Source organism: Diadema antillarum, unplaced genomic scaffold (genome assembly GCF_040938485.1).
Source record: "Diadema antillarum isolate AM-2024a unplaced genomic scaffold, OU_Dant_1.0 scf00000064, whole genome shotgun sequence".
Lineage (NCBI taxonomy): Eukaryota > Metazoa > Echinodermata > Echinoidea > Diadematoida > Diadematidae > Diadema > Diadema antillarum.
This window is the reverse complement of record NW_027270953.1, coordinates 626,317-767,518: the sequence shown is the minus strand read 5'-3', so window position 1 is coordinate 767,518 and position 141,202 is coordinate 626,317. Positions and strand designations below refer to the sequence as shown.

Here is a 141,202-nt window from a genome sequence, read left to right as displayed (position 1 = left end):
GCATGCTCTTTGACATCTCATAGAGTGGTTTCTGAATATCTCACAAAACGTTAAATGCTAAATTTTCACCTCGACCAAAACTGTACACACCCTTTAATATTGAACTCGATATCTCTGCTTGAAACAGACTGTGTTAAATCTGCCTCACTTTTGACGAGAATCAGAAACTTCCTCCTAACACTGAGACTTTTAAGTTACTCTGGTGATTATCTGAGACCCCCCATGAACTTTTAACCATAGTCATGATAACAAAAATATATTTTTTTTTAAAAATGAAAAGTGTGCTGCAAAACTGCTGCTGAACAGTCTGACTGCAAAGATTCTAACGGAAGACAATTTTCATTTTTATATCTTCATATTGATGTCCTGCTCTCAATACAATTAAGATGTTTGTGGTATGTTTGATATGTCTTTCTTTCACTGTCCTTTACAAAGTGATCAAATTTCCTAAGATATCAGTCAAACAAGGGAATTTTTTTTTTTCCCAAGCTCAAGCACTTGAGCAGGACTGGACCCTTGTGCAAACTGCAAAAATTAGTGACTTCAAAGTCTTCTGTGTTTGGGGACACATTCATTCGTGCAGTGATTGTGTGTAAAGCTCAGCCTAGGAAACCCAGGTAGAGTAACCTACAACCTGTAAGACTGAAACAAAATTCGGAAGAATGTTTCAAAGCATTTCAATCAGTTAGTTACTTGCTTTTTCAATATGATCAGGCATTATTAACACCAATAAACACTTTATTTATGAATTTCACAACAGTTTGTTTCATGTGAACTGAAGCTTAGCTTTCTTTTAAACACTGCTTGCAGTCACATTGTACATATTGATTGAAGCACTTTATTCTGTCCTGCCCAAAATGTCCCATCAAGAATTGCTATGAACCGGTGAGAGTGACTGTATTTGAGTTGTCTCTATGTCTGTCTACATGATAGCTGTACATTGAATGGAATTCATATCTTTCACATGGTAAGAAATCATTCATTCCAATGTGTAATGCTAAATTTGATCCTGTGACACCTCTGCTAGACTACAGTCAGTTCTTGAGCACCAAGGGTCTACTTTCATACTTGTAAGTCGATCCTATGACTGTGTGACGTAGGTACATCTAAGGGAGATTTATACCACAACCCATAATGCAGGTTTTGTGTCAGTATTAAAATACTGAAAGATTCCTCATCCTTGTGAATGCAATTGTCATTATGCAAGACTTAGATTCACAAAACCAGCCCATATTTTAACCCGCTGAAGATGGACTGATTTTCCTATTTACCCCAGCCCAAGAACACGTGGGACAAGTCTTCAACAAGTTTACAGTATTGTGTAATCGTAAATGTTTCATCAGAAAAGGCTTTAAAATCTTTTTGCCAGGAATGTGAGGGCAGTATTTACAGATATTACACCAGGCATTGCATTCTGGGAAAAATCAGATGATATATTGAGGGACAGAATAGATCGGACTTGAGAGAAGGCCTGTGTCATATGTAGATGAATACTAATCAGTATCAGTCTATGAATCACCGAAACCTCAAAACTATTTTTGTAAATTGTTCAGTGTTTGTCCGTGATGCCATGCTTAATGTTTTACTTAACGTCAGCCCACACTTAAAGCTGTCGGAGTGTACGTCCTTTGTATGTCTTATTTGGTACTTCACTATACTTACAGCTGTATCTTCAACATGAATCAGGTTCAATATATGTGTTTCCATGTGAGTTATATCAGAATATTTTATAGAATGGAATATCTAGATGATTTTAATAAAATGGGTACAGCAGGGATTGTTGTTGTCTTTTGTCTTCCATGAGTTAGTTTGGTAGTAGAGATGGTGGATCATATGGTGCCTCTTGGAAGCACAAAGAATATTTCAGTGTTAGGCTATCTTAGGAGTTCAGAGTGATATTTGAAGCCAAGCAAAATCTACGCAGGGAGACCTCCCAACGCTGTCCAACTTTCACCGAACTTTCACTGAGATGTTCTACTAATATGGCTGCATTCACTCAATCCACATACTGTACGAGCTGAAATTTTCGCTGTGGTTTTATTTTCGCAAATTTCGCGAATCGCCTTTGAACCGCGAAAATAACAACGCGCAAATAATAAGTTGAGTTAGACCCTCGCAACCACGAAATTAACAACACGCAAAAATGTCCTCCAAGTAGCAATTCGCGAAAATTTCAGCTCGTAAAGTAATACATTTGGGTGTCATTCCTCCTTAACCCTATTCCCACTGGGGGGGCATTTTGGTCCCCCCCCCCCCTTCCTCGACGTTTCGCATGATTATTCTGCAACGCGTGATGCTCCTGCCGCGACATTTTATGACTTTTTTCTTTCAAGTATCGCGCAACTTTTGAGACCAAATTTGTCGTTCCCGAGCATACCGTTTTGAAGCCACGCCCCTTTGAAAAAAATTTGTTGACCCAAAAATTGCTCAAAAACATGATTTTGTGTACAAATCTGATGTAAATTGCGTTTTTGCAATTAATTTTTTGCTTCAATATTATTGTTGAGGATATTGATAAGAATATGTTCACTATTGTAGGCAAAAAAATTTATTTTTGCATAAATTAGCATAAATTAATATAAAATACATAAATTAAAATTTGAAAAATCTAACTATACAGTCTTGTAGATAACATTGGCCTCTACCTTAGTGCAAATTTTCACGAGGATCGCGCGATCCACAGCAATCTGAAGGGGGAGGGGGCCAAAAAGTGCCCCCCAGTGGTTTCAAGTCCCTCAAAAAATCCTGTGGGATTAGGGTTAATGTACAGGTCAGTTGGAGATATTGGAGGTGACATTATCATCGCCTCCTTCAGTATGTACACATACAGCATTGTGTGGTCTCACAAGAGGCTATCAAAACAGCTCAATTATCACTACAGTGAACTCCTGTTATACCGAACACAGTAATAACAAGATTCCAGTTATAACAAAATAAATATCAGGCTCCAAGTTATCATCTATAAATCATTTCTTCATATATATAAATTGTACTCATTTGTTCAGATATGAAGTTTGATAAAATGAAAGAAAATGGCAAGCCAGTGCTGAGGACTTCATTTTAATGGGAGTCCACTGTACAGGAGAACCTTGTGATAACTAACTGTTTGGGGCTGCTGAAATCTCCTTGTTATATCAGGTATCTTCCAATATCTGGGATAAAAACCATAAACTTTCAGAATGGACCCTGCAAAATTACCTTATTTTATTTCTCTATAATCTTACCTTAATCTTACCTTGTTATAGCGAGGTTCCCCTACACATAGCTTGTCTTCATATGAAATACATAAACACAAACCCAAACCCACACACACACACACACATAATCTATAGCCAACAAAAATTAATATGTGCCACACACTATACTTTGTGATAACCATTTTATTCTACTTTTCATGACAAAACACATTATCAAAATAAAAGCAAGCATTTATAGAGATTTATATACACAAATCAACAATCAGCTCTTTTTTTTCTTTTTTTTTTTTGTCATTCCAAGCAACACCACTACCAGGAGTTGTGATATAAAATAGGGAATGAAAAACCTGGATGTTGGTGAGATGAGATTTTAAGTCAAATGCGCATATTTTTAATGCCTTTGGCAGTTCAAAATTACCGAAAAAGGCTTGCCTAACATAGTGCCATACTCTGCAGTAAAAGGGGAATCTACATGTATCACAGGTAAGGGTGCTTACAATGTGAGTTGTGAAATCAAAGGAATTTATCAGTAAAACTGTGAGTTGCATTACTTTCCTCTTGAGGGGACTATTGAATAAGTTACATGATTAAATGATTAATGCAATAAAAGTTACTCTAGCTCCCTAATATTTGTCTCATTGTACTCATACACACGGTAACCCTGTTATAACAAGGTTGCTGATTTTACCTCGTTATAATTGGTACCTCGTAAACATACTAAAGAGACCAGGTAAATGCAGTTATGGAAAATTGGGACCACCTTGTTACAAGCAGTATCAGCATGTTCTATGCTAGCTTATCAGGTTTCCCTGTATCCATAAGCCATCACTTTTCTCTCTGCATTCATAGAATATATCTCTCATTTCACAAAATTCCAAAAAGACACTTAGAATACAAAACATCTGAGGTTAAATCTTATAGGCTTTGATATTCAACCATGACTAAACATTACAAAGAATAAGTTTACCATTAGATATACATCCATTATAAATTTGTAACAACTAAAAAGTGTACCTTCCATATTTTACTTGATCTCTGCCTAAATCTCAGCAGCTTCATCTCCAATCTTAGTAGACATGTCTCATTTTGTCAGAGTACCTGGTAATGTGTACCCTCAATGTGACAACATGAAGTGAATTGTTACTACTAGTCTTACTTCCAGCTACAGCCTGAATGAGATTCACACTTCATCTTTCCGCTGCTGGCACTGGCTGGTTTCCATAATGAATTTACTGCTGCAGTAGTTTGTGCTTACACTGAATTTCATATCTGGAAATATACCTGTACGAATATCGCTAAATAACACTGCAACCTGCAATTGCTACTCACCACTCAGCGTAAAACACCTGGCAAATGAAAAAGGTACACAGCTCATGTAATCACATCCCTGTGGTTCTCCTCTATACAGTAGACCTGTATCAGCTCTTCAAATGTAGAGGAATGTACAGCTAAACTGATGCAATGAGTTGATTTTCAATGACAGCTACAGGTGATCTTCAAACCAAAAAAGGGGGAGGGGGCTTGGCTAGAAATGGACCACTACCTGCCATTGAATGAGTTGCTACCTATTTACATTGACTACCCACTGATAAAAAACGCTTGAGGCAAGTGATTTTTATTGCTAATAGTAATCTTTCTGTCACCTTATACTATGCCCCACAGCAATACAAGGCCCATTATAGATTTGTGATATATTTCCACTATGATTTGAGTTGCTATCTCAATTCTAGTTTACTATTACATCATAAGAGCCAAACCCATTAGATAGTAGTCTAGGACACAGAATGAATTGGAATGGTACATAGAAGAATCATTCTGTGTAAAATTGGCATTATATTTCTAAAAGAACCACGAAACCTCTCTTGCCAGCAGGTGGGTAAATAATCCATGAGATAAAGTAAAGCAGGACCACACAAACATGAATGCTTATACACATATTCTTGCACTTTGTTACATAATAACTATTTAAAAAAAATTCTTATATGCTACTATGTCATTTCAGGTTCATAAAAGTGGATGAAGAATAAGGATTTTTAAGCACTTAAGATATCAGATCAGTTTGGTCTTCATGACTGTAAGTGCACCTTAGGTGGGTGTCGGTATCCCATTGGCCTGGGGGGCATTTCATAAAGCGTTTTGTCCGACAAATTGTCAGACAATTTTGCTCTCAGCCAATCAGATGCAAGGATTTCACTAGCTTATAACAGTTTGTCAGAAAAAAAATATCTGACAAAACATTTCATGAAATACCCCCCTGTAGACTGGGTGGCGACCTGCTGGCGACCTGATGGCAACTCAAGCCTCCATTGGTTATGGAGACAATTCAAGTCTCCATTGGTTATGGAGACATCTCCATTGGTTATGGAGACATCTCCTGGAGACTACTAGCTGAGTCTCTGCTGAGTCCCGAGGAGACATTTTCCTATCTCCAGCTAGTCTCAGAAATGTCTCCGAGATGTCTCAATCAGTTGCAGCCATGTCTCCGTGACTAACTTTGTCCATGACTGAGGAGAAATCTCCGCGACCTCTCTGCAACAGTGATGTTTTTGCAACTGAGAAAATGTCTCACAGAAGTCGCCACGAGCATCCCCACAACTTTTGGGTGAATAAGATATCACTGTTTGTCGCCCTTGGGTCACCTTAAGGTAAAAATGCAAGCCATTTTGTTGTCTTTCCAGTCACTGCAACTGATCAGTCGCAGCTACGCTTCCTCCAATGAGATAAGCCCTTTACCATTTCTTCCTGTCATCCACTAAAACATCAATACCAATACTTGTTGCCCCTCTACATTCATTGCAATAAATCATACATAAGAGGGTCCTCATCCATTACTTCATACTGATAATAAAGCATGAGAAATTTCATCCAATACAGAATGAATGTTACACACACATACATGAATAACTCCTATTCCACTCTGGTATGGTAGTACAACACTCAAAAATTGCAGACTTAAAGACAATCTTACATCTTTACACATAATTGAAAGAAAGCAGATAACTCAATGTCATCTTGACAAGGTAGAATCTGTCCTTTGGCATACGCTACACATCCACCTTCTCACATCACACAACAATAACGACATAACAGCCACATTTGTAATTCTTACATACCGGTACAATAAAAGCTGGAGTATGCAGGTACTAGAATGCACTTGACAAGACAGACTATACAACATGAAAGTAGTGCAGTGGGACTAAGAGTGATGGGATGACTGAATTTCATAGGAGGGACCAGTGTCAATCTCATGAGCAAACTACCATTTGATATTAAAACAGGTGTATGCATCTGGCTCCTGTATAAATCTAAAACATTTTGTAAAGACAAACTTCCATCCCTATGAAAATAAAAAAAGTGTTCTTTAATTTGCGTAGATCTATCATCCAATGCTTAGTTCACAATGCACATACATTAACAGAAACATCATTACACAAGCACAACAGTCCCTGTATAGTCTACTATCCATGTGTTTCATATAAATACCAGTCACCATCAGAGGATACTCTGACTGGTTGTTCTGAAGGTTGTTGTGTTACTAATATGAGTTCTGCCAACAATCACACTATTAGTGTGAGACTCACTCAGTTCTAGCGATCTCATTTTAAAAAAACAAGTTCTTGTGCTGAGCGCTATGAACATAAAGTGCTAACGAAAAATGTCTCCAAAATTCCTGATATTCTGAACATTTGATATGCCCAAGTCCAAAGTTTTGTGATTTTCTTGCAGGCTCCTGCTGAATGTACTTATGTCTTGAAACCATGACTGAAGTATCTACCAGATTGCACCATCTAAAATGGAAAATTGTAAAAGCTCCCTACCACGGAAGGAGGGGGGCATTTCCCCCCCCCCCCCCCCCCCCCCCCCCCCCCCGGAAAGTGCCAATGACCAATCATAATGTCGCAAGATTACATTGTATGTTAGGCAAAATAAAAGCCTAGTCACATGTACGCTTTCAACCAATCATTTGATCAGGATCTGCTTCCTATTTTCATAAATATATATACTGGTATAAATGTATAAACACAAAAATGCTGACAACTGTACATCACCTATCAAAGGTATTGTACATGAATGCTGGCATGAAAAACTTGGAAGTTAACAATCTCTACAGAAATCTTGAATAAAAATTGCATAACTCTTTTCATGTGGTGAGTGCCTATTGGGACACTATGAGCCAATGCCCAAACTTTTGCCATAAGTAGCCATTTTATATCACAGGTCTGGGAAACAAATACAAATGTGCGAAAACACAATACTGAAACCCATCATATCGAACAGACTACATACAGGTGATATCCATTATTCCAAAGGTTTGTTAATGTGAAAATGAATAATGTTTGTTATTCCAAAGGTTCGACAGCCACAAACGGAAATGAGGTGAGGGATAATAAACGTTCGGAAAAACAAACCATATTTCATTTTTGGCATACCTAACTTTCAAAATTATGAACCTTTGAAAGAACGAACTGTGCAGCTGCAACAAACAATAACTAACTAATGGTAAATACAGGAAACCAGCCTGCTTCTGTCTAAACCCATTCTGCATTAACATTTGCAAGAGAAAAAGAGCACAGAGAGAGGTGGGAGTCAGTGCAGTTTACATTCATCAGCAGCTCATATTTTTAGTGTGAAATGGGTTTCCAAAGCTGGGGGGTGTTTCATAAAGCTGCTTGTAAAGTTACGAACAACTTACGAGTGACTGGTGACCAGTTCTTGTGCTGAATTATGGAAATTCTGATAAGTATAGCACATCAGAACTGATCACCAGTCACTCGTAAGTTGTTCGTAACTTTACGAACAGCTTTATGAAACAGGGCCCAGGACACTAGTGTACAACACATATCACAACTTATTTGAAACACAGCTTTTAGAGAACACTATTTGAGTATATACTAAACAATGTGAACACATAAAGAAATGCACGGAATTCTCCCTTTGATATTCACATCAAATCAAAGTGATTGATCACCACATCAAATCAAAGTGATTGATCACACATGATCACCTATATGTGGGACTGTTGTTTACAAAGCTGTGGATCCTACAGTTGAGTTAGATGCAAGACCTCTTTCACTACATGATCTTAACATTACACTCACATGTAACACACAACTTGCATAAATATGGCATTAACCTATTACACACCAGAGTGGAAATTAAGTTTTACATCGCTCAGTGAGATGATCACGAGCAAAATTTATCTGTACATCCTTGCTGTCTCAAAGAGGCATTTAAATACTGTAGGTTTGATGAAATATTATCAATACCACAGTGACTGAATAAAACCAGTAAAAGAAAAGGTACCATACTGAATGTGCTTGCAGCATATTCCTGAACTGACTGGCATGTCACAATCTTAGACCGATGAGTAAAAATCATATCAAGCTAATCTCAATGATGTTCTGTTAATACTAGTGTTAGTTTAATGCCCCTCTGTGCCATATATTGAGAAAAATTACGACTATACTCTGCTATATCAACTTCAAACAATTTCCTGCATTGGCTGGCATTTTGTAACCTAAAGTTGAAGAGTGTAACTGCTATCAATCAAATATCAATTATGCTCTGTAAAGTTTACATGGTACTGATATTTCTCCAGTATATTGAGAACACTTTGCTGTTTTCTGTACAAATATTAATCACTGAGATAATCAATGGAGGAAGGTATCTTTGTAAACACAGTTCTAATCAATTTCTGACGATGAAATCTCTCATCATTACATCTAACACATCTCCCTGACAAGCCTATCGATTGTGAAGTCAACAAATAACTACCTCTTGCATACTAATATCTCACTCTGATATATATTCAAATATGTCTTTAAAAAAGTGTGTTGTGTCAGACTGAAGAGATACATTTGGCAAATGAGCGTTGTGGAAAGAAGAAACAGAAGAGAAGAAGATGGAAGAAGGGGAAGAAGAAGAAAATAATAAAAGTAGACATAATGATGATGACAAATTATGTATCCAAGGTGACCTCGTTTGGGTAAACATTGCTATTGTCCTTAATGTGACATGGTTTGCACATTTACATTTTGTGCATCACTTGCTAAAAACAAACAAACATTTTAAAAGCTATTTCAACCTACATTGTACACTTTTTGCTTCAGTTTCCACTGGAAGGTAACACTCACAGTGAAAATTTTCCTTCAGTAAAAATATGCATGTCCTATTCCCACATGTTTTATCGAATGAGAAACTTTCTTGAACAATACCTGCATCATATCAATTCATCTAAACATCATCAGAAAGTGGAGAAAAGCAATAGACACAAAATAAGCTGTCACTCGACTAGCCAAACACAACACATTACGACATCTATCAGAAATATCTGCCCCATCTTACAGTCTTAAAACATTTTGCTTGTGATTAAAATTACTACAGGGACAGAGAGATGTACATCATCTGGTGATAACTGCAACTTCAGTACGAGAAGAGATTGAGAAGAAAGAACTCTTAAGACAAAAAAAAAAAATGAATTCTAGAGCAGCTGTGTGGAGTGGTGGGGTCATGATTTGGCATCGCGTTCTTCGATCTGATGGAGCATGCTTAGGATGGCAAGTCGGAGGCCTTCTGCCAGCTGCTTGCCGGTGTACGGCTGCCTCAGCGGAGGGACATGGATGAACACGGAGCTTTCTGATGAGTGATAGAGGGAAAGGTAGTAGACATAGCCACAGAGGTACCTAGGAGCAGAGAAAGATGAATTTATCACATCAGTATTGAAAGAATGTTCAGAAACTCAGGCATCAATACAAAACATACAAACTTTCCATCAAATACTCATTTTGTTTTCTCATTTAAAACTTTTTCATCAAAGTAAATATTATCAAGTTGCTCCTTTGTGCATTAGAAACTTAGAACTGTATGCTGTCATATTACTGTAAGTATTGTCATAAATATTGTACCATTGCAGATTTGATAATCATCTTGTCACTCAAACACAACACCTGTGACACTATTTCACTGCATTTATGACAAACAACCCTTCTAATTACTGGACTACTGATAAACATGCACTATACACCATATGTATCTAGTGAGTCTAGCTTTGTGAATCAGGACTTTCCTACAATTCACAAGTGATTAATTCGCGATCTTGGAGTACAGAAATGAACAAAGAAATGTAAAAGTGCTCGTCACATTCATGTAAGGATCAGAGTTGATATTTTGTGCCTTTTAAAATTTGCAAACAGCACCCCACTCATGCAATTCACACAAATAATTTCAAACCTCACAAAATATATTTTGTTTTGTATAAATTAGTTAATATTTCACATTTCTGTGGTTACCTGACTGAAACTGTTATCATGGCGTTCTTTCACACATTTCTTTTGCATAAGTGTACATTTTGGAGCAAAAATCGACAGCTCTGCAGGCATATGAGAAGTATATTTTCACTTGAATATTTTCCTTACCTGCCGGCATTGTAGGAGACTACTGCTTTGACTGGGCAGTTCTCTGACCTATTGACCTCGTCACATACTACAGCCATGTTGACATGGCTCAGTATACAGTCCGGTCCGTCCACAATGCAGTGAAAATTCTGTCAAATACGTGATGAAGCAACAAGAGGAGACAGGTACAGTTAATTCCTGGGCTCTATTTCATAACTCAGGTGAGCTCAAAAGTTGCTATGAGAGCAACTCTTTCTGCAATGGCCAGTATCATGGTAATGACATGAATCCTGTTTGCTGATTTTCTGTTGCTACGGGGAGTTGCTGGCATTCCAGCAAGAATTGCTATCATAACATCTTGTTTAAATTAGACCATGATCTCATAAAACGTAAATTGTGAGAATAATTGAAGAAAAATGTTTACTCTACGGATTGTATCTCATGAAAATGTGACTCAGGATGTTGCCATGGAAACTGCATCCTTCCCTACAATTATGGCTTCCAGTTCTTCTAATATCACTTTGATACATCAAGATACATGTATACCTGACTGAATCTGTAGTGTAGAACACACATCATACAACGATCATTAGCTGCCTTAGGAGTGGACTGTTTAAACTGCATTGGAAATAGAAAATCTACATTCATTACCTTAGTCTCTGGGATCTTGCTTGCCACATCTGGCTTGTTGTAGCCTTTGTTGTGCCCTTGTTGCTCCAATGTCAGCTCTGATGCAACACTAGACACACCAGTATGAACCATCAACTATAAAAAAAAAAATATATGACATCAAAGCAGACATAATGTCATGAATATGTAACTTTATAGCCCTAACACAATTTTAAGAATCTTTTGAATTCTTACAAGATGGAGAGCATCAATTTTACTTCATTGTGGGACCGGACAAAGGCTCTACAGACCAGTATAAACAAACAACTTACAAGAGAGATCTATACAAGCAAAATATGCATTAAAAGTCTTGAATTTGAATTAATGTATTTTCACATATATGACCAAAACTTCTATCTACAGTGATGATACTTGTAGCTACTAATCCTTGCATTCACCCAGACTTTTTTTCATTCTTTCTGCAGCAGATGTTGTAATTTGTGTTTTATTTCTATATGAAGCCAAATTTACTCAAGTTGACACAATCATTAACCTCAGATATTGTAGTATCAAAGAGTGTACATGAAACAGCCATAAATTGGTTATCTCACATCTAGACTTAAGCTAAAATGGCATTGCATTTTACATATTGTATTTAAAATGAGCGTTTGGTTTCCTTTACTAAAAAAAAAAAAAAAAAAGGTTATGGGTTCTCAGTGGCCAGTGGGCAACAATGACAAAATTTGGAAGAGTTTGGTAGCAAAATCAGGGAGAACAAAATCACATTTTTAAAATGAATTTCTTACTTGTTGCATAACAAGGAATACTCGTGAAGTTTTGATTAAATATAGCCCATATTTTGTTAGCATTTCCTTGAGCTCCTTTCTTAAATACCTGGTTTTGACAGGAATGGAGATAAATCCTTTTGCAATCAAATTCTTCTTTTGTAAATGTGAATGAAAAACAAGACTCTCTCTCTTTTACTTAAAAATATTTAGTTGATGACTCTCTTCCCGACACTTTCACACAAAAATATGGCTTTTAACCTGTTGGGGACAGGCTGATTTTGCTACAACACACGTTTCCCCAGACGCTTGCCGGAGAACACTCAGGACTCGTCCTCAATGGGTTAAAGGGATCGTATAGTTTCGGTTGAGACTTAACTTCAGGTTTCTAACATTTTTGGGTGAGATAATGAGAAACCTGTTTTGAAATATGAAAGAGCATGTACCAGTAATTCTAAGAGGAATTCACCTTTTATTTGATGATTCTGTTTTTTGAAATGGCCGAGATACATAAAATAGTGCAATCCTAATGAAAGATGGGACCCACCTTTTATTATGATTGCTTTAGTTTACTTTGTTTTGGGATGTCTCAGCCATTTCAATACCAATTTTCATCAAATAAACTTTGAATTTGTCTTAGAATGGTGATCGGTATGCTCTGTTCCATTTCATACACTGTAAGTGGTTTCTTGGTATCTCACAAAGAATTGAAAGCCTAATCTTGGCCTCCACCAATGCTGTACCATCCCTTTAAAGGTGACTCCAAGGCCAAGAAAGACTTTATTGTATTATAATATATTGTGTTTTTGATAAACAAACACAAGTCAATGAAATACAACTCTCTATTATTTACATACAAACTATACAACGGTGGGTAGCTATGACTTTTGTGAAATGAAAACTAAGAAATAGCTGATAATATTTACAGAATCTATCATTACACAGTATTCACTGGGCAAAAGACACAGGCTTGTGTGTACATTATATTGTCCATTTGTGGAGTGGGTAAAAAATGTTTTGCTGTGATTTACTGTTATGTTCATGAGTGGTATACCAGGTACAACATGTAAATGTCATACAGGACAAAGACTTTCCCCAGCAGTACCCGTAAAGCTAAGAAATACTAATAAATGATGGCAACAAATGACCATTATCCATTAAATTATGCTGGTACCATAATGTTCATGGAAAAAACTTTAATACATACTGTATACATGTATATAATCTGTCACAAAGGTAATACAGCGGTGTATAGGATTACAAAAGATCTTCAATTTTATGATGTACCGATAAGTACACCATCCTGTAAACTGTCACCATTAGACATCATCGGTTCAAGTCAAATTTGACAGGGCATACAGTATTTCCTTGGATCACCTTCAGTCAATCTTTTAGAATGCTACACACATAAGAGGACTGGTAACTATTACTTGAAGTGTGGTAATCAAATTGCTGGTTTCAGTCCATCCTACCAGTATGACTTGTTATACTGACAGTTACCTTTTGTGATCGTAAAGTCTAGGATACACTTGAAGCAGTCGGACACAACAGCCACCATATTCACATAATCCCAGTACACATTTGTTGATATATTAAGAACACTGTAAACCATGCACTCTGCAGAAAACAAAACACACAAACAACCAAACAAACACATATTACATGAATGTACACATACAGTGTGTACGTATGTACACAGATTAATAGGCCTACATTGTACACTGTATCCACACTGCTGAAGGCCCAACACATGCAAAGAAATAGGCCTACAACACACACACACTTTTTTGTAAAGGCATCATCAATGGCTTTGCCCACTACAATGTATGTGAGATAAACAGAAAGACCTAAAAGATTACAAGGGACTATAATTGTATGTATCCACAATTTGTGACTTAGGACTATTCACTACTTTTCACACCAGGGCTGATAGACAAACCCATTTAAACATTTCAAGGTGGGAGGATTTTTTTTTTCTTTTTTGTATCACTGGTCCATTGCCTCAGTGTTTTCATGGTGTCCCTAAAACAGGACATGCACAGCAACAATAGTGTATACCTTTGAACATTTTAAGATTCACGCACTAATACACATCTATAACAGCATAGTGTAGTCCGTATTGCTTTCATCACATACAAACTATTTTTACTTTCAGGTAATTTCTAACCGACAAATAAACATGATAAGAGTAGAATGAAGCACCGTTTTGAAGAATTACCAAAGGTCATTATTTCTAGATACATTGCACCCTGTCAGTACATGAAGTCTGGTAGTGCTATTTGTTAACAGTCTGTACAGTGCAGAAATCCATTTTTCATCTTAATTAAAAGTACAGTTTTATATCCGGCTTCAAAGTGCAGATTACAGCACGGACACTCCTAAATACCAAACTCAGGAGTCATGCACGGACATAATCTCCATCGTAAACCAGTGATAAAACTGAGAAGGCATAAACATAAGAGCACCATTTCTCTGGCACTGTAAGGGTATAGCTTGAGAGTATCTTTGCAGAGAATTTTATGATTGAATTTTGCATCATATAATGACTGTATTCCATCCATGGCAACTTTATGTGTGCTGTCTGAACCCATAAAATAGGCACTACGTAAGCTTCTCAAATAGAATGCCAAGTTATCATGGAGACAGCACCCTCAATATTTCTCTCTCTGGGTACAGCTGTACATATTGGACTTGTATTCCCCTTCCCCCGCTTTTTGTATCTTCATGTCACATCACACAGTATACTGTAAAACTGGATATTTTTGCACTTGGCCACGTAAGAAGAGTTTTATATGTTTTTAATTCTGCAGAATCAAGAGATCAACTATTGAAACAAATGACAAGCAAAAATATTCACATGCTTTTTTTCGCGCTATTTTCTGGTTGCACAAAATATGTGAAAATTTCCATTTTTACAGTACATGTTGTACTTTACATAGTCACTTGTACATACTGTATACTGTATGTTATAAAGCAAAGAAGGTGGTTAATTTGTGATCATAGATTGCCAAATGTGAGATTTGCCATCTCATCACACACATTATGCACAAATCTCTCAACGGCTTTATAAATCATCATGTCCTACATTGTATATAACAGGGAAAGAAAGTAGCTCACTACAACCTACTATTAAAGTATTATGAGTGTTACCAATAAGAACAGCCCCAAAAATGAATGCATAGAAAGCTCATCAAGGCTACTAAACCTTGCGAGGATTTCCTGATAGACCTACATTTGTAATATTTATCACTACAATGAGTGGATTACCCAGCTCATGGGCAAACCTTAAAATCAACACTTCTTCTCCTGAATGTCTCAGGACTTACACTACAGTTGTATGTACAATGTGTACATGTGTATCACTGTGAACTATAATAGGAGGTATCGAAGGACACACATTAAATAGGGATTTACTAGTGTTACCTCATCAGTCAGTCATAAGAATCAATTTAGCAAGGACATGATTCTAACGAAGTCACCACATCAAGTAACTCATGAAACCGCTGACATTACGTTGCTTGCACATCCCATCACATCACCTAACAAGATAATCACGGCCACTAAAGACTGATGTCAGGCCACAAAATGTCCAAAAGGGCTATCTTTTAGTGGCCTGTTGAGGCAGATAAAATTCTGAATGAATCTGCAAATTTTCTTTCACTTTGGGCCACTCCATTTCTCTTTCGGTCAATTCCACGGAAAGGTTGCATTTTATGAAAATCAAACTATTGAGTATAGATGATTAATGAAGCTTAATTGGATGATCTGGTATTGTTTACTCAAAGCAGCCTTTCACAACGGATATTTTGATACCTCATTTGTGAACATCGGTGAACGTGGAGTGGAGTTATGTCCGAGAAACCTTCATTTTTCATGAAAATTGCAAATTTTTGCAAAAATTTATGTATCATTTCTGATACACTATCATGACCATAATACAGCTTGTGTAATTCTCAGATGGCTTATTTTCTGAATGTTCTTTGGTCATAGATTGGTTTTATGATGTTCTAGAACTTGTTCCGGCATCAGTAAATATTATTCTCTCAATCTCAAAATGTGGTAGTTGATAGTGTCCCATAAGTCACATTTTTGTGTCCCATCAGTCACACTGGTTTTCCCTATCCTGCTACTGTACCAATGAGTAGATATTCATACCACTTGGCTCAGGGTAAGCATCAACCCTTTGCTACATTCAGGAAAGAAAATATCTTTCCAGAGACTCTGTGTGTAAGAATATTTCAGAACTTACTTTCCCATGTGAAAAACGGTGGTCCTCAAATGTCCCATAAGTCACGACAGCAATTTTTCGTTGCTGTACGTAATGCAATGATACTTTTCAAACTAAGTATGGCGTTTTCATAAACTGTGATATGATGGATCTAACCATGAAGTGAGAAAAATGCATTTGATGCAACTATTTTCTCAAAATATTGGTTTGAAATTGCCGAAAATTGTCACTTTGTCCCATAAGTCACAATGGAATTGACCTTTCAGGCTACGATATTCTCAAATTCAGAGTTCCTGGTAGCTAGAAAAAAAAATAATAATAAAATGATAATAATGATAATGATAATAATAAAAATAAGTTTCAAGCCTTGATAATTTGAAAGAAATGATTCAGGAATGTAAAGTCATACCAGAGAACCTGTACTTAACTACACACAACAAATCAATCACAGATTTTCAGGAAATAACATTTACAGCGCAGAGGCCTTCTCTAAATTCTAAAGCACTAGGGTAGTTTTTATTTGCCCAGAATCACAATTGCCATTTCAAACGAATGAATATTTTGCATGGTAAACTACGAAACGGTACATTTAGCATGGGGTCACATAGATTTTTTGAGCACAATACATTCCACTTTGCCACTACCATTACCCAATGGTTAAATAGGTCATGCAATCTTGATGGTACAAAAGAGCAGACTTTATTGAAATGTTTGGTCTCCACACATGTACACTGTAGTCCTACTTGTACGGCTGACAAACAGCTTGCTTCATGAAGCGTAATATACGCCCTACTTCTTTTGGTGCTGCTCATAGCCAATTCAGAGGATTTTCAAAAAAGTCACCAGACAGATTATGTTTGGAACAACAGCAGTTGGCCTAAACACCGACTACAATACACCACCAGTACTAGAGAACATTCATACAATGTACGTACAATGTAGGGAGTACAGCCACTGTATAATGCAGAAAGCCACACACAATCAAACACACACACACACCTACTGTATAAGAGACTGAAAAACCTGAGCTGAAATATTACATCTACTGATACTTTTTGCATCATATAAGTTGGTCACTGACATCATGAGTGTGCCATGAAAATTACATTTCCACATAAAAATTGTATTATTCTTCCTTTTCTTCTTTATTTATTTATTTTTTTTTTTGGGGGGGGGGGCAGGAAGATGTAAACGAACAGATGCAATCACGACAAGGAGCATTACAAAGATGTAACCATGACGATAGTGTATGTCAACACCCCTTCTTCTACATTGCGACTTTAGAATGACATTCCAATTTTCATACATTGTATCTCTCTTGATATTTGTACAAAACGGACTGTTTTTAACCCGACTAAATGTGGAATTAGTGAATGCAGAAATAGTTTTCAAATATTGGATAGGGCCTACCTACAATGTACAGTGCATAGATTCAAAAGTTATGCACTATCCAGAGATAATAGTGGGCCAATCTTCCACAGAAAAAGTTGCTAGCAACTACTACTCTACAACTGATCATTTTGTTTCATTATTACATACTTCAGCTAAGATTGTTTCAAAAGTCCCAATTTATATCCAACAGGACAGACTACAAAATCTGCCAGAATGTAATACAGGATATCTAAACAATTGGTGTTATTAGGTGTACTTTCATACATGCTTGTACGTGTTCAGGAGATTAAAAAAAGGTGACAATTTCCACATCACAAATTATTTCAGGTTTAATATCACAGACAGTATTTTAAAATACAACATGAAATTTCTCAACATTATTATGATTGTGTTGTTTAACACACCAAAAATTACAGATCACTTCGACAGAAGAAACCAAATTTTGTTGCAGTACCCGGCAGAAGGACCCTAAGGCTTGCAGGCTCAAAAAATTGCTCACACACACAAAAAGATGATCGCATCATATGAAGGAGCTTTCAAAACTCAGTGAAATGACGTCACAAACAAAATTTGATATGGGAATGAAATTTCATGCTAGGGCCAGAGAGGCGACGTAATTCACTGTACAGAATGAAGTCTGGCAAAACTGTGAAAGAGATGATAGTTAATAATTACCACTGGGTCATAATCCTTCCAGAGAGCTGGCACGGTGGCGTCTACTGCATCATAGATGACTGGTACCTCTTTGACAATGAGCTCGATGTCATCCTTCAGTCCGATCCTCTGAAGCTCCTGGACTGCCACCCAGCTGGCATTCACATTGTGCTCCCCAAAGGGTCCAAATCCTTCATCCACAGAGAAAGAGAAAGAGGGGGAGGGGGGGGGGGGGAGAGAGATTGACAGAGAGGAGAGAGATAGACAGACAGACAAACAGACAGAGAGGGACGGGAGGTATGTACAGACAGACAGACAGATAAAGAGAGGAGACGACAGACAAACAAAAGAAGAGAAGGATAGATGAACAGACAAACGAAGAGGGAGATAGACAGACAGACAAACAGACAGAGAGGGACGGGAGGGATGTACAGACAGACAGACAAACAAACGAGATGAGACAGGCAGATAAACAAAAGAAGAGGGAGAGGGATAGATGAACAGACAAACAAACAGAGACACAGACAGAGAAGGAGGGAGGAAGGAAGGGAGACAGACCAACAGACAGACAGAAGAAGAGGGAGAAGATGGATGGACAAGCAAATATGAGGGAGATAGATGGACAAACAGACAGACAAACAGACAGACAGATAGACAGGCACAAACAGACAGATGAATGGACAGGAGAGACAGACAAAAAGGGAGATACAATGTACAGACAAACAATACCGACAAAGGAAGAGGGAGACAGACAGATATACAGACAGACAGGTAGAGAGGTCATGGTCGACAGAGAGACGTACAGAGGGAGAGGGAGGGGAGAGAAAAAGGAGATTTTGTCACTCAGTCTGATAATTGCAGATGGTAAAGATAGACATCAGTCACTGGTCTATTCATCTACTTTCCAGCTGCTACAAGACTGGAAATGAAATTCACAGGACACCTGATGGTTAAAGGACAAGTTCACCTTCATAGACATGTGGGTTGAGTGAATGCAGCAATATTAGTAGAACACATCAGTGAGAGTTTGAGCAAAATCGGACAATCTGTGAAAAAGTTATGAATTTTTGAAGTTTCTGCTGAGTCACGGCTGGATGAAAAGACTACTATAGCTTGTGATGTCACATGAGTACAACGATATAAAGAAAGAATAAAGAAAATTCAACATATTTCCATTTTTCTCGCATAACAAAAGAACACTCGACTTCTCTCATTCAGAAGGCAGGGGGAATAATATTACCCTTAACATACGTCAGTAGCAAGTCGAAGAAATGTGCACTTTATTCAAAAAGTAAAGTTTTGTGAAATTCTCTTTTTATTTTCTTTATATAGTTGTATGCATGTGACATCATACACTGTAGTAGTCTTCTCTTCCAGCAGTGACTGCGCAGATACTTAAAATATTCGTAACTTTTGAACGGATTGGTCAATTTTCCTCAAACTTTCACTGATGTGTTCTACTAATATTGCTGCATTCTCTCAATCCTTATGTTGGGAAGGTGGACTTGTCCTTTAATATCATCAGAGGCATTTGTTACATATATTGCCTCCAAGCATTCGCACAGAGTGCTAATACATGTACTTTATAGTGCTCTCACATTGACAGTGACATATTGTTGTATTTGTATTGTAAATTGTAATGCAAATGCAATTACAATGTGTAAATCTCAAAATATACCATGGAATACATAGCAAATTAGGTACTGTATTACAACGTTTCAGACTTTGAGAGAAATATGCATGTGAGATTTGAGTGAGAATCCTGTCACAAAATACCACCCTTTGTACAGCGGTGTATTCCTCACATGATCCGACACACTTCCCCTTCCTTTCCCTGTAAGAGATATAATGCCCAGTGCTTGCCAGAAATACCATAATTATTTCACAGTACACTGTACCAAGTGAATTAACGTGCTATCCATTAACCGTAATATTTCGCCAACGAGAATGGTGTCAACAAATCACTGTGGTATTTGATACCATAATGGTAATTTGAAAGTGAATGCACCTAAATTTATGTTGGTTTCCAATAGCAACAGACTCTGTGTAAATTAAGCAGGTCTCTTGATATCTAGATCTACATGTATCCAAACAAGTATCAAAAACCTGTTGTTATATTCCAACACCAAATATTCTCCATGTCAAACAGCAACTGAAAAATGCTTAAAATATTCCTAATCAACGAAAATCAAAGAATAAACCTAGAAATGATCGTTTTCTGAATAAAGAGTAGACTGATCTCATGTTCAAAGGCATAGGACAACTACTTTGTACAAAAACATTCGTACTCTGATCATACATTTAAATACAATCACATACACTGATATTAACTACATGTAATACTGCATTTAACATTTTTAAATTTTTAACACAAATAATTGGCTACACCCAATATCCATAATTTAATTAAAGAACACAATAGCGCACATGTGGTCACAAATGGCATCTACAATTTTGTATGATGTATAGATCAGTTCTTATGATCGAAAGTAATCTAATTAAACTATAGAGAAAAGGCAAGATCTCGCTATCAAAAAAAAAAGCTCAACAAAACTCTTTTCAGATGGATTGCAATTACATGTACATATAAAAAACATTGTGAGACATAAATCATCATGTACAGAATCAAAAATGCTAAAAGCAAACAGCACAAAAATAAACAAAGTCCTTACGAGTATTTGTGCAGATTCTACAATGTACACAGTATATCACAAAGTGGCTGCAAGGACCGTGCTAATTACCATCCAAGGTTTCTTCGCTCTGGTCTGCTTTGTATAAATGTGATAATGGGCCAGAAAACATGACACCAGTCTCCCTCCCCCTCCTTGACATTTAAGCAACCCTCCGCCTGAAGGGAACATACCATTTGTGTGTCATGGATCTACATGTAAAATGAACGTTTCACACACGTATCACTATAAAACAGCTTTGTATCATGCAATGCTTCACTACATTTCTATATACACCTATCCATATCAATGATTTTAAAATGATAAATGTTACACTACATTGGGCCAATAACTGTAAGAGGACCATGCTTCAAAACCTTTATTCATATATATTTATGATTTTTCAGTAGGCTTAATAGCCCCCCTGAAAGTGATTATTAAAGTCGGTTTACATAGAAACCTGCAAAAAATGTGTACACATATCTACTGTACAAGTTTGTTCTAACTTCAGTCAATACTAATTCCTAGAGAATGGAATGGAATGCAAGGCAATACTCACATCTGTGCATAATGTCACAGGATATCAACATAAACCTAAAACTATAACTCATCATCTGTTTTGTTTTGTTTTGTTTTTTTAACTACCTGGTAACAAAGGCCTACCGGTACCTGTAACAAAGAAAGGAGCTATTATATGCATAACTCTGGTTTAGTTGTGAAATAACAAATTGAAAAAAAAATAAAAAGTGATTCGAATAAAAGGTGGGACCCACTTGTTATTAGGATTGCTTTGTTTTACTCTGTTTTTTTTATATTACAGCCATTTCGAAACTAATTTTCATCAAATAAATTTTGAATTCCACTTAGAATTGTATGCACCGTAACACTTCATAAGTGGTATCTAATTATCTCAACAAAAAGGTAAAAGCTAAATCCCCATCTCAATTAAAACTATTTGTGTAGGTTGTACATCATCCCTTTCAAATCAAGAAAGGACATGCAAGAATGAGGATACGAGGTGAATAGTAGGGTTGTGGTGAAGTGTACAAATCATTTGCTTTCATTTTCCCTATTAACCGCAGAGGAAGTGGTACCATTTGGAAAATGCTTGTCCATGTTTGCCTTTTTAATCTCAAAATTGTGACACTTGTTATTGTGTTTTTGCTCAAGGACTTTAAAAGACCATGCTCATGAAAGGGAATTATGACTAGCTTAACATTTGTGAATGATTTTCAGCAAGACTTGGGCGATAATAATAAATGTTCATTCTGACAGTCCCTACACGTACAATAGTTTGTACCACATGTGAGGTGAAGCATCCACTTGTTCAAAACAGTCACTTACTACGTTATCTCTCTTTAATAGTAGTTGTTGTTGTTGTTGTTATCTTTTTTCTGATAGAGTACCATAATGTATATTCCATTAGTGTTTGGTAATGGATGAAGCCTTTGGATGAAGGGTCCCCTTGGGTATTGGTAATTCCTACACTGCTGTAGATGTACATGTAGATGTGTAGAATATTCTTTACGTGTTGTGCATGTGCCAACAGTAGCCATTTTGCATTTAATTTTCCTATGGTTGTATAATGTAGGACCTACACATGTGTAGTTCATGTTGGTGATGTACATTTGTACAGTGTAACAGCACCATGAGCATCATTTTGACAGACTTCAGCACTTTATAAGAGGGCATTATTATTATTATCTATTGTTATTTTACTTTTAATAAAAAGTACTTCTTTCTCTCTTCAGCCATAAATAGGCAATATCTAACTCTGTTTGTTTGGCTCAAAATACCCCGTTTCTTTCCAAACCACTGACGAGGAAAGCCGATGCAACAAAGGCACCATATTGAAACCAAAGTGTTTGCAATTGACTTGAATTCGTCACCCTCTCTTGAACATCCATTGTGACTGAGAGACAGGCTGGCAATACACTATTCACCTCTCTGGTTCACAGTCATCAAAGCATTGCATTGCATGACAGATTTCTAACCTAAGTAAAAAAAGTGACTTGCTCATTTTCAGCATCACATCACCCATTCAAGTCTAGCCTTTGTGCTGACTGTTTTGGCATTCATGAACTCTTTTCATGAACACTGCCAGGCAATTTTAGCAGCATTCGGAAATGCCCACACACAAGCGTAGTGCCTGTACTTTACTAATGCCAAAAATATTGACTACTTTTATGAAGCCTTCAAAAAGTATGCATTTCTCTGCTGCTAATTATTTATTTTCTGTACAACTGTATGTGTGTTGGGGGGGGGGGGGGGGGCAAACTTGAAACTTTTTGGAGGCATGCCTATCATTGAATCAACCCGTCTCCAAAAATGCATGACGATTGGGGACAAGTTTATTTCAAATGCTCATAGGCCACGGTAATTTGGTTCACACAAAAATAAGAAAATAATGAACCTTTTAATATCAATTCAGAGAAAATTGTGATATAATCAATCATACATGTATCATCCTAAATAAAGAGGTGTTTATATCTTTTTTAATGCCAGTATCACTCTACAATGTAACATAAGAAAACTATTAGAGTTAGACAAAATTGATGAAGTAAATGCCTTCTGCTGTATCTTGATTATATCTTCTATATATACATGATTGCATTAGTTTTCATGAAACTCATTTTCATATCACAAAATAACCTTGAAAAAAAAGATCTGAATTAATCAATGATTCTTGCATACCTTTTGCTGGTTCCGTAAGTTTAATCTGTACAGTGTTGAGTTTTACTACACAGGGCTCCACACTAATTTTATTAATTGATGGTCCTTTTGGGCCACTCAAATCTTTACATCTTAATTTTTGCTGACCCAACAAAGAAATGTACAATTGTAGTTGTCCAAAATAAACAAATATCCATTTTGATTATTACAAGATAAGTGCCCAATCAGGCCATAAAAAGATAGCCTTTATGGAAATTTGGTGGTCCGAACCAAAGTTTTAGTGACCCTGGGCAACCTGGTGTATGTCGAGCCCTGTACAGACATTGTACATGAAGTACAAAGATGTGAAGAAGGAAACATCAAATTTGATACGAGTTCCACAATCCTCAGTTTTAATTTGATTTTATATTAATGTGTGTACACTGTATGCATACGTGTGTCTTTGTGTACATTTGTGTAAGTTGTCACAAATGTACACACTAGTAGTTATGTACATGTATGATGTACTGCATGCATGATTGTTTTAATGTGTATGTACACAGGTTGACCAGATTAATGGAGAACATTCTATGTGGTATAGATATAGTACATACAGGCTGACCATATAAGTGGAGAATTTTCTAGGTGGTATACAATGTAGCTATACAGTACATGCATGTAGCAGGAAATACATTATAGCTCACTCAATCTAGAATGATTTCACCCATTCCAGAAAGTTCTGGGAAGTGCTTACATGTTTGGCTGAGTGAGGCACTGTCCCTGTAGCCCAATGTGATTGGTAGTTATTCTTGGTAATGATGTTTTGTACATAGTTAGGCAGTGAGTCATCCAGGTTTCCTGGAACTTGGACTGACTAGTAGGTTGGAGAGAGTTATAGAATGTGCTAGAAGGGGGTGAATGGATAGTATATAAGCCAGAGAAATTCTGCAGTAGGCAGAGTACCCAACACCTCTGCTCTGAGAGTTACGTCACTTCTGGCTCTGAAGCGACTTGTTATAGTCAGTACTGTGTTACCTGCTGACCTGTTATGTTTGTGGAGATAAGGCCTGGGAGACATTTTGCCTGCAGAGAATTAATTTGCCCACACTGGAGATAGACTCCATGTTTTTATGTCAATGGACATTGCTATGGCAAAGCTGTGATGGGCTGGATTCTTAGCTGAACATTATTAAGTGAATCATCATTCAACGCATCAACTGGACGTGGTCGTCACAACATTTGGACTCTGCACGTTTCGCCGTGGACGTATATCGTGGATTTTACCCCGGATCTATACCGTGGACTATCGTAACCTGTACCTCTGGAGTTACGTCAGAGGAATCACTCATTGGTGCATCGCGGATCATTCGTTTGTGCATCGAGCATCGTATTTGGACATTTCCAGGGATATTGCGTGTAATGCGTACGTAAGTGATTCCATTACTGAATATATTTGTTTCTATTGATCATTATTGTACTGATGTGAAACCGATTACCAGTCTGTACCCACAATATCACTGTTAATAAACCGCCTGAACATCAGTTGATTGTTTCTTTTGTGCGATCATTCTCAGAGTGATTTTGGTCGTAACAAAATTGGGGGCTTGTGTCCGAGAATTGAATTTAAAGCCAAAAGCCAATTTCCGGAATCCAGAACATTGGTACAGACAAAATACCAGTTGAGTTGATTGTTCAATTGTATATTGTGTGTAATACAGTGTGACAATGTCAATCAGTACAATGGATGTTCAGGCATTCGTTCAGAGGACAGATTTGTCCCTCAAAGATTTGCAAAGGTTACGCAAATGTGATTTGACCGCTGTTGCACAGCATTTAAATGTTGATGTTCCACAAGGTGTAAGAAAGGCAGAGATCCTTGACTTAGTAGCTGGTCACATGGAGCTCAAAGAAGAAATTGACACTCAAGATCGAGCTCAAATTTCAGATCAAACGAGGCTTGAGCTTGCTAAATTGGAAATGGAGAAAGAGAAGATGAGATTAGAAATTGAAAGAGAAATTGAAATGAAGAAACTTGAGCAACAATTGAAATTGCGTGAGATGGAATTGGCTCATGCACAGACTGTAAGAACTCAGGAAAGGGCTCCCTCTGAATTTGATTTGGCCAAGAACATTCGATTGGTGCCAAAGTTTGAAGAAAACAGAGTTGATGCATATTTTGTGTCATTTGAGAAGGTGGCTAACAGTTTGAACTGGCCACAGGAATTTTGGCCCTTGCTCCTTCAAAGTGTGTTTGTCGGCAAAGCAGCCGATGTGTACTCATCTCTCTCTGAAGAGCAATCACGTGACTATGCTACAGTCAAGAAAGCAGTGTTGAATGCTTATGAGTTGGTGCCAGAGGCGTACAGACACAAGTTCAGAAATTCGTACCGCAAACCAGGCCAGACACATGTTGAGTTTGCTCGTGAAAAAGAAATGATGTTTGATAGGTGGTACAGATCCCTGAAAGTGGATCAGGACTTTGATAACCTACGTGAGGTTGTTCTCTTGGAAGAATTCAAAAAGAGTGTTGCTTTCAGTGTGAGGTCACATTTGGATGATCACAAAGTGACAAGTTTCCATAAAGCAGCCTTGATGGCTGATGAGTATGAGCTGACCCACAGAAATGACAACAGACCACCTTTCAGGAATTTCTCTGGAAATAAGAGAGACAAAAATCAGTCGAGCAGTCCAAAGAATGCTGGTCCTGAAAAAGGCACGAGTTCTGAAACTTCATCGACACCAAAGCCTCAATTTGACAAAGGGTCCGGTACAAGTGCAAATGTCATTAAATGTTTTCACTGTAACAAGACAGGGCATGTAAAGTCACAGTGTTGGAAGTTGCAAAACAAAATAAAGAAGGACTTGGGATTTGTCATGTCAAAAAGTGTCCTACCCGAAAACAGTGTCCCGTTCAGTGAAACACAGGCCATTGAAAGTCAATCTCCCAAATTCAAAGTTAGGATGAAGCAGGTGGATGAGAGCTATCGTAGCTTTTTGTTTGATGGTGAGGTGACCCCATGTACTTCTGGTGAGGCAGGTAAGCCAGTGGTCATCCTGCGGGATACGGGGGCCTCTCAGTCGTTGATGGTGGATGGTGGTATGACTTTTCCACCAGATAGTGCAGTGAATGCAAAAGTCTTGATTCAGACTGTTGATGGCAGTTATATGTCAGTGCCACTGTATAGAGTGGATTTGAAGTGTGACCTAATTTCTGGTCCTGTGACTGTTGGAGTTGTTCCTGAGTTGCCTATGGCAGGCATTGACTTCCTGTTGGGGAATGACTTGGCTGGGGACAAGGTGGTTGCGTCTCCAGTTGTTTCGGATAAACCAGTGGTGGTTGCTGAAACTGAGCAGTTGCAGGAGGAGTTTCCTGGGATTTTCCCAGACTGTGTTGTGACTAGGTCTCAGGCTCGTAGAGCTGTTCAAGATGATGCGGATTCTGTTGATGTGGAGGAGAATTCCGGTGTTTGGTTGGTAGAAACCTTTTTCAAGGATTTAAATGATGGGGTTGCTGTATTAGGCTCCGAGGCTAACAGTGATGGGCTGTTTAGCAAGTCTTCCTTGGTTGAAGCACAGCAGGCAGACTCTGAGTTGAAAGGCTTGTCTCAGACGGCGTGTTCTGAGGCTGAGGCTGAAAGGGTCCCTGAGTGCTATTATGTCAAAGATGGCATTTTGATGAGGAAGTGGAGACCTCCCCATAGGCCAGCTGATGAGGATTGGACGGTGGTCCGTCAAGTTGTTGTCCCTCCCTGTTACCGCGGTGAGATCTTGAGGATTGCTCACGAGTTACCTGTTGGCGGCCATTTAGGCGTCAGAAAGACAAAGGATCGGATCATGAGGCATTTTTATTGGCCAGGGTTGAATGTGGATGTGGCTGAGTTTTGTAAGACTTGTCACACATGTCAGGTGGCTGGTAAACCACAGCATTCAGTGAAGCCGGCGCCATTGATTCCGATACCTGCGTTTGAAGAACCATTCAGTCGGGTTCTAGTCGACTGTGTTGGACCTTTGCCTAGGACTAGGTCGGGTCATAAGTACCTCTTGACAATCATGGATATGTCCACACGGTTTCCAGAGGCTATCCCATTGCGAAATATCACTGCTAAGACTGTGGTAGATGCTCTAGTGCAGTTTTTCACTAGGTATGGGTTGCCCAAGGAAGTGCAGTCTGACCAAGGGTCAAATTTCATGTCAGGCATATTTCAAGAGGTGATGTATCGTTTGGGTGTGAAGCAGCTGAAGTCGTCAGCTTATCATCCCCAATCCCAAGGTGCGTTGGAGCGCTACCACCAGACCCTAAAGACAATGATTAGGGCATTTTGTGAGGAGTATCCCGAGGATTGGGATAAGGGCATCCCTTTCCTGCTGTTCGCAACGAGGGACTCCCCAAATGAGTCGACGGGTTTCAGCCCATTTGAGTTGGTGTACGGTCTTGAAGTCAGGGGCCCACTGAAGCTCATCAAAGAGAAATTCATGACTGAGGATGATGAGGTCCACCTACTTGACTATGTGTCAAAGTTTCGTGAAAGGCTTTCCAAGGCTTGTGAGGTAGCTAGGGAACACTTGAAAGTGTCACAAGACTCTATGAAGAGAAAGGCAGACAAAAATGCCAAAGCCCGAACTTTCAACCCAGGTGACAAAGTTCTTGTACTGCTGCCCATACAAGGTGAACCACTGAAAGCCAAGTTCAGTGGCCCGTACTATGTCAAAAAGAAACTCAATGATGTGAACTATGTGATCAGTACGCCAGACAGACGCAAAGATCAGAGGGTGTGTCATGTAAACATGCTGAAAGAGTACTATGAGAGAAAGGCTAGTCAGCCGGTAGGCGTAGCTCAGGTGGTAGTAGAAGAAGTAGATGAAGAGGGAGAAGCTCAAGATGAGAATGGAAGTGAGCCCTCTAGTGCCAGGTTGTCTAACTCAGAGATGTTAGGGAAAGTAGATGAGGCACTGAACTACCTACCTGAAAATCAGAGGAAAGATGTGACTAGTCTGTTACATGAGTACAAGGAATTGTGTAAAGACAAACCAGGCTGCACCCCTCTGGCTGTACATGATGTTGATGTAGGAGATGCTGACCCTATCAAGCAAAACCCTTACAGACTAAACCCAAGCAAACTGCAAAAAGTAAGGGAAGAGGTTCAATACATGCTAGACAATGACATAATAGAACCGAGTAAAAGCAGTTGGAGCTCCCCAATCGTCATGGTGCCCAAGCCGGATGGGTCTCAAAGATTCTGTATAGATTACAGAAAGGTGAATGCCGTGACGAAAACAGACTCTTTCCCCATTCCCAGACTAGAAGACTGCATTGACAGGGTCGGAAATTCTGCATATGTCAGTAAGATAGACCTTCTAAAGGGATACTGGCAAGTGCCCTTGACCGACAAAGCCAGAGAGATTTCTGCCTTTGCTACACCAGATGGCTTGTTCCAATGCAAAGTAATGCCATTCGGCATGAAAAATGCTCCGGCCACCTTCCAACGGCTGACAAACCAAATCATTGCTGGACTTGACCACTGTGTAGTATACATTGATGACATCCTAGTGTACAGTGACACGTGGGAGGAGCACATTACACACTTGCGGCAACTTTTTGATCGACTCAGGGAGGCTGGATTGGTGATTAATCTGGCAAAGAGTGAATTTGCAAAGGCCAAAGTGGTGTATCTCGGGCATGTAGTCGGTCAGGGACAAGTATTGCCAAGAGAAGCCAAGGTAGAGGCTATACTAGGCTTTCCCATCCCCCAATCCAAGAAGGAGTTGCTCAGATTTCTGGGCATGGCTGGTTTCTACAGGAAATTTGTACCAAATTTCAGCACTGTAGTCACCCCCCTAACAAACCTGCTGAAGGGCAAGGCAAAGTACACCTGGACTGATGAGTGTCAAAGAGCCTTCGAAAAACTAAAGGCAGTCCTTGCTAATGAGCCTGTTTTGGCAGCTCCTGACTTCGCAAAGCCATTCAAGGTGGCAATAGATGCTAGCGATGTGGGAGTGGGAGCGGTTTTGCTCCAAGAAGATGAAGAAGGCACTGAACGACCAGTTAGCTACTTCTCCAAAAAATTGAACACATACCAGAAGAAGTACTCCACAATTGAGAAGGAGGCTCTCAGTCTCATCCTTGCCCTCCAACAATACGAAGTGTACTTGACAAATAGCAAAGGGGAGATCACGGTCTATACTGACCACAACCCCTTGGTCTTTTTAGACCGGTTCAAAATGAAGAACAACAGATTGTTCAGATGGAGCATGATGACGCAGCCATATGCACTCAAAATCAAACATGTGGCAGGCAAAAACAATGTAATTGCCGACGCTCTGTCAAGAGTGTAACATGAAGAGAGTATTAAAGGTGAAAAGTTTTTACCGCATATCATTTCCAGTGTATGTGTTAAGCATATTCATTAATGTGTGCAAAACAGTTTGACATGATTGTATAAGCTCTGAGAATCCAAGCAATATCATTGTAAATAGTATCCATGAAAAGAGAACATGGAATTAATACAGCTATCCAAAAGGCATGTGATAGTATGTGATTATTGTTGCTTGACTTGGACTTTATTTCACATTCGTTGTAAATAACAATGATAAATTGTGAAGGTAAAAGAAACCCTTGCTACAGCAAGGCTTTCTTTTTCCCATGGGGGATGGTGTCACAAATGTACACACTAGTAGTTATGTACATGTATGATGTACTGCATGCATGATTGTTTTAATGTGTATGTACACAGGTTGACCAGATTAATGGAGAACATTCTATGTGGTATAGATATAGTACATACAGGCTGACCATATAAGTGGAGAATTTTCTAGGTGGTATACAATGTAGCTATACAGTACATGCATGTAGCAGGAAATACATTATAGCTCACTCAATCTAGAATGATTTCACCCATTCCAGAAAGTTCTGGGAAGTGCTTACATGTTTGGCTGAGTGAGGCACTGTCCCTGTAGCCCAATGTGATTGGTAGTTATTCTTGGTAATGATGTTTTGTACATAGTTAGGCAGTGAGTCATCCAGGTTTCCTGGAACTTGGACTGACTAGTAGGTTGGAGAGAGTTATAGAATGTGCTAGAAGGGGGTGAATGGATAGTATATAAGCCAGAGAAATTCTGCAGTAGGCAGAGTACCCAACACCTCTGCTCTGAGAGTTACGTCACTTCTGGCTCTGAAGCGACTTGTTATAGTCAGTACTGTGTTACCTGCTGACCTGTTATGTTTGTGGAGATAAGGCCTGGGAGACATTTTGCCTGCAGAGAATTAATTTGCCCACACTGGAGATAGACTCCATGTTTTTATGTCAATGGACATTGCTATGGCAAAGCTGTGATGGGCTGGATTCTTAGCTGAACATTATTAAGTGAATCATCATTCAACGCATCAACTGGACGTGGTCGTCACAACATTTGGACTCTGCACGTTTCGCCGTGGACGTATATCGTGGATTTTACCCCGGATCTATACCGTGGACTATCGTAACCTGTACCTCTGGAGTTACGTCAGAGGAATCACTCATTGGTGCATCGCGGATCATTCGTTTGTGCATCGAGCATCGTATTTGGACATTTCCAGGGATATTGCGTGTAATGCGTACGTAAGTGATTCCATTACTGAATATATTTGTTTCTATTGATCATTATTGTACTGATGTGAAACCGATTACCAGTCTGTACCCACAATATCACTGTTAATAAACCGCCTGAACATCAGTTGATTGTTTCTTTTGTGCGATCATTCTCAGAGTGATTTTGGTCGTAACAAAGTGCTGTGCAGAATGATGCATATTTTGAACAAATAGAGTGTAGAAGGGTCCTACAGTTGTATTTGTACATGCTACCATTAAATAACACTACAAATGTACAGTAGATTAAATACCATACAATGCATTGTATTTGCATATCGACAATGATAAACGCATCATGCAAGATGTGTCCAAGATCTACACTTTGTACCTGTATCTATAAATTCTAGTTACTACACTAATTACTCTAAATATTTATTAAAGAGGCAGTCAGCTCTAAAAAAATAAAAAATAAAAAATAAAACAAAGGCAGGCAAAGAAAACATTCATGAAGTAAATATTAAACACAGCATTTAACCACATTAAAAAAATCCATGCAGCATATCATAATGTTTGAACAATATTATTTGATGACATGTATACTTTTTACTATGTTTTTGATTTTCGTTGATTGGAAATAAACTATGATTGAATTGAATTGAATTGAATTGAATTGAATTGAATTGAATTGAATGTAGTCACTTTACTGTATTCCTACATGTATCGATATGTAGTGTGACATAGTAACCTACAAATGTATTATAGCGTAGAAAAGAGTGCAATGATTGAAGGATTGCTACTATCATTTAATAAGAATGTGAACATCTTGAACTTCCTCACACTGATATCGCACCACCGGATGCACTGGATTATAAAATGTATTTCATGTTACGGCTTCAGTTTCATATAATGCATGTTACAAAGAACATCAAGTGGGTTTCTACAGACAGGTACAGTAAGAACACACAGTAAGCAGGCATGCAATCCAAATACTGCTGGAGCTACAACGGAGGAGGAATATTCTTGCATGTTCCAGTGTGTCTGCCACGCTAAAGCTCCTGATCAAAACGCAAGGCACGTTTCTCCTCTCCCCTCCCTGAGGCAAGAGACTTCTGGAGTAAATCTCCTTAGAATTAAAGGTCACAGCTACTTTCATACAAAAGATACCCAAAGGAACCTTTTATATATCAAGAGATGAGTCCTTTAATTGTTTTTGGCACATTATGCAAAATCACCTTGTAGCATGAATACCAAATGGTCTCATAATCCATCTACATGTCTCTTTTCACGTATAACCTTTTCATTTGCCCCCCCCCCCCCCCCCCCCCGGAAAAAAAAAGGAAAGAAGGAAAATGACATTCGGTTGTATTCCACTTTAATACGAGTGTACATCATGACTCATCATTAAAGGGATAGAAACAGAACTTAGCAAAATATACATGAAAATGGATTTCAACTGATACATTTTCATGCCAAAGCAATTTGTGCTCCTAGAAAAAATAGTACCTTTCACTGACAAAGTAACCTCTGAAATCAAAGTTTCTTGACTCACACAGATTTTTTTACTGTGATAATGAGAGACCAGGCTCCAGGACATCTACTAAAAAACTGTGATTGAGTTTTTTTTTTTCTATAACTTCTGATTCTAGAGAAGATTTTTAAAGATTCCTTCATTTTGGGGGTTTGGGCCCCCCTGGGTGCCCCCTGGGTGGGGCATGGTGCCCATTTTAACAAATTGAGATCCTAACCCCTTAGGGATGCTACCTGCCAAGTTTGGTGAAAATGGGTAATGGGGTTCTCAAGAAGAAGATAAAAATGTACAATTTAGGCCCCATTAGGACCCCTCCTCACCCCCCTGCCCTGGGTCACAAGGTGGGCACCCCTGATTCTGCCATGAACAAACTTGAAACTACAGTCATCAATGTACTAACTCATACTATTAACTTAGCTCTATCACTTCTGGTTCTAGAGAAGAAGATTTTTACAGATTCCTTCATTTCGGGGGGTTTGGGCCCACAGGGGCCCCCTGGGTGGGGCACGGTGCCCATTTTAACAAAATGAGTTCCTAACCCCCTAGGGATGCTACCTGCCAAGTTTGGTGAAAATGGGTCATGGGGTTCTCAAGAAGAAGATGAAAATGTACAATTTAGGCCCCATTAGAACCCCTCCCCACCCCCCCCCCCCTCCCCTGGGTCACAAGGGGGGCACCCCTGATTCTGCCATGAACAAACTTGAAACTACAGTCATCCATGTACTAACTCATAGTATTAACTTAGCTCTAGCACTTCTGGTTCTAGAGAAGAAGATTTTTACAGATTCCTTAATTTTGGGGGGTTGGGGGCCCCCCTGGGGGGGTTTGGGCTCCCCTGGGGGCCCCTGGGTGGGGCATGGTGCCCATTTTAACAAATTGAGTTCCTAACCCCCTAGGGATGCTACCTGCCAAGTTTGATGAAAATCGGTCTTGGGGTTTTCAAGAAGAAGATGAAAATGTAAAAAGTTTACGCACGACGGACGACGGACGACGCACGACGCACGACGGACGCCGGACGAAGGGCGATCGCAATAGCTCACTTGAGCCTTTGGCTCAGGTGAGCTAAAAACAGGAATGTGCTTGATTGTGACAGAGTCTACACATGATCTTTTTGGGAATCAGCAGGTGGTCACTATGGACGGGTGGCCTCTTTGACAGGTTTGACTGTACTAATTGTCCTAGTGCCAAATCAACAGTGCAGAGCATTTTCTTAGGTCCACAATGTAATGATGGGGTGGGGGGGGGGGGGTTAACTGCATACCATTTGCAGGTGAAACAAAACCCAGCATTAGTGAGCTTTCAAATCGTCCTAAAATGTGAGTACAGGATAGAAACAACCAATGATGATGTAAAATTTTGAATCACTGTAATTATAATTGTTAATACAAAATGTGGACAATAGGTAAAATAAAAGTGTTTTCAGACTAAACCCATGTACAGTATTTTGGTATTCAAATTCTAAGCTTCACTGCAAAAATTTTATGGTAGGGTGATTTGTGATACAACTGACCTACACTTTGTACACATATGCATCAAAAGTGATATCTTGAACATTTTTAAAAATCACTGCTCCCAAAGGTAAACAGGACCTTTAACCAGTTCATCATCACCACTTGGCAAATGTTTACATACAATCTCTGACTAGCGGTTTTGAGCGTTGTAGCACCCATCAGGTGGTTAATATGTACCCCATACACTTAGCAAAAAGGGGGTTCTGATTCAATCTGAAGCCTCCTATAGCAGCCTCAAGCAGCCTTTCAGCTCAGTATAAACAGACAAAATTCAGAAAAGGAGATCCAATCCTGAAACACATAATACACTACATTGTAACAGGTGGTTTAAGAGCCTGCTTTAGCAGCCTCGAAGAGCCTTAAGCTGCAGTTTAAATGCTAGGGTGTTCAGGAAGCTGCTTTTTTGCTGACCCAGACGTTATCACCTAAGGTTATCGCCAGCTGTACATAAACAAATCAGCCATAGTAACCAACCTCCGCTGATAAACGCCGCACAACTTAGGCACACTTTCGCGCTCAATCACGTTTGCGGTTTTGTACGAAATTCAAAAGCACGTGCCATGTATCAGAGGGAAACTTGGTTACCATGAGAACAGAGCCGGTTGGGCCTGCTTGGGTGAAACCAGCCCGAGCAGTATATAACAGACAAAAAAACGCTTTTTCGAGAAGGCTCTCGAACCTCCTCAAGGAGATTCTAAAACCCACCCACAGTATCAAATTAAAAAAAAGGGGGAAGTAATGGAGGAGAAAAGAAGACAATATCAGGACGGGGTAAGTGCCCAAGGCAGGTCCACCACCACCATCACAACCACACACTCTTAAGATACTCTGGCAATTCGCTATCATACCACAGTTCTAATCTGTACTGTGTAAAGAATCTGCTGTAGCTTCTCGAGGAAATTTGCTCCATAAATGTTGCCATGGCAACCAGCCACGTCCCTGTTACTGAAGCCATAGACATGTCGTCAGAGCAAATACGTCTTTGAGAAGTGCATGGACCAACTGTCTCCTACTTTAATGGGAATGCTCAGTTCTCATTATGTGAATGGCAGTGTTGAGTATTTCTTTGTCTCACATCATGGCTCATTTCTCCAGACAAGGAATGGGAAATTCATCATGGATGAGAACTACTCTGGAGAGAAAAATTGAGAGAGAGAGTGAGCGAGAAGAAGTGTTCATGCAAAGTGCATCACGCTTGTTTAATATGTCATTTTATGTTTGTTGTCATATTTTTTTCATCACTTAATATCACTGTCTGACACATATAAATATTGAGCTGTTACAAAACTCAGTGACTGTTCATGAACAGTTTCAAAATTTATCATCTGTTTATTTCAACAAGTTTGTTTCTACTTTACATCATCCCATGTGTAGAGAGATCAATGTGTATAAAACACTACATTCAATCACTATAATAAAGACCCCCATTCCCTAAAAAACAAAATAAAACAAAAAGAAGTTATCAAAGTCCTAAAATATCACACCCTGTAGAAGTTATACAATATAAAATGTAACTTATTCAAGATCTGTAAAGCTACACATGCCCATGTTAAGTGTTTATAAAATGGGCTTTAGAATCTCTGCAATCTGATCGGTCAATTATCATGCATTAATTTGAATTTTTTTCCTTTTTACTGATCCACACTGAGCCATGCGTCTAATAGTGACAATCTGAATGCATGGCCATGCGTTCGCAAAAAATCGAACCAGGGCTCAAGCCTTGTATAGTGTCGTACAATGTACATGTAAGTATATCGGACACATGATGGCGAAAATAGTTTAATTTCATGAATTTACATGAATTGTGAACAAATGATGCACAGGCCATGAACCATTGAGAATAGGATGCTCTACTTGCACAATGTAGTTTACCGGTAACTTTGTTAAAACCCACTCGCTGCACTCATGGGTTTAAACAGTTCCAAATAAACTTGCTCATTCAATTTTCACCTATCCACTCTGTCCTGAGCATCATTTGTACGATAAAGAGCAGAATTTTCACAACTTCTTACACTTCCTTTATCACAGCAGTTCTTTGAATACATTGTACATGTACCATGAAAGTGATAATTTGTACATTTTCTATTGCAATGAGTCATTATGTGCTTGAATGCCTCTGAGAAAAAAGAAAAGAGTACTTAAAATAAAAGTGAAATAAACTTGAAACATGAGTGTAAATACTAGATACAAATCACACTGCATCAATACCGTACTCTTACTTTTGACAGTGTACAAACTACCATATCACACACTGTAGATGCACACTGCTATACTACCATATATTATAATCTACAGGTAGATGTACGACTGTATCTACAGTTGTAGTACTACCACACTACAAGCATGTTTGCATTCACTGCATTCATGGTTCATGACTTTTACAAAAAATATCTCTCAGAATACATTTCAGACTAAAGCTACAGCTTGTAGGACTGATATGTTCACACATTGTTGTATTTAATAATATACATGTAACTTAGAAGAGGGGATTTGCCAAGTTGGTCACAAAAAGTCATATTGCTGTCCCTGACAAATTGCTAATATCATTGGCAAGAATGCTAATACATTGCCTGATTCATATTAACAGCTCTTGACAAAATCATAATTGTTTGTTCCTAGGCGAGGTCAGTTATACCATATTGAGAGTTCACTGATAGTTCAAAATCAGAAGGAGTGAATTTGAAAGAAATGAAAACAATGACAATTCTACAATTTCTCACTGGTATGCTTTGAAATCAATCAACATCAATTAGGGCATTGACATCAATTACAGTGTACTGTTGTATTGGAACGCAAGCTCTTTTGTTCCATATGACTGGTCTTGCGTAGCAAAATATATAACTGGTGTACAGTACTAGTAGATTGTAATATCAATCTCAGAAAATATGGAAGGATACCGGTCTTGCATAGCAAAATATATACTGGTGTACAGTAGATTGTAATATATTCTCAGAAAATATGGGAGGCTATACATGTACATTGTACACACATTCATATGCTGGGTATGTCAATTAAAGGGACGCAGTCCTCACAAAATTTAAAAAAATATGTTGTTGTTGGTACCTCCAATGAACTACTTTCATCAAAAACAAACTTTCAAATCACCAAATAAGCTCGTACATTTCAGTTAAAAAAGTGTGACTCTGCAAATGAGCAAGTCTTGGCGGAGAGTCATACGTCATCGATGCACAACTCTTTCCAGCGGTGTTCTGCTCGTCATCCCTAGTTATTTATAAATACATGTTTACTATCTATTTTTATATTAATTGTATATATAAATAAGCTTGAAATATTTTGTTTGAAATAATAAAACCACATATTGTCACATTTTATGAAAAAATCAGATATGATCATTTTGAACACTTAAATTGGTTTTCTGAGGCACGGCTGTCAACTTGAGAGTAGGGCATCAATGACGTTGCACCTTTTGGCAGGCTCTTACACGATCGCTTGCAGGAATTATTTTTCAAAAATCGCGTACGGTGACAATTTTTGATGTCCACGCGTATAAATTGGTGAAAGGTTATATTTCTTACTCTTCTTAAAGGACAAGTTCACCTTCATAAACATAAGGATTGAGAGAATGTAGCAATATTAGTAGAACACATCATTGAAAGTTTGAGGAAAATCAGACAATCCGTTCAAAAGTTATGAATTTTTGAAGTTTTTTTGCAGTACCCGCTGGATGAGAAGACTACTGCAGTGTATGAATAACTTAGATGTCACATGCGTACAACAATATAAGGAAAATATAAAGAGAATTTCACAAAATTCCATCTTTTGAAAAAAGTACACATTCCCCTGACTCGTTACCGATAAATGTTATGGGTAATATTATTCCCCCTGCCTTTAGAAAGAGGCAAGTCAATTGCTCTTTTATTATGCGAAAAAAAGTGAAAATATGTTGAATTTTCTTTTATATTTTCTTTATACTGTTGTACGCATATGACTCACAAGCTGTAGTAGTCTCCTCATCCAGCAGTTCCAACACAAAAATTTAAAAAAAATCATAACTTTTGCATCGATTGTCCAATTTTCCTCAAACATTCACTGATGTGTTCTACTAATATTGTTGCATTTTCTCAATCCTTATGTTTATGAAGGTGAACTTGTCCTTTAATTATCAGTACAGTGAAAATCTCAGGACTGCTTCCCTTTAACTTTGTGCATTATGCCACATACAATGTACCATTATACATGTACATTTTAATACGATACAAATCGTAAGTATAACAGTGCATTGGCAAACAGCACATTGCTACAAGATTAGAAGTGGAAAGTCACTGTAATTGATGTATAGAATGAAAACAAAATTACAATGTATAATAAAACACGTCTGTATTTAAATGCTTTACTGTACAATATTATGCATGCATACTTGAGTGCAGAGTGGCAAAAGCATTCGAGGGCACACAGCTTGATTGTGAAATACTTTGTATGTGTTTACACAATGTAGCTTTCAAAAGTATTTGTATGTATTGCATGCTTCCTTTATAGTATTCTGCAAGCTTTAAATAAGAGTTCAAAAGTTTCAGTTGATTCATAATGAAATCTCTTCACTCTTGAAAAGGATCACACAAGCCAGCAATCTTGTGTCTCAACAAAGAGTGCTGCAAATCCACTTTCGATGCTCGACAGCAATCTAGACTGTACATCATACATCATCATGACAGAGATTCATTATTGTTGTCACTCAAACTGTCCAGTCATTAGGAACCATCATTGCACAGTCAGTCTGAACAATTTGTCTGCAAAATGACTTGCAATTTGACTACCAGTAAAATGTTCAATAACAGGTTGTATTTAGATAGCAAACATTAGACTCCCATCACAATGATAAAGCTGGTTAAGATTGAGAGGTTGTATAATCAATCACCACACCATTACTCCCACGTTTTGTGTTTAAAATGAGTTCTTGGTATACTGTATATCTCACTATAGCATCAACAGTGAATATCTCTTCAATATGTCTTCACGCCAGAGGCTAATTTTGTCTTAAACTGACATGGTAACAGTTGGAGTGGTAAGACGGACAACCAAAAGCAGGCATCTGCAGTGGATTGTGTCTGTGAACGTGGAAGCTAACCAATAAAGAGAAAATTTCCTATCAGAGGAAACAGGCAAGAAAAAAAAAACTGCTATTATTGTCAACAAATCAGGCAAAGTTTGGGTAAATTTCAAGAAAGGTTTAACTCAAGAAAGTTTAAAACTTTGCCTGTCTGTATGCTTTTATTTCCACCCTCTACAAGATGGCTGGATAGCCCATATTCACCTGCACTACTATGGGTCTTCCATGGGGTCCAGTTGTACAGAATACAATGGGGTCTGACCACTTCACTGGGTTTACACCGTTGATGCACCCAATTTTTCTAATAAACAAATGAAGAGGGGTTGATCTCTTCTGTGCATACACGTAGGTTGTGACTCTTTCGTATACTGTACCTCCAGTAATGTCCTGTCTGAGGGGCAGAGTGTTTATCGTGCAAGACCACCACGGGTTCAAAACAGAAAAACATGCACTGAACTACATATCCTATCTACTCAGCTGTGGCTCTGGGTGGGTCTGTGGTCACTATAAACAGGCCTAAATCCATAGCGGGATACAAAATTGATGGCCACTGGTCACATTACACAGATGACTGCAATGCACAGGATATCTAACATTAATTTTCTCTCAGGGGAACTTTTTCACTGGCTGTACACATGTATAATTGTACAAGCAGGTGGCAACTACAGATAGATAGCTACCGGAGATAGGTGGCCACTTTAAGGCAGGTTTGACTGTAAATTTACTAAATCTCAAAAAAAAAAAAAAAAAACCCTGACATGAATTAGCAAAGTTTGGGAGCAAATCATCGAATTTAATCTTCTAAAATGTGCAGCCAAGCATGTGGTGGACATTCGTGGACAATGTGACACCAGTACTATGCCAGAAGGCCAAGATGATTACTATGCCAATGGTCATTACAAGGACCCACACAAATGGTCATTAGGACTTTACCCTTACATACAGTAGGTACAAAAAACGACGACAACGACCTACAAGTAATATCGTAATGTGTTTGGCCTCAATAACAGTAATCAGCTAATGGAGTGCCTGATTGGCATTTGGTTTGTAAGTTACTGCAAACATGCTCTCGGTACTGTTATACCTACAAACCCCTTGTTCAGACGCAAGTTTACTGTATACCAGGGAGGTGGGCACTCCCTGTTTATACCAAAACTCGTATACCAGACACGACGTATAAAGAATCATTGTACAGCCGACAGACCGTTCAGACGCTATTTTCGACCATTCATGAGAAACGTCATATAGATGTGCAGTTTCTCACTGCGCATGTTGTTATGGTCATGAGTGACAGGTACAAGGTCACCTTTCGTGCTCTCTCCCAGTTATAATACCGTTCTATGGTCGCCATACATTCAGACACACAATGGACACGATGGAATGCTGATTCATTATCGAGTTCTAGTTTGAAAACATGCTCTGAAAGTCAGTTTGCTATGTGTATGTCATTTCGTTAGCATTCAGACATATAAATTCATTGTTAATAGTTATGCCATTTTGGTATAGCTATATCGTTCTAGTATAAACTTTTTGCGTCTGAACGCCCTGAAAGAAACAAGTGTATGGGTACACCGGTATCATGCACCGTCAGCAAACTATCATCTTACACTGACCCTTCTTCTATTCTATATAAAGTTTCATAAATTTGTACAGGTATGGTAGAGCTATAAACTGTAAATGGATGACATTTTCTTGATATACAAATGGTTAGTAGCTTCAATAGTAAATCTGAATTTGTTCTATATACACTGTAATTTGCAAGCTCTGAGAGAGTTATTCATGGTGTGTGATGATACGAATTTAATAAAATTGAAGTGACATGAATGAAGTGGTGAATAAATGACACTTGAAGGTATTAATATGGCTTTAAATTAAAAAAAAATAATAATACATTGATGTATGGGGATGTGTTCTTGGATTTTTGTCCCACATTCACTGTGTTTGAGGAATGTGTTAATATGGAAACCATTAAATGTTATCATTATCATTGCAAACATTGAAAATTCAATGCATCTGTTTGACAAATTAGCTCCTCATTGACGTAAACATGCTATTAACATCTATATGAAGAACAATTAGTCAATCATTTGCAATAAAAAACAACTCATTAATCAAGAATCATTGATTGTCTTCAAATGTACTGTGCTGTACAAAATGAGATCTACACTTTGTAATTGCTCAATGATAACCATGCATTAAAGAGTTATAAAGACATCAACAGCAATGTGGAGATACACTTAATGATTAAATTACATAAAAAATTATTTTGCAGTCTTGTGTGAAAGGTTCTTAGTGCTTAATTGTCATTTGATATAAAATAGAATGATTTCATGAACTGTTGACATCAGGATAGATTTAAGGGTTCATTCTGATGATCACAGATCATTGATATTAGGAAACTTGCCACTGTCTGCTGAGAAATAATAATAATAATAATAATAATACAATACATTTATAAGGCGCTTAATACCGATGTTTCTAAGCGCACAGTTTACCGGAAAATTAATATCTATACCAGAATAATACAAAAATACCAAAATACAAGTACAAACATACCAAAAAGAAAAAAAAATAGATACAGAGTATAATTACGATAAATAATGAAAATCAAAACCAGTGTGCACCTCCATTGACCGACCCACAACTGGACTATTCCAAAGAACTATCTACTAAAAAGATAAGTCTTAAGCAAAATCTTAAACTGATTAACGGAAGTGGCGTGATGTATATAGGCGGGTAGAGAATTCCAGAGAGAAGGGGCAATTGTAGAAAAAGCACGATCACCGTATTTTGTGGAAGTACGTGGTCCAGGAGTCAATTGCATTGTAGAGGAGGAACGGAGGGGTCTTGAGGAAGTAATGGAACGTAAAGAAACAAGATCTGTGAGATACCTGGGGGCTTGCCCATTCAGAATTTTGTACGTAAGCAAAAGAACTTTAAAAGATATGCGGTGATGTATGGGAAGCCAGTGGAGAGAACGGAGGATTGGAGTTATGGGCTCGGATTTCCTGGAGAGGGAGACAAGTCTTGCGGCAGAATTTTGTACCCGTTGAAGTGGGAATATATGTGTCTGAGGGAGGTTAGAAAATATGGAATTGCAATAATCTAGATGACAAGAAACAAATGCATGAGTTAATTTGGCAGTTGTAGGTCGGTCAAGTAGTTTCCTCATCTTCCCAATTTTGAACAATCCAAAAGATGCTGCCTTACAAATGTGCTTAATGTGGTGTTGAAGGGTAAGATTTTTGTCAATGATCAAACCAAGATCGCGTACCCATTCACTACACTTGGTAGAAACATTATCAGAAACTAAATCTGGGAATGGATTGGTGTTTCTATGTTTGGAATATATATGGATCATCTCTGATTTTTGTTCATTGAGGCAAAGCTTATTGTTTGAGGACCAGATTTTGATGTCCTGAAGACAGTTCTGAAGTTTTTGAGCTGCTTCAGCCGTCTCATTTGGTTTGAGTGTAACATAAATCTGTGTGTCGTCAGCATACACCAAATGCTGAACGCCTTGGTGAGATTCAATGACTTTGGACAATGGACTGGTATATAGAAGAAAAAAGAGTGGCCCAACCACAGAACCTTGCGGAACCCCGCAGGTCAGGGGGAATGGTGAAGACAGCGTGTCATTGATGATGACTCGTTGAGTACGGCTGTGAAGATATGAACGGATCCAGTCAAGAACAGTTCCGGATATCAGGAAGTCTTTTTCAAGGCGGCGAAGTAACACACTGTGGTCAATAGTGTCAAAAGCAGCTGTGTAGTCCAGAAGTATTAACGCTGCTTCATTTCCCTTGTCTACTGCCAGTAGAAGATCATTGAAAAGTTTAACCAAGGCAGTTTCTGTCGAATGATGATTTCGATATGCGGATTGAAAAATAGGAAACATGCCAGAACTTTCAAGGTAATCTTTGAGTTGTGATGACACAATCCTCTCCAAGACCTTACCCAAAAATGGAAGATTAGCGATGGGTCTATAATTGTTGAGTTCATTTGGGTCAAGTGAAGACTTCTTCAGGAGAGGGAGGAGTAGAGATGACTTAAATGGTTCTGGGACGAGACCAGTGGACAGAGAAAGGTTGAACAACTTGGTAATGACAGGAAGAATATCATCCAGCGTGTCCTTCAACAACCAGGTAGGTATTGGGTCCAGTTTACAGTACTTCGGTGGTAGTGATGCAATAAGTTCCTTAACTTCCAGATCAGATACAGGACAGAATTCTGAAAGTTGAAACTGAGATGGACCAATCAAAGCTGCGGTTGATGACACTGGAACAGAGTCGGGGAAGGCAGATATAACGTTGGCTACCTTCTCAGCAAAAAACTTTGCAAATTTGTTTGCAAGTTCAGAGTCCGACGAGCGTTCAGGAAGAATCAGTGAGTGATTTGATGAGGAGAGTGATTTCACAAGACTGAAGAGTCTCTTGGTGTCAGCATCAGCGATGAGATTCTTAAGGTAAGTTGACTTAGCCTTGAAGATGCATTCGTAGTATGATTCACACTCGTAACGATACTGTTCCCGATCAAAACTAAGTCCTGACTTGATCATTCGACGTTCTGCCCGGCGTCGTCTCCTCTTTGCCTCTCGAATCTCGTCATTGAACCATGGTGCTTGAGGTCTGATCGTTACAGTTCGCACCTGGAGAGGAGCGTACCTATCTAGCAGAGAACGGAGACAGGTGTTGTAATGATCAGCAACTTCAGTAGGACAAGTCAGATCAAGAGAAGAACTGACTAACAAGTCAATGTCACTACGTAGAGAGTCCATGTCGATGTTGCGAAATTTTCTGTAGCTCACTTGTTTCTTGGGATTCTGCGGCCTTGTGAGGTTTGCTGAGGCAACAATTGCAGAATGATCTGAAGGTAGCGAAGATAACATGCTGACACGGCGGATGATATCAGAATCTGAGTCTCTAGTGAAAAGTAGGTCCAGCGTATGACCGGCGCGATGAGTGGCACCTTGGACATGCTGCTTGAACCCCAGAGAATCAACTCGATCCATGAAAAACTTTGCAAAATTATCATTGGGATCATCTACATGCACATTAAAATCACCTAAGAGTACAGGTAAGTAATCACTAACACTTGCGCCTTCAAGAAGAGTGAGGAACTCTTCCAAGAAGGTCCGACTTGAGAAACTGTTACTTGTAGAAGGAGGAGGACGATAGATACAATATAACCTAACTGCAGAGGATGAAGTAAGGTTAAGTGTTAGATCAAGCAACTCAAATGAAGAAAAAGTGTGGTTTGTATTAACAGTGCACCGTACTGTCGATCTATAAAGTACAAAAATGCCACCACCTCTAGAGGATACACGGGGTTGATGAGTAAAATCATAATTTGGCAAAGATGATCTAAGGTCTGCCAAAGTGTAAGCATCTCTACTGCTATCCCCAGAGAGCCATGATTCAGTTATGACCACGACATCAAGCTTATTGTCTACAACTAAATCAGTAACTGCATGAATCTTATTGGTCAAGGACCGTGCATTCCACAGGCCAAGTTGGAGGCCCGTTGGAGACACAGTGGTAGATACCGGGGTTTGCGACCTTGGGATCCTACGCCTACGTCCGCGGTGAGTTGGACGCTGACAGCCGATACCAAGCTCGCAAATCCTATTCCACACAGGCTGAGGCAGCAGCTGGTAAGGCTGGCTGTTCAACTGATATAGGGTATTGACATTATAGCAAATACGATTTGAAGAAACATCAGTATGTGTATAATGAAACGTAGGGTCGTGGACAAGATCAGAACGATGAGCACTGGGTTGTTGTGGGCCTGGATTGGGTTCAATATCACCAGAAGTTAAAGAACATAGATGAAAACAAGCTGTTGTGTTGCTGTAGTAACATTCTCAGTAAAAGCGTTCAAATACGGAATTTTGGTGTCGCCGACATTCCATGACACTTTGCGGTTCCCTGAAACCTATTAGATACTATTTAAATGTGTATAATATATCACGAGGACTTTATTTGTAAAAAATAAACACGATCAAATGCAGTTGTCTGCCTTTTTGTATAAAATTTTCCTGTTAAACTTCGTTAAGACCCCCAAAACGCAGTGTCGCCGGCTATTTCAGAATTATGTTTTATTGCTCCTCTCCGTCCACAAACATACTTTCCATATATCATTTTCATGGACGATGAGCATATCATATGTGCTAATCACAATACTCAAAAAGTTCCAAAATTTTTATTGACTTCTTTTTTTTATAGCCTTTTGAAACCTGTCGCCAAATTCACCGCCAGATACGTTACCAGTTTCTTTAGTGTTACAGCATTGCGAAAATAACAAGACTATGCAATGACCCTGTGTATATGAAACCCTGAGGATATACTTCATACACTGCAAGTACTTAGATTTTTTGTGCAACAGCTCTTTATTGAGAATACAGTACAATGTTTGAAATATCGGTTTTCTACACTTTTATTTGGACAGATACGTTACATACTTTTCACGCCACCCACTGCGACAGACATTGCAATGTCAGACAAATTGTATATTATACATTACTCTTCGGAATGACGCATCGATTCAACATTAAAGTTTAGTACAAGTGAGAAATATTTGGTAGATATCGCTCTCATAATGATATGATCGACCATATACGTTACCACAGATACGTTACCCCAGATACGTGACCGAATTTTGCTCATTGGTCTTGTGCTTTCTGGGGATCAAATCTGGTCAAAATTCATCCCTACACATTACATGCTTTGTTTTGTTGGACCTCAGGATTATATTCTTACACCAAAAGGACAGAGAGGTGAAAAAGAGCAACACTTCCACATGATTTTTCTTTGTGCGTCAGTGTCTCACAACTTAATGCCAAGTTTTCCGACAGATACGTTACCACATAATCAAAATGCTGAAAAGAAATTGTAAATGTTTTTACAAACAAATCGTCGTGTGCTCACAAACTCCAAAGTTCTATTCTATAAAACCCAGCCACTTTCACATTCTATGCAACAACTTTGAACGTTTATTTTACAAGACGAAGCTAAGATTCAGCATATCAGTTTTTTGCTTCTCAGATTTAGCAGATACGTTACGTATAATTCAGGGCACCCACGGTGACAAATAATGTTATGAAAAACAAAGTGTTCATAAAACAATTCTGCATAGAATGACGCTTCCATAAAAAATTAAAGTTATGTTCAAATGAAGAATATTCAGTAGAAATTTCTCTGTAACTTCACCGACAGATTCATTTACGGTACGCCAGATACGTTACCAAATTTTGAAAGAGTAAAAAGTAGTTTATGAAACGCTTCCGAGAAAAGTTTCAGTGTTCTGTTGCATATTTATTCTAGTGTTTTTCAACATATGAAGAACTACTCAAGATTCATTGATAAGTTGAACAATTATTTATTCATTTTCATTAAAAGGGATGAGCCAAATACGTTACCATAGGTCAAACAACTGTTTAGCATATCGAGTTCATAGAGACTGTACCTACTTCCTTCTAAGTGCCTGCAAAAATATATTTTTTAAACCTTGTTTGCATTATCCATCAAAACTTAATGAATATTTATAGTCAGATGGGTAAATACATTCAGACCTAAGATGAGAATATTCTGTGAATGAAGAACTCAGCTTTCACATTTAGGGCTCTTTTCCACTACATTTTCATAGTTTGAATATTACGTACAATGTTTAAAATGGTTAATTTGGGCTTACATCATTCATTTTTACATCAATTCATGAGGTGAATAATTAAGCAGGTGATATTTATTAATTCATACACAACTAAAATTATTACTTATATTTTACCAGATACGTTACCAAAGGTGATTCGATGTTTTTCAATAGTTATTTCCCCAGGAAAGCAATTCATATTCGTTTCCTGTGGAATTTCCAGATCGGATCGTTCCCTTTGCATGATTTGTGGGATTCGAAACTTTATTTGTAAGCGAAATTTGCAAAAAATACAAAGTGAATCTTAAGGTTATATTTCATTTCAGCAAAAAGCATATGCAACCTACCACACAGAAATAATTTCTACCAATTAGCAAGGGATGACAACATCTTTACCTCTTGAAAAACACCAATATCTTTAGGGGGGACAGATGTCTTTTCCTGAACAGAAATTGGATCAAAACAATAAATTTAATTCAGAGTTAGGAGTCCATTACAACACGTAAATTTGCGGTAACGTATCTGATTGGTGATCAAAAATCATATATGATGCTCTATTTCAATTCATTTTTACTCAATGAATGACCATCATTTAGAATGTTCCACTTTTTGTTTCGTAGTTGACCGGTTTTGAAGTTTCCGAAAACACATCTTTGAATGTATTACTTTGTGGTTGATTTTTCGGTTTTACTCACATGGAATTGAACACTTAATCTGAGAATGGCCCTGTAGTACAGTACTGGCTTACTACAAAACTTCAACCTGTTATTAGTAGCGGGCTGTGACTTTAGCCACCATTCCTTACATGCAAGAGACAGGTCAACATCACTGTCAACACTTAGAACGGATGTAACAAGTGTAATGCAAATGAGCACTTTCACATAAAGTCTACATTTGTAGTACCCAGCATTGTCATGATATGCCATGTCAGGCATGCACAAAAGAAGCAGGAATGCCAAGCTGACAATTCAGCTGGAATACAAAGAACACACAGTCAATGGAGTGATGGAGAGTGCAACAGGATTGACAACAGAGCCACTCATGTATGCACTACATGTACAAAATGTATTGGCAGTGCAGAGCAAATCATATAAAACCAATGACAAAATTATCTGTCAAAATACACAACAATTAGACCAAAGTAATACTTACAAATTGTCTACAATGTTCCTTGACCAATAAGATATCAATCATCAAAAATAGATGACAAAATACAAACAAAATCATTACCTAAAAAGACAAACTTCAGAGCCTAGATGGGAGAGGCTACCACTCTATGGAGGCGCACACCAAAAAAAAAAATAAAAAAAAACAAACAAAACAAAACAAAAAAACAAAAAAAAAAATAACATTCGATATCCAGACACAATTACAGCATTATGTGTAAGAGCACAGAATTACAGGATAACATCCTCTAAAAACAACCTTAAAGACATGTACTACTACTGGGTAACAACATGGTTGCTTTGGGGTACAAGCCAAGTAATTTTGCAGTTGTCTATCTCTGCTCAGTGAGCTGTGCAATTACATTAAAACCGATGAAGCAGCTCAAGCACATTGTACACTGTATACCCACAATGTTTTGAAATTGACGGTCATTTTTTTTTAACTCCGTAAAAGTTATTAAAAAATCATCTTGATTGCTGTGTCTAAAAAAAAAACAAAAAAAAAACTCAGTGATTGGATCCAATAAACCTGTCTCATCAAAATGAAACCATTTTGGTAAATTTAAGTTTTAAATACGTCTATTTGTATCCTTTGATATTCAGGTCTCCTGAAACTTCAAGAACAATGAAATGAACATCTTCCTTTTGAAATAGATACAGTGTAATCTGAGTGAAGATTTGCTCTCTCGATATAGATATGCAATTCTCAAACCTTACTGTACAACTGCAGTAAGTTTCATCCCCCCCCCCCCCCGATGTGCATACAAGAAAGAAACCTGCTTCTTGATTGATCATAAAAGGTGTGGTGTTGTAAATTGTGCAATCCTCAGTTCAAATTTGTTTTTGAAAGAAAGACTTACTTTAGGTCTAGATCTAAAGTAATTTGTTCACAATGAATAGCCTAGGTTGGGTTCTACACCTTCCAACTTGTAGAGGTGCCCTGCACAGAGCAGCATTTTAGATACAATCTGGGATAGCTCATGGGACAAACTTGCCTCAGTTTTGGCTGCATATATGCACTCAGGTCACGATCTGTCTTAATCCAGGGGTATTTTTGGTTGAAGATTTCTTAGCTGTCCAGCATGTGACCAGCACACTGAAGCCTTGCAGTAGTGAACCATGACTGTATTGACCGCAAATCAGTAAAATTTTACAACTCTTAATGTTGAATTAAGATATAAGCAAGTAAAAAGGAGAAACAGCGTAAAAGCAGACATCCATTGAAACATTTAAAGGAACTGCGATGCCTGCGAGACAACCGGAAGCGACAATGGCACCGAGGAATCCCACAGTGCATATTCGACAGCCTGACAGGGCTCTTTAGTGTGTGCAAAAGTTCTGCGCATTGGCGATACTAGCCTGACCAGACCGCTGTGCAAAGCACAGCAGTCTGCGTAATTTCGATTTCGGAATCTGGATTTATATTAGAGTTCTAATCTCTCTAAAATTAGCAGTAGTTTTGGATTAACGAGTCCTTTTTCACACAAAATCTCGCTATCCAGGGACACATAAATGAGATGAGGAAACATTATACACCATAGATTTCTACCTCCTTTCAAAATGCAAATAATGAACCCCACTCGATCGCGCTCGCCGGCAACTGCCAAGCAATCAGCCGGCTAGCGGCGCAGTGTTACATCACCCAGTTTAGTGTACAGTGTACGCTCTATTGAAGTCGCATAGAGGCGCGAGAACTAACACGAACGAAGGTTGCTATTGAATGGGAAGAAAGGAAATCTATTCGGCTTCTCGACCACCTAGAACCTACGTACGAATGAAAACTCGTTATAGTGTATCACGGAAAAAATATGGACTTACCTGTCACAACAACTGTCTTCTTTTTGTCTCGCATTTTGAAAGAAAGCTGTAAGGGCTCTCGAGAAAACGCCTAGCTAGACCAATGCACTTGACACAATCCGTCACAGCTGGGCTCTGGTCGTTGCGTTGCGTTGTGTGAGCAGGCGTAGGCGCGCGATCGCGAGCGAGCATAGCAGACTGTATCGCTAGCGATAGCGAGGAGGGGAGGGGTGTAGCAAAATGCAACGGACGGGCAACCCACAGCACGTACATACATGTACGCACAGCTCAGCACACAACAGGAGAGGCCCAAATAACAACATGACCTTATTTGACCCTCTGTGCACGTTATCGAGGAGAATTGGGTAGTATGGCATGCCAAAGGAGTATCTGGTGGGCTTTTTAATTTAAATCTGGTATATTCAAGGAGATCTGTGCGAAAGATCAGGTCACAACAGCTTACATAATATTCCCGTTGATCACATATCAGATGCCGCCACTCAGATATATATGAAGTGATTGCCGAATTGCATCCTCCTTCTTGTCAAAGACGAGCGGTAAATGTTGGTACAGACACTAGGATGCGCGAATGAAATCGCGCAAAGATCACAGGATGAAATAAAAATCAAAATTACTCGACTTTATACAATGTCTTTCATGTCTTTCTATGGATATCAATTTATAAAGAACTATCAAGATCATACACGTACCATACCAGTTAAAATTAAAGTGATCGGTGGGGAGAAAAATCGGCTTTCCAGTAAGGGGTACAGTTTCAAATATTTTTAAAGCATACAGCTCAGACATTTTTGCACATATTTAATGATAATAATAACAATAATAACAATGACAATAATAATAATTCACATTTATAAAGCGCATGATAATTGATATAACACACATGACATAACAGATATACAATTATCAAAACTTGAACAGGTACTAGTAAGTTTTCAGTGCCTCAGCCTTGAAAGGATCAAAGGAAGAAAATGCTGCTAATTGAAAGGGGTATAATTCCAGCGACGAGGAGCTGACGATGTGTAGGATCGGTTACCAGATTTCCGGACATGATTCAATGGGGTCATCCCACTAGACCGACATCCACGAGTCGATCATACAGCCCACGAGTTCGACATTAAAAACAGGTCCATGAGTCATACAGCTCACGAGTCATACAGCCCATGAGTTCGACACTAGGCAAATAAAGCTCCTGAGTTCGACACTCACGGGTAGCTCACGAGTTCAACAGATACATCACGGGGCTTAATGAGTCGGTCTCGCGATCGTGGGCCTTGTTAGCTTAGTGTATATAGAACTAATGGGCTGTATGACTCGTGAGCTGTATAACTCATGGACTGTATGACTTGTGAGCTGTATGACTCGTGGGCTGTATGATTCGTGGGTGTCGGTCTCGTGACGTGCACCCGATTTGATTTGGTTCAGATGCTTTATCATCAGGGGAAATATTTTGTTTCATTTGTTTGATAGATAGACATGCAAAAAAAAACAGTGTTAGCGTTCAAAATAAATCTTCAGATTGGTTTAAAAAAACAAAACAAAACAAAACGGGGGCATCGAATGCCGATCATCAAGGGCACAAATGCACACGTGGAATTCCTTGGTGCATATAATCAAGCGCGCTGGAACACTTCTGTGTGTTTTTTGTTTGTTTGTTTGTTTGTTTGTTTTTTGTTTTGTTTTGTTTTGTTTGTTTTTTTAGGGGGAGGGGGGCAAAATCTCGACGGGGACACATTATGTGACGATGTGAGATCTTCTGCGAGGGAGCGAAGGGACCGAGCGGGGAAGTGTATGGAAGGTGGGGGATACCCCCCTCCCACAGTAATAGGGACTTTTTGTCAAAACAGAGTACAAAAGTCGCTTTTAAAGAGCATTTAATATCAAATTTCTAGGGAATTCAACATAGTGGGGGGGGGGGGAGGGTGTGGGAGGGGGATACCCCTCTCCCACGGTAGGGACTTTTTGTAAAAAAAAAAAAAAAAGAGTACAAAAGTGGTGTTTATAGAGCATTTTAAATCAAAATTCTAGGGAATTAAACATAATAATAAAATCATTGCGAAGGACTATGATAATAACTTATGAAAGCTATTCATTTTAATCTATACGGGCAGAGAAAGCGAGCCACTTTCACTTTGTCATTCGTCAGAAATGAATCCATTAAAAGCTTAGACGTGATCGCATTAATTCGAGCAATAAAAATTATTCTTAATACTGCTAGAAAACAGAGAAGAAAAGGAAAATGGAAGGTTTACTCAAGGTATAATTCAGCGGGCACACTCGAGGACGAGAAGATATATACCATATATACACTAAATTCACTCAGAAGCAAAAAAAAAAAAAATATGGGGGGGGGGGGCAAGTGTCCCCTCTACCCCCCCCCCCCCGCATCCGGCGCCCTTGCATTATATTATAGAAAAAAATGACAGCCGTTTGGATAACGTCAATTAGAACTCTATCCCTTGAACCTCCTAGGTATCTACGATAGAACATAGACACCAGATGGTGCACATTTTAGTTTGGTAAATTTACCTGTATCACAGCAGAAGGAGGTGCAGAAGTCATGCAGGTCGTGCAGGTCCTCATGCACGAGGAGGAGGTGCAGAAGTAGTAATAGCAGAAGTTGTATGTTGGTACATATTAAAAATCGCTGTGGTAGATAGGGGCCGCAGAACGGTTTGGATATATATTATGACATTGTCCCTTGACCATGCACCTCTCCCCCCCCCCCCCCCCCATTATTCGATCAGTAGTGATAGACGCATAATCGTGTAAAATTCGTAGTGTAAATGGATTGTATTTTTGCCGATTCTCTTTTTTAAACTGTTGTATAGTAGCAATGCTAACATGATTGTCTTATTGGAGACAGTGGTGTGGGCAGACCTAAAGTGAGAGGGGGCACCACGCTATCTTTACCCAACCAAGGGTAGAGATCAATGTCTCCCCCCCCCCCTGTGCATTAGCATTTTTAAAATGTATCATGCTATTTCATAGATACTGAGATGTATTTGCTTATTCTGATTCTGATTAGAGAAATTTTGTCTCACTCTACAGCACGAGGAACTTGTTAAAAAGCTTTCGCAAGGATCGAGAAACTGATCTTTCTTTTTCTATTAATGTTGAAGGTCTCTATAGCACAAAATAGCCTATGTCGGGGACATTATTTTACACGTAATATTGATTCCCGACATAATATGACAAGCAATAATTAACTAATTCAAAAGGGAGGTGATTTTGATGACTATATACTTCGAAACTACAAGTAGGATATACAAAGAAGATCGAATCTTAAATCATTGTCGTCATAAATGATCCATAGGTCTAAAATCAGCATGCTGTTTTTTTTTTTTTTTTTGTTTGGTTTTTTTTTAATCTCTCAACTCATGCCACTCTTGAATTTTGTTTACAGGTGCAGTGCGTGTGTGAGATTGTCACGGGTCAAAGAATTTAATGTGTGCATTGTGTGTGTGTGTGTGTGTGTGTGTGTGTGTGTGTGCAGTGTGTGTGTGCGTGCGCGCGCAGTAGCGGATCCAGCGGGGCGATCTCTTTGTTTCTCGTTGTTTCAGATAGCCCAGTCATTTCAAAACCGATTTTCTTAATAAACTTTTGATTCCCCTTAGCATTGTATGTTCTTTAACATTTCATAGGGTGGTTTCTAAATATCTCGCAAAACGTTACAAACTGAATCACACCTTAGCCAGTGCTGTATAGTCCCTTTAACATTTTCACTTCCCCAAGGTTGATAGAGAAATTGTAATTTTAACCTGACCTTTGTCCCTTTACCATTGATCCCAAGTATCCCCAAAATTCCCAAGAGCATCATTTTCAGGCAGTAGGCCTATATTCATAATGTTCCAAGTTTCAAGAAGATACCCTGAGTCATAATTATTTCCGAGATAGGGAGAAAAATGTGATTTTTTAGCATATTTACCCGAACTTTGACCCTTGACTCAATGGCCTAAACCTTTCTCCATACAAAATACATCTGGTAATGCACATGTGGATTGTATATCTCGAGAAAATACCTTCATTCATTGCAGATATTGGTAATTTAGTGAAATTTTAAGAATTCGGCCTTGATCTTTAACCTTGAGCATCATGCATGTTCATCCAAAAGTTGATAGGCACAACTTAATAGTCCACATCTCGATCAATGCCAAGTTGATTGTCTTAACCCTAATAAAGCCCAAGGGGGGGGGGCACATTGTGCCCCCACCAGATTTTCATTTGCCACTCCTTAGCCCTTTATCAGTTTTCAACCAAATTTGGTGGCCTTTCCTAGAATCTTATTGCAAACATTTTGATGTATAATTTAGTTATATTTCATGTTGCTGGTTGCCATGGTAACCATAAACTGACAACCATGTTAATCAGATTTCTCATCTTTTTTCTGTTCCAATTTCATTTATCAGCATTACAGTGTATAAATTGGGTGTTTCTTGGCTGAAATTTGTTGAAGGAGCAATATTTGAAGTAACTATGGTCCTGGAAAGTTTTTCTTATTATTTCCTTTGTTTTTATGTGACAAAGGCATAAAACAATAGATATAATAGAGATAATTGCAAACAATAATATTTTCTAAAGATTGCCCTTCTATTTTGTGTTTTTTGATTTCTTCACCCAAGTTACTCAGTATGCCTCTAATATCAGTAGTTTATCATATTATCAATTTACAATCTCAAAATGCCACAATTATGCAAATATGAAATGTCATAACTACATGTACCCATCCCAAACATTTCATCTCAGGTCTCATAATGTACTTCTTTATGTTGATATGAATAGCGCCCCCATGTGGTGACCTTGAGAAATTTCAACCATAACAAATGTAATAAGTTCCACTTGCTCATCATTTGTGGCAAATATGAACATGATTGGTCTATAATAAGACATATATAATGGGGATAAAAATTATACAGAAAAATCATGTTTTTAGCATATTTCCTATGTATTTCTTTATATATTGGTAAATAGCGCCCTCCATGGGTGACCTTGAGAACATTCAAATGTACGGTCATGAAGAGCACGAGTACTCTATACGTGCTCTATACCCATGTACACAATGTGCCCCCCCCCCCCCCCCCCCCTTGGGCCTGCGAGGGGTCAAAATAGCTTGGGCTTAATAGGGTTAAAGAGGGACGGATGACTGCAGATGACAACGGATAACTCGAATACACAATGCTTCCGGGGCGAAACTTCGTGACGGAGACATAAAAAATATAGGCCCTATGGCTATACATCTATCAAATCACGAACATAATGTTACAACTGTACAAGGATTTAGTAAGCCTATGGGGCCTACATAGACCTACTCCTATTTGTGAACATTCCGCCTGGTAATGTCGAGTTAGTTGCCAGTGCCTGCAACGACATTCCCTCCCCCCACCCCACCCCCACCCCACCCCCCCCCCACACACACACACACACAAAAGGGGAAGAAAAATATAAAAATACGAACCGCAAATGTCTACGGAACGCGAAACTAATTCAAGATGTTTTTTAACTCAAATTGATAATGTTTTCTAAGTGCTTGATGAGAAGACTGATACAAAAACATGATCTACCCAAACCGATGTGCTTTTGTAGATGATGCTCTTCAAAGCTCAAATGTTATCATCATTATTTAATATTAATCGTATGTTCATCTACAGTATCCGTAGATTCTACACCATGATGCTTCACTTCTCGGTCACACAGTTCAGGGAGGTGAGGTCTATTATGACACCCCGACTCATGCCGATGCGACCGCGATAGCGTACGACAGACAACCGAACCCGGGAACCCAGAAATTACAACTTGCAATACGTAAGCTAGTGTTCTCGCACGAAACCGGCGTATGGACAAGGCTTTCACCTTACAGTCGAGTTAGCTTGCTAACGTTATCTAGCGTTAGAGCTGAACTACTTCCAGCGTCTGTCAATGAAATGTCTTGACGTCCGAAAGAAGATCACTTTTCACTGCAGAAAAAAGAGGTTTGTGAATATTCTTTGAAGGTATTTCCCGTATAAAAATCAACCCATTCATTCAGTGCAGCGGTGAGCGTCCGTTCATCATGTTCACTGGTGGTTCTCCATGCATGCAGGAATGAATGGATTGCAATGGTAAACTGCACTGTGGTGTGAGCTGCGTGCGTGCAACCTTAGTCCCTAGTGCATTATATCAGTGCTGCACTTCATATTTTAGGTAGAGCACAGAGGTTGGCGAAAGGTTTACATTCTAGCTTGATATTTTGCGTTGCACTGTGACTATGTAGAGTTGTAATTTTTGCAATGTTGTAAGTTAATTGGTCTAGATATCTACCTGAGCGATGAGCTGAACATGAGTGGAACAAAAAGCTCTGTAGCTTGTGCAGACTCACTTGAACAGTTCAAGGAACTTTTATTTAATGACCCACCTTAAAATCACACCTTGTGTCAAGTTGTGATTAAGTCCACACCCCTTCTCTTATCGTGCACACAAGTCATATTCATCTCCGTGATAGGCTGCATTATATAGCCCTTTGAAGATTAAAGAAGAAGAAGAAGATATCTAGTGTAAGTAGAAATCTAGAGTAGAGAGTGTTAGAACTCTAGTCTAAGTTACTTGAACGAGTCTATCTATCGACATTAATTTAATTGTTTTGGCACTGACAGGTCATTGCATTGGCCATTGGCATTGCCATCTTTTAATACCATCAATGTTTGTTATCATGGAATCAAGTGAGTGTCAGTGTGTGGTCTGTATGTCTGCTGCTGGACAGGGTGCACATGGTTGTTACCGCAACCCTTTTGTTTGTTTGTGGTATTGAAAGGAAGAAACCAATGGCAAATGAGGGAAGAACAGCTACCACTACCAGATCAGTACCCTACCAGATAGACAGTTACCGTACCTACTGTATGTACTGGTAATGATAATGATAATTCACTGGCTTTTGCTATTATTAATTTGTAGAAAGAAAGCAGTATTCAACTTGGGGTGCGGTCTGTAATTAATACACCATCACAACCAAATCACGGTTTGTCCAACCCAGCCATAGCCAATCACATGCTGAACCAACACACATAATTATGTATGGCTATGGGACTACTGTATATAAATGCCATATATTTTGCGAGTCTAAATTTTCGCGAACCGGGAATTCCCGATGATTTCGCGAGTGGGTAAATTCGCGATGGTGGAGTCGTGTACTGAACGGAGAAGTACACGCGTATGTCACATCGACAAATCGGGATCAGAGTCAATATTTTCATGTGTCTTTAATTTCGCGAATAGCACTTGACTCGTGAAATTCGCGAAATTAAAAACCTCGCGAAATATTCGGCGTATACAGTACATGTATGTCATGACAATGATAGTTCATAATGTGTAAAGTTGTATGTTCTGCAGTATGCATGACTATTATGATGTGAGTTTTGATACTGCAACTTGCATTCACATTTTCTCTCAGATGTGTGGCTTTCAGTGTAGACCATTTCTGGGATATGCACACTTTATGCTGCCACACTTCTCAAAAAAAAAAATGTACAGCAGGTGTTTAAAAGTCACATTTTGCTTTGTATTTAAACAGGTCGATGTGTTAATGTGGTGGGGGATAGATGTTTTCTTTTCCATCTCATAATTGTGGCTTTCTTTTCTTTAACCCAGGCTGCATAACATCTGAATGATTGTGTGTCATTGTGTAAGTGGCAAGCATCCTGATGGCAAACTTAGCAGTGAAGTTAAAATGGATGGAACACATGAATGCCTCATGGGTCGCCGAGGACTGGGGCAAGATTGCCAGCAGGGATGGCGTGTTGGAGCTCTATGGCCGCCTTGTCAACAACAAGGAGGTGGTGGGGGCGCCCCGCCAGACCCTGCACCTGCAGGGCCCTCAGCTGCCGGACTTTGAGAGGGAGATTCCGTCCATCGAAGAGCAGGAACACTTCCTGGAGCAGCTGTTGGGTACCCAGCTGAGCCTGGCCAGGACCGTCTGTACAGACTCCCCCTTCTCTGCCACGCTGAGGAAGCGACTGCTGATCCTGCGTAGGATCTTCCACTCCGTGTCCAACAAGTTCCACGACTTTGAGAAGGTGAAGCAGCAGCAGAAGATGCAGCAGGCACACTCCCGCACGGTGGAGGAGAAGTCGTCCGGGCAGTGGGCCCGCTTTGGCACAGACGCCCTGATCGAGATGGGTGTTCGGACAAGCCTTAGCCTCCTCTTCGCTCTGCTACGACAGAACTGGAATCAGCCGCCTTCCACGGGGGCACCAAACATCTGTAACGATGTGCTACAGACGGCCAAGGATGTTGTTGTGTCCCTGCCTCCCCTGTCTCTGGCCAATGAGAGCAAGATTCCACCCCTTGGCACTGAATGCCTGAAGCAAGTCACAGGGTTCCTCAAGTCAGTAACAATGCCTACCTCTTGTGCGGATCTGACGGGGAAGAGGGTGGCGTGTGAGCTGGTGCTAGGACTAGCAGGCCAGCGAGGGTCCTTACAGCACCTTTTAGACTGGGTGGAGATGGCCCTTGGGGCATCTACAGCAGCAGTGACCCAAGGCATGGTGCAGGGACAGGGTGGACCTGAACAGAACAGTGGCATCTCTTTTGACTACTTCATGTCTGTTCTGGGACAGATGAGAAAGGCTACAGTAAGTTCAAAGTGGATTTATTCTTTTGGAGAGTGGGAAGTTTTGGTAGAGATGGGGCTGGAGATTCTCAAATAGTGGTTACTAAATCATGAGTGAATTGATAAAGAATTTAATTCATAAGTAGTTCATGTACACTTCTCAAATTTTGGATTTGATATAATCTACATGTACAATGTATGTTATCACGAGTATTACATTTCACAACTTGGGATGTGCAAGCCGATATCGCAATGGGTTGAATTTGCAGTTAAACATTCTGACATTATGAGAAGTAAGTATTATCCTTTCTCAGGACAAATGAGTTGTTAATTTTGGGAATATCATTTGACTTGCAAAATTCACTAGAATAAAAACGTGGCATGATATATCACATAAGCAGTTGTTAGGAGTGATGATACAGACAGGTGTCACTTCAGAGAAAGAGAGAATTGAACCAATTTACTTCACTGTGTAGAGTCATTGTCCTGTTTATGGTGATATATTATTCATACATTTTTATCCAAACCTAATTTCAGATAACAAAAGGATGAATGTAGAAAGACATTTTCTTGACTGATTTATGTATAGTTATTCACCTTAAAAAGTACTGGAAAGGGAGATTTTTTTGTTTTTTTGTTTTTTGCATCTAGGTAATTTTTCTTCCTTGCCCAGGTAAGATGAATTTCTCATGTTTTTTATCCTGTGGAATCAAGCTATGAGATAATATAACATACAAATAACAGTCCAAAAATTTGCTTGCTCTTATTTTCACTCCAGTTTCATGTCGTGCAAAATGCGCGAAAATTTTCACACTTTTGAAAATTGTCACTTTTACAGTATGCATTATGCTGACTGGTATTATCTTTTGTGAAATGCAAGGGGTCAGCTGCTGAGAGGGGCTCAGTCCTTGCTGAGATGCAGAGTACAAGGGGACTATGTCCACTCTACCAGGCTGCACTGTGTCTGATTGAAGAGGTGAGGCTTGTAGGCCCTGAGGGGCATCCTACTCTGGATTACCAGGGGCTTTTTATGCCAATATGTACATTGTAAATTTGGTATAATGTGTGCACTATGATATAATTAATAGTTTGTAATATAAGAAATTACCTCTATTCTTCCACATACTTTGTAAAAATAAAGGGATACACGAGTATATATTCAAGACTTAGCTCAGTAATGAATAAAGAATGCAAAGTGATATGTCGTAATTGATAGTTTGTAACATAAGTAATTGCCTTTGTTCTTGTTGGGGTAGGTAGACAGAGTGATATGTACATCCTAGACTTAGCACAAACAAACTAAATTTTGAATGATTTCATATGTCAACATCTTACAGTGTAGCTGGATCTTTTGTTTGTAAGGTCATTGACTGTAATTGTAATTATGAAATTGACATCTAATGTTGTGGAGTTTATTGTTTGTACAGGTGGAGGTAAATGTCTGTGTGCATGTGTGGTTTGTTTTCATGCCAAGAGGCCATTTTAACACTGCAGAGAATATTTTCATTTAAAACATGTCCATTTTCCTCCCATTAGTTTTAATTTCGCTCACTTGTCAAACCATTCTAATGATTGCATACTGTATTGCCCACACAGGTAGCCAGGCTGGCCACAGAGTACGCCCGCACCTGTATCAGCCCCGAGGACAAGAAGCCAAACAGCCTGGTGGTCTCTGAGAACAGCGAAGTCTTCGTCTGGGGCAGCAACAGCAGCCACCAGCTGGCGGAGGGAAGTCAGGAAAAGATCTTGCTTCCCAAGATGGCTATCTCATTCGCTCAAAGCCAACAGGTTAGGTTGGAAGAATTTCACTGATGTAGCATCTATCACTATATTTTTCATTTCAAGCTGAACAATGCCAGATTTTTTGCCTTAGTTTCCCTTCTTCTGGTATATCATTGCTGGGGTTGCAAGACCTTGAATCCCAGATTTTAGTGCAATTTTTTTTTATTAATTATCAGAATTATAATCAGTTATGAGATGTCCCATCCAAACCCTAGCTGTCTTACTAGAAAAGTGAATCCACTACTTCATGTCAAAGGAATGGCAATCCCATTTGTTACAGTGCATTGGTTGCCATGTGTTTTCACTCTCTAAAACATTTGACATTTTTTAGATTCAAGTTTTGTTGCCCCAACAGCAGTATGTTACGCCATGTAAGCTGAAGGTCCAGCCAGTCTTCAACTTGACAGTAGCCTGATGGATTCTCCCTTCTTAGATTGTATGCTGTTGATATTGTGGTAAAATCAGAACTTGTATAAAAACCTAAGTACATACAAATGTAGATAATATATGCATGGGAGACACGCTCAAATCAGAAATAGATTGGAAGAATGAATCATGTCAGGGTGAATCTAGTGGAGTGTAGGAAAATTGTGTCGTGTAAAGTGTAATAGACTGCTCAAATGACTATGGGTGTACTCATCAAAAATTTTCTGAGGCAGAATCACAATCCTTAATGTGTTTGAGGCATTTTCAGGCGATAGATAATAGCAACCATGTGTAGAAATGCTGATTTGAAATGCCATTTAAAAACTGATTAGAAACGCATTTGAGACTACAATTGCCTTTCTGTGAGTAGATAAACCCAATGTCATTTTGAAACGTGTTTGTCCAAGCTGCCAAGGTCACATTCTAGTATACAGGCTGTCGATTTAAAAAAAAAGAAAGATGACCTCTACTTCTCGGGTCACGTAAACCTAAACCTAAACTTGAACATTCATCAACTTTATATTCTGTGATCAGATTGAAGCTGGACAGTACTGTACGTTTGTCATCTCCTCCGATGGGTCTGTGAGAGCTTGTGGGAAGGGCAGCTATGGAAGACTGGGTTTGGGAGATTCCAATAACCAGACCCAACTCAAGAAACTCAACTTTGATAACAACATTATCACAAGGATATCATCATCAAAGGTAAGTTATGAGAACAGGCACACACACACACACACACACACACACATGCACACACACATACAAACCAAAAGAAATAAAAAACTAAAACAAAAACCTTGGAATAGGTTGGTAGATATGACACCTGTCTAGCAATCATGAGATTGTTGGTTCAAGTCTACCCATGATTTTTATCTTGGCTACATGCTGCTACTAAAACACAGAATAATCAGTGTGTGTTTATGTTGATGAAGGGCCATTTGTTAATCAGTTGAAATAAAATCAACTCGAAGCAAGAATCATTAAGTTGAATAAAGAGTTGAATGTCATGCTTCCAGATGTCTAAATTTTTCAGCACTGAGGTTTCCAGAAGTTGCAAAGGTATTGCAAGCATTTCTCAAATGGTTAAAGGACAAGTTCACCTTCATAGACATGTGGGTTGAGTTAATGCAGCAATATTAGTAGAACACATCAGTTCAAAAGTGATGAGTTTTTGAAGTTTCTGCTCAGTCACTGCTGGATGAAAAGACTACTATAGCTTGTGATGTCACATGAGTACAACGATATAAAGAAAGAATAAGGAAAATTCAACATATTTCCATTTTTCTCGCATAACAAAATAACGCTTGACTTCTCTCTTTCAGAAGGCAGGGGGAATAATATTGCCCTTAACATACGTCAGTAGCAAGTCGAAGAAATGTGCACTTTATTCAAAAAGTAAAGTTTTGTGAAATTCTCTTTTTATTTTCCTTATATAGTTGTACGCATGTGACATCATACACTGTAGTAGTCTTCTCTTCCAGCAGCAACTGCGCAGATACTTAAAATATTCATAACTTTTGAACGGATTGTCCAATTTTCCTCAAACTTTCACTGATGTGTTCTACTAATATTGCTGCATTCTCTCAATCCTTATGTATGTGAAGGTGAACTTGTCCTTTAATATGCTTGCCTACAGGTTTCATAATTTAAGTACCTGATATTCATATTGTACTGGAACTTTTGGGTCAAGAGATTCATGTATGTTAAGCCAGGCAAGCTCTAGCTCCAACTTCCAGCAAAATTGCACAAACCAGTTATTGTTTTGTGTGTGACGTGAATACATGGTGATTGTGATGGTTGTAGGACAACTAGTCCCTGGACAACTAGTCCCTGGACAACTGTGTCCATGATGACTTCTGCCCAGACTATCACTCTGCCGGACAATTACCCCGAAATATTACCCCCAGGCACTTGCTCCCCTCCCAACCCTGATCACTACCACCCGTGAAATGATTCCTTGTGACCTTTCTTCCACTCATCACCCCCTAGGGGTCAGATGGCCACACCCTGGCCCTGACTTCTGAGGGTCAAGTCTTCAGCTGGGGGGACGGTGACTACGGCAAGCTGGGCCACGGCAACACGCTGACCCAGAAGTACCCCAAGCTCATCACTGGGGTGCTGACCGGTAAGGTGATCGTCTGCATCTCGGCCGGCTACCGCCACAGTGCCTGTGTGACGGACGACGGTCAGCTCTACACCTGGGGAGAGGGGGACTATGGAAGGCTAGGTGGGTAAAAATGAGTGTCAATCATGGAAACACATATAATGTCAAATCTTGTGCCTCATCATGCATCTCAATGTAAACATACTTTGCCATGTAGTAAAAGCAAAAAAAAAAACCCAAACAAACAAAAAGAAAAACCACCCCCATGAATAAAGTATGGGCATGGGCAGTCTGTAAAATGCCCCAAGTTTTCTTACACAATTAGCTCTTTTTTCATATTTTCGTTAATTTCGAATAGTCAGCTTCTATTTTATCGTGTGAAGGAATCTGTTAGTGCAATTTTCTAACATTTCATGTGGGTGTTAACTTATGTCTACATCTGTTGCATGAATGTCATCCAAAGCTCCTGTATGGATTCAAGCTGCAGCATACCATTGTTGCAGACATTTCTTTGAATCCAAAGATCCTGCTCAGGAATATGTCACGATGCTGTAAGTAATGTTGATATGGAAGAAGAATAAGTCTTGTTCATACCCTTGCACTAATGTCAAAATTGAGTGAAGATGTTGAGATTTTAAGATAAAAAGGGTAATTCTTAATTCCACCATGCGCAACTTGTGAGGCAGCTTTGTTTCATGAGAGGTATTTGTGTTTGTGTTTGTGTATCAGGTCATGGGGATAGTAACAGCAGGAACGTCCCCACCCTTGTCAAAGACATCAGTAACGTTGGTAAGGTGGTTTGTGGGAGCTCCCACACTATCGCCGTGTCCCAGGACTGTCGCACCGTCTGGTCATTTGGTGGTGGAGATAATGGTGAGTTTGACCTTTGACCTCACATTCTACTTTTGAAAAGACGGGAACTTTAATGTATATTTCACCCATTATGAGTTGTGATTGACAGGTAGGAAATCAATTTTATTGATCATGTGACATGAAATGTATTTGTTTGGTATGCAACTCCTTTGTGAGGGCAGATGCACCTGTTCAGCGAATGTACTCATTGCACCTGACATTGGAATGTGTTGATCCTGGAATGTATTGACATTGGAATGTATTGATTTTAGAGATATCACTGTAAACAGGTCAGGCTTTGGTTTTAAAGGGGCAGAGCAAGCTAGATCAAACTACACCGTTGTATTGACATGAAAGGGCATATCATGGTTTCCTTCCAAATTTTTGTCAGTGCTTGTATGTACCCTTTACAGTGGCTTTTGCTTTTGTCTCTCCTTTTTAACCCGTTCCATACGGGAACCTGGTGGGCTGTGTATTAAGTTTATGTGGATTTCAGAATTTAGCATGGAACAGGTTAATAGCAGCTTTCGTAATCAGGCATGTCATTTGATACAAAGATGTCTGATAATTGTGCATATATCAAATATATATTGCCACTAATAGTCAAACTTGCTTGGACGCCACAATTATGTTTTCACATTGGCTCAGAAGAAAATGATTTTTGTGTTGAAACTAATATATTGCCAATTTGTGTCAAAGATGAATTCATCAATTACATACTTTTGTTTGTTTTGTTTGTTCATTTGTTCTTTTGAATACCAGGCAAGCTAGGTCATGGGGACACAAACAGAGTGTACAAACCAAAGATCATTGAATCTCTGATTGGTCTATTCATCAAGAAAGTCGGCTGTGGCAGCCAATCATCTCTTGCCCTGACGTCTACTGGCCAGGTTAGTCTTGATTCAGGAAACATTAGCTTGTGATAGTGATGGTGGTTATGATGATGGTGATGATACTATTCTCAAATTACCTTTTTTTTTCTTCAATAGTACTTTGTCATTGAAAGAAGAGATATTTGGTAGAGCAAAAGTATCAAAGGATTATCACTTGTGAATCTATATCTTCACAGTTCATAGTGAATAGTATGTTAGTGTATTGTAGTATGAAAGGTAGTGTTCAGTCATAATACTGCAAAAACTGAAAATGAGGAAGTGTATGATCACTCTGAGAATCATCACAATACAGGATTTATAGCAACAAAACTATGTTTTCTGCGGGAACTTGTGTTAAAGTTGTCCTTTGCAGATTCTTTAGACCCACCAAGAAATTTAGTACATTGCATGGAACTTTGAACAGTGTACTCTGCAAGGACAATATATTGTATGGCAGATGGTGCAATTGATAGAGTTCTTTCTATTTTTAGATTGATTACACAATACCTAGTATAAAGTGCAGCAAATTTAGGTGTATTCCTCACTGTAAAATATACCCCAGTACTATTCATACCACTGTGATTTTGCTTGCTTTCTTCAGGTATTTGCTTGGGGCCATGGTGCGTGTCTGGGCTGTGGCTCATCAGAAGCCATTTCGCTGAGGCCGAAGCTTATTGAAGACCTGCAGTTTACAAGAATAGTAGACATGGCGTGTGGGGACAGCCACTGCTTAGCTCTCACACACGGTAAGAAGGATGTCTGTCTACTTGAAATCTGCAGTGACACTGTGGCAGAAAAAGGTTTTGCTATATTTGTGTAGCATGATGTATGTGGGTAATACCAATCACTTATTTGTACAAAGCACAAAGGTGAACTTAGAAGGGTGCATATCACTTGTCCATTTCTTGAAAGGCATTTAAAAAGAGACCACTTCACAGGGTTTGTACTACGTAGAAATGCCTTGAGTAGAATTCAAGGTTTAGATGACTTTCATGGTACATTATGTCACTTTGATGTACCAAAAATGTTATGGTGGGTGAAAGATAATTCTTGGCAGAAATATAAGACATTATGATATGTGGGTTTTGTTGTTGTTGTTGTTTTAATGAGAACACAATATATTTTTGGATAAAGCGTGAAGAAATGATTTCTTTGACATTCGTTTCATTCCATACCATCCATGCCTTTTTAAATCATAGAATAAAAGGTTGATAAGAAAAAAAAATTGATGGAGTCATTAAGTCTTCCCATGAACTGTGACTGTGTTTTGCATATTTTTAGCTCACCTGTCCTTTGTTCCACAGACAATGAGGTGTATGCATGGGGCAACAATGCCATGGGTCAGTGTGGTCAAGGCCACACCACTAGCCCCATCACAAGGGTCAAGAAAGTGACCAGTCTGGAAGGAGTGACCATTCACCAGATATCAGCAGGGACATCTCACAGCGTGGCCTGGACGGCTTTGCCCTCTGACAGGTCAGTGATCAGCGGTCAGTGGTCAGTGGTCAGTGGTCAATGCCTATAGAATAGACCGGCGTAGTATCATGGGTTGGCATCACAACTTGCAAAGGGACTTAAACCTTTTTGACACATTGCCAAACTCATCAAATTCCAACTGGTAGGTATGACTGTACAATACATGCATATTGTACCATATCCCCATGACACCAGTGCATTTTTAGATAATGGTTTAGTTGATTCACTTTTGATTTCTTTGAAGTTATTTACAAATAATAGTGCTATAGTAGATTTTTATGTAAAATTTTGTGCAATTTGTCTGGAAAATCAAATAACTGGACTAAAAATAAATCTCATTTAAACAAAAAAACATAACATTTTATCCTTGAAAGATCCCTGTATATTTATTATTTCTTGAATCGGTCATCCTGAACTGGAGTTTGAACATCAAAATGGGACCAGTTTTCTGTTTATTTGTCATGACAATGAATGTGACTTGTGCTTTGCTCCCAAACCTTCAGACAAGTTGTGGCCTGGCATCGTCCATTCTGTGTGGATCTCCAAGAAGGTACTTTCTCCCACCTGCGTTCCTTCATTGAGCACTACTGTGAAGGGTTTAATAGCCCCACGCCTCCACCACCATTCCCCACCGCAAGGTGAGTCAATACGCACAGGTCTGAGTGGGTCAGTCAAAATTGCATGCATAAGTTAGATATGGAATGCTTAACCCACAGGGCCGAGTGGGTTTAGGCTGAATTCCATAGTTACCGCATGCACACTATATTTTGACTTACGCACGAAAAGACATGTGCATCATCTGTGTTATAGAGTGGGTAATTTTCTTTCGTGTTACCTGATGACAAATTCGTTTGATGCATATGTGTAGGTCCGTTGTATCACAAAAAATCCTACCATATAAAAATTCTACAATAATGCCTGAAATATAAGGAGATACCACTATTTTTCTTAATAAACCATAACTGTAAACAGTTAAATCTAGAAACAATTTTATCATAACTATTGTTCACATTTTGTGTATTTAACAATACTCAACATTGATTATGCTGATTGAAATTTTGACATTGGTTGTTTCCATCCCTAACCCGCAATTTAGAACTGTTTTGAAGCACTAAAACTTGTTTTTTGTTTCATCTGCAAAATGTCTCTAATAACATTTTTTTCCCTCTCTGCACCCTTCATGACACAGGGAACACCAACAGTTCGTGTTGCTGTGCCTGAAGCTGCTGTGTACTCACCTTCAGCTGGCCCTGGCAGGTGGACTGACAGCTAGCGTCCTTGGCTCCCAGGCCCGCCCCCTCAGACACCTCCTCTTTCGTCTCATTGATGCCAACACACCGCCATCCATCCAAAAGGTCGGGTTTCAGTTTGACTGGTTTGATCCATTCAGTGTCAGTGCCATAGAATGCCATTATTTGATGGTGATGATGATGATGATGATGATGATGATGATGATGATGATGATGATGATGATGGTGATGGTGATGGTGATGATGATGATGAGATGATGATGGTGATGATGGTGATGATGATGATGATGATGATGATGATGATGGTGATGGTGATGGTGATGATGATGATGATATGATGATGGTGATGGTGATGATGGTGATGATGGTGATGATGATGACGATGATGGTGATGGTGATGATGATGGTGATGGTGATGGTGATGGTGATGATGATGATGAGATGATGATGGTGATGATGGTGATGATGATGATGATGATGGTGATGATGATGATGATGATGATAGTGATGGTGGTGGTGGTGGTGATGGTGATGATGGTGGTGATGATGATGAAGATGGTAATTCTAATTATGATGGTGATGATTGTGATTGGGTGGTGATGGCGATGATGATGATGATGATGATGATGATGATGATGATGATGATGATGATGATGATGATGATGATGATGATGATGTAAAGCATGAAACAAACTGTAAACTGATGTAGATTATTATTCATCCAGTCGAAGTGTAACCTCAAAAATTCTTATATGTTAAAAAACGTTATTGGAAACTTACATCATGTGACATTTCGCCAATTGACAATCAGCTTCTTCTGGCATACTTCCAGTGGAAGAATGGTCCTTATATGTGTGAAGTACTGCAGTAGTGTTGACACTATAATTACTTTTGTTTTATTTGTAAGGGAATTGCCAAAAGCTGTGAAAATGAAAAGATTTGTTTGGTCTTCACTCTTTAATGATGTTTTATCCCCTCATCTTTGTCTACCAGGCTGTGAGTGACACTCTATCCATTGGGGCTCCTCTCCTCCTACCACCACTCAGGGAGCGGATGGAACTCCTCCACTCCCTCCTTCCCCAGGGACCAGATCGGTGGGACAGCCTCTCTAAGGGACAGGTTAGTCCAGTGTAGATAATGAACACTGTGATCTGAAGAACAGGAGATTTTCAGCTTAGTCCTGCCTAGGGCTTTGACAAGATGTTTTGCCCACTATGTCCATCTTGTCCCTGGTGATGCTAGGGTTATGCTGATAAGAGAGTGCTCCCAAAGACCAGTGGTAACAGTAAACAAAAATGAGTTTGCCCTTTGTAAATGACCATCAATTTAATTCGCTTGAACCATGGGTTGAAATCAAGAGATGAGGTTGAGAGTTTTGCATAGCAATTTTAGGGTTTCCTCCTTCCTGCATTCGTTCTCACGTGACAACCACGATTTGCATGCTTTAAGATGTGAGATGGACCAGTCCATTATGATACCACTTTCTATCTCTGCCTCCAACCAATAGAGAATGCAGCTGGGCATCGTTCTCACCAGTCTTCAGGAGAACATCCACGTTGCCTCCCTGCTGGGGTTCACATCTCCCCTAGAGGGGGAGCTTGATGCCCCTCTGGAGGTTGAAGGATCAGTCATGTCCATGGGGGCCTCTAATGGTCAGGACACTCACCTAGCAGAGGTCTTGATGAAGACTTTGCTCAGAAACCTGGGATATCACACAGTAAGTGGGAAATTGTTTTGTTCTTTGTGGTTATACACTGTAATTTCCCTTTTCCGTCATCAATGCGTGAGGTGTGTAGACTTCAAAGCAGTGTATGAAACTAGACATTATGTTTTGAAAATATTCTCACACATTTCATAATTAAAACACTTTATCGTATGGCACAGTGTGCCAAGTTGAGGCCATTGATGCCATACTATTGGTAGTCACCTGGGGCGAACCACGAGGGGTTGGCATCATTTGCCCATTTTCTTATATGAGCAGATGGGTGGACCACTTCATCAGGTTACCACCCCGCTCCATTTGCGGTGAATGAATGAAATGGAATCTTTTACTACCATAAACACTGATAGCATTCATGAAGGAGATGATGCTTCATACCACCAGGACATTATGTTTTCTTGAGACCCGTTGTTAACAAGTGCTGTATGACCAATTTCTGTTATTGCGGTTATCTATGTTGGATCACACAGTTGGTACACATTAAGTCATACAGCACGATATTCTTCTCGACATGTATTTTTAGCTGAATTTTTAAGCCTGTCACATGTTGTGTTCATAACTGAAATACCATGGTAGTCAGAAAGCCTTTTTACTGTAGCTGATTGTCATTGGTGTAAAGTTTACCAGGATTTGATAATGTTGTGAAGTTCAATGCCAGAAGTTTGAATACAACATTTTATGCCCCTCGTTTGTTCTTCTAATTTCAGCAAAAGTTTGTCTCATATTCAGTATACAGTGATAATAACCTTGATTTTAAATGTACATTGTACACCCATATTCCTTCCCCAACTGTATTTGTTGTATTGCTGCTACGTTTTGCTGTACATTATAAAGGCAATGTAGAAATATACTTTGTTAACAGCTTATGTTTATGAATATGCATGCCACCAACAATGTATGTGCATGTACAATGATAATACAGGAACCAATGAATCAAATAATAATAAATATCAAATCAAAAATTGTACGACAGGAGCAAGCGTTTGGTGAGCTGGAGAAAAACAGTGACAAGCGCCAGCCATCCATACCCTGTGAGGATGGGGCACCACCGTCTCACCTGAGAGAACTTCTCTCATCTCTCCAGAAACATCTCTTGGCATACTGCCATGTCAGTAACTCTGATGAGGTAAACCAGTTCTATTCATTCATTTATTTATTCATTCATTCATTCATTCATTTATTTATTCATTCATTCATTCATTCATTCATTCATTCATTCATTCATTCATTCATTCATTCATTCATTCATCCATCTTGTAAACTTTTCATGTTTGTTTTTATCCACTTCTGATAAGAAAACAAAATATTAGAGCAATGTTCCGAGGAAATGTATTCAAAGAACATAGCCTGTTCTTCAAAGGCTGATCCTGGAGTTATCATTTACTAATTTTATAGAGTAAGAATCCACCTATTACACTGTCATTTTGGTGTATAAGTTACTGTATATGCCAAATATTTCGCGAGGTTTTTATTTTCACGAATTTTGCAGGGCAGGTGCTATTCGCGAAGTTAAAGACACACGAAAATATTGACTCTGATCCCAATGTGAATGTGACGTACGTGTGTACTCTTCTCCATTGGACTCCGCGATCGCGAATTTAACCACTCGCAAAATCGTCGGAAATTCCCGATTCGCAAAATATATGGCGTATACAGTATATAAGGCTGCAGGTTGTAAAAGTAAAGTGCAATCATTTGATATAAAAAAAACATAGGCAATATCATTATAGTAGTACAAGGAGGTTGAAAACTGCTTGCACCATGATTGAAGTCATGCTACGTCATTTTACAGTGTACATAAACTTATATCTCACTTAGACTCTAACCCTCATCTCCTCTTCTTGCCCCGCCCAGATCTCCTCCGGGGTGTGTCTCCTCCACAAACACCTGTGCCTCCTCCTCCCTCATGCTGTGGAGGTTCTCCAGAGGTCTACCACCCTCCTGAAGCAGAGCGGTAGTCATACCTCCCAGGCCATCAGGAGCAAACTTAGAGGTGCTCACTCTCTCACCCGTACCCTGATTGCCTTGATTCCAAACCAGTTGTCATTACATTTCCTTGAGAGTCACTGTAGAGTGTGGATAAACACACTGTTGTTGAGACTTTCTGAAAGCATGGCAATGAATTGTGTAGGATATGAATGATATTAAACACAACATGATTACAATAAGAAATTGTGTAATGTCATTGTAATTTTGTAATGTCATAAAACAAATTCAAGAAGTATTGTTTAATGTTACTTCAAGGTCTTGATATCAATTTTGTATTAATTGTAATCATAAAGTAATGGACTGATCAAGGTTTTGGTAAAGATACTCTGTTGTGTACATTGCAAGACATCTGCATTACATACAATGTGGTAGATTGAGGTGCCTTTATGTCATGTCATATCATGATGATAAACAATGACATATGTCGACATTTTGTTGAAATGTCCAACTGTAGGCCCCCCTGCTGTGTTTTAGAGGGAGTTTGAATTTAGCCTTGATATAAAGATTCTCTGTCAGAGAGGAGATAATCATACATTGTACTTCCCCAGTTACTACTAGACAGTATACAGAGTATACTGCGTTCATGTGTCTTTATATTGTGACATATAGATGATTGTTATGAAAAGAAATGTATTCACTGATACTGTGTTTTTCTTCCTGCCTTTTCCAAAGACGTGTTGTACAACTCTGCAGCTGGCTCCATGCTGTCCCACATCCTCCACTCCCTCCTCCTCCTACCGGTATCCGTCACACGCCCCCTTCTCCACCACCTCCTCACCCTTCTACCGGAGCTAGACAGACTCAACCGTCTTCTTCCGGCTGCAGTCGTTTTGGAGGAGCAGGAGATGGAGTGGCCAATGAGAGGTGAACGCACTTTGCCTCAACCACTGATTTTGAATCATTTCCCTTTTTAGCCACCATACAGTAGAGGATTTTGAAAAACAAAAACCAAACAAATCAAAGTCATTGATATCATTTAATCTGGATAAAAACTCTGTTTTGAAAAGCTCAAAATTAGGATACCAAAACCCTTACCTGCATCTTGCTGTAATCTCTCTACTGCTCTTTAGATTATATTGGTGTGTCTTCCATGACTGTTTCTGATTAATTGGTAGTTTTACATTGTTACTTCCATCCCCAACGGGAGTTTATTTGTTAAACCTAGTGTAAGTACCTTTAATGTCAGTTCACTAATGTAATGTGTATTATCGCAAAAGCTCATCGGAAGGAGAGACAATTTTAGAGGAAGATTCTGTATAGATTATTTTATCTCTTGTCACACTCAAAGTGAAAACATTAATAAGCCTTGTCCTGTTGAATAATTAGGCACAGATGAAGTTGGTTCCCTAATTATTTTTCCCCCTCCTCCTCCTTCTCCCACCGACAGTAACATCAGACACCCCAGACCCCACAGCCATGCCCCTCCCCCAGCCAGTGCGTGGCTGGGTGTGGCTGGTCGACCTGGAGCGCACCTGTGCCCTGGTCATCGGCTGGTGCCTGGGGGGCATGCTGGCCTGGAAGCCCCTCTCCAAGGAGGAGCGAGAGACCAGTGGCTGGATGGTGTCCAGACTGACCCAAAATGGCCGGGAGACACAGGTGCAGCACATTGGTGAGTGTCGGCAGCTTGGGGGTGGGGTGGGGTGGGGTTAGAACAGAGACAAACAGACTGATAGATGGACAGGCAGATAGACAGAATTCAAATGGGAAGGGCTACTCTTTGATTTATTCAAGATATTGGGATGATTAAAAGTTATTGGCAATGTTAATGTGGCTCACCCTTGCATGTAATACCAAGGAGGTTTTATACATGGAGTTCCAACTGGCTGTAATTTATTCAAACAGTTGTCAGATTTCTATTGATGTACAAAAGAATTCCACAGGTGCACTTGTGCCTTTGATGATCGATGTTCCTAGCCGCAGTCTTGCTGAGCAATCTGAAGATTCATTTTGAACGTTATCATAATGTTGGCCATACTTTGCTTATCTATTTATTAAATGAAATGAAATTTCACTTAATAATAAAGCATGTAAAACAAAAGTCAATTCCGTTCAGAAATTTGCGCAAAAGTGTAAATCAGAGCTGTATTATGTGAAAATGTTTAAAACTGTACCATCCTGGAAAGCTGGTTTTATCAATTTTCGACTTAATTTCCCCAAATGAAACTAACATGTAGTAATCTTCGGATAATTCTTTATTGATAGATATATCAGATTAGTGCCCGCGTATGCCCAGTCGAGTAATTTTCATTCATTTTCATTTCAGCATTTTTTCCTCAATTTCTGTTCGCGCATCCTCGTGTCTGTACCACCTAGCTTTTATAAGAAGGGATAGCGAAAAGTAATTACCATCACAAAGACATATCTTCCGTTGAAAGTGGCTGGTGATTATGCAATGAGACATGAGTCAATTGTCTTCGTATCGGCACGGCAGATGCTGTTTGGCACATGCTTCAAATATTTTTGAGTGGCGGCTTCGAACATAGATCAAAGGGAATAACTCTGATGTTACTCCATCTCTTCAACCTCCTTGGTAATACTAGTAAAATTGGCAATGTTCCAATTATGCCTACCTGGTGTGATGAATTACAAGTAAACATTTCATATAAACTGATGGAAAATTATGTGTTCTTAGAAATCATTGAAGATTTACACAGTGTGGAATCATTGAAGATTTACACTGCATGTATGTGCATTATATAACCTTTGTTATGAACATGCATACATGTGAATTCATGTAGTCATGAATTTGATCCAGGAAACCCACATAGATGGAAAGTTTCTGAAAAAAAGGAGACATCACATACATTGCTTTCCAAAACTTAAGTTAATCCTTTGATTCCTCCTGAACTTTCAGCGGTGGTTCAGCCTTAGAATTGTGCGGGTTTACAGAAATGATGCATGGGCTGTTGGTTTCCACCATTTCTTCCTGAGGTAACAACACTTTATCTGTGTCACTGTGTTAATGAGGTGATTGGTTTTACGCTAACAAGCTTTATGTGACACCAAGAAAGAGTGTATAAAGGAGTGTTGACCAGGTGGTTTTACGCTAACAAGCTTTATGTGACACCAAAAATGAGTGTATAAAGAGTGTAAACCAGGTTTGGTGTCAATCTTCTGTATTTCTTTTATCTCCATGTACCCCAGACAAACTAGTCAGCAGGATGTCAGAGGCAGCACTGTCGGGCGACGACGACTTTGACATCTCGGAGCACAACATCCCCAAGGCCTGCCTCTCCCTACTGGACCTCACGCTGGGCAAGAGCCGGGAGCCCGGTCAGTCCATTTGGACCACCATGCAGGACTACACCCTCAGTAAAGGTGCAGTGGACTATGGGATTCCTTTCTCCTCCTTCTCCTTCCTCATTGTTCCCTCTCCCTATGTTGTTGTTTCACACCCTCCTTTTAATCTTCTTAGTAGCCATTTTTTCTTCAATTATGAATAGAATATTCAAATCAACTACTCATGAATCATAATTTCTGATTGTTTCTACTATTAGTCATTGATATTGCTTCAAGATTGATTGTGAACTTGAACATTTTTTTTTTTGGTTCTTGTATTGTAATTTTGCCTTCTTGTATTGATTTCAGTGGTATGCTGTCTCAGTATAACACGGCAATGATCAGTGTCGTAACTTTCTACTCTGATTTTATGGATAACAGATGTGTGCCCTTTTTTCTCTTTTCCCTGAGCTCTGAGTGTATCCTGTAAGATACAAATCAGTAAGTAGATATCATCTCATGCTTATTAAGATCTTTTAGGAGGTGTGACATGTTTATACTGCATATTTTGTTTCCCCTCTCAAGGTTGGGAAACGAGCGATGAGGAGCAGGATGACCTCTTGGACCGGGCAACTCGCTGTCTCCTGGCTTGCCTTCTCAAGCACACCGGTCTGATGGCTGTTGCCACACAGAAATCAAGGTAACCTCAAGATTTCAGATCACTTGAGCTTTACATGAATGTGCTCTTTTCAACTGCTATAAACTCTTATCACCTCTTTGCGTATATGTTCATCCCCAGTTAAACTTCATCATATTTCTTGCATAGGCCCCATTTTGATTGAATGATTTATGTGTTAAAATGACAGTCACTGTCATTGATTAGTTATACTCTGTCTTGCCAGCTGTATTTCTTTGATTTTAATTTCTGAAGTAAAATACTCTGGTTAAGATTTTATTTAGTGTGATGCCTCCAAGATATACCTGATCTCACTACTTAAAAAAAAAGGTGTTGTAGAAAAACGCTGAAAACTCACTTTCCCATTCATTTTATGATCCCAAACATAGGAATAATGTAGAAGAAGAATAGCTCTTTCAGAAAATATGACAAACTAAAGATTGACTTGGTTGACCCATTTCACCTTTTTTGAGTCCTCACATAAAATGGGTGGACTTTTTGTTGGTTTTGTGATGCAGGGTCACATATACTCTTACCTGCTGCATATCTGAAATTTCAAAATCATTGTTACAGTGGTTATGTTGATCATTTAAGATAAGCTGTTTCTTAGGTAATACCTCAATTGTTAAAATGTATATCCTCTAGCTTATGATACTTGAAATCTAATCAGGATGCATCAAGTCGTAGTGTGAACTCATTGGGAGAGATTTTTTACCAAACAATGCATTTTTATCACCAGGACTGGAGTGGAAGACTGCAAGCCACTGATAGAAGTTTACCGCACCGTGTACCGGGTCAGACACAAGCTGCTTTCCACCAAGCTCATGCAACACCAGGAGACGGAGGAGGAGAGCCAGGGACAAGGGGCGGGGCCCGTTGCTATGGGAGACTCCTCCATTTGTGTGTCTGACTCGGAGAGCGGAGAGAGAAACAGGTACCCTCCTGGGGCTGGGGCTGCCACGCCTTCTTCATCATCATCAGCTTCGTCGTCGATGTCGGCTGCTGCTGGTGCTACTGCCTCTGTCATTGCTTACAGTCCAAGATCAAAGAAATTTTACCGCAAACCAGTTGGTATGTGGATATCAGTGATTTTTGCATCTTGAAATTTTCTGTGTGTTTACCCGTAGATGCTTTCAGCCGAAGTCTTTTATGCGCCCTGCTATATTGTAGCTAGAATGTTCATATTCATGATGTGATAGTTGTGTTTTTCTGAGTGACAGTATTCTAATCATTGATCTGATATGGAAGTTTCAGTATTTCTCTTTAACAAAATACCAATATGACCACAGTGCTTAGATGATCCTTGAAGTAACTGATATTTTCAAAAATTGGCCAAAGCATGCAATGATTCACACTCAACATACATGTAGGTCCATATTCATACCGAATGTTTGTCATACATGTAGATCCACATTCATACTGAATGTTTGTCATTGTAACTGTTACATGCTAGGGGTTGAAAGATTAGTTGTTGTTTTTTTGTCTGTAGACACAGAGAACATGTGAAGCTATTGACTTTTTATAAAAGACTTGAAAGTCATTTTTATGTTTATTTGATGTGAAAAGTAACAAATAGGAAAAGAACAAGGCATTGTTAGTGAAATATAAGTAAGAAGTGGATTTCACTTCAGTCCCCATTGCATCTTCAAGTTGAATGTGTGGTTATAAACAGTAAAGGGTGTTTGTAGGAGCAATGGCTGTGCTCCAGGGTAGATATCTCTATCACAATTTTTCTCCTTTCTTCCCCTGGGTCAGATCAAGTAGGAGCCAGCTCCACTCAGCTGCTAGGCTCTAGTCTCTCTGACTTGGAGGTCGAAGGCGAAGGCGATGCCCAGAAGCCGGATCCAGGAAACACGGACGACGAGGACGACACTGTGAGAGAAGACTCGGAACGAGGAGCTGGCTCCTTGAAGAGCGCCCCCAAACAGACCTTCTTCAGCTTCAGCGAGGCGTGCAAGTCACTCATCGAACGCTGCATGTTCCTGGTGCTAGGCATGGCTCCAGCACTACGCGAGAATGGATGCAATGATACAGGTAATCATTTTGATTTCACAAAAATATCTTATTCAGAGTACACGATTAGCTCCAATTGAAAATTTCTGTATGCAGTTGTATGCATTATCACAGTCAATTTTTGCCTTTAAAGGTTCTCCATAACCATTTTTTCCTTCTCTCTCTCTCTCTCTTATATTTTCTTCTTCTCAGGAGATGATACATTACAGAAGAAGAAAGGAGAGAGCCAACCAAACAAGGTAGTGAAATTCCAGCTTGATTGGCTTCTTGTAAGCCAAAATATAGCCATACAAGTTTAGTTGTTTCTAGGTCTTGTTGTAACAAGAAGGTTATTAAACCTGATTCCTTTATACATTTTCAGAAAGTTCAAATGGTACTCCTCTGCCAAACATTATGTTGAAACTTTGCATACTACTGCACACCTAGGGCTCATATCAGTTCATACAGTGTACTTTTTAGATTCACATTGATAGTCCGCTATCATAAATACACTTTACCAGCTTATGATGAATGCACAACAAGTGCATAAATAGCCCAAGGTAGATTTATGTTGAAAGAGAAGTGTGAGGCGTGTGAACGCATTTCAAGTACAAATAGTCTAGAATAGTGCATGAAAAAATATGCACCTTTCATAGTAGTTGATAATGGGTATTTGTAGCATTGATTCACTGTGGGGAAAAAAGGTTATTATGCAATATCACAAGAGCAGTGAATGTCACATGGTGTGAATTTATCCAGTCAGACATCACATTGCAAATACAGTGTTTACTATATACAACTCGCAGGCACTTCACTTCATACACCATACATAAGTTTCAGAAGGCCGAAATACCCATGTTCTTGTTGAAAGCTGTTTGTTGGTGGTCAAGCATTATCTCTTCACCAATGATACTTTTGTTTATACCCATCAGAATGAGAGGGACGATAAAGTGACCAAGTCCACCGATGGTCAGGATTCCAGCCAGAGGGCAATGGACAGGGGGAGGTCATCTTGGAGTGATGCTCTGTCTAGGAAGGGGTCATCAAACTTTCAGAATAGGAATAAAGATTACATCTGTAAGTTTTGTAGCTGACAGGACTGTTGTTGTTTTTTTCTTTCTTGTGTGTGTCAAAGTGGGAGAGAGGTATGTGGTGACTGAGTATTTGGGATGCTATCATAAATAAATGTAACTCTCAGAATAGGAACAAAGATTGCATCTGTAAGTTTATGACTGACTGGACTGTTCTTTTTTTTTCTTGTGTGTGTCAAAGTGAGAGAGAGGTATATGTGGTAACTGAGTGTTTGAGATGCTATCATAAATCCTATGTTCTGTCATCCTTGTTAATTTGATGAAATGTACTTGTTTGCAGGCAAGTCATTGTAGAAATTCAAAGTGATGACAGATTAGTGTTATGTTCTAGCACAAAAAAAGTAGAAATTGTGATAGTGTAAGGTATGTTTGCCTTCAAAAGGTTTTATGATTCTCTCGATAGCATGGTTGTGTTTCCTTACACTATTGCAATTTCTTTAGTTAGCAGGCAAAACTTTTATAGTTAATGCTGATTTAAGCTTGTTTTTTTCATGCAGGTTAGCTAAAGACAAAATAGTGAGATATCTCAAATTTGCCTCAAAAGAAAATTGAGATTTTGAAGGTCTTTGACATCCTCTCTGACTCTTAAAGAGTGAAAATTTTAAGGTTTTTAAAGTAGTGTAATTGATTAGTAGTTTTAAAGTAGTGCAGTTAATTAATTAGTCATTTTAAAGTAGTGTAGTTACTAGTTTGTTTGGACACTTATATAATAGGAAAGACTCAAGTATTTTTCATGGATTACTTCATGAAAAGTTGATGCATTTTAATATCTTTCACTGCAGCCTGTGTAAGGAGTCTATGCACGGAGACAGTCAACTTTGTCTGCCAAGAATTCTCCCCAGCCCAGACCAGCCGTAATGAGGAGGAGCTCCTATATTGCACAGACCCAGCCACTATGGCCATGGCACTACAGCAGCAGCAGAACAGAGCAGAGGTGAGATCAGGGCCAGACTCCTCGAAGTAGCTGCATCCACATTACGTAAAACTTTGTGATGTAACCAAAGTCATTTGTTGAAATTGAGAGTTAGAGGGTTGCTGCGGAAACCAATGTGCAGTAATTTGTATGTCATTCAGTTTGATGTTAAAGAACTCAGATTCTATGTTGGACCATATAATTAAATTCCATGTACTCTTTAGTTGTGTTTGATAATTTTCAATTTCAATTTCAGTTTCAATTTATTTCTACAGCGTTTTCATTAAGAGTACAATGTACATACAATGTACATAAAAAAATCCAACAATGATATAGAGAATCTGGCAAAATTTGATTTTTCTTTGAAAATCAAATTCTACAAATGTAATCAATCATTGAGATACAAAATATATTAAATTGTCACATTTTCTGTTCTATGACATGTTACATGTTGCAATGCTGTCTCAATAAACATATGTAATGGTGCATGATGAGATGATAGCCCTTTTTTGCTGAAGATGTGAGATTCAAGGTCTTGTAAGAATTTATAAGAAGATTACACTGGATATTGACCGATTCGGGTTCGTTGAGGGCAGCAGACATTTCATGGCACTGGGCGCAGCCATAGTGGGTGTCTCAGCCGACCCCCCCTGCTCTCCCCCACCCCGGGCAACATGTTTATCGCGCACTTGTAACAAAGGTTCGCGCACTAAGCAAGCATTCACGCACTCAGTACGAGACGCCCATTGGCTAAAGCAGTTTTTCATTCTGCGCGCGTGCTAATGTAGGGAGAGGGGTGGGGAGTGTGAAGGGGGGGTCGGCTGTGTAAAATCAGTATCTTTTCAGCTGTTTCTGACATCCAGTGTTGTTCTTGTCTACCACCACACAATTTTGTGTCCAACAGACCAGACTGGACTCCCTGAACCAGATCCTGGCCCTCCTTCACGGTAACCAAGACGACAAGACCAAGGACAGGACCAACATGCCGGAGAGTCTCTTCAGTTCGTTCACCCTCCTCACCTCCGCCCACTTCCAGTTCATGCTGGGTGCCTTTGGTCTCGACACTCTTGACTCCTTTAATGGGGACGCAGCACACTTGATGCAGCTCTATCACTATAGTGTAAGGAGACTGTTTTTACTCCTTCTGTTGTGGCCCAGAAACCGAGAGACATTTTGCTGTTGCATGACATCCATTGCTCATTCTCTGTTTTGTCATGTCTGACCTATATAAACTTTCGAAGTATTTCTCCCTTGTCAATTGCAAGCCAGTTTTAATCTCTTTTTGTCATAAAGCTAGATAAAGTCAACATAAGCGACAATCTGTGAATAAATTTAGGTGAATTTAATCAAACTGCCTTTAGCTGCACTAAACAAATCTCAACTGATGTAAAGCAAACTCCAGACCTGAACAAACCTATCTAGTAAAGCTCAAGATGAACGTTCATGCTTACTGCATTTTTATGCCTCCGCCATGAAGTGGTGCCGGAGGCATTATGTTTTCGGGTTGTCCACACGTCCGTACGTCCGTCCGCTTTCGTTTACGCGATAACTTGAGTAATATTGACTTGAATTCTACCAAACTTGGTCCAAGTATAAAGTATGATGGGGCAATTAGTTGATTAGATTTTGGGTGAAATCGGCCAAAGGTCAAAGGTCAAGGTCAAATCATGAAATTGTATCCGTTTACGCGATAACTCAAGACTGGATCGAGCAAATTTCACCAAACTTTGTCGGAGGATGATGTATGATGGGACAATTACTTGATTAGTTTTTTAGTGAAATCAGACAGAGGTCAAAGGTCAAAGATCAAGGTCAAATCCTAAAATTTATCTGTTTACGTGATAACTCAAAACTGGATGAAGCAGCTTTCACCAAACTTGGTCCAAGGATGATGTATGATGGGACAATTAGTTGAGTAGATTTTAGTGACATTGGCAAGAGGTGAAAGGTCAAAAGGTCAAGGTCAAATGCTAAAAATGTTGCTATTTCCCCAATATCTATGCAATGCCCAAAGGTATTTTCTTGAAACTTGGTGTAGACATGTACTACTGCGTAAAGATTCTCCAGAGAGAGTTTCATGTCATAAGGTCAAAGGTCGAAAGGTCAAAGGTTAGGTGAAAATGTAATATCACTTTTCTCACAAATGGTTCAATGTATCATCATGGAACTTGGTACATACGCATGTACTGACTGGCAGAGATTATCTAGGGAATTTAAGGGTCATAGGTCAATAGTCATGGGGTCAAAGGTCGAAGTCAATTCCTCAAAATTTTACTATTTTCCTCATACACTAGTATATGAAATGCTTGCATTATTAGTTTTAAAACTTTATATATACATACATTACCTAATGGAGATTCTCTGGGAAATTTCCAGCCAGAATGTTAAAGGTCAAAGGTTAAGGGTCAAAGGCCAGGTTTCAATGCCCCCCCCCCCAAAAAAAAAAAAAAAAAAAAAAAAAAACTATTTTGTACTGTAATTACACTCTTTCTTCATACCTTGGAAATTACTCAATGCGTAAACTTATAAGAGGGTCGGTCAGAATTCAAGTAAAAATTCTCAATTCCCCAAATATGTGTACCTGCACTCTTCGACAATTTAAGCAAACCCAGTTCAAGGAAAGTGAACATTCAAGTCATTTCTGACAAACCTGTCATATCAGTATTTTGCCAGTTATGTGAAACTGTCATGGATCACACATTGTGAAGACATTGTACTATACGCCTATTGGGAGAATCATGCATTATGGCGGAGGCATCAGTCGCCATAGCGACATTTCTAGTTTGTGTATTCAGTTTGTCAGTGCAAATCTGAGGAAATAGACTTTTTCTTCACCCATAGGATGGGATCCGATCAGCCGTGAGACAAACACAAGAACAGATCAAGACTGTGGCCCATAGTATATGTAACCACCTGGTGACTGTGTTGGCTGAGAGAGCATCAGAAATGTCTATCAAGAAGAGTGAGTCTTTCTTTCTTTCTTTTTTTCCTTTTTGCCATTCTTCCTCTACTCTCTTCATCATACAAGTAGAATTGGATTATTGTGATCTTTTGATAATGCAATAAGCACCTATGATGTAATGAGAGGCAAAATGCAGAGAATAAAAGCAGTTCAACTCATGATCATCTGGGGGTCATTTCATGAAGCATTTTGTCCGACAGAGTTGTCAGACAAATTTGCTCTCAGCCAATCAGATGCAAGGATTTCAGTAGCTTGTAACAGTTTGTCAGAAAAATATCCGACTAAACTGCTTCATGAAATGCCCCCTGGAGTTTATCAAATATAGTATAATAAAGTGTAACATAGTATGAGTATAGTGTGGTGTCATATAGTTTGATATAGTAGAGTAGAGTAGAGTACAGTACAGTACAGTAGAGCAGAGTAAAGTAGAGTAGAGTATGGTATAGTACAGCTTTGTTTAGTGTAGTACATAGTAAAGTATACATGATCACACTATACTGCAATGCAGTCCAGTTGAGGTTATATCCACTCTCATCATTCTTGTATGAAACAAGAAAATCAGCAGTTTAGTTTCCTTGTTGGAATTTCTTTACTTCACTCAACTCTGGAGTTATGTATCACTGTGTTTTTTAGTATTTGTCACTAACGAAGTTGAATCTCTGCTGTTGAATAACATGAAATCATTACAGTTATCTCTTCAATTGTGATTGAGTTGCCTAAGGTCATGTCAGAGGTCAGTAAGTGATTGTTATGTCCCGCCCTCCCTACCCATGTTCTAGGTGCCAAGCACAGATTGACCCTTGCTACTGTCTTTGCACTGAGTGTCAAATACCAGCCAGCTGACCTTGACCTGGCCATCTCCAGTGGTATCTTGCCCCTCCTGGCTGAGCTATGTGGGGGGCACACTGCCCTGACCCGCCCCCTGCACCCCTCCCTACTGGCTCTACAGGTGCCTGGGGGTGCCCCGCCCACACTGAGGGTGCTGCAGGTAGCCAGTATGCGTCTTCTGCAGGTGCTGGCCATTACAACAGGGTTAGTAGATCACATGATAATGCTGAAGTCCCTTACTCGTAACAGGCTGAACAGGAGTAATTACTCAGTTTCATACTAGATTTTATTTAGTGGATTTTTTTAGTCTGATGCTATTCACGAATTCAAGAGCACGCAAAAATTAGAATTCTCATACCGACATGAATATGACATGCACGCATATACTCTTTTGTAGTGCGTGAAGTGGTTGAGTGATGATACAGTTTGCAAGTAATATGCCTAAGTCTTGATCACCACCATTGCACAAAAACTTAGATTTGCTAATTATATGGCATGTACAGGATACTGTTGCTAGAAATCCAGGTTGTTTTTGTGTATTGTAGTCAAATGAATGACTCTGTGCTTTCTCAACCTTTACCCTATTTAAGATGCATGTACCGTATTCGCCGGCGCAAAGGCCGCAGCGCCGTATAAGCCGCACCCCCGATTTGTGCAACGCAAAAAAAAAAAAAAAAAAAAAAAAATACTGAAAAGAAACGTGAAAACCTGATGCTTGAAGACGAATGATGAAGACACTTTACGGTAAAAAAATACTTCAATTTACACGGAAATAAACAAGTGGGTACCATACAAAATACGATGTTCTCGCACACATTAATATTGTCACACACGTAGATACATCGTTCAATCGAAAAACTCAAACAAACACTCGAACAAAAACTCACCTCCAAATTTTTGCCAGTGAGGTAATAACTTAACAAAAATGAACAAAACACGCTCAGAAGTACGATTGTACTCTAAAAATAATGTGTAATGATACAAAAGCAAAAGAGAGAAAATGAGGGAAAGGGACAGGAGGAAATCTAACGCTAGAGAACATACACCACAGGTGTGCGAGTTGCTAGTCGATCGAGTCACATTGTAATAGCATAGACAGGTGGTTGTCTGTACATGCAAGTCTATAGACAGATACATTGTAAAATAGTAGACAGGTATTCATGTAATAGACAGGTGGTTGTCTGCACAGTCTATAGACAGGTACATTGTAATATAGTAGACAGGTATTCATGTAATAGACAGGTGGTTGTCTGCACAGTCTATAGACAGGTACATTGTAATATAGTAGACAGGTATTCATGTAATTGACCGATTCGGGTTCGTTGAGGGCAGCAGACATTTTACGGCACAGGGCGCAGCCATGGTGTGTATCAGCCGACCCCCCCTGCTCTCCCCCACCCCGGGGCAACATGTTTATCACGCACTTGTAACAAAGGTTCGCGCACTAAGCAAGCATTCGCGCACTCAGTACGAGACGCCCATTGGCTAAAGCAGTTTTTCATTCTGCGCGCGTGCTAATGTAGGGAGAGGGGTGGGGGAGTGCGGAGGGGGGGTCTGCTGATACACCCAGTATGGCTGCGCCTATGCTAAAAATACACATAGCGCGTCACAGAATCGGTCAATAGACAGGTGGTTGTCTGTACAGTCTATAGACAGGTACATTGTAGTAGACAGGTATTCATGTAATAGACAGGTAATCATGTATAGACAGGTACCACGGTACATTGTCATAGACAGGTTCATTGTAATAGACAGGTATTAGCACAGCGCTACGCTTTGAGCTTAAGTTTTATTTTTGCCTCATTAAAATTTCATAGAAAAGACAAAGAGGACATACTGATGAGGAACAAACACGGAATGCAGCTTTGCTTGTAAGATTTGTATACCGGTATTCATATCATCGGGGGATGGTTGCCTCCTTGGTTGCCTATTGTGTAGTCCCATACATGTATAAATGTGCTAGTTTTTACTCCCGATTTGCCGGGTTGCAGAGACCAATTTTGGTTTTGCCGCCAGATAGGCCGCACCCCGACTTTTCACTTTTATTTTTCTGAAAAATACTGCGGCCTATACGCCGGCGAATACGGTACATGTATGTTATGTTTACTAGTCCGGGAAACATCAGCTACATTGTATTGTATACAAATATCGACTGCTGCAGAGGGAGATGGTAAAACTATTTGCACCGAGGTGATGTCTCAACAGTGCTATGTCCCGAGACGAAGTCGAGGGACATGGCACTGTTGAGACATCACCGAGGTCAAATAGTTTTACCATGGCCCGAAAGAAAGCAGTCGATATTTGTTTTATATCCCTCTCGAGCATTTTACTAGAGTAATGACGGTTCCCTTTTGGAAAAGTGTGCAGGTTTCGTGAACGATAAATCTAACGTTAGGCTGTAGCAGTGCAGCAGCAGTGCGTGCAGCGCGTAGCGAACGACACCGCTGCGCTGTTGTTGATTCCTACACACGAGCTACACTACAGCGTGCAAAACTCCGAAAGATTGAGGTCCAGGACTACGTTAGAAGTAGGCCTAAAGCGGCTTCGTTACCCAGATCATCTTCAAAATCGGTTTTAGTTTATTCCTAATTCGTACCTGATATGGTGTCCTCCTGCGATCATTCTTCCGTTACTGGAAGCAGTCACTTTGTCAATTGAGCTGAATGCATTGATCACGTATCACACGTCCAAACGTTACACACCGACCGGCCACGCCATCGCACCACACAGATTTCTGTAATGCTGTCGCACATCACACCGCGCGCTCTCTTAGCGCTAGCTAGCTAGCTACAAGCCACAGGACTGTCGCTCAAAAGTATCGCTACTACGCGCACTGCGTACATTCTTAAGTGAGAAATGTAGATATCGATCACACGATCACGATGGGTGCAAATCGTGGATTCCCAAAAGTACTATATCACGCTGGCTAGTAACCAATTGCACCGCATCCAGCTGCTCGTAGCTAGCTAGTAAAACTACACCATGTTCGTGCTCTGTACAATCCTATGGCAAGAAGCTTTACATGAGGGATATAATAGTAGATATTCTGATGGTGTGGATGAATAACACAGTGAGTGTGTCATACTTGCTGAGGAAAGTTGTTGAAGTCTGTGATGGAAAGCATTCAATATGTAAAGTCATCCCAATTTCCAGGCCTGTGGTCAGTAATCTGTGAGACTAAGCTCATTGTTACTAGAAATATGTTTAATCTCTTTCATTATCAATTTATTGATGATCAATGTTGTATGATAGAGATATATTGAAACCAATGCATCATCTGAAATTCTAGAATTACTGGCATGTCACGCTGCGTCATTAACCTGTGCAGGACGTATGCTCACCAGCTGGACGACAGGATTGTCCAGTCTGTGGTGGACCTCCTCTGGGACCAACTGGACAGTCTAATGTCCATGGCTATCACCGACCCCAAGGTGACCCACAGTCTGAAGACCAAGACTGGTTCCACGTCTGAAACGGACAGTGAACGGTCTAAGACTGACTTCAAGACTTCCAAGTTTGCCCCAAAAGGTAAAAGCATCCTGGATTCACATTTAACATAATGCTAGTTGACAAAGTAGTCAACAAATTACATGTCTCTTTCGAGCAAATAATATGTATACAGTCAAACCTGTCTATAGCACCCACCCAAGGAAGAAAAAAGGCCTTAATAGATAGGTTTGACTGCCTACACATTTCTTCGACATTTTGTGTGGATCACAGACTTGTACATGAATAGTTGTTGCATACATAACTATTTAAATGTACATTTATGTGTATAAATATTCATGTGTACTTACATGAATGTGTTGATAACAATGTGTTTGACATGCTTTGAGCAATACTATTTTTGATGACATTTATGCACCCATATACATACAGCAAGCAAGCTTTTCACAAGTGCGTTACTATGTTGAATGATAGCTGATTGCAAGGGTGGCGACCATGGAACTGTTTGCCACGTAAGACCAGCATAGCTGCAAAGCAGAAAAACATGCTAAATCATCAGCTTGGCTATGGCTCCGTGTGGATATGTGACCGCTATACAGAGGTCAAAATCTACAACAGGATATAAAATTGATGGCCGTTGGCCGTGTTAAGACAAGTGGCCAGCTTGCACAGGTTCTTTAACATGGCTTTCGGTGGTGGGGGGGGGGGGGATTTAAGTGGCCACCATACTGCTGGTTGCTGCTATAGACAGATGATCACTGAGGCAGGTTTGACTGTACTTTCCAGCGGTCACTGATTCTTTTGGTCCATCAGTCTATCTCTAATCATCTTCTTTCTGTCTCTCTCAGACAAAGGGCACAAACCCGTAGGCAAGCGCACACGGCAGGCAGCCCAGAATGCACTTGGCGACTTCTTGGTGTTTCTGCGCCGGGTGTCCAGCTGTGAAGTCGTCCAGTCCAAGATGGCCGAGAGTCACTGGACAGACATCCTACTAGCGGTCATCGGCTATCATTCTCAGTCAGGTGAGATAGAGAAGAAATGCTGAGGAAGGTGAATTACTGTACTACCCAGAGTTACTGCATGCATTCTATTTATGACCGCGCATCACAACACCATCAAAAAGTCACACGCCCCGATTTCTTGTGAGAACTCAAAACTTTGGAGTCAAAGAACCAATGGCATTTTTTTTTTCAGTTGTTTTGGAACAATTCTTTCTTTTTTTCTGTGGAGTAGCATTATTAGGGTTTATCCCAGTGGCACCCATTTATTTTTCAAAAAGCATTAAACACATTCTTCACTTTCAACTGCTTTGAAAGTTAGTTTTAGTCACGAATACACTCTTACTTGTAGAATGAGTTAATGGAGTTTTCAAAATTTCAGCTTTATTTGATATTCCCTTCACTGTGGTTGCGCGAGAGTTTTACATCCTGTTTTTTTTTAAAATCCCATTATCTGCACTAAGGCACAGCTTCGCAAGATTAAGCCCCAGAATAGACCCTAAACTTCAAAGCCTCTTTTCTCAGTACACATTTTTTCAGAGTGTGTACTTTCTTTCCATTATTCAGATAGGTTAGGAAAGTCCATTTATATTGAGTTATACATCATTTTAAAGCTTAGAGTCTGCTCTTTTAGAATCTGTCCTTAACCTGAAATCCATGTCTTGCAACTTTTTAGTGGTTTTGTGATGCGGGGTCACATTTGGTAATGTTGCTTGTTGGCTTGTGATGACTGCTAAAACTTTTGTTTTTAAAGGCACCATGTTTTGTGTGAGTGATAACGTTGACTTTCTTCCACCTGACAGGACTGCCTCGCATCAACAACCTCAGGACACGCCTCCTTGCTCTTCATCTGCTTGAGACGGTTCTACCTGCCCTGAAGACCTTGAACACAACCCAGCAGACTCAGGCAAGCCATGCTCACTTTCTTCCTCTTCATTTCCTTTCCTCATCCTCCTCCATGTGATGTTCTCTTTGCCATCCTCTTCAGCCCCTTCCCAGCCCCTTCCCAGCCCCTCCCCAGCCCCTCCCCAGCCCCACCCCAGCTCCACCCCCTTCTGGCATGCTCCCAAATTCCTCTCCCTCATCTCTTCTTAGGTTTGATTTGAGATTAAAATCCTTGAGAAGCCATCAAATGCATTGACTTGTTGAAAATGTTTGTTGGTATCTCTTGTGGAATTACTTTTTTTTGAATGTCAGGGCGATAAGGATAGAGTTCAGATTTATGAAATTCTTCCGTTGAGAAGTTTTACGTCGATGTAGGGCAATTTGTCAATCAGTTGCATAAGATAGAGTTATTTTCATTTAGTGGTCATTTGACAGCTAGCAGCTTGTGATTTGGTGTTCTGTCTCTGACGATGGGAGAGATAAATGGAGAGTAGGGTGACCTAAAGTTTTATGAGACCGTTTCACTGATTGTCAGAATAGAGATAATGAAGCACACAGCATTGTGCCTCATCATGTTATAATATCCAACGCATTGATCAGACATACTGTAAAACGAGGAATGTTCGCATGCATTTTAAATTCACGAATTTCACGAGAGCCAAGATTCGCGAAGTTAAAATGCACATGAAGCTTCATGCCTACACTATATGCATTGATTGTTAGTAGCAACTTGCTAAAATTTCTTGCCGCGAAAAAGGCCGTTGGCTGCAATTCGCGAAAATTTCATGCCGCGAAAATATCGTGTTTTACTGTAATCAGTTACTCTGAATGTCTCTTAGCTTCTGTTCCACATCAGTCATGACCCTTCACCTCTGACCCCGGTCTTTATTTTCAAACCTCCAGGTCATTCAGCAGCTTCTGTCCAACATATCGGATAGCATGTGGCGTGCCCCTCTAGCCACTGCCCAGCACAAAGCCAGCCAGCTGCCAGCCTCCACTGACCGTAGTGGCTTGACCAGCACTGGACTGGACTCACAGCATTCAGTGTCAGGCCAGGGAGGTCAGTCTCTGTCCACTCAGACCAGTGACACAGACCCCATGGGGAGCAGCATCAACAGTGGTAAATTCTCATTTAGTCGTGTATCTTTACACGAAGCACAACTGAACAATATTAAGTAATATAAAGCATATCTGTTAGGACGTACACAAGATAGATACTGTAAAAGTGGTTTCTTTCGCGTACAGAAACTTTTGCAGTTTCCAGCGCTGCCGACTTTTTCGCGTGTGTTTAAATTCGCGGTCGGTAATGATGGTGTTGTAACAAGCCACGAGTTCAAAACATTTTCGTGTGATGTTAAATTCGCGGTTCAACCTCAAAGCGCGAAAAGCGCGAAAATAAAACCACCGCGAAAGAAACCACTTATACAGTAATCTATTTAGTGGCAAATGTGCATTCTAACAGAAACTAATTGATTTTTACTCATTCATTATCATACAAACTAGCAGAGATATAAATGAAACAATACATGAAGAATACCTGAAACCTGTATTTACAGTGTATGCAGAGATGCCAAGTTCAAAAAACGTTTATGAGTGAGATTTTTATGACTCGGCGTCTCGGCGCTCGCGCGCATGCGCGCGTGAACAAGGAGGGTGTCCCCCTCCCATGATAGGGAGCTTTTTTAAATTATTAGCTCTTAATAATGCGATCTGGTGCATACTTACGTGACTATTTTTTACTAATTTTGAAAGGCAAAAGGGAAATACACCTTCAATTGCAACTATCACTCTAATCCTTTGAGCTATGCTCCTTATTTTCGGCCCAAATTGCAGACTTCACCAGATGCGTGAGAAAAATGGGTGCCATGCGTGAGATCGTGAGACAGACCCTAAATGCTTGAGTCTCACGCAGAATGCGTGCGACTTGGTAGCTCTGTGTATGTATTAGATTCTGCTCTTTCCCTGTGAATGAGAGTGGTCATTGCATAAGTATGTTGCATTGCAGCAGCTGAATCCTATTGTCTATTGCTAAGTGTCAGGAGGAAATCAACCATATTCCAATCATTACAATGACAAATTATAGCTGAATTCATGTACACATTATGTGTTAATGTTATGGGAGTCCTGTGGAATCTCAATGGTACATCTTCTATGTGATCACATTTGGTATTGTTTGGACCGAGCATTTTTTGTATTTACCTTTCCACAACAAAGATTACTTTCAACCCATTTACTCTTGTAGTCATATATCTACTTCTCCTTCATCACTATGCCTGATATTTTGATATCTGTGCCTTTTTGTGATATTTGTTACAGCTGATAAATAACTTGTCATAGGAGACATGCTGTGCCAGTATTTCAAATATCCATGGCTGTCTGAGTGTTTCTTTGTGTCTTACCAAGTGCAGGGTGGTCCATGAGGGGTTTCATCATGTTGCTGCAACATGATCAAACTCTTGGGCAACATCCTCAAGTCTTGTGTAACATCCTCAAAAGCCAGCAACATGCTATGCAACCTCCTCAAGAATTTGCAACAAGCACAAAATAAAATGTATTCAAACATGTGAAAAGCATGTGCAAAACATAAGAATATCAAACTACCTGGTACTTAAGATATTTGTGTGCAAAACATGAGGGAAAACATTGAATGTAAGCCGCACAAAGAGAGATAAGCTGCAAAATATTGTGTACTACATGCTCGTTATGTGCATTCCGTGCACAAACAATTTCTTCAATATGATCAGATTCTGAGCTTGCAACATGCTCAAATGTCATGATGTGGACCACCCTGAAGTGAATGTTTTTCTGTTGTCACTACAGTGTGGCATACTATGCTTCCAATGGACAGTAGTATAATAGTGTTAATCTTTTTCTGATCTGCATCTTTTAGGAGATGAAGATGAGGAGGATGATGGTCTCATCCTCCAGGATGCGGTCTTTGACCCAGATAAGACTGTGTGCTGCAGTGTAGAGAGTAACCACACCCTGGTCCATGGATCAGGAGGGCGTGGCTATGGCTTGGGAGCAACGGGAATTACAGCAGGTTGCTACCAGTGGAAGGTGAGCAAACTTCATCCCCCCCCCCTCCTTTATTCTCTCGTTCTCTCTTCTGTGATTTCTTGATCTATCTCTCCTCACTGTCAGCCTCTGTTTCTCTGCCTATTTCCTTAGTGAATATGCAGTATATTTTTCTGTGTTATCAATATATTTCATCAGTGAGATTCTTAATCTTTTTTCTTTGTGAGGACGTGAAATAATTTTACTCACTTAACTGAATTACAGAATTTTACTCAAAATAATGATCAGTCAGACATGGGTTGGAATCTAAGACTGATTCATTATTGTTTTGATTAAAAAGAAAGGAAATTTCAAGATTTTATGTACAAACTGTATGACAAGTTTTGCAGCAATGACATCATGAACTCACTATTTACATAATATTTGTTACTCTTAACTGTTTTGTGAAAATTAGTGAAAATTCACACATTCATAATTTCCCTAACTTGTATCCTATTTGATCAGATTTTTCGCTGGTGTTCTTTTAAGATTTTACTCTTTCATTTCAGACCACCTTAAAGCTGGTCCAGAATTCCCCTCTAAAGGGATCTTATAGTTATAGTTGAGGCCTACTATGTAAATTCAGGTTTCTAACATTTTTGGGTGAGATAATGGGAAACCTCTTATGAAATATGAAAGAGAATGTGATTCCAAGAGGGATTCAATGTTTATTTGATGAAAATTGGTTTTGAAATGGCTGAGATATCCAAAATAGAGCAATCCTGATAAAAGGTGGGACCCACCTTTTATTAGGATCACTTTGTTTTACTGTATTTTTGGATGTCTCAGCCATTCCAGAACCAATTTTCATCCAATAAACTTTTAATTGCTCCTAGAATGGTATGCTCTGTATTATTTCATATGTGGTTTCTTGGTATCTCGCAAAAAGTTAAAAACACAATCCTCATCTCCACCGATACTATACCATCCCTTTAAGTCATTTCATGTTTTGTTGTGTCTTAGTTTCATGTGGTGAAAGAGAACAAGGGGAATGAAGGAACCTGTGTTGGAGTCTCTCGCTATCCCGTGAGAGACTTCAGTCACCGCACTACAGCGGACATGTGGCTCTACCGGGCCTACAGCGGCAACCTCTACCACAACGGGGAGCACACTCTGACGCTCCCCGGCTTTACCCAGGGGGACTCCGTCACCTGTGTGCTGGACATGGAGGCCCGCACTGTGTCCTTCGGCAAGAACGGAGAGGTGAGATATTCTCATTTTACAAGAGGCCCTCGCTTGTCGGATCAGTACTGGTATATTATACTAGAATCTTGGGCATATTAATGACTGGGTAACTCAACAGTGCCAGCCAAACTTGGGTGGGTTAAGTCTGAGCAACCTAGGGTAACACAGATCTCATGACACATGCATGTTCAAGCCTTCAAAGTGGTAATCAGTTGGTTAACTATTGGGCACTGGACAGGAATGTAAATGGGTTCATAAAGGAATCTTTTTAGAATGGTGATGGTTGACAGTGACGTACTGTACAAGAGGTCCAGTGTTGTAAATTGTTAGTTTTCGTAAGGCTTAAGTTGGGAAAGTCTTTCAAATAAAATTGAATTTCACTTTACTTCTTTGTTTAAAGAAGTCAGAGATGACTCACTGGAGTAGAGTAGAAGTATCTAGAACATTATTGTGTTCTTTCCTTCTTTATAAATGTTTACTTTTCTTCATTTCTATGTTAGGAGCCCCGTCTGGCATTTGAAGACATAGAAGCCACAGAACTCTTCCCTGTAGTCATGTTCTACAGCAGCAATCCTGGTGAAAAGGTATTTCGTTAATACTTTTGATGACAGTTATGAAAGACTTAGTCAATATTCCTTTTGAGACATTGATTGACAGTGTTTATTCATATGTCGTTCTCCTTTTGTAAGTTTTCCCAGTACTGTCAAACACGATATTTTTCGCGGCATGAAATTTTCGCAAATTGGAGCCAACGGCCTTTTTCGCAGCATGAAATTTTTCGCGAGTTGCCCCTAACATTCAATGCATGTAGTGTAGACAAGAACTTTCATGTGCATGTTAATTTCGCGAATCTTGGCTCTCGCGAAATTAAAATGCACGCGAGCATGGCTCTCGCGAAATTAAAATACACGCGAGCATTCCTTTTTTATGCCTCCGCAACGAAGTGGCCGGAGGCATTATGTTTTCGGGTCGTCCGTCCGTCCGTCCGTCCGTCCGTCCGTCCGTCCGTCTGTCTGTCCGTGCGTCCGTGCGTCCGTACGTCCGTCCGTACGTCCGTCCGTCCCGTTTTGTTTTTGTCGATATCTCAAGAACCGTGTGGTGGTTTTACATCAAACTTGGTACAAGTATGAGGGTATATCCTTGGGGGATAATACTTTGTGTGGATTTTAGGGTCACAGGGTCAAAGGTCAAAGGTCACAGGTTTATTTTGTGAAAAAAAAAATTGAAATTTCATGTTTTTCTCCATATCTCGCAAATGGTTCAAGGTATCTTCATGGAACTTAGTATATATGCTTGTACCGATGGGTAGTGATTATCTAGGGAAGTTGGGGGTCATGGGTCAAAGGTCAGGGGTCAAAGGTCAAGGTCAACTCCTCAAAATATCACTACTTTCCTTAAAATGCAATAGGCTGAAGGTTTTTTTTTTTTAAACTTGATGTATGGCATGTATTACCCAATATATATTTTTGGGGAAGTTTCTTGCCAAAAGGTCAAAGGTCAAAAGGTAAAATGTCAAGTGAAAGTGCTAAATTGCACTTTTTCCTCCATATCTCGAAAGTAACTCAAGGTATCATCATGAAACTTACATATTTATGCATGTTCAACCTAACAGTGATTCTCTTTGGAACTGTGAGGTCAAAGGTCAAAGGCCAGGTTTAGATAATGCTATTTTCCCATTTGATACTGAAATTATACTTTTTCTCAATACCTTGAAAATTACTCAATGCATAAACTTATAAAAGGGTCAAAAGTCAAGTAAAAATCATCAGTTCCCCAAATACCTGCACTCTGACATTTTAATCATTCATCCAATTGAACCTAGTTCTAGGAAAGTGAACATTCAGCACATTTGTGTCAAACCTGTCATTTTAATATTTTGCCAATTGTGTGAAACTGTCATCACACATTGTCAAGACATTGTACTATAGACCTATTAGGAGAACCATGCATTATGGCAGAGGCATATCAGTAGCCGTAGCGATATATCTAGTTTACAATATGTACCAAAGTCACTCGAGATTCTACTCATTACCAGAGATATCTTATGTTAGTCAAACATTATCCCAGTTGAAAAGGTGGTACAGCAGTAATTTGTGAATAAATTCTGAAATATTTTGTTTTACTCTCTTGGGTTGATATAACATCATAACCATCAACTTGATAAATTAATGGATTTGATTCAGAGATGACAACTCCAAACTACTGTTTGCCTGCTTCTCGTTTGCGACATTAAGAATCTTGTGCAAATGAAGGATATGTCCTTTTCGTAACATGTAGGTATACATGATGACCTTTCCTTTGTATAACATTTTCACAATAAACTGTGCTTGTAAAGCGTAAGATGTCCATTTGATTATATTTAAGTCTGATATTTAGTTCTTTTGTCCTTTACTAGTTCATACAGTTGTAGCATAGTTCAGTTTCCAAGATGACTGAAAACATGCAGAGTGTTCCTTGCTTTTGACATATAATAAATGTGTTTTGAGATGAGATTATACTATTTTTGTTCCATACAGGTTAAAATTTGTGACATGCAGGTCAGGGGAGCTCCGCGTGACCTTTACCCCGGTGACCCCCTCTGTGCTCCGATGACCTCAATAATGACAGAGGCCCACATCTCCCTCGTCAACTGGCTCCATCGCAATGAGTGCTGGAGGGGCGCGGTCAATGACTGCCTCCTGGGGTGCCTGGAGAGCATCCGCCCCATGCTGGGTCACCTGCAGAGTGAACTCGTTGCCGGGTGTGGTCCCGGAAGGGGCGGGGCCAGGAATGCTGGCCTGAGAAGAGGAACGAGCGGAGATGAAGAGAAGGACTCTGTGAGCGAAAAGACGCCGAGTCAAAATCTCAACGATGTCAAAGTCGATGATGGGAGGCCAGAAGATGTGCCTGAGGTCAAAGGTGAACCTGAGGTCAAAGGTGAATCTGAGGACAAAGGTGAGATGGACACACCCACTGTACCTGTAGAAAGGAGTGATGCTGATGTGACAGAGGACAGTGAGGGGACGGAAGAAGTGGACAAGGTTGATGATACAAACACAACAAACAGAACACCTAGTGTGTCTCCTGCTGACCTTTCAACCGATGACCGTGGTCCAGATAAGATAGAAGAAACGAAAGACTCCCCAAGCAAGGATAAAGCGGAGGATGAAGCAAAGGAGGATGGAAAGACAGATGGAACGAAGGATGATACAGAAGAAAAGAAAGAGGAAGAAAAGAAGGAAACTGAATCCCCTGAAATAAGAAGTGAGTGTGTAAAGACGTGTTTGTGCATACATTTCCTCAGAAAACTTGTAAATGTTGGATGAAGGCCTTTTTATTGTAGTTGTGATGACCTAATTAAGGACATGACACTGTTCATTTGTCAGGTAAGGAGCGTTTGATTATGTTCATTACTCTGCATATCCAAGTTTATCATTTACATTTACTTATATCTGATTATTGTAAAGCAGTATAAAATATGGAACAGTACTACATTGAAATGAAATGTTTTCATGTATCTATTGTTATGGCAATTTTTTTTCTCTTTTTCTATTAAAGAAGATTTCAGGTTGTCATTATATCATCAGTAGTGAGAAAAATAAGATCAAAAAGAGGTAGATTTCATAGAGATAGTAGAAATAGTATTTAGAAATTATTTGCCTTTATTAAAGCCATTGTCTACTATTGGCAGCAGTGATTAAAAAAAAAATGTTTGAGATATCACATCTGATTCATGTGTATAGTTCAGTTGTATCACAAATCATCCTACCACATAAAAATTTCACAATAAAGCCACAAATATAAGGAGATATCACTAATTTTCTCAATAAACTGCATTGTAGACAGTTTATTCCAGAAACAATTTTGATAACACTATTGTTCACATTTTGTATATTTAATAATCCTTAACATTCATTGTACTGATTAAAATATTCACATTGGTTGCTTTCTATCCCTAACTCACATTTTAGAACTGTTTTGAAGCACTAAATCTGGGTTTTTGTTTCATCTGCAAATAGTACTAGTAAATGATGCATTTAACTCACATTTTAGAACTATTTCAAAGCACTAAAACAGGGTCTTTTGTGTGTTTTTTTTTCATCTGCAAATGGTAAATAGTGGCTTTAATGTTTAAGGGCATTCACACTACTCTCTAAGTTCATGACTGCCTGATTGAAATAATGAGTGATATGTGGGTAGGAATAGACATTATGACACAATGTTTCTCACCATCTGAACCAAGCTGTGGAAGCCAGTTGCCGGAAGGTGTGGCCAGCACTAGCCGTCATTGGAGGCATCGATAGAGGGCTAAGGATGGGAGGACGCTGTATTCACCGGCAGAGCTCCAGGGAGGCTGTCCTCCTGGGGGTGGCTAAGGTTGGAAACGCTTCGGCCAAGGTTCAGTGGGATGAAGGAGATGCCAGCATCAGGTATGAAAGTCACTTCACTATTTCACAGTCATGCTGTCAGCGTAGGGATATGTATGGTGTCTCATTGCTGACAAGACCTTGTGTCTCAATTCTCCCTATCGCATATAGCCCATATCAAGCAATATCACCTCACGATATCAATATCTGATCAAGCGTTCTTGGGACGTACACTTCCGTTTTTGCGGTTTACCCACGTCACGTCCTTCATCTACAGATATTTTCCATAATTTCGTTGTTTTGCATCATCGGCCCAACATTGGGCCACTTCGCAGAGGAGTCCCATTCATCAAATGTAAAGTTACAGATTAGAAAATAATTATTATTTGACAGATTATAAGAAAGAATTTGGTACTTCGGTGTTCAATGTGCATAAAAGCGTACATTTACACATCGCACGTTCATAACCAGAAGTTTATATCCCAAGAATTAAAGGTAAACAAAATTAGAGCGCCACACGTGTTCAGATTCGGAGAGCTATATGCAATAGGGAGAATTGGCATATATGCAGGTAAACCTGTCTTAAGTGACCACCTGTCTATAGTGGTCACCTGCCGTATATGACCACTCAAAACAATTCCCCCTGAGGGAAAAAGCATTTTAAAGAACCTGTCTATAGCGGCCACCTGTCTATTATGGCCACATTTTTTTGTCTCTCTTGAGTGGCCACTATAGATAGGTTTGATTGTATTATAAATCCTCCCAACTCAACTTTGAATATCATTAATACTAATTGATTTTTACCAATGTGATCCAAAACAAGTTTATACATTATTTGATGTTATTTTGATTTTGCAAAAAAAAAAAAAAGTAGTGAAAATTTTTTTCACTCTCCTGAAAATTGATTTTTTTTTGTTTTTGTTTTGAGATATGAGTTCTTGTCATCCCAGAGATGAAATGAAATACGTCTCTTCCTGTACAATGAAAACGTTTGTGTGTATATTTCCATGATTGATAAGAGTGACAGTTGTAATGATGTAGATCAGAGTATTGTTACAGACTCAGTGAGGGTTGTTCATTTGATATTGTAGTAAGCTTGAACGTAGCCAAGGTGTAAGAATTCTCACTCACATTCATTGTATTGCCTAATAGAGTGTTACTGCCCACTACTCCTTATCACCCAATCCTCTCTCTCATTGTCTCCTTCCAGTGATAGTGCAATAACCAGCCTTGAGGCTGTGATGCCAATGATCTTTGACACCAGCCGGCTGCATGGCCTGACTCCAGCCCTCCTCTCGGACCTAGCCCTCCTGTCCGGCTTGGCTGAAGAGTCCCCCAAGACATCCCCCAGGGAAGGGGTGGGGTCAAGAGAAGGGATGGGGTCCAGGGAAGAGGTGGGGACCAAGGAAGGGACCGGTTCCCTGATGGAGAGAGAGTTTAAGGAGCGGAGGAGCAGGGAGGATGAGCAGGAGAAGGAGGAGATGTTAGAACGATCTCTGGATGATGATATAGCAAAGGCCATGGATGAAGAACAGCATTCAGCAGGTTAGTTGGTTTAACCCTCTGTGTGCTGTGAGTGCTGATTGGCATAGAAAACCTGATAACATTATACACACTGTCCAAAAGTCACTGGCATTGAAAGGGTTAGCGTTGGTGTATTAGAGACATTTTGGCATAAGTCTCTCATATACCTCCAAAACTCTCTTATATATCTCCAAAACTAAGAGTGATCGAAACATTTCATATTAAATTGTTACTTTCTTTGATTTCAGTGTTTGTGCTTATCAGCGATATGCTTGCTAATCTGTTAGGGTTTGCAATCAGTACAAGAAAAATTAGACAAGTTAGGAAGCTTTTGTATACATGTATGACTGAATGAAATGAACCAAGTAGACTGAAGTACTACTTCATCGAGGAGTTGCAAAAGTGGTAGAGTTTTGACAAGTAATGCCACACGTTTGTGGCATGAGCACTTAAAGGGACGGTACAGTACTGGTTGAGGTAGGGATTCATGTTTTGAACATTCCTAAGTGAGAAAATGAAAAGCCTCCTATGAAATATGAAAGAGCATGTAATTTTAAGAAGGATTCAACGTTTATTTGATGAAAATTGGTTTTCAAGTGGCTGAGATATCCCAAAAAGTGCTAATAATAAAAGGCGACATGCCCCAACTTTATTAGTATCTCTTTGTTTCACCTTGTTTTTGGATATCTCAGCCATTTCAAAACCGATTTTCATCGAATAAACTTTTGATACCCCTTAGAACTGCATGCTCGTTGACATCTCATAGTGGTTTCTGAATATCTCACAAAACATTAAAAGCTAAATCTTCACCTCGACCAGAACTGTACACACCCTTTAATGATGTTTGAATGGGCTAAAGCATATTTCCTCAACATCATTTGCTACATGGTAATGTCTTCAACATTTTTTGTTTGTTTGTTTTTTCCGGGGGGGGGGCAAGGCCCTCATTTCAACATAAGCAATAAGCTCTTCGTGCATCTTTTAAAGACTATTAATGTGGGCATGTTGTGTAAACAATAGCAAATAAAAATGTGTATCCATCTTATGTTTTCTTTGTATGTCATTGTGAATGTAACCTTTAGACATGGCCATAACTGTTTGTCAGTGTCTGTTTTGTCTCTGCAATGCTGTCGTATTGTAGACTCTTCACAGCACGTGAGTTCTGTCCAGCTCAAGCTAGCCCTCGAGGCCATCTCTGATGCTCCCTCAAACGAAGACGCACAACCAGCTCACTCCAATGAGACCTCGGGCACAGGGTCTGAAGTCGCGGACGAGGAAGAGAAGCCTGCATCATCTGCCGTTTCCGTGACGACGGACATGGTGGAAGAAGTCCTCCATAGCATCACACAGGACATCCATGCCATGAGCTCCAGCGAAACCACCCCACCTCCCACCGACATCAAGACCTTCTCCACCGCTCCAACGATCAGTATGTTTGATGATACCAAGACTCGGCCTGCCACGTCTGTCACAATGTCCATTAGCACTGCCACCATTCATCTAACCATCCCTGCAAACAAGGCATCTGACTCTGCCTTGCCTGATGTAGCAACAACAGAAGGAACCACAAACTCTAGTGACACAGCAGTCAGTTCAGAAGGTTAGACACATTGGCTACTGATTTGACTTGTACATCTAGGCTCACACTAGGACTTAACCTCAGATATCTTCATGTTTCAGTTACTCAAACTCAATGCCGATTATAAAATATATCAAAGCGGTAATCAGTATTGCCTGGGAATATCCTTTAGTGTGGAGAATAAGTTCATTTGTTGCTTGTGTTGCTTTCTTATTCACTGAAAAGCAATGAAATTGATATTCAAATGAAGCGAAGCTCTCTGAAAGTACAATGAGGATTATTACAGCATTCCCATCCATTGTGAACAGACTCCAGATGAAATCCATGCAAAATGACAGATATGAAGTCTGTATCCCTCTTATGATCCGTACTTGTAAATAGTTTGTATCTCTAGAACAAATACCAAATTATTCTTACATTTCCATGTCTGTAAGAAGCTCAAATGCCTTTAACATGCTCATTTTGTCTGTTTTACAGCAAAGAGTACTAGTAGCAGCAGAGAAGAGCCAAAGCCTGCCCCAGAGACCAGGGACAATGTCAAGACCAAGTCTGCTGATCCCATTGAACAGGCCAAGCTGGAAATCAAACAAGTCATGCTGGCATACATCAGGGTGAGATCTGACCGTCCACTCTGACTGGACACTAAAAGCATGTTTGTGGTCACTTCAGGCAATGTGAATAGGGACTGCTAGTGACTGTTACCACTGAACAGATAGCTTACTGTTTATCTCAGAAATTTGATATGTAGAAACATCATACTTGAAGCTGTAATATTTGATGTGCGCATTGAATTGTCTGCGAGCCTTTTTTTTTTTTGTTTTTTTCCCCCGGGGTTTTCCTGGATATTTTCCATATTAAGTGCACTGAAATAGCACGTTATGGCTGGACAAGGAATAGAATGACTGGTATTTGAATCTTTATCACTATATCAACTTAAAACAATTTTAGGAGCTTGTGTCTGTAAGTATGATTAGAATAGTATGCTTGTGTTTAGACTTACCAAGAGTTTTTTCTGTGGTTGTGGATGATAACCTTTTTCTGGTTCAGGTTTGATGTGCCAAAGGTTAGGGAAATATGTAACTGCGAGGATGTTCAGTATATTGTTCTGTCATTAGTGGTTTTGTTGCAAATTCTCCCACCCTCTTCAGGTTGGGGCCATGAAATCCCTGAGCACCATTATGGGATGCAGTAAGTATGCTGAAATGCTCCTTGTACCAAAGACCGAAACCTCCAGTAAGTCAGCAAAGCGTCAGACCAGCAGAGACAAGTCCTCGTCATCGTCCTCATCCACCCCGTCATCGTCGAGCACGAGGACAAAGTCGCCCGGCGAGTTTTCCGACTCGCCGCGAGAGAGCACGGAGGAGCTGCGTACCACGCTGCGATCCATCATGCGACGCCTCGTCAAGCAGGCTGTGCTGCCCTCACCCATCAAAAGGGTCGTCACCGTCGCCGAGCTGGAGAGGGCGCAGGCCATGCTTCTCAAGGTCACAGCGGGGGCGCCATTCGCACTGGAAGAAGGGGAGGCAGCGGGCAGGGATGGTATGTTGAACATTATCAGAGCACTTTATATATGGATTAGGGAATTCTTGCAATCTTATTTGGCAATTGCCATATAATCATTTCTCACTGACTGCATTTTCATAATAACTAAAAGCATGATTTTGCATGCATCTGGAAGACTACAGTCAGCACACATTTAGTCATATTTTGGGGACTTTTTGACCCATTTTTAAAAGCAGATGACTCGCAGTTTCTTTTTTCGTAGATTTGTAGGCATTGCGTGCTCGCAGTACCTCTAAATTATACGAACCCACTTGGCTACAAATGACTTGATTAACCAAATGCAAATAAAAATTGGGCAATTTACTGTTACATCTACTGTAAAAGTGGATATTTTTGCGGTGTTGAAATTTTCTCGCATTTCGCGCAACCAGAAACTAACGCGAAAATAAAAGCATGTGAATATTTTGCTTGCCATTATGTTTCAGTAGTTGATGTTTTGATTCCAGGGAAGTAAACACTCAAAACTCTTTTTACCCCGCCGAGCGCGAAAAATTAGTTGTGCGAAAACATCCACTTTAACAGTAATGGAACAGAAAGGGTTAAAGGAGTTAATATTCAATCAGTCTGTTCAGTATATACATACTCACCTTCCATTCCTCATCAAGCGATAGTGATCAAAGAAGATTTGGATGTTTTACCTCAGAGGCAAGGCATCTCAAATCTTTGTCTTTTCTGTATCATAGATCCTCTTGCTGCTCCATCCAAGCCCTCCCAGTCTCCGCCCCTAGATTCCGGCACCTCCCAGGGAGGGGAATCTCTGGACCAATCCCAAGATGAGGGGCTGTCTCTCGCACCTGTTTCGGCTCCGCCCACTCCCTCTTCAACCCTCCCACCAGCCTACCGCCGTCCGAGGCGCATCACCAACACCCCTGTCATCGCACGCCGGAAGCCAACGAGACCACCAAGGGTGCCAGCAGACACTCCTCCACCCTCGCCTGATCCCTGTGAGATCAGCCGAGAAGCTGCAGCATGTAAGCACTGAAGTCAAAGAAATTCTGTTTCATTATATTAGTTGCATTGTTGTGTTTTGTGGTCTCATCAGTTTGTAATGCATGTTCATAATAAGAATAGTGTAATAATTTGCATTTGTTTACCACATTGTAATCTAGTAACACTCTATATGCTTTTCAACACCACGTAAATATCAGAAAGAAGAATAAGATGAGTTTTCAAATATTTTACAAATTGCCAAATGTCTGACTCAACTATCAGTTTGTCTGGCAACCTTTTCCACTGCATTGGCTTGATAGAGATCACAGCTTAAACTTTAGCTTGTAAAGTTTGTACGTCATTATTGAAATAGTTAGTTCTGGTCTGATAGGGCATCAGTATTTGCAGAACCATGTTAATATCTACAAACTCCACTCTAGCCCAATGCAAGTGCAGACTTCGATATTATGAATCAGTTATGTCATTCTCATTGTATGATTTTACATTACATTATGGTTTTTGTGTTGATTAATGCATTCATGTTTGCTCTACGATTGAAATCAAATTTACATATCTCATAGGTAGTACATACCAAGCTGCTTGCTAACTTTTGAGCTGAAAACATTACTACTGAGAGATTCAATTATAGAATGCAACAAGTTACTAAGACCCGTAATTGATCAATAAGTTGCGGCATGTTTTTGTGGCATCTTTGTAGGTTTAAAGAAAGTGTAGTTATAAAGGGCAGATAACTTGTAACCATTTTCACACAACTAACTCGTGCAGTAGATATTTCAGGTCTTGGAGGAAGGCATGCATTGGCACAGAATTTGAAATGTATTTAAAATTGATTGTAATTTATTGATACTTGTGTACCATCCCATCTCATAACATCTTTGCCCTGTCATTACCTCAAATTTTTCCCTCAACAGCAAGATTAACAGGAAGGCGAGCCGCCTCACCCCCTCCCCCGCCCATCGCTGCCCCCCTTTTAGAGATGGGCTTCCGTATGCCACACATCCAAGAAGCTCTTGAAGCCACTGGTAAGATGCTTCAACTATTAATTCACCAAGTCTAGGATCCAAATTCCCTTGAATGAATATCAGAGTGAATTCAGTATCGTGCTGCATGTGAATTGGTAGTTCCACTGGAATTGCAAGAGAATTGTTATGCCTCTATAATCTTTGAATAAATTTACTTTCAAGCTTCTTGCTTTGTTCTGATGAATCCTAGAAATCTTGTTCAAATTCATGAAATTCGTTGATGTAGGGCAATTTGTCAATCAGTTGCAATCCTAGAAATCTTGTTTTTGAAATTATGTATTTTTTAGCAATAAGTCTCATGATTTTTGCAACAAGTTGACAAGTTGCTCTGCAGATGGAGGAATTTCATGAATTTTAAAGTCTCATAATTGTCATGCATATTGCATGTATATAACATGATAGTTTATGTAAATATTCCTTTTTTGTGATACTTGGATTAAGAAAAGGAACAAGAATAGGAAATAAAGCCATGATTTCATTTTAAAATTGAATCTGATACTTGTCATATGTAGTTTACTTGACATAGCAGTGTTCTCTATGTTAACCAGTTGAGGACGAGTCCTGAGTATACTCGGGCAAGCTTCTATGGGAAATGTATGTTGTAGCAAAATCAAACCGTCCTCAACGGGTTAATACTTTGATAAACAGTTGGCTGCTGTTATTGCACTCGTAATGTTTGTATGTTTGCCACAAATCCACTTCTACCAGGCACAAGAGGAGATCTCGACCCAGAACGCATCAGCGTCGTGGCAACCTGGATGTTGGAGCACCCTCAATCAAATCAACCCGCTGCGGAAGAGGATGACGAGGAAGGCATTGAGGACGTCGAGATCCGAGGGGCAGCCATGGGCATGAACACCACGGCGCTGTCGGTAGAGGGATCGTTGATGTCCGAGGTGATGGGAGCATCGAGCGACAGGGAGTCTGGACTGGACGCTGGGATTGAGGAATCCATCTACATGTTGGAAGAGTAAGTTTTGTCTCTGGCATGGTTGATGGAAAACCTATGGATACAGCATGAATCCAACAGGACTTACTGTCCTTTTACTTCTTTCATTGTAAATCAGGCTGTGTCTTAATGGCTAATACTCCTTATTTTCACTTTACTTGATGGTTACTTTGTAACAGTCCTGCTGTGAATACTTCACCTGTGCAATACTAATCATTCTGGCAGGCCACCATTCAGATGTGAAGAAAAGGCTCTCAAGGAAAAGATATATCATGTCATCTTCAAGGTTTTTGATGTGTGGCCAATGTGAAGAAGCTCTGATATTCGTGGACATTTTTAATGTTTTCAAGATTCATTTAAGCCAGGTGTTTGCGCTGCTGCATCTATTTAGCAAGCAGTTGTCAACAGGTTTTTGTCATAATAAGTTCAGCTTTCCTCTCAGTCAATTTAGCAAATCAAGCGATCTGCTCCAAATTACATGTAAAGCACTGCAAAACTGTGTTTGCAGGTTGGTTCATTCTGTGGCAGTTCAGTGACTCAGTAACCCATCAAGCCTGGATTATTTTCTTTGTTTATTTTTGAAGTAAGATACATTGTTAGATTTTGCTGGAAATTTCTGAATTTTCTGATTTCATGGTAAAATCCTTGTCCATGGATCTCAAGAATTCTACTGACCTGATTGATTGATTGATCAATTGATTGATTGATTGATTGATTGATTGATGGATTGATCAATTGATTGATTGATTGATGGATTGATCAATTGATTGATTGATGGATGGATTGATTGATTTCCCTGAGGCAGAATAAAGCAACTGAAGTCTTGTTTTCTTTCATTGCTGTTTGTCATCTGCTTCTACGTTCTTTTCCATCTCTCACTCTTTCTTTCTCTTTTTTTTGGACAGCACTGAGAACAACCTGACAGAGATTACTCCAGGTGTGTCAACCGAGCGGCCTCCATCTCGTCTGGAGAGGTACCGGGCAGTGGCTGACCTTTCCTCTCTGGCCAATGCCATGGCAAGAAGTCTGGACACACCAAGTGTCCCATGTAAGAACCTTGTCCAACAAAATGGACAGTGTTAGGATTGTCTTTAATAAGCTTTAATACTGTAAGATAACAAGACTCTGGATCAATTTCTTTTAAAATGGACCTGCCACTTAAAATGTGACCGGCCACAACAAAAGGATCCTAAAGTCGCTGACGGCTGAGCCAAGAAAATTTGAGTTTGAAGTCAGATCATCAGAATTGGTCAAAGTGATCGGATTTGCTGTTTATGGTTTAATTTTGTAGTCTAATGTATCGTCTATCATCTGCCAAAATTTCGAAGCTAAATGATCAAAGGAAAGGCAAGAAATTAGTGGTTTTCTGGGCCATGATTTTCTGACTTTCAACGGAACAGAAATGTGTCCGAAGATTTGGATTTAGCACCGCAGATAGACTCCCCTCCTAGCTAACGAGGGAGCGATCTTATCGGTCAGTGTGTGGAACCCTGGTTACTGATTGGTCGTGCGTAGACCGCTGGCGCTAAGCTTGAATGAACATCACGGAGGTTGTTATCAGCAGACCTTCTATTGTCAAGAGGTGAAAACTGTCTTACCTCCCCTTGATCACAATTGCGTGAGAAAGAAAAATTTGAAGGCGGTTTTCTCGAAACGCTGATTTCTTAGACCACTCGACATGACCTCATAAAATCACCAATATCTCAACAACTGAGTACTTTTATGAGTCGTGTTACATGTATATACAAAATGAAAGCGGAAGAGTAAGGGAAGAATGCCATGCCATTTTCAGAAAATCATCCTCCCACGACTTTCGAATCCTTTTGTTGTAGCGGGTCACAAATATATCCAACCATGTGCTAACTTATAACAGAAGCCTTCATTACTTTGTGAGCAATGTTGGGTCAAAGGTCAAATCATTGGCTGAGGAAGGATTGGTATGGACAAGAAAGCTAACTTAAGTTTGTGTTTTCCACGCAAGTTTTACCACACTCTGTCCCCTCTAACCTGTGACTATAACAATATCATAAAATGAACTGACCACTGATAAGCCTGGTAAGATGGATTAAGAGTGAATGGGGTAATGACTTGAAAATGCTTACATAGGAAAAACAAGACATCCATAATTTCCCTCATTTCATCATTGAATGTATACATTTCCACATCATCATAATTTAATGTATAAATTCCCTTTGGCCTGTTATCACATTTTGACTGGTAAAGTTTGTAGGGCCAAGTCAAATCTTTTGAAATCTGAAGTAAAGTTTTTCTGGTTCTCCGATCCCCCACACCCCACTCTACCAGACCAAGACTTGATGGGGATGGGGAGCAGTCTCCTGGGTGGACCTCTTCCTCAGCATCTCCAGGACGTCGTCATCTTTGATGACGAGGAGATGGAAGTTGAAGAGAGTCAGACGACGTCGCTGTTGAATGAGATCGCATCAGAGAGGGAGCTACTGGGTCTCTGGTATGAGGAGGTAAGAACATTGCCCTCTTTTGTTCACTTATTTAATTCCAACACACCAAACTGCTCCCATAGTTAAAAGGCAGCTCTTATCCGCTTCATGACATGTGAGTTACAGTGTTTGTTTCAAGATTTTAAGAAATTTTAGTTGATTTTATAACCCTTGCTTGATATGCTCAGCAAGTTGTGATGCTGGTACCTAAACAGATTTCCCAAAACTACCAGTGCCTACTTTATTTTGAAGCTGAAGATGAGAAACTATTTGACGTTAAGGATGAAGTTTAATGTGCCATGCTTAATGCATTCTTTTTTAAAACATAGGATTTGGTTAATCCTTTCTTGAACTTTTGACAAATGTGTACAATGCAACTGGGCCTTCTGTGCCAATCACACAAAGAGTGAATATATGTGAAATATATACAAACAGTTGTGTGGTACGTCTGTCACCTTTTTATTCTTTCGCTTTTAAGTCATGTGAATTAATGCTCGTATGCCGATCTCTTCAAGCGTCATTGTTAATATATAAGACTAATTTCCTGGCTTGTTCTTTGGTTGGATAGCTTTCCCATGACTACGAGGGGCCGGGTTCACAGGTGGTCTGTGAGCTGTGTGGGGCCTCCATCACCCATTTCAATCGTCACATGAGACAATACCACCCTGGGTGTGGTCGGAGCTGTGGCCACATGGGTTACCGTAGCAACGGATCCTACGTGGATGGATGGTTTGGAGGGGCGTGTGGGACAGGGACGCCCTACTACCTGATGTGCAAGGACTGTCGGCAGAAGTACCAGCAGGGGAAGACTCCCCAGCAGTCTCCTATTGCTGTGGATCTTGGGATGGGTGCAGATGTAGGCATGGACGGTGAGATGTTATTTCATATTCTGGCAACATCTTCAAACTCTAAATGTTATTGTAAGCATGGAGATCGAGCTTTTATTGGTCATCATGTACACAAAGTCATCCAGATTTCCAGTGGAAAATTTAAAGATGTTTATTAATGTGCTGATTTTATGACAGTTGTAAACCTCACTTGGTGGAGAAGATATACAATCTACAGTGTATATCATGGTATTTTCAAGATGCTTTTGCATATTGAGATAAGTTTGATAATCTATTAAACCAATTCATTCAAACATCTGGCTAAATTATTGGTAATAAGTGTATATCAGCAAGTAAGAATATTATTCAGCCAGAGAAACTGAATGGATCATATCTGTTTATCTGTATTTCGGAGTATCCACATTAAATTACCAGCTTGAGCATGATTGAGCAGTGTAATGTCAACTTACCAAATTTGAATGTCCTCCACTTCTTCCCGCCCCTCCAAAAGAGAATAATCAATGACACATTCGTCTAATACCAAATTTTGCCTTTTGGATGAAATATTATGATGGATAATGGATCATCCAGCCCACCAGGGCTGTTTCTGTCAAGTCTGTATCTGAGCACATTCACATGATGCTGTATGCCATTGATAGTAATCAATGTATTAATTCTGAGCATCACAAGCAAGACCAGACTTGAAGGGTAAGCATACCTCCTAAGAGGAGTGCTGCTGATGTATGGGTCCCTCCCACCACTTTTTTGGTCCCTCCCACCACTGTCTTGGTCCCTCCTACCACTGCATCTGACTCTCTCCCACCACTCTGTCTTGGTCCCTCCTACCAATCTGTCTTGGTCCCTCCTACCACTCTGTCTTGGCCCCTCCCACCACTCTGTCTTGGTCCCTCCTACCACTCTGTCTTGGTCACTCCTACCACTCTGTCTTGGTCCCTCCTACCACTCTGTCTTGGTCACTCCTACCACTCTGTCTTGGTCCCTCCTACCACTCTATCTTGGTCACTCCTACCACTCTGTCTTGGTCACTCCTACCACTCTGTCTTGGTCCCTCCTACCACTCTGTCTTGGTCCCTCCTACTGCTGTCTTGGTCCCTCCTACCGCTCTGTCTTGGCCCCTCCTACCACTCTGTCTTCGTCCCTCCTACCACTCTGTCTTGGTCCCTCCTACCACTCTGTCTTGGTCCCTCCTACCACTCTGTCTTGGTCCCTCCTACCACTCTGTCTTGGTCACTCCTACCACTCTGTCTTGGTCCCTCCTACCACTCTGTCTTGGTCACTCCTACCACTCTGTCTTGGTCCCTCCTACCACTCTGTCTTGGTCACTCCTACCACTCTGTCTTGGTCCCTCCTACCACTCTATCTTGGTCACTCCTACCACTCTGTCTTGGTCCCTCCTACCACTCTGTCTTGGTCCCTCATACCGCTCTGTCTTGGTCCCTCCTACCACTCTGTCTTGGTCACTCCTACCACTCTGTCTTGGTCCCTCCTACCACTCTATCTTGGTCACTCCTACCACTCTATCTTGGTCCCTCCTACCACTCTGTCTTGGTCCCTCCTACCACTCTGTCTTGTTCCCTCCTACCACTCCAGATGATGCAGGTTTCTCAGCCATGGATGAAGAGCTCCTTCTGTCCGGACAGGAGAACTTTGAGCAAGTCATGCACCGGCTGGGGCTGACAGAGAATAGACCTATCCCTGCACCCCTGGACTTTATGGAGTTAGACCCTCTTGGGGCCAGGGCCTGTTCGGACTGTAGAGGGCGTGGTTCTTGCAGTGGTCACCAGAGTGGTGAGTTCTGTCTCTTCCGAGTCATATCATTTCACCCCTATTTGGTTCTGGATGTCAGAATGGTATGCATGAAAGTTGAGATTTATGGTCTGCTGTTTGGGCATTTTAAACTTGTTCCTTGAATATTACTTTGTTTGGTTGTTGTAGTTATTGTTGTAGTGGTGGTGGTTGTGTTGGTGGTTGTTGTTGTTTTTGTCATGGTCATTGTGGTTCTTGTTGTTCCAGTACTGAGAGACAAAAAATTGATAAATGAAAAAGAAAATTGCCATCAAACTGTTTTCAATAAGTTACACCCATGCCGTGAGAAATCTAAGATTTGTCAAAAATTGTGTTGTTTAAAGAAGAGAAGCTCTTCTCACTGTATACCAAGGTGTGCTGTTCTGTATTTTATCAGAGATATTCAAGATTAAGTTCAAAACTTTTAATAGCATTACATGAAAGTTTAGATGCCTTTTTTTAAGCACTTTGTGCTGCATTTACTAGTGTGATGTAGGTTAAACCTTTTATATGAGCTGGTTTTACTATAGCATACATTTCTCGTACACAATGGATGCATGTCTGAGTATAACTGGGACTAGCCTTCAATGGGTTAAGAAGTGCACAGGGTGTTAGAGTTATGAGTGGGAATAACAGAAGAATCAAAGTTTGTTTCTTCTGAATATTCCTGTCCTCTTCTTTTCATTGACCAGACCTGAATGGGGCCCAGAATGGTGGTCCTTCATGCCGGATGTCACTAGGTGAGCAGGTGTCTTTACTGGTGTCTGCCCAGGAGAGGGGCGTGGCACTCCACAAGGTCATGGTAGCCTCTCAGGTGTTACTGGCTCGCTCCATGGTGATGAGGGCGCTGTCTCTGCTCTCTGTCAGGTGAGATGGGAAACCTAAAGGAGACCTCTGGATGATTTTCAGACTTTTACATATGAAGAACTATAAATCGGTTACACTGGGTGCAGAGTTTCAGAATTTGTAGTTATTGGGATGAGGAATACGAGTGTTTTCAAAATTTATAATGAATCACAATAAACAGGGTTGATGACATGGCAGCCTCACAACAAGAATGCATGAGTTGGGGCTCAAGGAAGCAGAACAAAAGAAGAAGGCATGCATAAATTCTACATAGGTGAACTTGTTAAGCACATGGTATTGTAATGGAATTGCACTGCTCCATTTCTGAAATATGTGAGGCTCTGTGTCATCAACACTGTTCAGTGTAATTTGTTTAAGATTTTTCAGAGTATTGATTTCTCTGCTCAAGGATCACAATAAATTCCACAATCTACACATGGAACTGTTGATTTATGTACTACAGGATGTAAAATTATGAAAATCGTCTGGAATGACCCTTTGACACACTCAGATATTGACTTACTGCCGTCCCAGTAAACAAACACAACAGGCAAGTTTTGGAAGTCATTTGGAAAGAACCATTCATCTCCTACCCGGCAGAAGGGCCCTAGCTTGAAATATCAACCCCCAAATCATATTTTGGTTTGTTGCATAATTCGACAGAGTTTTACGAGCTGTTTCATGTGATATATCCATCATTATTTTTTCTATGGCTTATCTCAAGGTTGCTACTTTGTGTAAATTAAGTTATATGCCATAGGAATATGACATCTTACTATGCAAGAACTGTGATTGAACCTTCCTGAAATATTGTCAAATTACCTGATATATACCCATTGTCGAGAATGCAGGTAATATACCACACTGATGTGAGCTTGTAGAATGTTTCCACTTTTCTTGTTGGGGAAATACTCAGATTGATAATAGAAATGCTGTGAAATTTGCTTTGATGGTACACAGTGTATATGTACAATTGTACTTGCATTTTTAAGCTGCCACAAGTAAATAGTGTTCCTTGTTAAGTTTCATTGCAACAAAACAATAGATTGACAGTGATGCCAGTTTTCAAGCAAAAGCCTGAATTCAGACCCTGGTAGTATCAAAGTTCAGGCCTTTTTTACATACAGAGTAGTTTCATGTAGATGTATTTCAGGCCCTCTCTTTCAGTCTATTGGCATCCCTGACTAAGTTAATTTTCTTTTCAGCACTTAAAAATGCTACATTTTTCAATGCTTCTACTTTGTTTCCCTGTCACATGTTATAAATGTTGAATCTTTTTCCGCGAGATGTTTGTTTAAATGGATATGATAATATAGTTGAGAATTGAGCTCCAAAGAGTTTGCATGTGACCTGTACAGAAGCTGACTATTTCCTGACTCTTCTCTCGTCTAGTGGGTCAGCATGTGACCTGTCTGAGGGACTAGAGAGACTAGGTTTAGCCGACATCCGACTTGTCGTCCGTCTCATGTGCCTGGCTGCTGCCGGGCGCGCTGACTTCACCACGATGTCCACTTCCTACCCTGATGTGGGCTCAACACTGACACAGTACTATGCCGGACCATCTGGGTCATCGACCTCCTCATTGTCATCGTTCTCACCCGACATCACCACCACACAGAGCTCGCCGACGTCCAGTCTCTCGTACCTGAGCTCGGCCATCGGTGCCCTGGTGGCCAGTAACCCTAGCGCTGCCAAACTACTGGTGCAGCTATGCACCAAGGTAGGTGGAACTCTCTGAGCTTTAAAATATTTTTACTCTTGCCCTGGACTGAACAAGTCATACTGGGCAATGTTTGATGTGTTTGAGAGTTTCCAATGAATTACCTTGCCTATGCATTCTTGTTTTCTAAGAAGATTTGTCTTATCAATGTAGAGATAGAGCTATATTATTCTAATGATAGTAGTGGTAGTGGTAGTAGTAGCAGTAGCAGCAGCAGTAGCAGTAGTAGTTGTAGTAGTAGTAGTAGTAGTAGTAGTAGCAGTAGTAGTAGTAGTAGTAGCAGTAGTAGTAGTAGTAATAGTGGTAGTAGTAGTAGTAGTAGTAGCAGTAGTAGTAGTAGTAGTAGTAGTAGTAGTAGTAGTAGTGGTAGTAGTACAATGTAGTAGTACTAGCAGCAGCAGCAGCAGTAGTAGCAGTAGTAGTAGTAGTAGTAGCAGTAGCAGCAGTATTAGCAGCAGTAGTCCTGGCAGTAGTAGTAGTAGCAGCAGCAGTAGTGATACTAACAATATTGATGACAGTAATTGATAATTGATAATATTTGTGGCTACTTGTAAAGAGCATACATTGTAGGTCCTCCTTTTGAAGCTCATGATGTTTAAGACTGGAACTCTCTGTTTCAAGCCAACATTCCTCTGGCTGTCTTCCACAGGATTTGCTGTCCGCTGCATGTGGTCTCAACATTGCAGCCATTGACACGCGGGGAAGCCTTGGGATGGACGATCCCTCCAGCTCAGACCAGAGAGCTCTGTCCTCCCCAAGCTTTGCTGTCACTAAGGCCCTTGTGGCCCTCTTAGCTAAGAGCTCTCCAACCACCTCCAAGTCACAGCCTACTGGTGAAGTCAAAGGTATGATGGTCGCTTCCATGACATTAGTGCTGCTGCGACAATTGCTCCCATGAAATATCTGCACACTATAAAAGCCAGACGTGAATTCTACCTTCAAACGTAATCCTAACCCAAATCCTAATCCTCACATCAAACTAGACCTAAATCCCTGTGACAACCCTCACCCAAACCTCAAGTCATTGGAGATAATAAGACCAGAGTAATTGTCGCAAGAGCAAACTCCGTGTCACCATGGTGACCATTGGTTTTACTTCTACAGTTAGGATTGACATGACACAGTGAATTGTGGGGCTTCAATATACGAAAAAATGCTTAATCAGTATCATGTACCCGTCAGCTTTTTAATACAGACAAAACTAATGCATATCCTGTATAGTCCTGTTGTTTATCTCCCATGGAATGACAAGACCTCATATCTCAATTGGCATATATCATAAAATTTTCTAACTCAATTTTGAATATCAAAAAATATTGATTTGGGTTTGAAAATAGAACGATCATTAGTGAAATCCAAGCCATTTGTTCCTACATTATTTGACATCAATGTTGATGTTATTCTGCGGAATATTGCAGAAATGAAAATATTTTTTCACTCTCGTGAAAATTCAAAATTTTGAGGTATGAGGTCTTGTCACCCCAGAGGTGATATGTCTTCAGTTTGAAGTCTGAGGAAATATTAAGTAGCCTAGCTGTGCTCTTTTGTAGAAGCTATTTTTGTGTACTGAGGTGCTAAAAACTTCTCCCAGTCATCATCACAATGCTAATGTGATATACATGCTAGTACATCACTTTGGTACAGGTTGTACCTTATTAACAACATGCTATCCTTCACACTATGTGCTAAAATGACCATTACATCTGTTGTATGTGTCTGTTTGCCAAGGATTTTTTTTTTCACAGAAAAAAGATTTGTTCATTTTAGATGTGATATTCCTTTATTGCGTCAAGTGTTCAGACATTTGAGGATATTTTCGTAATTACTTTAATATCAAATATTTTGTTCAATTTATTTTTTCCAATACTTCTTGTATCCTTTTGATCCAGATGCCAAGCCCAAAGCAAACCCGCTCCTCCTAGCCAATGCCCTAGCAGCCTGTTGCCTGTCCAGCAGGCTAGCCAGTCCACATCGCCAGTGGGCAGCGCAGCAGTTGGTCAAGGCCTTGGCGGGGAAGGTGCGGGAGGAGATGGGGTCCAGGGGCCCCCAATCTCTGCCCATGGTGGCTGACACCCAGGCAGAGCTACCCCCTTGCCCCCAGGAGAAGGTGGAGTCCCACACTGCACCCCTGACAGCCAGCAGGTGGAATGCAAAGAAGGGACTGCTGGCTACCTGGTGAGTGCCCCGCCCTTGCCCCCCCCCCCCCCCCCCCCCCCCCCGATCCTTTTCAGTCACCCCTTTACCCATCCTGTGCCCCCTCTTTCATTCATTCAGATATAAATGACAGATTAAGTGTTCAAACTCTTACATAAATCTTGCAAGTGTTCAACAATGTACCTCTGAAAAAAGCAATATATGGTGCAGAATACTTTGTGCTGTTTCCACATTGTAGTCTTACCCAAAGTACTAGATGTTAATCATATTCATGAAGCTATATGACCATGAGTAACTCGCAGTGATGCATACAAGACATTGTTCAAAAGAAGGTTTTTCATTTAGTATGGTGGTATTTCACTAGCTTTCATTTTCCAGACTTATTACTGGCACATCAGCAGAAAGCAGGAGAACTGTGTTTACAAAACCCTTTCCCAATGTTAAATTGTCAAAGAGCCCTTGTCCTATGTGAGATACAATGATTTTTTCTTTTAATCAAATGATTCCTGCAAAAAAAAGAAGAAAAAAAGAAGAAGCTTGTAACAATGAACAAATTAATGTCTGCTGCAATAAGTTCTTGTTTGTAAGATCTTAGTTGCAAAAGCTGTTCATATCCTGACTCTGGTCACATCCTAAAGGACTTAACAAAACTTCTGATTTCCCCTCCAGTGGACGCGATGGGCGAGTGAGGACGTGGAGTCTCAGTCCCGCATCCCACCCTCTCTCCCAACAAATATGCACCTTCTCGGCCACCGAGGACCAGATTGCCATCCTGAAGGGGCGCTATCCTGACGGCCTCCCTCTGGCCAACTTCTGCTGGACTCCCAGTGGACGCATGATGGCCGGATCGGTGGACAACCTGGTCAACATTTGGTTTGCAACAGGTGAAATGAAGAAAGTGGATGTCAGATGAAATCAGTGTTTTCAAGAACAATCTGTGAATCATTTTTTTTTACCATGATTTTGTCTTTTCGTTTCTTCTGTTTGGTCTTGTTTTAAGGGATGGGTATGGGATAAGGGGTTGAAATTGCAATATCTTGAAATTTAACTGTTGTTTCTATATGGATATTATACCTGACTCTTTTGGCATGAACATCAGTCAGTCTTTCAGACATATCTTGCCCTTATTCTTATATCAATTTACAATTTACATCAATCCTCACCCTAGATAACTGCCTCTACAACACCATGACCATAATGCTGTCAAGAGGTTTATAGATTTAGGGCAGATTTCTTTGATATTAACCCGTTGAGGACGGTTTGATTTTGCTGCAACATGCATTTCCCATAGACACCTGCCCGAGTATACTCGGGACTCGTCCTCAACGGGTTAAATGTAGTTGCCTCTGAACTTCAAGTCAAGGATAATTTACTGTCACTTTTTCAAGACATGCCCAGTCAGTCCGCAGCGTGTGCGATAATGAGGCATGAACGACAATTTTATTCAGAATCACGTTTACGCAGTTTGTGCCCTTGAGACTGACGAGATTTCGCGATACTTTGCGAGAGTTTTTGCAGAGGTCGCAACAACAGCTTTCATAGCTTTCGCAGTGCATTGTTTGACCCAGGATGGTTAGTTAAGGTATAGAGCTGATTATGCTCATTAATTTAATACCTAATTTCCCTATTTTTGATGTCAATATAGTAGTCCATTTTAGCATCAAAGTAAACGATTATTTTGCCAATGTTCAAGAAGCTTTTAGATCATAGTTTGATGTTTTGCTAGTTCCTGACTGGTATTGAAAATAGATCTCCGTAATTTCTTCGATTTCACAATCGTGAAACTTGAGCGAGTATGATCAATTAAAAAACGAAGAGGGGCACCATTTTTAAGGTTGTGAATTTTCCTGTTGAAAACAAGGCAAATTATGTTTTCTTACTGGAAGTGGGGTAGTGAATGAACACGCGTGGAATGTGTTGTTGATACCCAGACAATGGTCGTGGACAATGGCCAGGATTGGAATGTTTCATGAGGAATTCCACTATCGCAGCTAGTCTTTGTTCATTCTGAAATGTGGTGTGTGCAAGCACATGGAAACATGTGCTTACTTCTTTCATGTGCATACATTTCACCCTGTGTCAAGAATTCAGACTAGCAGTGCTCGGGGCAATTTACATGAATAATTGATTAAGCATTCATGTGCCTTGCAGCAGAGCTCGGGAAAGGTGGCAGCCAGGTCCATTGTTAAGGGTCATTGTAAGTGCACACTCACATACACATCATTGGTTCCTGTGTAAAGTTCAAGTTTTGTATAGAGAGTGAAAATTCGATCACAATCTGGAACCTAACATTTAAAACTCACAGCACTGAGTCAGCAGCCAATGGATACTACGCAATGCGACACGCCGCGTCTTGCAACAGATTTTGACCAATCACAGACCCGGAATTCCGGTGCGAATGCGAGGATAATCTTTTTAAACTCGACGCTAGACATTGTCTCTGAATTTTGCTAGTTCCTGACCCGTATTGAAATGAAGATGGGAAAACGTGCCCTTATTGTGATACTATATACTTTAGCGGACATAGTCTTCACCATATTTTAGAGGGGCATGAAAGATTTCAGGTTAGTTTTTTGGCGTCAAACGTGAAGGAATTTTTTTGAATACAATACCGAACTTCGAGAGAGATTTTGATATTCTATATTCTTCTTTTCTGTTTATTTTGATCATGAGCATATTTGCTTATGTTTTCTCTTTCAGTCGATACTAAAAGTGTCGAAAACTGACGAGAAATACTCGTTCTACACGGATTTATTCATGACCATGTATCTGCTCATTACGTATGCAAGCACCGCTCAGCCGTGCATACGACTTGAATAAATATGTGCGTTTTCGCTCGCGCTGCGGACTGACTGTGCCTCTCTCTGTGATACATATTCCACTTTGATGCTTTGCTTGCAGGTGGGCGTGGTCACCTGGACATCCAGCCCCAGCTGGTGACAGCCCTTACCTGGCCCCTCCACAAGGGGCTCCTGGAGGGGAGGGCAGGGACCACCACTGACATGCTGGTAGTGGGGCGCGTGGACGGCTCCCTGGGGCTGGTGGAGATCCTGGATCATACCACCTTCCACAGACTGGAGCTGGAGCAGTGCTACCGGCAGGGAGGTGAGGTGTTATGTAATAGGTGGCAGGTTCACTCTGTGTGTATATATCACTACACAGTCTATTACACCACATGTTTTCATCGTCTTCTTCTTCTTCTTCTTCTGCTTCTACTTCTTGCTCATCTTTGTCTTTGACTTTGTCTTCTTCATCTTCATCATCTTCTCTGTCATCTTCATCTTCCTCACAGCCCATTTCTCACACTTTATTGAGGATGGAGGTATCCCAATGTATGTGTAAGCTTGATGGTAGCTACAAGGGTGTCATGTCTAATATACTCAGTGAATAATAACTGAATTGACAAATATTGTTCTATTTATGGCTTTGTGTCAACACCAAGAATGATGCTACTGAGGTGAAAAAATAGTCCAAATTCATGAAATTCTTCCATGGAGTTGTTCTTTTGTCATGACTACTACTATAGCACTGATCAATTCAGTGCTTATTTATGTCGTTGTAGGGCAATTTGTCATCAGTTGCAAGCGGGAATAGTCGTAATAAAGTCCTGTTAAATAACTTGTGGAAAAAGACCAAATACCCGGTAACAGTTTGTAATCATCTGTGCCAAATTCCTAGGCAACAGGTCACATTGATCGAACCCCATGTTATCTTCCACAGTGGCTGTGACGTGCCTGGCATGGTACGATGAGGATCACCGTTTTGCTGTCGGCTACTCAGACGGTCAGCTGGCATTTTGCAGCCGGGACTCCTTTGACCCAGAACCGACCTTTGTCCTGGAGGCTCATGAGGTAAGACAGTGGCATTATACCTCGTAAGAAAGTTTTTACGTGTTTTCAATTCACGTGATCACAATGTTTTTTTTGTGTGTGTTTTTTTTTAATTTTCATTGCAAATGCTTCAAAAAGCGTTGTTGTCTTTTTTTGGGGGGGGGATTTCTGTTCTTGATACTGTCTAGCCAAGTAAAGTTTGTCGTGGACGATGTGTTGTCAGTATATCTCCAAGTCCAATCTTCTTTCCTAGATGTCTTTTTGCAGCCTTGATTTTAGTAAACAATATTTATGGTTGGCTTTCTCTTTGTGTTCAGTACCACCTGACAAACTGCCTTAGTATAGCATGTACAGTTGTAGTTCGCATGAAGGAAAAGAACAATCAACCTTTACAACATAAAACCATTCCATATGATTAAACATATTGGAATCTTGGCCCCTGCAAACTTCCTACCTTTATGCTATGAGACAGTGGCCATCGTGATATCTCAGTAAGCTTTTGGTCTGATACTAATCCAGCGGATGTAGAAAAAAATCATGCACTTAATACTTGGTACACATGTACATGATGCCAATACAAGTCATTTCTGATATGGAAGCCATTCTGATTCTCCCTTTGGCGGCCGTGGCGGCCATTTTTCAAAATGGCCGCCATGTGATATAGCAATGCTGTGTATTTTGGAAACTATACGTCCGATTGTTGTGATTCTTGTATCAAAGTATAGGTTTGGAGGGTCAAGGATTCCAATAAAATAATTATTGAGAGGATAAAACCATGGCAACCTACTTATTGGATTACTCCACGCGTGAAATCCCTGATTCAGCGGAGACAAGTTGCCTTCCATAAGAACAAGAACGAGTGGAGAAAATTACGCAACAAAGTCCAACGGGAAATCGTGAGCGCCAAAGTGATGTTTTATCGCGATCGCGTCCAGAACCTAAAACGCGAGAATCCATCTGACTGGTACAAATTTCTGAAAGTTATGACCTCCCAAGAGAAGAAGGAGACTACCATAACGGTGCCGGGCATCTCATCCTCAGACAAAGCAGGGATAGCCGATGCCGTCAACTGCCACTTTGCAAATATCGCTGACGATATCCCCGAACTTGATCTCTCCAGTCTTCCTGCGTTTCTTCCCTCACCTGTGCCGATCCCTCACGTTCAACCCTGGGATGTTGAAAGGGAATTGAGGCGAATCAAACCTGGCAAATCCGGTGGGCCAGACGATATCCCTGCTCGGATTATTCGGACTTTTTCCGTTGAACTAGCTGAACCATTGTGCGAAGTGCTAAACTCGTCATACGAAAGCTGCTACGTACCACACCAATGGAAGGATGCAATTGTGTGCCCAGTTCCTAAAGAACAATCACCAGCACCTGTGGACAAACTACGCCCTATTTCTCTGACTAACCACTTTGCAAAAATCCTTGAGCTGTTCGTCTACAGACGCGTTATGTCAGAGTTAGCTCCTCAACTTGACCCAAAGCAATACGGAGCACGTGCTGGACATTCCACTACGCATTGCCTGGTTGACCTGATGGACTTCCTCTACAGGAACATGGAGACCGCCGGCCAAGAGATTACTGTTGTGTCAACTGATTTCAGCCGCGCATTTGATCGGGTCGACCACACAATCTTGGTGAGGAAACTCGTGGACTTACAGCTTTCCCCATCGATAATCAGATGGATCTGTGAGTTCCTCACTAGACGTAGATGTCGTGTCCGATACCAAGGAGCGTTGTCACCATGGCAACCTGTCACAGCCGGCGTCCCACAGGGTACTCGTCTTGGTCCTGCATTGTTCCTCGCTCTGATCAATGACGCGTTGTGTGGTGATCTTGACAGCAGATGGAAGTACGTGGATGACATGTCGCTCGCACTGTGCCCTGATCGCTGTTGCAACCCATACAACCGCATGCAGGATGTCCTCACCTCGTTGGAAGATTGGTGTGACAACAATCGTGTGAGGCTCAACCCCAAAAAGTGCAGTGTCATGAGGCTTTCCTTCGGGAAACGAAGCCTCCCAGATTTCGATTTTACACTTTGCAACGAAGTGATGAACGAAGTCACGTCAGTGAAGCTCCTGGGCGTCATGATACAAAGTGATCTCAAGTGGGAGTGCCATGTCCGTACCATGGTATCGCGGGCAAACCGTCGCATGCACATGCTCCGAATGTTGAAATCATTTAACATGCCTAGTGATGATCTTGTGTCTGTGTATATTGGGTTCATTCGACCGCTTCTGGAATACGCGTGCCCAGTGTGGCACTCAGGTCTCACGGTCGCATAGGCAGGTGTACTTGAACGGGTCCAGAAGAGGGCACTGAGGACCATTCTACCGCACTGCAACTACGAGGTAGCACTGGAAACAGCCCAAATCTCCAGCCTAGAAGTGAGACGAGAGGAGTTGTCTCTGAAATTTGCGCAGAAATCGGCAAACTCTGTTCACTTCCAGAAATGGTTTGTGTCGAACGCGTCCTCTCGAAAACTCAGACACACAAAGCGCTACATGGAAAAAAGATGTCGCACTAAACGCTTTGAGAATAGTGCAATTCCTTACCTCACAAGGCTGTTGAATTCTAAATTAATGTAAATTATTTTGAATTGTTATCCCGGGTTAAGATTACTGATAAGTCTCTGTGTGGTGAATGATGACACGCCCCTCATACTCATTCCTTACACTTTTTTTTTCTCTCTCTCCTTCAGCCTTTTACTTCTTTCTTGTTCATAAAATGTCATCAAGGTTATAATTTTTATATCATTACCCGATTACATAATACAAATGAGTTCTATCATGCTATTTTCTTAATGGATAACTTTCCCGATCACGTCACTATTGGACTTCTGAGTAAGGTTGTACATGCATCTATGGCTGTGTTCGCATATGCATACCTATTTGTGTATACACACATTCACATATTCCTTTCTTTATCTCTCCTTCTCCTACTCTATCTTTACTAGACCCCTCATTTACCCATTCTACCCTGGTCTTTCCATCTGTTTTACCATCAGGTGAAAGCCTTCATTCACTCTGTTGTCATTTTGATGGGGCCACCTTCCCTTTCACGTTGTTGTATCTCTTTATTTTTGCAATTTTTAAAGTGTGCGGTCCATGATAATATGTATGTATGCATTTATTACTGTGAAAGCTAAATAGGATATAAATGTGTCATTTTTCATTCTGCATCCCCATACAAACGTCTCCATTTATGTACATGCATATGACTGTGTATGTATGTACAGTATGATTATACCTATATATGCATGTATTACATAAACATCAAAATATTGGTTAGACCCTTTTTTATCCAGTTTGCCTTGTCCTTCCCATCTGCTCCGGCAGGCGAAATTTTTCACTCATGTTATTATTTTGATGGGGCTATTTTTCTGATTATGTTGCTGTTCATTACCGATTATTTTTCTATTTTTTCAATATCTATTAAAATCAGATGTGGTTTATGATATTTGTTTTACTGAGAAAGCTATATGTAGAACATAAATATGTTATTTTTTTTAACTCTGCCCCCCCCCCCCTTGGAAAGGTTCGTTGTGTGTACATGCAAATGACTGTGTATTTGTGTGTATTGTGTACACCTGTATATGTATTGTATACACATATCTACTTATTCCTATCTTTATCTCTCCTTCTCCCCCTATTCCTCTCGTATCTCTACTCCACATCTCTTCCGTATTGATACTTACGTTGAGAATCACTCTCACAACGTTATCTTTTCCCCATATTTCTGCAAATTCTGAATGGAGAAATATGAAATTTGTATCCATACTTTTGTACAGTTAGACGAATTTTTCTGTGAATTTGATGTTATTTTGATGATGTTTAAAGAAGAATGTGGGTTACGGGGCTTTGGAAGGGTCGGTTAAGAGTGCTATATGTAGGGTTTATAAGTCATATGTGATAACTCAGCCATCAGAATGAAATTTTGTTATGAAATGTAAAAACAGTGATTTAATTATATTTGGGGTTGTGCAATCACATTTCGAAATACCTTTTATTTATCAGTCATGTAAACCTGATGTTTTGTGTATGATGTTTTGTAGTTTTAATGGAGTAGAGGCAAATCAGTCGTCACAGTATTTTTTGTGTAATTCTGTTTGTTTTGACAAATGCGGAATATGTTCTTATCTTGCATAATGCTCAACTTATTGATTTGTGTAATTATGATATTTTCCCACTCATTTCTATCACACGTGTAAATGCTTTATTCTGTAACTGTCTGAATGTTTGAATTTGTATGTACATATTTTATGTTATATTACACGCAATTTAGCCCTTGGGCTACGAGATGTGATATGAATAAATAAACCTTTCAATAAATAAATAAATACAAAGCTGATAATCAAACTCTATACTGTCTCGTTTGTCCACAGAACCAAGTCCTGTGTGTAGAGTGGAACCCCACCGGTCATCTCCTGGCCAGCTGTGCAGCAGGTGACCCGGTCAGAATCTGGCTCCAGACCGGTAAACAGCCCAGCTGCCTCTATGAGCTCCATCTCCCATCCTGCCCTCTAGTCTCCACCCTACACTGGTGTTCCCTCAACCCACAGCTCAGCAAACCTTGTTTCCTCCTGGCCATGTGAGTCAACATCAATGTTTGTTCTTAGATTGAGGCTTGCTTGACATATTTGTTGAAAAATAACAATATTAAATTAATGAGTCTTGCATCAAATTATGTTTATAGCTACTGATTGACAAATTGCCCTACATTGATGTAAATAAACACCAATTATTCAGTGTTTTAAGTTGTAGCCATGATAAAAATCACAGGCATACGTGTACGTACTTGGGCTTGACTCAAACCAATGACCTCCTGATCTCTAGACAGGCATCCTATCCACTTGTGCATTGCAGGGCAATTTGTCAGTTAGTGTCAACAATATGAAACATTAATTCTTGTAAATCATGTTTGACTTCAATCACCTGTACATACAATCACAGGTGGATAATCACAGAGTAGAAGTTACTAACATAGGAGCTTCATGGTACAAGGGGGCATTCTGGTTTTCATGCAATCAGTGTCAATATACCATCTAAAATCTGAAATAAGGAAATCCTTGTACCAGAAAGATGCCACCTAAGAGGAGGAAATAAAACTTGTTATGTGTTTGTTGATTTTCTTCCAGTGGCTGTGTGGCCGGTAGCCTCCACACCTGGCTTGTCCCATACCAGAACCGAATGGAGGTGTCTCCACCCATTGGTAGCAGACCAAGACAGTTCTTAGAACCCCTCACTTCAACCACCACGCCCCTTCAGGTTGGTTCCCTGCTTCTAATCTCATTATCTCATTCTTTGCCGAGAAGACGCAAAACCATTTGATGCAATCTTCACAATGTTAAGTCTTTCTGTGTCAGGGACCTCGTACATTGTGTACAATGCTGTGGGATTTTGTGAGCCAATCGGCACACAAAGTACAGAAAGGGTTATAGCTTCAAAACATACAGTCCCGTTCAAGTATGATTTGATAAGTCACCATTCATTTGAATACCATGAACTGTGAAATGTTAAACTAACATGACATTAACATGATCTTCTTGACAGTGTTCAAAAGCTCTGTTGTACTGCTTTGATTATCCTTTCAAAGATTTTTTTTTCCACATTTTATTGAGGAGTCAAAAACTATCCACTCACAATATTACCTGGTAAGCATAAATATGTATACTAGACTCTGACATGAATTCATTATGGTAAATAGTCCTCAAAGTGTGATTATACCTTTATGATCAGTGAGTGAGTGGTAGACTTGCTAGTGTCTGCTTCCACTTAAAACATTTGTCACCAGATAAATATATGAATTGTGATATTTCTAGATGCTCATGTTTAATTTGTAATAGGATTTGTATTGACAAAATTACAAGTGCAGCAGAGCAGTAGTGAAACACAAATATAAAGTAATACCACTGATGTTCTTTCCTCACTCAGGACCAACCAGCCGTACCAAAAGAAAAGCCAAGGGAGCTGCTTGTGGTCAAAGGTCATACAGGGGTCATCACACACTTGACCTTTAGCTCCGATGGCCTCTTCTTGGCGTCTGCCTGTTCTGAAGGACTGGTGAACATATGGGCCTTGCATGTAAGTTTTGAAATATCATAACTTACAATAATTCTCCCACTTGTTGGACAAAATTAAATTGAAGATATGAAAAATTTCACAAACTTCATATTCTGTATCTTTGTTTCTATGGGTACAGGTGTGCCGAAATATTTTTACTAGTAAGTAAGTAGCCAGCCAAATTGCAGTCAAGATATGTTGGTAGATGCTGAACTTGTGACTATAAAATTTTCCAAGTCAGAAAATCCAGTTTTGTCTTTGAGCACATGACACAAGTCATTCCTATGTCTTGTTATGTGCGACCAAATCTCTTTCCATATTTACATGTGATATTTATCATTTTATTGCTCAACATGTATGTTACTCCATATTAGTCTACAAATCAACTGCACAATCTCTATGTCCGTCACTTTGTTGAATAATGGACTCAAAAGATAACATCCTGTTTATATTCAATATGATTAGTCACCACTCATTTAATTGCCATATACTGTGAAATTTGAACTAACATGATCTTAGTATGAAAGTGTGATGCTGTGTTCTCAAAGCATTGGTTTGAATTCCTCTTTACCCTGCAGGAAGGGGTTGTCCTGAAGACCTTCCGTGGGACTGGACCGGTCCAGGACCTCAGCTGGACCTCGGGTCCCTGCCTGGCCTTCTGTTTCTCCAAGTCTTCCTGGCTGACGGTGGCCACCTGCTCTGAGGACTGGTACCTCAAGCACCGAGTCTTTGCCGCCTGTCGCATGGCGCTGGTCTCCCAGGGCATTGTGGGATTGCACCAGGCTCCCTTCCTGCGCGCCTTTCTAGACAGACTACCCATGATCCTCCAGACGCAGTACATGGCTGAGAAGGTGAACTAGATGTCCAGTTTAGGACTATTCTAAAGTTGTCTTAGAAACCATGTGAAATGAAATGAAATGTATTAATTCATATTCCACATTGCAAACAAGTGAACATAGAACATATCATGACATTTTTGCATATATATATATATATATATATATTGTAAAGCAAGATATTTTCACAGCATAAAATTGTCAAGAATTGCCACTGGCATTCAATGCATATAGTGTAGACAAGAACTTTTTCATGAATGATAATTTTGCAAATCTTTTGCATAATATGAAGTGAATTTTCTATAAGCTTTAAAGAAGTTGGAAGAATGACAAACCAAGATTGTTATCTCAATAGATCTCATCAATTATTGATATTTTAGTCTATATGTTTGAAGTGATATTTGAATTCGGTTATGATTCTTTGATAAGATATTCATGACAATGACTGATGTGTGTCAGAGGCCATAATCTATGGTGAAATTAATCTCTACCTTTTCTTCTCTACTATCCAGGGCCATGTTTTGAGGGGAGACCAACTGGTCCACAGCAGCTTCCTGCAGTGCCTGGCTGCCCTGGCCCTGGCCCTGAATCTTGGTCCAGCCCTGTACCTCCGGCCCAAACCTCTCCAGCACACCCACTGCAGAGAGGACTCGGCTCTGGTCCTACTAGAATGGAACTGGCTCTCCGCCTTCTGTACAGCCATGAAGTCTGCCACAGCTTTGGTCCAGCGGGAGGCCATGCCCCCGGAGTTTGTCGTCCCGGACGTGGAGGGGCTGGACATTGGCAGCGAGAGCCTTAGGCCAGTGTCCAGCCAGGAATGGACACTGACTATGGACAAGCAGATTATGGCCTGGGCAACACAGAAGCCAGAGGTTAGACAAATTGATTTGAAAAGCTGATGTAGAGGGCATGACAGAGTTGAGATTATTAGAAGTCAGTGTTGCATGTCTCAGATTAGCTTATTATGAATCGGAGGTGTATCAATCATTTTAATTGTATGTACAAATGTAGTACCATTTCTAAGTCATTTATCCTTTTATATATTACTACTGTGTCTGCTACTGGTTGCTCAGTTGGTACCAGAGTATTATTCCTTGAGGAACAAGTGCAGACGTGTGAAGTTTGTTTGCTAGTATGAAGGCTCAGATGATATGGAGATCTGGGTGCTTAGCACATACATCTTGTCAGTGGCAACCATATCGTGACAGATGACAATCAGCCAAGACTTGAGCCATTAACTCTCAAGATCTCAAACCTCAGAGGCATGATGAAGCTAAAATCCAAGGGCCAATCTTTCCGTCCTCTGATAGATCAAAGAAAAAATGTGTAAAGCCCTTACTGTTTTCCCTCTCTTTTATAAGTCTGCATTCTTAGTAGCTTATTATGACAAGTTTGTGTTATCAAGAAATTGTTAATTGTGTGGTAATATTGTTGTTTTGATGGAAAACAGGAACTGATAATGCATCCAAGAAAAAAAAAGTGCGATCATCTAGCAACTAGAGAAGCAGTGATGATTAATAGTGTGAAGTTTTTGAAATTTACACACTATTTTTACTTGCTAAATGTCCAAATATCCCAACTGATGTCAGTATTTGATCTGATTTCTCAGGACTGGCAGCTAGGTGGTCGCTGTGAGGTCTATGTCTGGGGGAGTGGAAGGCATGGTCAGCTGGCTGAGGCTGGGAGAGGGACAACCACACCCAACCTCGTCACTTCTTTCTCCTCCGCTCAGCAGGTCAGAAGGCCAAATTAGTGTCACACTCAGTCCTGCAAGATAATGGAAGAGTTATTTTATTTATGTAGTTATTTCTGAAAGAGGCTTGCTTCAAAACAAATAAAGAGTATGTGTTTGTAAATCTTGCTGATGATAATAGCCATATTGTGCACAATTTTTAAAACATTAATGAAAAACAAATACATACATAGGCAGTGTAGGTTGATGTCCACACTAAGTTGTATAGAATCCCTTTAATGGCCATATGGTGAAGATTATAATATGAATATTTTGATGTTGTTTCCTTCAGCAAAACGTGTCACATTGCACGGAACAAATTCTTGCACAATTAGTAATTCTAGTCATATGTTTATGTGCAGAAAACACTCTGTCTTTATGCAACATGTAAGAATGTATGTGTCTGTGTGTGGCTTGCTCCTTGTAGGTGATTCTAGGCCAGAACTGCACATTTGTCATCCACTCCAATGGTACTGTGTCTGCCTGTGGGGAAGGGAGTTATGGCCGCCTTGGTCAGGGTAACTCAGATGACCTCCACACACTCACAGTTGTCTCTGCTCTTCAGGGTATGACCAAATATTTAATTTTCACATTTCGAATCATGAAGATTTCAAGCAGTTCACTTGTCTACTTTTTTGTTGTACTGTAACAGCATAGCAACTTATTTGTAAGTCATGTAACGTAAAGGTCACTAATATCTGAAAATGGTGTTAAAACTTTTGATTTCGATACAAGATATTTACCTCTGAAATTTTCAACTGTCAGTGCTACAGCTTCAGCTGAAAATTTTGGAGGTAAATATCTTGCATTGAGATCAAAAGTTATAAAACGTTTTCAGTTGAATTTCCAATACTGATAGTTTGGTTATAAGGGCCAAGATACAGCACATGATTCAAGATAATGAGTAAGATTTTTTTTGCGTGAAGACGAAATGTAACATCATTTAAATGTAAAGATCACTGCATCATTTAGATATGGCAGCAGAACAGTTTTGGAATCCAACATAATGAAATTATGGAAATCTTTTTAGATCTCAGTGTGCTTGAAGTGGGTAAATTTCAGAGCAGTGATTTTAGTTCACCAAGGAGAGTCACAATGTACTTGTGATGTTTCAATTGCATACATGTAGATATAAGAAATGAAATCCTGCACCTTCTGCCCTTGAGTTTGCTGCTTTCAGGTTCTCCAATAAATTGAGAAATTGTTGTGAGTAGCTTTGTAGGCCTTCATCCTGAATGTTTGTCCAAAACTGTAAGTATTACAATTCTGTTCTCATATAACCCTCCTTCCTGTTCCTTTTTAACACTACAACCATTGTTTACTCTGCCCCAAACGCTTTGTTCTGGTCTTACTGAAATGATACACATTCATCTGCAGGTTTTGTGGTGACACAGCTGGTGACGTCCTGCGGGTCAGACGGTCACTCCATGGCACTGACCGAGAGTGGGGAAGTGTTCAGCTGGGGTGATGGTGATTACGGCAAGCTGGGCCATGGTAACAGCGATCGTCAGAGACGTCCAAGGCAGATAGAGGCCTTACAGGGGGAGGAGATCAGTCAGGTAGGACTAAATCCTCTCACAGTCTCCCCTTCCCCCCCCCCCCCCCCAATTTTTTAATTCTTTATTTCTGTGAATCTGTTATAATCTCAATATCAGGTACATGGAAATCTTGTGAAACTCAACTATGGTATTAGCTGCCCCGGAATATCCATACAGCACTGTCACTTGAAAGCCCTTCATGAATACTTGAGACATATCTATCAGATTTTAGTTGCCTCAGTGTACTTAGTGAAGTCCTCTGCTACACCTATAAACATGCAGTGATGAAGATGATGGTGATGATGATAATGTTGGTGATGAATATTTGGTGATGATGATGATGATGATGATGATGATGATGATGATCTGATGATGATGTCATGATCGTGATGAGACAAATCAATTGTCTTCATCTTTATCATTTTTATTATCATCACTATCATCATTATCATCATCATTATTGTCATTTCCATCGGCATCATCATTGTTAACATTCAAATCACTATTATTACTGCTATCCTCATCATCATCATCCCCATCATCATAATCATAATCTCTTTCTCTTTTCCCTCCTTCCAAGATGGCCTGTGGCTTCAAACACTCTGCTGTGGTAACATCCGATGGCAAGCTGTTCACGTTTGGCAATGGGGACTACGGCAGACTTGGTCATGGAAACACCTCCAACAAGAAGACCCCGGAGCCGGTAGTAGCCCTTGGCCAGTCAGTGGGGCAGGTGAGAACCTAGACGATTTACTTGCCCATTTTCTCATCCGGGAGATAGTGTCATGATATTGATATTCTGATGGTCATACTGTTTTAAACATTAATGAAAACATTAAAAAAAAACCTCCCCCCCCCCCCCACAAAAAAAAGAAAAGAAAAAGATGAAAGCAAAAATTATGGTCTGATATTGACCAATGACTTTGATGCCACTAGGTATAAAACAAAATAAAAGGAAATTGAGATTTGTAAAATAACTTTGTAGATTCTGCAGTTTGATAGAAGTAGATTTTATGAGACAATTGGAGTAATAAGATAACTAAATCTTCTTAAACTAAAAACTATTGATTGTATTGATGTCAACAGAAGTTTAGCTGGGAGCTCTTGGTAAAGTCAATGCTAAGATACTGTATGTTTATACAATGGCACTAAATGGCGCAGTAGGTGCTGGACATTGAGAGAAGTAGCTATTGTCTGATGAGTTCAACTTGTCTCATATCCACAAAATAATGTGATTTTTTTTTTTTTAAACAGGTTTCCTGCGGTATGAACCACACCCTGTGTGTCTCGGCAGATGGTAACACAGTCTGGGCCTTTGGTGATGGGGACTATGGGAAGCTAGGACTGGGCAACTCAACGGCCAAGTCTTTCCCTCAGGTATGTTACACCTTGCATCCTCCGTCCTGTAGTGCAAGATTGGTGATGAATGCATCATCTTCAGATCATATACATGCCTAGTTTCTCTCTCAGAGATTTAAAGCAATGGGATAGAAATATTTACTTTCTGGAACATTGAATGTGAAACAAAAGTGGAGCTTTTCTGATCATTTTTGTAAGGGTAGCAGAATCTGCACGAAACATCCTCCCTGTGGATCTAAGCACATAAAAAATTCTAAAAATGACAATGAAAAGTGAATCATCATCATCATGGTAACTTGTCTTAATCCATGCTGGTAGTGCCCGTTTGTAACAAACACATGTCTATTGTCGTTGAATTAACATGAACTATTTTCAGGGCAATAGAGTAGTGAAAGCACAAGATTAAAGCCAAAACTTTCAGACTTTCATATCAGCGGACCCTGTGAAGATAGGGGTAAAAGGACACATGTGTTCACTAGCTATTCTATTAGTGTGCTAATCTGAACTACAAACTTTCAGTTTATCTGTAGAAAGATGATCAGGGCAGTAGTAGACTCATTTTTTTATTTTTTGTCATTGATTAACTTATATTTGAAAGCAATGAACGCCAAAGGTGACCTATGATGTTTTACTTACTCCTGTTTTCTGTCAGCGGGTAGACACCTTGTGTAATGTTGGCATCAGGAAAGTTTGCTGTGGAACTCAGTTCTCGGTCGCACTCACCAAGGATGGAAGAGTCTTTACCTTCGGACAAGGTTTGTACCACACTTTTTATGCCTCCGCCAACAAAGTGGCCGGAGGCATTATGTTTTCGGGTCGTCCGTCCGTCCGTACGTCCGTACTTCTGTCCCGTTTTGTTTTTGTCGATATCTCAAGAACCGTGAGGTGGTTTTGCATCAAACTTGGTATGAGGGTATATCCTGGGGGGATGATACTTTGTTTGGATTTTAGGGTCACGGGGTCGAAGGTCAAAGGTCACAGGTTATTTTGTGAAAAAAAGGTTGAAATTTCATGTTTTTCACCATATCTCGCATATGGTTCAAGGTATCTTCATGGAACTTAGTATATATGCATGTACCGATGGGCAGTGATTATCTAGGGAAGTTGGGGGTCATGGGTCAAAGGTCAGGGGGTCAAAGGTCAAGGTCAACTCCTCAAAATATCACTACTTTCCTTATATTTATGCAATGCCTGAAGGATTTTTTTTTAACTTGATGTATGCATGTATAACCCAATATATATTCTGTGGGAAGTTTCTTGCCAAAAGGTCAAAGGTCAAGTGAAAGTGCTAAATTGCACTTCTTCCTCCATATCTCAAAAGTAACTCAAGGTATTATCATGAAACTTACATATTTATGCATGTTCTACCTAACAGTGATTCTCTTTGGAACTGTGAGGTCAAAGGTCAAAGGCCAGGTTTAGATAATACTATTTTACCATTTGATACTGAAATTATACTTTTTCTCAATACCTTGAAAATTACTCAATGCATAAACTTATAAAAGGGTCAAAAGTCAAGTAAAATCATCAGTTCCCCCAAATACCTGCACTCTGACGTTTTAATCATTCATCCAATTGAACCTAGTTCTAGGAAAGTGAACATTCAGCACATTTGTGGCAAACCTGTCATTTTAATATTTTGCCAATTGTGTGAAACTGTCATCACACATTGTCAAGACATTGTACTATAGACCTATTAGGAGAACCATGCATCATGGCGGAGGCATACACCAGTCACCGTAGCGACATTTCTAGTTCTCCTTTACCTCACTCATCTCACAAGTTCTGAGGTTCTTCCACACCCATCAAGGAATTAGATGGTGAAAATTGTCATATGACACATACTAAATGTTACCATTATCTTTGTGCTTGTGAGAGATTTGAGCATGGCTGTGTAGTATGGATCGATTTCCATGCAATATATGATTGATACTCTGCTGGTGAGATGTCAGATATTGTTCATAATTTTGACACTGTTTGCATTATTCCCTATATTTCCAAGTATCAAAGGAAAATTTGTATTGTTTTACCATATCATCATTGTCATGTTCAGATATGAACACCCCCCCCCCCCCCCTTAGAATTTGTTATTAATTTAGCAAATATTTGAATATGTTTCTTTCTTTATGTATCTTGTCATATAAAACAGGACTGTAATCATTATAAGGTCATCCTGCTAAGCAATTCCTTATTTGGTGAGATATGTCCCGTCAATCATAGCCAAAGACTCACAGTATTACCATATCTACATGTATGTCACATTCTCTCTCATCAGATCGCCTGACAGGGCTACCAGAGAACAGGGCACGCCTTGCCAACAGGCCCCAGCAGGTCCCCGCCCTGGCGGGTTTCTTCGTGGAGGACATCGCCGTGGGCTCAGAGCACACCCTAGCACTGACCAGCACGGGGGATGTCTGGGGGTGGGGCACAAACGGTGATGGTCAGCTAGGCCTCGGCCACACCAACACGGTCAGGGAGCCGGTGTTAGTTGGGTCACTCCAGGGAAAGAATGTACAACAGGTGAGCAGAAGACAGGGATGACTTTAATGGTCTATTGGTTGTTATGGTGGTGATGGGGATTATGGTGATGATGATGATGATGATGATGATGATGATGATGATGATGATGATGATGATGATGATGATGAATGGCAGTGGTGGAATATCATTTCACCAAGGATGGTGATGCTGATTATGACAACGACTGTAGTGGTGATGATGAAGATAATGATTTAAAGAGGTTTGAAAAGAGATTGAAAAACTATTGCAACTTACTGACAAGTTACCCTACACTGATGAAAATGAATACTGACTATTTAGTGTCTGAGTGATGATTGGTGTTTATTTACATCAGTAAAGCGCAGTTTGACATCCAGTTACAATGAATAAATCAAAACGTCTCAACACATGAATCATTAATTTGCATGAGGTTGAAAAAGTTGGCAATAAAAGATGACAGGGTCATGTAACCAAGGAGACCACCATCACAGACAATACAAAGAACGAGGCTGATATTAAACCACACTGTAAAGTCTGTACTTTGTTAAAAGAAAAGGTTCAGACAGGGTAAGGAGAGTTTTACAAGGCCATGCAAATCATGAGAATATCCATAATATGAACAGGGCTGAGAGTTGTACAAAACACACCTTGCTAGAACAGGGTCAGAAAGAGTGAGCATTAACCTGAAAAGCTGAGATTACAAATACCACGTAGTATACAAATAAGTGTCTTAAGAAGATATCTGTTCCACTGCCATCGGTCGATTTTAGACATACACATCACCATGCCTGAAGATTCTGATTGAATTGAAAGTTAAAATTTAGCATTTGACTGTGTCATCATCAAATTTAATCTATAATTGAGCAGGGTAAATTTATCAAGTGTATGTGAATTTAGAATTTTGTATATCTGTGCTTGAAACGTCTGATTAAAATGACTGATTGATTTGGGTCATCATTATCTTGATGTCAGATTTCTGCTGGTCGAAGTCACTCTGCTGCGTGGACTGCTCCACCGGTCCCCCGCCGCACTGCTGGCACTCCGTCCCCCCTTCAGCTAGGTCTACCGGATCGCATCCCAACCCAGTACCCTGCGCTAAAGGAGTGCAGCCCCACCAGCATCCGGGCTCGCCTCCGCCTCCTCCACCACTTCAGTGACCTCATGTACTCATCTTGGAGACTGCTGAACCTTGATCCTGCCCAGGTATTGACTTTATCCTAACAAAAACTAGGCACTGAAATCTACTTCATCTCTGATAACGTATTCATTACTTAGAATATTTAGATAATGTAGTGACGTAAATGAAGTAGGAGAAATGTATAATTCTGACCTATAATTATGGTCAGCTTTACTAAGTGGAGGGGGGGGGGGGGGACAAAATGTGAGTGGATGTGATAAGTCTGATGAACTTTCATTCAGAGTCATAAAGTAATCTGTACCGGTGTTGATGATGTGATGAAGAAGATGATGAATGATGAGTGATGAGGGTGAATCTGATGTAGATTATGAGGATTGTGATGAGGATAATGACTGTGATGCTGCTGCTGCTGATTGAACAGTAATGTGATGAAGATGATAATGGCTGAAATATGGTAATATTGGGCAAAATACTGAAAGCATGGGTCATACTTGTCCTCTTTATTTTCACATTTCCAAGCCCTAGGCTCTTGCATGATTTCCTCCTTTGACTCACACATCTCTGTAAATATTTTGAATTTTGAAATTAATAAATTGAATTGAAAATTGACATTGAAAGAACAATCTTGTCTATTGTCTGTGAGTTTCATCTTTGTTTCTGTTAAACCCTCAATTCCTAGCATGTCACCCTTGGACCATACAGTGCTGGTATGTCTGGCCTCATGGATGGCACTCTACGCCCTTTACTTGCTCCCCGGGTCTACACCCTTCCCATGGTCAGGGCCATCGGGAGGACCATGGTCCAAGGAAAGAACTATGGACCACAGGTCACTGTCAAGAGACTGGCCACAAGGTATGGGGTCATTTCATGGCTGCAAACACAAATCAACAAAACATAGCCCAAAGAAAATAAAACAGTTGTCTCTTCATTGCTTGGATTTGTTTTCAGAAGCAAGAAAACATCCACAGGTTGAATCACGTTTTGATATCATTTTGTTGATGTTGGATTTACTGAGAAAAAGAATGAAATTATTTGCAGTGCTCTAATTTGTGATTTTTTTTTTCTAATGATACAGTTTCTGTCAATTTTAAGAATTTCTTTCTTCTAATGTGTTTGATATTTCTCATTTCAGTGTCTCTTTTATGATTAACTCTCAAATATATGTAATCAGCAATTTTCACATCTTTGTTTGGTGAATTGTTTTACTCATTGCAGAGGAAGGAAGTGCAAGCCAATCTTTGTCCAGATAGCCAAACAGGTGGTGCGGCTAAAGCCTGCTGACCTCCGGCTACCAGCCAGGGCGTGGAAGGTGAAGCTGGTAGGAGAGGGGGCGGATGATGCGGGCGGAGTGTTTGATGACACCATCACAGAGATGTGCCAGGAGCTGGAGTCTGGCACTGTGGGGCTCCTCATCCCTACTCCTAATGCTGCATCAGAGACTGGTAGCAATAGAGACAGGTGAGATGGAAGATGAGAGTGATAGGATGAAGGAATGGGTGTGGTATGAAGACTGGTAATAATAGGAACAAATGGGATGGAGGATGAGGGTAATAGGATGAAGGAATGGGTGTGGTATGAAGACTGGTAGTAAGAGGGACAGGTGAGTTGGAGGATGAGGGTAATAGGATGAAGGAATGGGTGTGGTATGGAGACTGGTAGTAATAGGGACAGGTGAGTTGGAGGATGAGGGTAATAGGATGAAGGAATGGGTGTGGTATGAAGACTGGTAGTAATAGGGACAGCTGAGATGGAGGATTAGAGTGATATATTGAAGAGGCACAGGTACAAAGGGGTTCAAAAGTAATGAAATATTTTGTTATCTCTTCCTTTCAACAGATACCTGCTGAACCCATCAGCCAATTCTGAAGAGCACCTGTCCCTTTTCAAGTTCCTGGGCATCTTGTTTGGGGTGGCCATCCGCACCAAGAAACCCCTGGACCTCCATCTTGCACCCCTGGTGTGGAAGCAGTTGGTGGGGATTCCCCTTTCAATCCAGGATCTCGAGGAGGTGAGATGATGGTTTATCTAATTTTGATTTATTCTGTTTTATATTGCAGATTATCTGAGTTTCGTTCATAATCTTGATTTTGATTTATGATTTCTTCTGGATGGCTCAAATCAATACTTCCTGTCATTGACTGTATGGATTCATTTGGTTATAAATTTTAAAAGATATTTCCTTGTACCTATGTGGTTAAAAAGAAAGCAAAAGATGTTGGATTTGATGAGGTAAGACAATTTCTCATTTTTCCTGCAGGTTGACTTTTTGAATGTGCAGAATCTGAGAAGCATCAGTGACATTGACAAGAGTGGAGTGAATGAGGACACGTTTCATGAGGTGAGTCAAACCACAGCTTCTTGAAAGCTCCGGCCAGATATGAGTAACTTGGAGGGATCAAGCAGAAGCTGTAAGCATCACTGGGGACATCGGTCTTTGAATTCAAGAAGGCTGGAAGGGGCTGGATGCTGAACTTTGCCAGATACTTAGTGCAACCTGAGGGTGACACTTATGGAGTGCACAATTTCCTGAAGATCCTTGGAAATACGAAACAAAAATGATATTGCCTAATTCATGTCAATCTAGGGAAGGCATGGACAATTCCTTTCAAAGTAAAAGCATGCATAGGAGCTCATGTGGCTCATGGAACCTACCTTTAGTTTAAGTTTTTTATACCATACCCACCCCTACATCTCAGACTTCCTCTCTATCTCACTCACTCTTTCTTTCTCTCATTTCTCTACATGTCAAATATCTCTTACTCTCTATTTTCTCTCTCAATCTCTCACCAAGGTGATACCTCTGGAGAGTTTTGAGGGTCAGAGCGCTGACGGCCGTTTTGTGCCCATCGTCCCCGGTGGCTGGAGCATCCCACTGACCTTCAGCAACAGAAAGGAGTATGTAGAAAGAGCACTGGCCTACAGACTCCACGAGTTTGACAGACAGGTACTTACCTCCTCCTTCTTCTTCGGTCTTCTTGCTTCGTTTCTGATGATTATTGCAAAAATCAACTGAGTTTTGTGTGTGTTTGATCACTCTACCAGGATTTCACCTTGCTCTTTATGTAAGTCACACCAGAAATTCATTAGTTAATCTGAAGTGTCATTGGCTGCGTTTATCAACTCCTTTTCTCGGCAGAAACAGGTTATCCAAACAGCTTTCAAGGAATTTTTACGAGTTGATAAACGCAAAGCTGTTTTGAAAGCCCTTTAGAAAAGCCTTTTACGAAAGGGTGCGTTTATCAACTCTCCTTTCTCGGCAGAAACAGGTTATCCAAACAGCTTTCAAGGAATTTTCACGAGTTGATAAAGGCAAAGCTGTTTTGAAAGCCCTTTAGGAAAGCCTTTTCGAAAGCCCCAAATTTGTGACGATCCAAACAGGTTTCCTGAACAGGTTATCAGAAACCTGTTTGTAAAAGCCTTTCGAAGTTGATAAACGCAAAGCTGTTTTGAAAGCCCTTTAGGTCGCCCTACTGCGGTTACGCAACCATGCGTTTCCGGTTTCTGAAAAGACGCTTGCCACTTAAAGTGCTCACGAGTACGTGTACACAGGTGTATACATACAGCTGTGTGTAATGCACGCATTTATTATGCTTGGAACAAGGAGGTGTTTCTTTCACCAACAAGGTTTGAGAAATGAAGTAACAACAGTCTCATGCCCTTTGATCCCATATCTCACGCCGCCACTCAGAAATATTTGAAGTATGTGCTAAACTGGAGCTGCCTCACAGATAGGAAGACAGTTGATTCATGTGGCATTGTATCATGACTCGTCACTCTCAAAGGAAGATATGTCTTTATGATGGTAATTGCTTTTCGCTGTCCCTTCTCAGAAAACAAGCGGCACATTAATAGTACAGGCATTCAGGGCTTTGGAAAGGGCTATCGAAAGGGCTATGGAAAGGGCTTTCGAAAGGGCTATTGAAAGGGCTATCGAAAGCCGTTTAAACAGGGGAAAGTTGATAAACGCAGCCAACGAAAACAAGCGGCACATTAATAGTACAGGGAGTGGACAGGGCTTTCAAAAGGGCTATGGAAAGGGCTCTCGAAAGGGCTATGGAAAGGGCTATGGAAAGGGCTATGGAAAGGGCTATGGAAAGGGCTTTCGAAAGTCGTTTAAACAGGGGAAAGATGATAAACGCAGCCATTGTCAACACAACTTTGAACTTGAGTAATGTCAAAGTATGTGGTCTTGCCAGGATTCATTAAACAGTCACAATGAGTGGATGTATGATGCAGACTTCAATGGCTGTCTTGTGTTCTGTGTTAACAGGTGGCTGCAGTGAGGGAAGGCATGTCTTGGATCATAGCGATCCCTCTCCTCTCCCTACTCACCTATCGCCAGCTGGAACAGATGGTGTGCGGCATGCCGGACATCTCGGTCGACATACTCAAGAGGGTCGTAAGGTCAGTCAGCTCCACCATTTTCCTCGTCAATAAGAATTATTTACCCCTCAAAATCTGCAACTAAAGGTACTTGTAGATGCAGAGTGTCTGTTGATTGCAGGACATACTGCCATGAAGACAACACAGACCTTTGGTTTGCATTGTTTCCTAACTGTGAATAATTATTTCTTGCTTAACGCTTTAATTGTTAATATGTTTATACATTCTTCAAAATAACTCAAATATAGAGATTTCTGCAGCAGTCTGACTACTGTAGATCTACTTTTGAACATTATCTCCAAAGACTTGAAAAGAATGCTATAAATTGTAACCTTCCACTATATGATGAGGATTTATTTGACTTCTGTAGACAAGGAGTTGGTGGCATCTTCTTCACAACATTATAAAGAGATTTATTTGTCAAAGTATATGCTTATCATGACAAGAGTCAATAAATCTTTTTGATGGTAATAAGAGTCAGTAAAAGTACCATATTATGATGAGTCAATGCAGCTTTATATGATGACTGAAGTAAATGGATGGTTTGATTGAATCTGGTAGATACCGTGAGATCGATGAGCATCACATGTTGGTCCAGTGGCTATGGCAGACCTTGGAACAGTTTACCAACGAGGACAGGGTTCTCTTCATGAGGTTTGTCTCTGGTCGCTCCCGTCTCCCCGCCAACATCGCTGACATCTCGCAGCGCTTCCAGATCATGAAGGTCGACAGGGTGAGGGCGCTCTTCAGTTGTTTATATTTAATATTCATCCAGCCAGTATAACTAGAAATTGAATGAATTACCACCTGAAAGCCTGAACTTCAAATCACTATCGGTACTCTTGTTATATACAATTAACTCTACAAAACACAGGTTCCAAGGAACAGAAACAATAAAGCTTTAACGTTCGAAATAATTGATTATCATCTTAACCCATTGTCAAGAAAGAGCACAGCCTGAACTCCCTGTATTAGCATAAGGTTGATTGATTGTGTTTGATATATTTATAGTAAAGCTTGATCTGATATCAGTATTGCCAGGGGCAAATTATTTTTCAGTAGGGCCCCAACCCATGTATTTGTTTTTTCCCATAACAACAACAACAACAACTCTCTATGGCCCGAATTCACGAAGGTGGTACAATCTTGTCTATGGTTTAAACCATGAGCAAGATTGTACCACTTTCGTGAATTCAGGCCCTTATGTCTTAACCCTTCATGTGTTTTGAGTGCCTATTGGCACAGAAATCTTCATAATTTTGTTCACATTGTCCAAAGTCCCTGGTGTACAGAAAGGGTTTACTTCAGCTAGTAATTGATTGATAGGATGTCGACTTGTAGGTCAACTTCTATGTACGAGGATAAATGTGTTCATGATAGTTTGTGTTTTATTCGACTTGCTCCTGATATTTTTTTTTTTTTTTTTGCAAGGTAGTAATCACTAGCATTGCTTGAATACAATATTCACCTATTGCAAGAGGAGATTGTGCTGAAAGATGATAGAGATGAATGAAGTGCCAACCATGGTTCATGTTCTTGAGGAGTAGTTTTCTATCTTTATTCCCTCTACATCCAAGCAGGCCATTGATGGACTCCCCACAGCTCAGACTTGTTTCTTCCAGCTCCGCATCCCGCCCTACTCTTGCCAGGCCGTCATGGCGGAGCGGCTGCGCTACGCCATCCACAACTGCCGCTCCATCGACATGGACAACTACATGCTGTCGAGGAACACGGATGCCGCCAACCTATCGGATGGTGAGATGTGAGGTGGTGGAGAAGACCGCAGCAGAGAGAGTGAATGACCACTCCAGGTCATCTCTGACCTTTCACCTCAAGACTTTACTCCCATGGAAGGATGTCTCTTTTCTTTCAAGCTTTGGAGCACAATTGATTTCTTAGTGAATTGTCATGTCATCATCATTATTATGGACAGGACTTGGAGCGCCTTTGAGCAGGCTCTGTGAACTCAGTACCCAGCATTCACGCTATGCTTTGGTTATGTTTACTGCATGATCCACTGTGTGTGATCCTTTTGACCACTGCTTTACGTCAGTACCGTCCTATCATATCATTATCAGTTGGACATTATAAAGATTGTATTCACTATTAGCCAGGATGTGCAATGTGGCATTGCTCAGTGATACAGTCATCTGTGTTAGCGCTTGAGAAGCACACTGCACAGGAGTACCAAAAAAAAAAAAAAAAATCAGGGTGAATCATTATTTTGTAGAGTCCAGAGGAACAGCAGGTCATCTAGTATAAGGTGAGTACACAGAATGGTGAGCTAATATTTACAAGACTGTCTGCATCAAGTTTTGCCCTGGAAACTAGCTGAGGTCACCAGAGACCAGCTGGCATGGATACCACCCATTGTTGCTATGGTGACCAGAGAGCATCTATGCAAATGTGACATTCTGTGTGCTAAACTCTCATGGACCTACAGCCAAGATATGGCAAACTCATACGCAGTTTTGGTCTCCATTCTGATGTAGAAGTGGGACTGGATGAAAGTGAAATGATATGAGCTGATGGACGTGCAGGGTGCATGAGGTATAGTATAAATGTATGAAAACAATACATATGATATGTTAAACTATTCAAACAGTAGCTATTTGAGAATATGTATGTTTACCCGAAGGCTTGCAGAGGTAACCACTCGTGTGTGACACAGAGACTTATAAAGTAAATGTGTCAATGTTGGCATGAAGCATCCGGCAAAATTTCATGTGAAATCATAACATCATCTTGATGTAGCATCCAGGACTCTGTAATTGGCCCACCACTCAGAGTCTACACAAGATGTTCAAAGCAAACTGGATGGAGTTTTCATCTATGACAAAGGCACTCTGTGTTGGCTAAGAGATGAAGTACTGAAAGCAAAATGTTGGTAATGGCAGTGTGACAATGTGTGCAGTATTTGCTGATCTGTTTGTGCTTGGCACCAGCTGTAACATCAAGTTTAGGAAGAAGTAAACTTGTGATCACCTGATAGGAAACTGGTAGAGAACAGTTAGAATTTGTTTAGGAAGACAGGTGAATTTTGTCTTTCATTGGACCAATGGAACAGGTGTGTTTGTTCTGTGCACAGGAGGAATTTTTGTGGAAAGTATTTTAAAATGATACATTTTGTTTTGCTAAGGAATAGACCAGTTTACTAACTCATTCAAATTTTATACATTACTGTAAAAGAATGGTTGCTTCCAACAACCACAAAGCTTGCCCAAGGCTTGCCTTACAAAGCAACAAGTAATGCAAGCAAACTGGAATCCAAGTATTGAAGTACATTAAATGTGGAGGAAATGGTTTATTAGGTTTGAGGAAAAGTATGCACAAATTTGAATATGTTAGTAAAGTGGCCTATTGGCAAAAGTGTTATGGCTGTGTCAGAGGTGCTACAATGTATATGAATCTGACACTTGTCTCTCTATTTATTTTGTGCAGGGATGATAAGTATTTTATGAACAGCATTATATTACACTGCAGTCTTCAAATGAACAGAAATTAGATGATATGACTGGAACAGTGGAAATAATATGACCACATTGAGTTATTCTGTAACAGTGTTATACTTGAATCAGTTTTCAATCAGTACAAGAGACCTACAGGTAGCGAAACGAATCAAGGTATATAGACGAGAAAACTGGTGTATCAAATTCAGGATTGTTTTGGAATTTCACTCCAATGTTGCCAAAGTCCTCAACTGCATAAATATGCAACTTTTCATTGAACTGATCAGCTAGTCTTGACACTGACATGTTCTTTTCTTGATTATCCCTTTGAGCCGTCTGAAGTACCTTGAAGCGTATTTTCATTGATTCTTTGCAGTTATTAAGAGATGCAAAGAACAATGTTGTAGAATGAATGTCCTTCTTCCTTGGCATGGTCTAATTG

At 40.0% G+C, this 141,202-nt stretch overlaps 1 protein-coding gene across 1 annotated transcript; it reads left to right on the top strand.

Annotated features, from left to right (window-relative positions):
- The first annotated feature begins 56,565 nt into the window (after positions 1–56,565).
- LOC139716356 (probable E3 ubiquitin-protein ligase HERC1) lies at positions 56,566–140,167 on the top strand. Its single transcript, XM_071627901.1, is given in 76 exon segments — positions 56,566–56,575; positions 57,540–58,483; positions 59,342–59,437; positions 60,058–60,249; positions 61,204–61,371; positions 62,659–62,896; positions 63,503–63,646; positions 64,388–64,515; positions 65,099–65,243; positions 65,802–65,973; positions 66,477–66,611; positions 67,163–67,328; positions 68,217–68,342; positions 68,731–68,940; positions 69,917–70,069; positions 70,798–70,936; positions 71,605–71,796; positions 72,320–72,541; positions 74,077–74,250; positions 74,737–74,851; positions 75,567–75,898; positions 76,583–76,861; positions 77,033–77,079; positions 77,752–77,896; positions 78,693–78,844; positions 79,728–79,943; positions 81,665–81,785; positions 82,565–82,817; positions 85,942–86,141; positions 86,909–87,082; positions 87,862–87,965; positions 88,847–89,063; positions 90,834–91,003; positions 91,964–92,203; positions 92,686–92,769; positions 94,702–95,428; positions 96,408–96,594; positions 97,742–98,076; positions 99,197–99,655; positions 100,112–100,245; positions 100,783–101,173; positions 101,881–102,168; positions 103,060–103,170; positions 103,879–104,144; positions 105,047–105,167; positions 106,424–106,596; positions 107,144–107,444; positions 109,014–109,211; positions 109,901–110,075; positions 111,447–111,774; positions 112,424–112,619; positions 113,664–113,949; positions 114,598–114,812; positions 116,830–117,033; positions 117,649–117,779; positions 122,149–122,354; positions 122,902–123,031; positions 123,698–123,847; positions 124,405–124,677; positions 125,175–125,534; positions 126,272–126,397; positions 126,822–126,960; positions 127,772–127,953; positions 128,513–128,665; positions 129,187–129,309; positions 129,944–130,046; positions 131,567–131,811; positions 132,763–132,993; positions 133,608–133,780; positions 134,144–134,386; positions 134,765–134,936; positions 135,186–135,266; positions 135,720–135,872; positions 137,199–137,332; positions 137,873–138,044; positions 138,892–140,167. Coding segments are annotated over 76 exon segments (15,564 nt in total). The 3' UTR covers positions 139,078–140,167.
- The last annotated feature ends 1,035 nt before the right edge of the window (positions 140,168–141,202 follow it).